Genomic DNA, 142,520 nt, shown 5'->3' with positions numbered 1-142,520 from the left:
ACGAGCTTATTACTTTTCTGTCCATCCTGGAAGTCCCCTCCATACGCAGGCAGACTCTGTGCTCCCTGTGGTAGCTCCCCAGGGCCAAGGAGCTCCCTAGGCCATAGCAGGTGCTAGAAGGTGCTTTCCTCCTCAGGGATGCTGGATGAGGACCATGTGATGGTGTGAAATGGCAGCTTGTGGATAAGGTGACACTTGACAAGCGCATCTCAGCGGGTGCCTCGGTGTGCCGGAGTCCTCCTCAGGCAGGGGGCACCTCTCTCCAGCCAGGCTGGTATTCAGGTCACGGTGAATACCTCTGGCTCTCCACAACAGCGGGCTTGACCAAAAGAAAACAAAAGGGGGCGTTGACATGAACCCCTGTGTTATTTTCCTCCTGTATCACCTCAGCTCTCTTTCTGGGAAAGCTATACAAGAGCTGTGCCTACTTAGCAAACTAATTCTGTTGCAAACTATGCAAGCAGGAATCCCTTGTTACTGGCCGTCTTTGCTGATATGATTAGAAATGGTTGGAAACAGATCTCACTTGCACAGAAGAGCTTCCTAAATGGATAATTATGCATTCTTAGACTCCGTCATGCTGCCTTTGAAATACAAATTCATTAAGGAAAGTTCTTCATGATAGCAGTTACTCTTTATCTCGCATTAATGAGCGCCAGGCTTTTGCTGAATTTTATGCTACTGCACGTGATCTGCACCACCTTGGAGATAGGTTTAATTAGTGTCCCCATAGCACAGGCTTAGGGAGGCTAAGTACCTTGCTGTGGGTCATGAGACTCGTTAGTAGCAGAGCCAGCACGTGTGTGTGTGTGTGTGTGTGTGTGTGTGTGTGTGTGTGTGTGTGTGTAAAATACTAAGGGTGGGTGCTTTACCACTGAACTATATTTCTAGCCCTTTTATTTTGAGACAGGGTTTCACTGAGTTGCCCAGGCTGGGCTTGAACTTGCAATCCTCCTGCCTCAGCCTCCTAAGTAGCTGAGATTATAAGCAAGTACCAGTGTGTTCACCTAAACTGTATGATTCTTAACCCCAACTCAACCAATAATCAATACCACCCCCGTTGTAGTGTTCATTTCCTATTTAGGATACTGTTCATTCAAATATAGAAGAGCAGGGAGATATTTGAACATTTAAAAAAAAAATTCCCCACTTTGGTGGCAGCAGACTTTACAGTTTTGATCGATAGCTGTCCCTTACCTGACATTTGCTGCGTGCCAGGCACTGTCCTGAATACATTTTATGATGTACTAAATCAGCTTCATGACCTTCAGGATTGGCCTCGTGGACAAATCTAGTCAGGTCACACACCTCCAGCTCAAGGTTATTTAACTCAATAATTAGAGTCAATTCTTGTGCGTAGCGGGTGCTAGGGACCAAACCCGGCCTTACACATGCTAGCCAAATGCTTTACCTCTGAACTATACCCTCAGCTCTGAAGTAAACTCTTAAAATTAGTATTGACAAGAGGTTTTTATTGTAGTACATGTATTTTAACTTTCTAAAAATTATCTTATCTATAGGAAAAGTTCTTCTTACCTCAGTACAGTCCATAGACTTTTTAACCAGAAAGTATTAAATATTTCTCTTTTGATGAATTAAATAATATTAACTGATCTGACCAAAATTAAAATGTGAACCTGTTAGGGTGACTAGTAGCACCTCCCAGGGTGAAATTTACCAGACTATCTTTTAAATTTCATAATAAGCCGGGCGTGGTGGCACACGCTTATAATCCCAGCATTTGGGAGGCCGAGACAGGAGGATTGCAGTTCACAGCCCCCCTCAGCTACTTAGTGAGCCCTCTGCAACTCAGTGCAACCCTGTTTCAAAATAAAGAATAAAAAATAGGGTTAGAGGTGTAGCTCAGAGGTAGAATATCCCTGTGTTCCATCCCCAGTACCTCAAAAAAAAAATTCATATTAAGCCAGGTATGGTGGTACATGCCTATAAACCTAGTACTTGGGAGGCTGAGACAGGAGGATCACAGCGTTGGCAACAGAGCAGGACTCTCAGCAACTTAGACCCTGTTTCAAAACAAAAAACAAAAAGGGCTAGGGTTGTAGTTGAGAGGTAGAATGTTCTAGGTTCAATCCCCATGACCAAAAAGATAAAAATAAAAATAAAAAGTCATTTAAAAATGTCAGGCACGGTGGTGCACACCAGTAATCTCAGTTTGTGGGAGGCTGAGACAGAAGGATTGCAGGTTTGAGAGCAGCCTTAGCAACTTTGCGAAGGCCCTGGACCCTGTTCCAAAATCAAAGAGGCTGGGATTGTAGCTCAGAGGTAGGATGGCCCGAAGTTCAACCCCTACTGCCACAAAAGAGGAAGAAGAAGTGAAAGTTGTAAATCTGCATCTTAGTTAAACACCTGTCAGCACTGCCTGCTGAGAGCCGGGGCTGGGTGCCTCGGGTGGGGGGGCAGAACCAGAGCAGATGGAGGTGGACCGTCCCTGGGCTCCACCCCCAGCATAGATGATGATGGTGATGAGGAGAACTGTGGAGAAGCAGCGCCAGGCCGTGCACTTTCAGGACGAGATCTGAATGCCGAAGCCTCAGCCACAAGCGGTTTTAGGCATTTGACACCTGGGGAAACAAAGTAAAAGCGCTCACTGGTTCCAGAGATGCGGACGAGGAGAGCTAGTGTGATGGGCAAGAGGGCCTTCGCTTTCTTCCGCGGCTATTTTCTTCCCTAGTGACTCAACTTAGGAGTAGCTTCTCCTAGGCTTTAGGAAATGACTCACATGATTTTACTAAGAAAGTGACAGGGGCTGCTGGGCGCCAGCCACCCACCTGTCAGGGAGCCATGTGTTAGGCTGGCCACTCTTTCTCTTGTATTAAACTCGGCGGGGAAGACATTTGAGCACGCGTTGCCCAGCCTGCGTGGTCACGCTGGCCAGCACTGTGCGCTTTCATTCCTCCGGATTGGACTTCCTTCTCATCCACCTGACACTTGGTGGCACGCCCACAGGTGCCACGCCTGTGCCTGGCATGGGGAATAGAGATGACTCAAGGTCTCCATCGCGCAGGGAACACCAAGTCTCCAGGCCCCTGTATTTTAGCCTACTTAGTCATGTCAGTTCATTTCGGGAAATGGCTTTTGAAATAGCAGCTTCCCAAGGTCTTTGTCGTCTTTGCCTTGTTTTTCCTCGGGGGATAAGGGTCTAAAGAAAAGGGTGCGGGGGCCTTTCCTGTTCTCCATGGGTTGCCTTTCTAAGATGACCCTGTCTTACTCCTCTCCCTAAGGCCAGGCTAAGCATCTCATATTTCATCTTGTCTTTGAAAAGCTGTAGCAAGATTAGGTATCTAATCTTATTATCGCTGCTAATCCCAGAAGGATTAAATACGTAGAACCTCATTAAAAATCCCCCTCATACTAAGAAACAGATTACTGAGCGCTTAGGAAAGCAAGCCAGGGGAGGCTCCCAGTCACTGACGCAGTTGCTAACTGACATCAGGTGGAGGTCCCAGAAGGACCCGGAGCCTTCCAGAAGGTTGGTCCTGGAGCCCTTTCTCTTGCCTGGGCAGCTCTTCGCAGAGCACCCAGCAGCCTGCCCAGCACAGGGAGGCGCCTGGCCCCTTGTCCAGATCAGACGTACTTAGGGTGTGCTTAGACTGCGCCTACCCCAGCCGCAGTTGCTCCTCAGCAGCATAGCAAATCCAACTGTCCCAGTGACGTCTCAACCTCTGCTCTAGGTCCCAATAGTCTCCAACCTGAGTGAAGGTGGACGGGTCTACAAGGAACCCGGTGGGGACGGAGTAAGACTTTTAATAATTAAACCGTCAACCCCCACGGTACGGCTACTTAGGTAGACTTGTGATATGGGGCAGAGGACTTGGCTCCAGGTTAGACAGGGGCCCAGAGCCCAGCGCTCATCTTCCCTGAGCTCTGCCTCCCCACCTGTGTGTCCGCTCTGCAGAGAGCCAGAACAAGTGCAGCCACCCCCAGTCGTCCCTTCACGGCTGCTGACCGAGTGTCCACTGCGCATCTGGCCTCACAGGAACAGCAGAAACAAGAGCATCTTACTTTATGGAGTTTATAGTCTAATGGAGGCTCATCTATGCCAGAAGAAGACATAAAGATAGAAATAATTAGCCAAAGGATGGTGGTATTAGGTAGAAACTCAAGGAAATGACAAAGCAGGCCTTGTAATAACAATTGAAGTCTCTCGGTACCATTGCTTACAGATAATGTCCCCTAGACAAACCACTGATCCAGCATGAGCGATGTGTTTAGGTCTTTAGCACAACTGAAACTGGCCTAAGGGGATCTTGGTTTGTTTTGTTTTGTTTGCACTGGGGATTGAGCCCAGGGGTGTGCTCTACCACTGAGCTACATCCCCAGCTCTTTTAATTTTTTATTTTGAGATAGGATCTCACTGAGTTGCCCAGACTGGCCTCAAACTTGCAATCTCCTGCCTCCGTTACCTGAGCAGTTGGGAAATCAGATGTGTATCACTACACCCAGCTAAGTTGTACTTTGAGAACCATTAATAGATGTTACCACATTGCCTTTCAAGGCCTCTGCCAGAATGTGTGCACTCATCAGTGGATGGACAGGCCTGTCACTCACCCCCCAGCCCCCAGTCTCAGGGATTAGCAAACTGATCATTGTTTCTAATATGGGTAGTGAAAAAGATCTCTAATGGTTTTTCGTGTGTGCATGTGTGTGCGTGCGTGTGTGTTACTGAAGATTGAATGCCAGGGGCATTCTACCTCTGAGCTGTACCCTCAGCCCCATTTTATTTTTATTTTGAAACAGGGTCCTGCTAGGTTGGTGAGAGTCTCACTACCTGCTGAGGCTATCCTCGAACCTGTAATTCTCCAGTCTCAGCCTCCCAAGTACTGGTATTACAGGCATGAGCCACTACACCCAGTTGGTATTACAGGCATGAGCCACTACACCCAGTTTCTAATTGTCCATTTAATTTGAATTTTCTTATTTAAAATAACATAAAGCATCTTTTTGAACTGCTTTAAAAAAAAATTGAGGATTTCATCCACCTTTCCTGTCAACTAGGACAGTAATTCTCAAACTCTGGTCCCTAGCCCAACAGCATCCATAGCACCTGAGAACTTGTTAGAAATTAAATTCTTGGCCCACCTAGACCTCCTGGATCCAAAACTCTCGAGGTGGAGCCTGCAAGATCTGTTTTAACAAGCCATCTGTTTAAACTTTACCTCTACAATTTTATGTTGCAGTAGGTTTGAAGTGGGACCCAAGAATGTGCATTTGTGTGTGTGTCAGTGTGTGATCCTAGGGGTTGAACCCAGCGCATTCTGCTTCCATGCTACACTCCCAGCCTTTTTTGTTACAGGGTCTCACAAGGTTGATGAGAGTCTCACTACTTTGAAGCTATTCTCAAATCTGCAATGCTCCTATCTCAGCCTCCCAAGTATTGGGATTACAAAAGTGCACCACCACCCCCAGCAAGAATGTCCATTTTGAACAGTGCTGGTGCATCTGGTCTGGGGACCACACTGAGAACCTGTGAGCTAAAGCATCGTACTTGCAGTGATATTTAACCTCCGCGTCTTTTCTGACTCACTCTTTACAGGATCACTAGCAAGTAGTTGTATTTATTTAGGGATTTGAAGTTTGATTTTTTTTTTTTTTAGGTATTTGATGAATGTGGAGGGAGTATCTAGTTGTGCTGAGTGGGGACTGGGCCAGTGGGAACCTTGCTTTAGAGGAAATGTTGGGGAAGACGGTTCCAGGCTAAAAGCCCTGCTTCAGATGCTTCCAAAAGGCTAAGCAGCGCCCCCAGCTGTGAAGGTTGCTTACTGCAAGTAGAAGTGAAGGAAATCTGAAATGGTTTGGCTCAGAGGTAAATGAAAGATGATTTCTTGCTAATAAAAGAGTACATAGGTTCCATACTTCAACATATAGGCACAGGTGAAAACTTCAACAAGACCCCCAAAGCTCAGTAAATTAAAGCAAGAATTAATAAGTGAAATGGCATCAAACTAAAAAGTTTCTGCACATCAAAGGAAACCATCAAGACTCTAAAGAGAAAGCCAATAGAAGGAGAGAAGATCCTTACCTGCTATCCCTCTGATAGAAGACTGATATCTAGAATATACTTAAAAGACATTATACTAAAAAGAACTTAAAAGACATTATACTAAAAGAAATAACCCAGTCAAGAAATGGGCAACTGAATTGAATAGACCCTTTACAGAAGAAGAGGTACAATTGGCCGATAGAGACATGAAAATATATTCAACATCATTAGCAGTCAGGGAGATGGCAAATGAAATTCCATCCAACCCCAATCAGGACGGCAAGCATAAAGAAGTCAAATTACAATAAATGTTGGCGAGGTTGTGGGAAAAGACAGATATAAGAGATCTTGCCCCAGGCCTGGTGTGGTGGTGCACATTTGTAATTCCAGTACTTGAAAGGCTGAGACGGGAGGATCGCAGATTCAAGGACAGCCTTAGCAAGTAGTGAGACTCATCAACCCAGCGAGGCTCTTTCAAAATAAAATAGAGTTTGGAGGTAGAATGTCCCCAAATTCAATCCCCAGTACCATTGAGAGGCAGGGAGGGAGGGAGGGAGGAGAGAGAGAGAGAGAGAGAGAGAGAGAGAGAACGAACGCGTGCATGCCACAAACTCAAAAGATAGTGTCCAGCTAGGCATGGTGGTATACACCTATAATCCCAGTACTTGGGAGGCTGAAACAGGAGGATCACAGGTTCAAGGCTAAGGCCTTGGCAATGAAGCAATGCCCTGTTTCAAGATAAAAAGGGTTGGGGTATATTCTAAATGTAGAATGCCCCTGAGTTCAATACCCAGTACAAAAAATAAATAAATAAAACACTTCCTAGCCGGTGCCCAGGTCAGCAACTCAGTTTCCACTGTAAGACCGTAGTCTTCTCATGCCAGTTTGTATGTGCTTCTTGCCAACATCCCAACTTCCCCTGTGAGGTTTCACTGTAAGCTGGCTCCCCATGGGCTGGGCCTTGAGAGACTTGATGAATCCTTTCACCTGTGTGTGCCATTAGCCTCCTCTTGCCAAGCTGCTGGGACACAGCATGGCTCCATCAGCCCCCCTGGGCCACCAGTGAGGTCATTCCTCCTGAGCAAACCTGGCTCCAACACCTCTCTGTTCAGAGGTCTCCACTGAGTATTTCTGAATGAGTCTGCCTCCCTTGGCAGCCTGTCCCTACGTCACCAGGAACATTTTACCTTAATCCTATAGAGCATCCTGGCCATCCCTCAGGACTAAAGTTTCTTCCCTTCCCTCCATGACACTGGCAAGAAGATCCTGCAAATAACATCCACCTGGTAATTTTTCAGCACCATGAATCATTGTCCACATGGGTATAGTGTCCCAATTTGCAGCTCAAGAGGCTATTTCCAAAAGGATTTGCTTATGAATACAAATAGGGAAAAAGAACTGAAATTGTTCACTGATGACATGATCCTTTACTTTGAAGATTCAAAACACTCAACCAGAAGACTTCTAGACGTGATAAATAGCTTCAGCAAAGTAGCTGGATACAGGTTCAACTTAGGAAAATCATTAGCATTCCCATACACCAATCACAAATCCACTCAAAAAGAAATCCAGAAAACAATTCCATTCACAATGACCTCAAAAAAGATGCAATACTTAGGAATAAATTTAACCAAGGAGGTAAAAGACCTCTACAATAAAAACCTGTCAAACACTAAAAGAAGAAATTGAAGATCTTAGAAGATGAAGAGACCTCCCATATTCTTGGATAGGTAGAAACGAAATAATCAAAATGGCCATCCTAGCAAAAGTGATATATACATTCATTGCAATCCCTATTAAAATACCAATGTCATTCTTCACAGATCTAGAGAAATCAGTCATATAATCCGTATGGAAAAACAGAAGGCCCGGAAGAGCCATAGCAGTTCTCAACAGTGAGGACCATGCAGGAAGCATCACACACCTGATTTCAAATGATGCTACAAAGAAGAAGTAATTAAAACAGCATGGTAGTGGCACAAAAACAGACACATAGGAGAATCGCAGTTCACGGACAGCCTCAGCTACTTAGCAAGGCCCTTCATAACAGTGAGACCCTGTTTCAAAAAATAGAGACTAAAAATTAGGGCTGGGGTTGCAGCTTGGAGGTACAATGTCCCTGGGTCTCATCCCCAGTACCGCACCAAAAAAAAAAAAAAAAAAAAAAAGGATCAGAAACATTAAAACTGCTAGAAAAGGCCATAGGACCAACACTCCCAACATCAACAACTTCCTCAGTAAGACCCCTGAAAGCTCAGGAAATTAAAATAAGAATTAATAAATGAGATGGCATTAAATTTTAAAGCTTCTGTGCAATAAAGGAAAATACCAAGAGTCTAAAGAGAGAATGAGAGAAGAACTTTGCCAGCTACACCTAACACTAGAAAAAATAAATAAAATAACCCAATTAAAAAAAAAAAAAAAAACAGGAGCTGGGTGTGGTGGTGCACACATGTGGTCCCAGCATTTGGGGAGGCTAAGACAGGAGGATCACAGTTCACAGACAGCCTCAGCTACTTAATGAGGCTCTCTGTAACTTAGTGAGACCCTGTTTCCAAATAAAAATAAAAAAAGTATAAAATAGGTCTGGGAGTGTAGCCCAGAGGTAGAAAGCCCCAGTACCACACAAAAAAAAATTATATATATGAAGGAACTATTTCCAAAGGGGTTGGCTTGTGCTTTTATTTACATCTGCATATGAACATGTATGCTCAGGCACACCTGAATATCTGCTCTGACGCTCACGAGCATCTAAACCAGGTTCTTGTGACCCACCTCCCGAGGACCCTCGATTTGATCATGGTCCCCCTCTGTGGGCACTCTTGGTGCCCTGTTTTCTTTCTTACTGGTATGTGTGTGTGTGTGTGTGTGAACTTTTCTCCAGGTAGCAAAGAGCAGAGCAGTGTTTGTCTGTCTGTCTGTCTGTCTCTTTCAACATACAGACACACACACACATATATTGGCACCTGCTTAATAACTCTGCAGCTTGCATTTTCTCTTTGTTTTTTGTTTTGCTCCTGAAATGATCACGTGACCTCTTGCCCACAGGCTGCACGTGGGAATTTGGAGCCATGGTGAACTACATCAAGAAGACATACCCCCTGACCCAGCTGGTCGTCGTGGGCTTCAGCCTGGGTGGTAACATCGTGTGCAAATACTTGGGAGAGACTCAGGCAAACCAAGAAAAGGTCCTGTGCTGCGTCAGCGTGTGCCAGGGGTACAGCGCGCTGCGGTGAGTCGTCTTTTTTTTCCTCAGGCTTTTCTGTTGCATTTGTTTATTGCGATGCCCCCAGGGCACCAGACGTGGTCGAAGGGAACACCAGGGCAGTGAGCAGCAGCGTCTGACTTGGGCTCACCTTGCTTTGCCTCAGCTCATACACCGGAGCTGTCCTCTCAGGCCTGCCGTGCCCGGGACGCAGGTGCCCTTTGGAATCTGCTCTGTTACTGACGGGCCAGAGCCCCCTTCCTGGTTGCAGCTGCCCTGGGGAGGCTCTGTGAGGTGACTCATCTGTTCATGACTCAGGATATGGCAGGGCCAGGGGGTTATGAGGACACCAGAGACTGGCAAGGTAGGATCTGGGAGTTGAATCTCTCCTCCCTGCATGAGAGCGAGCCCCAGCCACTGTCTGGAAGGGACCTGGGGAGTCATTAATCAGTGTCCTCCCCTTCCAGCTCTGTCTCTCGTGGGCATCCTGGACAGATTTGCAGAGGAGCTGACTCACCGGGTCAAGTTTACCTCACCCTGTAGCCCCTTCCCCCAGAACCTGCAGGAGGTGTCCTTGCAGGGCCTGCCGTTGGCTCTGAGCCTCCGCGGGATCTCTGCCGTCCAGCTCCTAGAGTCCTCGAGCGCACACCCCACCCACACCCACACACCCACACACCCAGGTACGGGCTCTCCAGGCTCCCCAGATGGATGTGTATTTATCATTCTTCATGATAATGTCTTCTGTGGTACAAATGGTATGACCATTTGTTACAGATCTCTTGAAGAAATCCAAAACTGTACAAGAAAGTAAAATAAAGCAAAACTCCTTTATTGATCCAGTCTAATGCCAAACAGCCTTAATACAAGAAACTTTTTTTTCCCCACCTCTATCTTTTCTGCTGCAGTTTAAGCCTATCTTGTATTTTCTGATGGACAGAGGTTATATGATTTATAAAGATATATTACTGAACTTGAAGCCAGAACCCAAACGGGCAAATTTAGGCCCAGAATTCAACTTCTGCCTATGAGGCTTAAAGCTGGCCAAAAGGAGGCTGGAAATGTACCCAAAGTGGAATGACAAATGCCCTTGATCAAACCTTTTCTGAGCTCCAGGGCCAAGGACTGGCCTCCAGTTTTCCCCATCTGCGGTATGAGGATAATAATAATAATAAACAGGACTTCCTACCATTCTGAGGGCCACATGAGTGGATATATCTAGAATGTGAGTAGCTGTTAATTATCATCACCATCATTAGCCACTGTAAATAAAGGAAGTGGGCTAGTTAGATGGGTGGATCACAAAGACTATTCTGATAAAGTACTCACTGTCTCACTCCATTAAGAGTTTCTTAATGGCCCCAATACCAAAAAAAAAAAGACAACAAAATTTCTTAAGACTTGCTTTGGAGATCATGTTAGAAATTGATTCGGTTTGGGGGGACCTGTCTCTAGAGATTCTTATTGATGCAGCCTACAGCATGAACCAGGAATGTGCCTGCGGACACACTTCACAGGGGACGCCTGATGTTAGCCCTGCGTAGCTGTCACTGGGTTGGTGGCCCAGAGCTCTCTGCACCGCTGGGTTTCCGGGAGGTGAGCCCCTCGTCCTCCTGCTGGGAACCCGCCTATGGAACCTCAGGAGTCAGCTGAAAGGACGTGTTCCTTTATCTTGGCTTGACTAGAAATGCTCAACTCCTGATTCATAGGCCTTTGTTACCAGAGCTAACCCAAACCCCGTCCTCCCAGTCACTGGGACAAGACAGGTGCGCAGCGGCCAGCCTGTTCAGACCCAGGGCAGCTCACCTGGCGGAGCCAGGAGGTGTGGGCCTTGCTCCACCTGACAGCAGGTCCAAGTTTCCGCCAGCCCGGCACTTGTAAAATGGGAATCACTAGATTTCCTCCTGAGCCAACTGCTGTGCGCTGGCTGCGAATCCACACTGTGTTCAAAGAGCCCCGGGTTAGATAAGTAGGAGGATGTAGTTCAAGTTTGTTTGTTTGTTTGTTTGTTTGTTTGCTTGCTTGTTTAGTACACCGATCTTAAAATGACAACAGCTTTGGTTCTTTTTGCTACAGTAGCGCCACCTGCTGTTAGCAAGAGCACACAATCGGCACAGTTAGCAAACGTGTGTTTTTTTTTGTGTGTGTGGTACTGGGGGTGGAACGCAGGGGCGTTTCTACCTCCGGGCTATACTCCCAGACCTATTTTATACTTTATTTGGAAACAGGGTCTCACTGAGTTGCTGAGAGCCTCACTAGGTAGCTGAGGCTGGCTTCAGACCTGCTCAATCCTCCTGTCTCAGCCTCCCAAGCGCTGGAATTACAAGCGTGAGCCACCACACCCAGCAGCAAATGCATGTTCTGAGACAGAAAAGGCTCAAGGTAGGGAAACAGAACCCCAGAGGTGCTATATATTTTGCACATGGAGTCTACATGGCCCCTTCTCTGATACCCCAAAAGGTTTCATGCACATAGTTACCTACTGTCATGTCAACTTCATGCAATAAAGAGGGAAAGAGGTAACTTTATTCTTTGGAGCGTAGATAATTAACACTCGGGCTAAGACCATACAGCTCTACAAGGGACCTGAGGCAGCTCAGCGAGGCACCACTGTCCCACGTGTGCTGATGCTGCCTAGGCTCAGGTCCCCTCTTCCTTCTGCTGAATAGGTGAGAGACAGTTCCTTAAACCAAGCATGGTGGCACACGCTGGGGAGGCTTTGACAGGAGGACCACAGGTTCCACAGCCAGCCTCAGCAACTTAGGCCCACTACAACTTAGTGAGACCCTGTTTCAAAATAAAAAAATAAAATAAGGAGTGTAGCTCAGAGAACAGAATGCTCCTAGGTTCAATCCCCAGTACCACAGTAAACAAATAAATAAACCACCGTAACATTTTTTTCCTGCCAACCCTTGAGGGCGATAGGTGCTTTCTTCACTGGGAGGATGAAGCCATACGGGTGTGTCCTTTCACGGAGGTGGAGCGGGAAGGTCCATCTGCACCTGCAGGGGCCACACAGGAGTTTGTGCCTCTGGTAAACCTGCGTAGAGAGCTGGAGAGCTGCCGCCTCAGTGAGCCCTTTTCTCTGGCTTCTCATCCCAGGAGCTCGCCTCCCTTCCCGCCAGCGTAGCCAGAGCCGCCCGAAGGCTCAGGGAGAAGCCAGCTGCCGCTTGCCGTGCTTAGCAAAGCCTAGCTGCTGCTACACCAGCTCACATTTTACCATGTGCCCGACACACGTGCCCCAAGACACATGGCATCTGAAAACAGTAACGCATCCCCTCAGCATAGGCAGCTGCCCGCCAGCCCTGGGAAGCTGCGTGGTCAGCCACAGTCTCTCTGCCTCCATTAATGCACTGAAACTTCAGCATGGAGACAATTATACATTCACCCACAGTAGCAACCAGACAGGACTGGCAGGGAGACGTAGTGGGGCCATAGGATTAACGGCTAGTGAATTCACCCATTGATTCATTCAGCCAGACATCCTCCCAGGTAACCAGGACACGGCCCTGAGTAAGGCAGATGAGCTCCCTGCCCTCGTGGAGATTAAGGAAGAGGGAAGCAAAGCTGGGCATGTTGGCCCACACCAGTACTTAGGAGGCTGAAACAGGAGGACCACAGCTTCAAGGCCAGTGTACAGTAACTTATCAAGACCCTGTTTCAAAATTTAAAAAGCTGTATGTAGTGGCACACATCTGTCATCCCAGGGCCTGGGCGGCTGAGACAGGAGGATCGCAGGTTCCAGGCCAGCTCACAATAACTTAGTGAGACCCTGTTTCACAATAAAAAGGGCTGGAGGTGTAGCTCAGAGGTAGAATCCCACTGGGTTCAATCCCCAGTACCGTACCACCCAAAAAAGGGGGGGATAGAAGAGGAGAGGGAAGGGAAGCTGTACTGATATAGTTTTAGGTAAAACTTACCTTTTTTGAGGAAACCCTAAAAACCTTACTTTGCAGAATTGGCCAATAACTATATGATTAAAACAAAAGCACTTTGTTGATAGATAAAAGTCTGAGCCCCTCACAGACTTTATTAATCAAAGGTGGTGAAATTATTAATCAAAGGCGGTGAAAGGCAGCCCCTAACACATTGAGTGGTAAGCCAAATCACCGTTAGCAAAAACAAACCGAGGGTGACACTGTCCCAGCACCTCGTCCTGGTCCCTCCTGGGGCTCTGAGCTCCTGGGAACCACAGATCCTTTCATTCAAGCATAAAACCTTCCTCAGTGTTGAAGCATCCTTTTAGATATCTAGGACCAGCACCTCCTCCCTTCCCTACCTCCGGAGTCCCACTGCTATGAGGGAGGCACTAGCAAAAGCAAGACTGTCCCCTCCATTAGGTCAGCAAAGGAAGAAATGAATTGGGCAAGAGAAAGCTGGGGCTCTAAGAGACTGTTGGCCCTCAGAGGGCAACTTGGGTCCCAGGTCGGAGGGAGCCTGATGGGCAGAAGGCTATGCTTGTTATTCAGGCAACCCCCTTCCTCAGACCACAGGGCAGGTGTCCACACTGCCGCCTTGGCCAGGGTCCCCACCATGGTGATCCGGCTGTCCATCCCCACAGGTACCAGGAGTTCTCGTGCAGCCTTCTCACCTGGGAAGGGTGTTTTTCTCCACTTCAGCCTTAATTGCAGTGTCATGGGAAATGTTTGTCATTCCAAAGTTGAATTGTGGCAGCTTGGGTGAAACTATTTCTATAAGCTCTTTGGCTTAAAAAAAGAAAAAAAGGAACGGTCCAGTCCTCTCTTTTGCCATCTAAAGATGGATTCTATAGGTTCAGTGAGAGTATAGTGACATCTAGAGGAATTTGCAGGATGGGCTCAGGCCTGGAGACTCAGAAAAATGAAAAATGAAAGTTCTTAGTTAGCTGGGCGTGGTGGCGCACGCTTGTAATACCCGCGCTTGGGGAGGCAGAGACAGGAGGATTGCGCAGGTTCAAAGCCAGCTTCATGCGCTGGCTTAGGAGACCCTGTTTCCAAATAAAAATGTAAAAATAGGTCTGGGAGTGTAGCCCGGAGGTAGAAGGGCTTCCAGGAACCCCAGTACCACAAAAAAAAAAAAAGAAAGTTCTTAGTCAATATGGACCCAGTGGCAGCCTGTGCTGGGTTCCTATCAGGGAGGCAGCATCCCAAGGGAAGGCCGTGGTGGTGTCTGTCACTGACTGTGGCTGTGGCCCACTGGCCGGGGAGACCTGCAGGGGAGGCTCCATGTGGTGCGGTGGCAATGCCCGGGCTCTGGAAAGCAAGCATGCTGATTTCTGCCCACTGCCCCCGCTGGGAGGGTCAAGGGTGACCTGCGACAGGTGGGCTAGCTCTGATGGCAGGACTCCCGGGCTAGCCACCAGCAACCACTAGCCTTCCACCTGCAACTCTGTTTCCTTGTCTCATCTCTGTTCTAAGGCTAGTCAAAACAAAGGTTTACTTGGAAATGATCTTTTTTTTTTTTTTTTGGTACTGGGGATGAAACCCAAGGGAATTCTACCTCCAAGCTACACCCTCAGCCCTATTTTTTCTTCTTTATTTTGGAACAGGGTTGCACTGAGTTGCAGAGGGCCTCCCTAAGTAGCTGACGTTGTCCTCGAACCATGATCCTCCTATCACAGCCTCCCGAATGCTGGGATTACAAGCGTGTGCCACCACGCCTGGCTCTGGAAAAGATCAAATTTTAAGATTTTCCTTTGCCCCTCACGTAACAGCAGAGGTCGTCTTAGGCTCGTCCCTGCCCCAACCTCCGTGCGGTAGAAGCCGCCATCATTCATCCAGGAAAGCTTGCCTGCAGGGGAGAGCCGAGGGGGAAAGTGTTCGCACGACAGCTGGAGCTTTGGTTCTAACAGGTCCTGTGACTGAGAGAGCCGGCTGGAAGAGGGGTCAGGAGTGCCTCTCTGGCCCTTGAGGGGTTCCTGTGGGGCTCGGCGTTGGAGGCGTGCTGTGAGGCCACCACGGCTTTCTTTAGTGTTTGAGCACTGCACATCAAAGCCTCTGGTCCAGTGCAGGGGCCACAGCCAGGGGGCCAGAGCTTTGCACACAGAGCGGCCGTGGCCGGGCCCTCCCTCTGCGCCCTCACGCACCTCCCTCTCACTCTGCTCCGGTTCTTCCAGGGCCCAGGAGACCTTCATGCAGTGGGACCAGTGCCGGCGCTTCTACAACTTCCTGATGGCCGACAACATGAAGAAGATCATCCTCTCGCACAGGTACGGTGTCACGGACTAATCTCAGTCGGGTCGTTATTGTCCATCCTCAGAAAGATGGGACAAAAGGCAGGCGACGTTCTGCAGATTCTTATCTGCAGCGGTTCTTTCCCCTCTATGAATTCCTTAAGTTTTTGGTTACGACGCTTTGGAAAAGAACCTGGGGTGGACAAAGGCTTCTTGAGCCAATGACACTTTATTATGAAAACCCCAAGAAATTTATACACTTCACCAGTAAAGTTAAGAGAAAGCTGAAATTCTTTCAGCTGGCTGTTGGCCTTTGAAGAATTAACTTCTGTTCCTCTCCAAGGTCCCAAGGTCTTGTAGATAAGCAGTTGCAGGTGGCAGCCTCCCAGGATAGTCAAGGCTTGGGAGCTTCTCGGGAACTTTTCCTGGAACTTTCCATCTTTGGGGCTCAGTTCATATAGCAAGTGTGGGGAGATGTGGTGATTCAGGTGGATGTGATGGAGTTTCTTCAGGTGTTGGTACCTTGTCTTCTAAGTCTGAAAGCTTAAGCATACTCACAACACAGTTTGGCAGACAAAATACCACAAACAACACCACAAGGTTCTTAGTTCTAATTGTCAGATGTATTTCCTTAACTGCTGAGCACTCTTCTTTAGACAACAAGCCTATTAAAAGAATCCACTTTCCTGTCACAAACTCTCTGCAGTCTGCTTCTAACTTTCTAATTTCTTTCTTTCCCAGTTGGGACTTTCTTATGATAAGCTCTTTTTCATGCAAAAATGCTTTTCTTATTCTTACGGTATTTCTTTTCCTTCATACATATATATTTAGAATGTCTGTCCTTTATTTTGTAATATTTATTTTTAATTATGCGGCCAATTTTTCTATCTCCTGGAGTGCTCACACTGAGGTAAAAGTTAACAGTCTTTTTCTTTGGGTCTATTGTATTTGGGCAGCTAAGTTGTTTCTTTAAGGTTACACACAAGGTTTTTCTCTGTCTCTAGGCAGGATTTCAAGGGTGAATAATTATTTTGAACTGAGCTACTTTTGCCAGAGTTGATAGATAGTGATGAAGGTCGGAGGCCATTTGTGATTGCTGCAGCTGGGGTGCTTATCACAGTACCTGAATTCTGGCCAGTTTCTCATTATTGTTGAGCAGAGCCAAGAACGTTTAGACAAATTATTAGAGAGTTTATTTCCACGGACTCAGTTTCTTTTTATAGTCCTAATTTCACATCACTGGAGCAATTCGTGTAGAAAGTTAAAAGGAATAATAGTGAAGGGTATCTAAAAGTGGGGGGTACTTTGGCCAGAGACGACACCTCCTTCTCGGGGTGTTTTTGCTGATTTAACTATGTGGAGTGGGGGTTCTCAACACATAGATGCCGAGGCAGCAGGATGTCTTGGCAGTACGGCACCTTCCTCAGCAGGCACGTGGTTCTTTCTGAGCTCATCTGGGAGTCCCTCAAAGGCAGCCAGAAGGCTTGCCTTTCTGGGGTGGTGGCAGGGGGCGACAGTGTGACGCAGACTCTGCTGATCACAGCAGTGACTTGGTTAGAAGCAAACTCATCCCACGCTACCACTGTGCCCTATCACGTTCTGCCCTCGTGATTCCCAGGAGACGCAAGAGCAGCAGCCACTTCTACAGCAGACCTCCCCAGGTAGAGCAGTCCCGCAGTGGCTTGGCACGGTCGAGGTGGCCTTCCTCCTTAGCATGCGCCAGGCAGAACATCTGGACGGGCCTCAGCTGCCCTTGGGCTTGTGCCCCAGCTGCTGTGTGGCAGGCTTGGCGGAGCCTGCCTGGCCTGCCTGCTGGAGGAGCCCTGCCCATTTACTAGCTCGTCCTGCCTCTCCTGTTCCTGAGCCTCTGCAGATTAACCTGTTGAGCCCACTCAGAGCAGTGCCCAGAGAGCAGCACATATCAGCGACGATTCATCATCTTGGTTATTACTGTTCTAGCCTCTCTTCTTCCCTCCCTCACTACCCTTCTGCTCTGGCTAGATGGGGTCACATACAGGCTCCTGAACCCTGAGGCTCCCCCAGCCCATCCTCAGGTTCCCTCCACCCCCAGGATCTTTTCTACACCGCCCTGTGTGAATCCTGCATCTTGAGCTACACGGGGACACTTTGGAGGGGTAGGACATGTTTGGATTTCTCCCAGAGCCTGGTACATAATGAGATTTCAAAAAATATACTTTTGGTACCACCCCTGGCAAAGCAGTCTGGCTAAATGACCCGTTTCTAAACATCCTTGTGTTTTCTTATGTATAGGCTTTTACTGGCGCACTGTAGTCTCACATCCTGCTCTAGGTCAGAATGAGGGGCATGCATGCATATCTCTTGTGTTCTTTGAGACAGGATCTTGCCATGCTGCCTCTGCTGGCCCCTGACTCAAGCATTCCCCTGCCTCAGCCTCCCAAGTAGCGGAGCGAGTCACACACCACCTCACACACCACCGCAACTGGCTCTTCTCTCCCCCGCCCCCCCAGTGGTTAAAAGGGATATGGCACTGGCCATCCCGGCCCCACGCCCCAGAAGGGACTTTCCGTGGGCGGGTCACAGGGCACCTGAGCCAGGCTGGAGCACTGCCTCTTGGGATCCCAGGCCTATCTTTGGGTCCCAGTGTTGGGTGGGCGGAGAACAGAGGGACCTTTATGTCTCTTGGCTGTGACAAGTACCTGTTTCCTCTCGGCTCATGTGGTTCGACCAAAAGCCACGTGCTGGCCGCTGAGCTGGGAGCGGCTCGGCGAGGTCAGTGGGTCTGGGGATTTGCCGAAGTTAAGAAGCCAGAGGGGCGAGGCCAGGCCATCGGTGCCAAGCCTCAGTCCTCTCTCTGCCTTCCTGCCCTGCCGCAATCCAGAGCCGCCACTCCCAGGGAGCTTGTGAATCTAGATGGGTCATTCTGTGATTCTTAACATATTGAGAAAGTGTGCTGTAAGTGTTTGCCTTTTTAAATTTTTCTACAGAAAGCCAAACACTCTGAAGTTTTAGGGGAAAACTTAACTGTGAATCCTGTCCCACAGATAATAAGAAAATCTTCTGGGGGAAAAAAGAGCTGAAGAAATACGTTTCTAGCTGGGCATGTGAGCAGTTACCTGCAATCCCAGGACTTGGGAGGCTAAGACAAGAGGATCGCAGGTTTGAGGCCAGCCTGAGCAACAGAATGAGACCCTGTTTAAAATTTAAAAATAAGAGCAGGCATGGTGGCACACACCTGTAATCCCAGTACTTGGGAGGCTGACACGGGAGGATCATAGGTTTGAAGATAGCTTTAGCAATGTAGCAAGGCTCTCAGCAGCCTAGTAAGACCTTGTTTCAAAAAACAAAAAATAAAGCAAGGCTGAGGGCATAGCTCAGAGGGCTAATGTCCCTGGATTCAGTCCCCAGGACCACACATACACACAAAAAAATTAAATAAATAATATAAAAAGGGCTGGAGGTATAGCTTAGAGGTAGAACACTCTTGGGTTCAATCCCCAGTACCAAAAATAAAAAGAGGGGCTGCAAATGGATACAAAAACATAGAGTGGAAAGTTGACTGGAACTTTCCCACTGTAGAACCAAACCTCAGAGCAGACCCAGCCCTCCCTGCACGGCGACCTAGAGTCCTTGCTGGGAAGGGCAGTCAATGGCGTACACTGTGACCCTTCTCTTGATGGCCGTCCTCTCAAGATGGACCTCCTCTTCGCAGAAATGGCCACTGTACCGCGTGCAGTTGGCCCTCTACACCCACGCTTTCTGCATCCCAGACCCAACCCACAGAGGATCAAAAACATAATTAGCCCTACAAAGGTTGTATCAGTACTGAACATGTACAGAGTTTTTTTCTTGTCATTATTTCCTAAGTAACACTGTAGCTCCTTACATAGCACTTACACTGTGTTGGGCATTATAAGTCATCCAGAGGGGATTTCAAGTACCCAGGGAGTGGCATAGGTCAGCTGCAAATCCAGAGGCAGAAGTGGCCGTGCCCCACCTGTCGCCCCAGCCCACTGCCTGGCCTCACCTCACTGTCCTGAGCCCTCCTCCCCTGCGTGAAGGCTCTGGGATGATCAGCTAGCCTCAAACCCAGTCTTCAGTTTGTCTAGGTGCCCCTGAAAACGAAAGTAAGGTCTGGTGTCCATCTTTCTACAGTTATTCAAAAGTTAGAAGCACAAGTTATCCTCTAGGACATTCTAAAGGCTGAAGGGGGGGGGGGCTCTGTATTTTTTTTTTTTTTATGTGTATACTACTGGAATTGAACCTAGGGGCACTCTACCACTGAGCTACATCCCTCTTTTTATTTTTTTTTTTTTTGAGACAAGGTATCACCAAGTTGCCCAGGCTAGCCTCGAACTTTGATCCTCCTGCCCCAGCCTCCCAAGTAGCTGTGATTACAGACAGGCACCACCATACCCAACTGAAAGGGGGTCTGTTTCTAACCTACCAGATGGGCCTTGTCCCTCGTGTCCAGGACTCTCCTGGCTCTCCTCTGGCCAGGAAGCAGGCTGTGCTCTGCCGGCTGGTCCTGTGTGTGATTCTCTGCTTTTTTGCCTCCTTCAAGACAAGCCCTTTTTGGAGACCATGTGAAGAAACCCCAGTGCCTGGAGGACACGGACTTGAGCCGGCTGTACACAGCGACTTCCCTGATGCAGATTGATGACAACGTGATGAGGTGCGACCCTCGGGCCGGGGGGGGGGGGGGCATCAGGCCAGCTCTCCAGCTCCAGGGCTTTGCACTACCCACAGATACTTATTCCAAAAAATCTCAGAAAAATTCTAATATATTGGAAAGTGGATAGAGGGTCTGACCACTGGTCCTGCTAGCACAGTTAGACATTCCTTTGAGGGGCTAGGTACGCACACCCTAGGCAGCCTCGGTTCCGCCCTCGGTCTCCTGCCCGGTACCAGGGCAAGATCAGGTGCCACCAAAATCTGCTTCACAGTGTAGGGAAAGGAAGAGAAGTCTCTGTCAAAAGTGGAAAAGATACCAACATGGCGGCGCGTGCCTGTGAGCCCCGTGTGGGGAGGCTGGGGCCTGCCAGCCTCTCGGGGTGCACGCAGGCCAGGACGAGGCTGCGGGACTGAAGGTTATCGCTTTGCCACTGATCACGCCTCATGGGTGGACAGGGCTGGTGACTCTGAACCCCTGTCTCATTCCTGTGTTCTGACACTCATTCCATTTCAATTCACAGCTGATTGGTAGGGTAGTCCACCAAGAACTCTGTTGCAAAGAAAATTCTAATACATACTTTCAAATTTCATTTTTTCTGCCCGGGATGAGGTATAATTTTATGCCAACTCAAGTGATACAACATCCACTAATAATTATTATAGGTAACACTTTCTGGGTAATTACTCTGGGCCTGTCCATCACAGAGGAGGACCTTGAGGCTCCTGCCTAAGACCACACAGCCAGTAAGGGGCAGAGCCAGGACTGAACCTACGTACCACCCCTGTCTGTTCTGCTGATAGGAGGAGCTAGTGCAGCTCCGGCCCTTCCCCCAGCTGCCTGCCAGACACAGACCTGGGTGACAGCCAGCTCATGATAAGCGTCCTTTTGTCCTTTCCTTTTCATTGCTTGCTTTTGACTTTTGGCTTTGTTCCTCGGCGTGCTCCAGGAAGTTCCACGGCTATAACTCCCTGAAGGAGTATTACGAGGAGGAGAGCTGCATGAGGTATCTGCACAGGGTGAGTGGCGGGCGCCGTCTGTCTTCATCCACGGGGCAGCAGAAACCCCACTGCAGTCCCTGGTAGAAGCTTAGCCAGAATCTTGCTGGAACTGCTCTAATTTTGGACATAGGATTCCTACTGTACCCAAGGCTGTTCTCGGTGACCACCACTCACTAGTCCCAGAGCTGCCCCTTAGACCGGGCTGCTCCTGACTCTATAGGAAAGCCCTTGAAATTGCTGCAACACCCCGTTTTTGTCTTAGACTTCCTTTGATGGTATAATGCTGCCTGGTTTCTGCCATGGATCTTCGTGAGACCCATCTAGGTTTCTTACCATCCCGGGCCTTTTTTGACTGTTGTGTATTTTGTTAGCGTGGTGCCTAGAACTCTAGGTGCCTAGAACTCTAAATCCCTGCCATGACCCGACAAACCTAGCGTCAAATTGAGCATTTCTTCATCAAAGTGATGAGGAGTGTGTCTGTCCACAAGGGAGACTGCTTTGCATCCATACGCTTTTATCTGTTTGGTGTGTCTTAACTTTGTGGTCAACACATATTTTTTCACCTGACCTACCTCCAAGCCAGTCTCCCGCATTCTGTCCGTGCACAGTTGCTCCTTTACACAGGCACGGAATGTGTCCTTTATCCCTGTCAATGTCCACCTGTTGGCTTGGCCACCGTTCCCCCAGCTAGAGCCGATCATCGTAAATCGCAGCCTGTTCTGTCTTAGCAGCTGGGCGTCCTAGCTCAGCATCTCCGCCCAGGCTTTTGACGTGTTCATTTAAACCATCATCTCACTGTTGAGCTGTAGACAGCCAACACCGGGGAGCTCCAAGATCACAACTGTTCACTACCTCGGAGGGCTGTGCAGGAGTGTCCAAGTCCCCTACCAAAACCATCTCCGCTCAAAAGCGCAAGGACAGCTGGGCACGGTGGAACACAGCTGTAATCCCAGTACTCAGGAGGCTGAGAGAGGAGGGTCACAGGTTTGAGGACAGCCTCAGCAACTTAGCAAGATCCTCAGCAACTTAATGAGACCCCGTTTCAAAATAAAAAATAAAATAGGGCTGAGGGAGCCAGGCGTGGGAGGCTGAGACAGGAGGATCCCAGGTTCAAAGCTAGCCTTAGCAACTTGGTGAGGCCTTAGCAACTTAGTGAGGCCTTAGCAACTTAGACCCTGTTTTCAAATAAGAAATAAAATCGGAAGCCAGGAATGGTGGTACACGCTCATAATCTCGGCATTCAGGAGGCAGACACCAAAGGATCATGGTTCAAGGACAGCCTCAGCTACTTATGAGGCCCTTTGCAACTCAGTGAGACCGTTTCAAAATAAAGAATAAAAAGTAGGGCTGGGTATGTATCTTGGAGGTTGAATGCCCCTGGGTTCCATCCCCAGTACTGCAAAAAATAAAAGACTAAAAAATAGGGCTGGGGGTATAGCTCAAAGATAGAATGGCCCTGGGTTCCATGCACCTGCGATGCCTGCTTGCATGGGGGTGGGGGTCGCGGTGGCACCCGCAACTCATCCCACTGCCGGTGACTGTGAGGCACCCTTAGCCCACCTACTAGCAAGCTGAGCTGTGGCCCTCTCCCCTTTGCTCCAAAAACACGTCCAGTAGTGAATTTGAGCTTTGAGTCAATGAAGTCTGGAAAAACGAGTTGACCATTTAATTTTGCCTCACTTCTTGTAGATTTATGTGCCTCTCATGCTGGTTAACGCAGCTGATGACCCCTTGGTGCATGAAAGCCTTCTAACCATTCCGAAGTCTCTTTCAGGTAAGTGTTTCTTCCTACTGCTCCTCCAGCCACTCAACAAATTGCCATAGTAAATCGGTCCCCTTCGGTGTGCTCTCAGCTCCTGGAGGCCAGCTTCTTTGGGGACAGCTCATGCCTGACTTGATAGTCCTGTGCACACATCTCCAGTGGTGGCCTTTCCGGGGTAGGACCAAGCTAAACACAGGTTCATGTCAGGCTCCGGGCATTAACCGTCAGGACAACACTTAGCACGCGGCATCGGAAGCTCCGGGGTGCCCTTTGACACACTTGCAGCTTTAGGTCTTAGTCCTGAAGGTGAATGCCCAGGATGAAAACTCACCGGCCTCATTGGAATCTCCTTGTACTGTAATAAATAGCAGTCTGAGTGCCTCCTCAGGGCCTGCCCACCCTCAGATTATTAAATCAGAATCTGCATTTTAACCAGATATCGTAGGTAATCCAGATGCAGGTTACAAAGTCAGGGAGCATAACCAGTCAGCAGCTGGGGCTTTTAGCAATAATACTGCCTGTGTTCCCCTCCCTGTTCCCACCCCCAAGGGTCTGATTTAAATGGTCTGTGTGCAGCCTAGACTCGGGGAGCTTTGAAAACCTCCTGATGATTCTGCTATAGTCAAATCTGAAAGGTCCAAGGATTTCCAGAGCTGGTGACCATTCTCCACCAAAGCCACTCTGATTCCCAAACTGCCTGGGTCCCCTGTCTCACCTGCCTGGCAGAGCGAGAGGTTGGGTGCCCATGTAGGTGACTGTTCCCTGGGAGGAGAGCCCAGCAGCCTGCCCGCTGCCCTCCGCGCGCCCTGCGGTAACTCACTGCCTTTCCCTGCAGAGAAACGGGAGAACGTCATGTTCGTGCTGCCTCTGCACGGGGGCCACCTGGGCTTCTTTGAGGGCTCTGTGCTGTTCCCTGAGCCACTGACATGGATGGATAAGCTGGTGGTGGAGTACGCCAATGCCATTTGCCAGTGGGAACGGAACAAGTTGCAGTGCTCCGACGCGGAGCAGATGGAGGCCGAGCTGCAGTGAGGCCCCGGACTCTGGCGCGCTCCAGCGGCCCTCCCCTGGAACCCACGTCCCTCCCCGCTGTTTCAGGTCTCCCATCTCCCTCGGTGACCTGGATCTGACCTCACACCGTCAGCGGGGCCACCGCCATGCTCACCTGTCTCAAGCAGGTGGCTGCCCCTGGGAGCCCCAGGCTATTTTTGTGCTTAGTTACTGGTTTTCTCCATTGCATTGTTAGCCATGGTGACAAACGACAGGGTTCTCACCTTCCTGTCTGGTTTTTTCAGCATCTGATTGCTTTTAAGCCAATTACATCTAGTTTCCCTATTAAAAAAAAAAAAAAATGTGTCTCAACAGCCATTTTACTTTGCCAATCAAAAGGCTTTTCCCCGAGAACAGTGAAGGATGTATGTTGTCGTATAGTGGTTGTATGCGTCCTTACGTAGACCCTGGTGACAGGAGCTCACCATTCTAGGCCAGTGCTAACGATGTGACTCAGCGTGGGTTTTCTGGAGGCCTGGGCCTCCCGGCCAGAGTGGAACCTCTTGGCGACAAGCCAAGTTTCCTCCCCGTCATCTGCTAAGACGGCCCCCCACGCCTTGCTGCTGCTGCTGAGAGCTACATGGGGCACTTGCTAAAAATTCAGCCTCCCAGGCCCCTCCCCTTGGAGAGACTGACTCAGTGGGTCTGGGAAGAGGTCTGGGGATTTTAATTTTTGACAAGTGCCCCAGGGGACTCTCATCACCAGGCAAATTTGGGAAACATCATTCTGTAGCACCTTTAATTCAGACATCCTGGTGGCTCCTTTTATTGAAATTTATAGTCAACGGTGTCTCTTCACCCCCAGGGCCACGGGAGCAGCAAGGCCTGGCTATGTGGCTGCCCTTGTAATCAGGGCACGATGCCCCAGAAAGGCCCTGGGTGGGAGTGGGCACTTGGGCCAAGCCCTGGCTCTGCTTCTCGTCGGCTATATGACCCTGGAAAAGTCCCTGGGGCTTGAGTCTCTACTCCTGTGAAACGGGGGACTTGGACCAGGTGGATTGCCAAGGTGACCACCAGTTCTGAAGTTCAATGACAAACTCAGTTTCCTGAGCTTTGAGAAAACCTCCCTCCAGGGAGCCCGGGAATTTCCCTCCCAGTCTACGCATGGAGACACCATCATTTGCCTTTTTTCCCCTATTTTCCCCCCTCATTTCATATAAAGAGATTTTGGGGGTCTTTTTAAGCACTCAAGTTTAGTTGTGTTAACCCGTGCTAACTCTGGGCTTTGATACCAAACAATTCGAAAGTTGGATCTGAGCTCGAAGAAAGATATTTCCAGTGGAAGAAGGTGTCCTTTTGAAACTAGATTTTTCAATGAATAGCTTCTCTTTGTTATCTGTTGACTAGACCTTTCCGAAATGTCTTGTCAAGTGGAACTGTCACTCTAGGTAGGTTTCAAGTACTCCTTTCTCCAAACCTGTGGTACTTGAATGTCTAAGAACCCTGTACTTTGAAAAAAAAAAAAAAAAAAGAAATTAGCAGTTGCTATCTGGAACTTAACAAAACTATGAGTGGAATCTCCTGTATACTTAAAAATATATATATATTTCCTCACTTCCTTTCCTTAGGTTCCAGGACAGAGTGGAATACGATGAGTGGGCAGGGATGGGGTGTGAGGGAGGAAGAGGGCCCCTGGGATGGTGGCCCGGGTGACTGGTGGTAATTTCCCAAACCTAAAGAAGTTGTTTTTGACAATCAGCACTGGCATCCCAGTACCATCAGACAGCCGTCCTCTCAGAAGACTGAGGCCGCTGTGGTCTCCGCTGTGCTTCGGTAGAATTTCTCACGCTCACTAAACTCTGTCCTGATGGCTTTTCCCACACGTCATCAGTTCTTGAATGCATCTTCTCTTGGAGTTCTTTTAGCACAAATTGGCACTTTATCATCTGCCCCTCAGTGTGGGAGCTAGTCTGCTGTTACTTTCCCCTCCACCCAGTCACAGCTGTCCTCTAGAAGATACGTGGACGTGTTTTCTGTCACTGCCTGCATTTCTCATTCTTTTGTGAAAATAGATCAGCTGAGCAATAATGGAATAGGCCTGAATCTTGGTCCCTGGTAGGAGGGGGTAGGGGGGGTCCTTCCATTCTCCTGGGGCTACATCCTTGACCCGGTGACAAGTAGTGGCCCAGGTTCCTGCAAAGACAGTCCCGTGGTCACGTGCACACACGAGGGTGGGGTGTCCTGGGAGCAGGCAGAGGCCCTGTGGAGGAGAGGGGCCCCGGCAGAGCTTTTGTGGCCACACAGCAGGAACACCCTCCCCGCAGTGGGGACGGGGTGGTGCATCCCAGCTGAGGCCTTCGCTGTGGGACTCTGAATGGCACTTACATTCCATTTTGGTTCACATGAAATCAACTGAAGCCCTTTATTCAAGGTCCAGGCTCTCAGGCATGGAAATAAGAACATGACTGTGGCCGCCTCACAGGGAGGTCTTGTTTGGCCCTGAATGAGCGCACAGAGGCGCTGGATGTAGAGATGCAAACTCGCTAATGAATGCGGGAGCGGTGCGCTCTATGTAGGTCATCTCTTTTCCTTCGCTCTTCTTCCCGAAGCCATTCATTTCTGAGGATAATGTGACTGCTCTTCTGGCTGCTAAGGGCTTACTTGGGCTAAAACCAAGACTGAATTTTTAGAAAGTGTTTGAATATTCTATTTTAAAAATCAAATGAAGGCTATATATCGCATAGATCTAGACAATTCGGTGGCAGGAATAACATGTTAAAAACCAGGGAGAGAAGAGCACCCACTTTTCTCTGTTTGTGCTTCCTGCCTTCCATACAATCTGAAGACACCGCTCGCAGCCACTTGAAAAACGGCGTCAGGTCCCTGGGACGCGCTTATGTCAGAAGGGAGTTTCACAGACTTGAAGGAAACCTTTTGTCTCTCTGGCAGTGAGTTTGCACCGATGATCCCAGAGCAGAATGGAGAGAGGAGGTTGTCTGCTGTTCCTTAGCTCCTCTGCAGCACTTGACACTGCAGGTCCCACCGCAGTGTGGGGTGCACCTGTCGGGGAGCACTCCCCTCTTGATGTGGCATTCTAGGCTGGGGAGACTTGGCTTCTGGTCCCCACTGTCTACTTCACATTAGACCAGTGGGCAGTCCCTGCTCTTGTCTAAGCCTCTCATTTCATCTCTAACCATCTCTAAGAACACTTCATTCACATGTCATTTCCCCATCACTGCTGAACACCCGCCTGAGCGTAGCCTACAGCCTTCGCGGGTGGAAATGTCTGCGTCACAGCCCAAGGCTCACCTTGAGGCGACCTGAAATGAGGGAGCTTGTGCATTCGGTATTTCCTGGTTAGGGTCCTGGATTTTATCCCAAACCTCATGTCTGACTGATTTCTCTTCCAAGTCCCCATTACCGTCTCGGTACCCTTGCTATTCTTAGGGTGGTTTCCTGGCTGGCAGGTCCTGACCACTAGGACAAGGACAATATCTCCATCCTTCAGAGCAGGGAGAATGTCCAGGCATCTTCCTTCCTGCTCCGGCTTTCATTCTAAACCTGTCCCCACTGAGGCGAACTTTCTGGGTAGCTGAACTTGTACGGCGGTGTCAGAATGAGAGCTCCCTTTGTAACTGGGTGACTGGAGATGGATTTTGCCAGCTCCGGAGAAACGATACCAGTGTGCTTGTTTGCATTTGCCAGGCAAGCAGGTGTCCAAGATGTGAGAAGCTTTTCTTTTCCCATGGCCTTAGTCCAGACTTAGAGCTGAAGTGCAGATTCACTGAAACATCACGTCGAGTCCAAGAACTCATAGGCCATTGTCCCTTCAGCAGGCAGGAGAGTTATTCAGAATCACTGCACTGCTGCATTCTGTCACTATATCATCTGAAATTGTTTTCTTTGCCCAGAAAGCCTTAACTTGCCTCTAGGGGATTCCCTGGTATGGTGACAATATTGTGTTGTAAGAATTCAAATTCTTCTGTGATGGAAGTTTGAAACAAAACCACAGCAAAGCCAGAGAATATCCTCAAGGAGCCTGTGGGCTCCTTATGCTATGCCCCACATCCTAAGCCTCAACAACACGAGTGACCCAGGATGGACCCAACACCTCGTCTCTGGCACCTCACCATCTTCTTGGCCTTACTCTTGTTCAAAGCCACTTTGGGTAAAATAGATGCTTCCAAAGCCATGAAAATGGCCTGCCTGTGGCACTTAGGAAGGAGCCAAGCAATTGAGGACAAAGTTTTCTTCCACCTCTGCTGTCTAAGCAGAGGGAAGTACCCCTCTCCATGAGCTAGGATTGCTTTTGCCAAGCTGTATGTGAAGCTGGGGGCGGGGAGTGAGCCCCTGTTGGCAGAAGGGACTGGAACACCATCCGCAGCAAAGACTGCCCCCTGCCTGTGTGCTGCGGCTGCAGCCCCGTCTCAGCAGTGGCTCTTGGAAGCAGATCACAGAGTTCATCCAGCTCCCCTCTCTCAGACTCCCAGAAAGTAGACAGCTGCCATTTTGGAAGCCTCAATCTGCTATGTTCCTAGCATGCAGGTGGGTAGAACTTTATCTCTGATCAATCAGCTGAAGTGAATTTCTCACTGGTGGATTAAGTCAAGCATTGTGAGTTTCACAAAGTTCTCAGCTTCTAACTAGACTCCCATCAATTGGGAACAATAGAGATTTATAAGCTACCTTCTCCCCATTTTGGTCCCCCTTAGCCAAGATATCTACTGTTGCCATAATTTGGGGACAGTCCATGTATAGCACCTGCAGAATACCCTCAGTCTCAACAGGCCTTCTCCTCCCAGGCCCCACCCGGAGCAGCCGAGAGTCCCCGGGAATTGTCCATCCCTTGCTCCCTCCTGGTGCCAGGAGCTTCTCCTTCAGGTCCAAAGTTCCTGGATGTGGGCCTTAGGTTTCGTTTGGTTTTCATCGTGGCCTCTTTAGTTTTCCTAAAGCACAAGTCCAAGTAGGATCTCCTCACCTCTCCGCACCAGTTCCAGAGGGCCTGGGTCTCTCCCGCCGCCTCAGGAAGACCTTCACTGTACCTGAGCTTCTGACTTCTGCCACGGCAGCTGCCTTAGTGACACTGGGGCGGGGGGAGGGGACCAGTTTGTATCTCTCCTTTTCGTGGTCAGACTCTGTTCATTTCAACCACATTCTTCTGTTGACAGATCTGCTTCCAAATTGATTTTTGAGAACCCTCACGTTGACATTCCTGATTCTGGTTTTATTTTGTGGTGTTCTCTTTGAGTTTTCCAAAATTTAAAATGCTGCCCTGGAAATACTGTAGTTTTGAGTTTGTGTTTTGAAAGCCTCTGTGTGGCTGGATCTTTGGGATGGGGGAGGGGGAGACAGGATTCCTCAACACCGAGGTGTTTAGGATTTGCAACTAGCAATGCAATTTTTTCTAAATATGAGGATATTTACCTTTATTAAGAAATTATACTAAGCAATGGTGTCCTGATCATTTATGTTCTCATATTACTTTTGACTCTACTTTGATTCTGTGTGGTGGTGAACAAAGATGTTACAAACAAAAAATGTAATTTTGTTATCTTTGATTCAATGGAATTTCTTTACTTAAAAAAAATAAAGACTGAAAATGTGGCGTGTCTGTGTGTGCTTTGTACAGTGGGGATTTTCTATCTAAATGGATTGTTCATTAAGCATGAGCTGAATGAAAATGCACAACACTCTGGTTTCCCCTCCCAGCTGATGTTAACCCTGCCTCGCATACAAATACCAAAGACACAACTGGCCCACAGGTAAATACCAAAGACACAACTGGCCCACAGGTGTCCTCGCAAAGCAAAAGCAAAAGCAAAAGCAAAAGCGCATCCTCTCCAGGCAAGAATGCCAGGAACTGAGTGAGCTAGGAATCGAATCGGCATTTTTGTAATCTCTCCCAATAGCATCCTTTGAAAGGACTAGGTGAATGTGACCTAATAAAGGTGCTGGGCTGGTTGGATGACAGTGGTGTTTTCTTCTCCTTCTGACCTTTCTGGACCCAGGTGTAGGGTCTCAGCCAGCAGAGCTACACCACACCCCAGAGCCTTGAGCTCAGGGCTCCCTCCCTCCTCCCTCGGCCCATGCAAACTCTTTGACAAGCTGGGCCAGGTGGAGCAGCGTCAGCCCAAAAAAGGTATGCACTACTAAGACTTAAGAAAGCCCAATAGCAAATTGCAAATCCATCCCTCTGCCAGGTGTGGTGGCTCATACTTGTAATCCCAGCACTTGTGAGGCTGAGACATTATTAGTATTTTAATAGGGATTGCATTGATTCTGTAGATCACTTTTGGTAGAAATTTTTAAACAAATGCCATTACTTAATGAGATGACATTTATACAAGTGATTCCTCTAGATACCCCATAGGCAATTAGGCTGTGCCTCTTTAGGACCCCAAGTGGGACTATAATTTGGAGGATAGTTAAGGTCACAGGCATATTTCTATACCTGTGTGGTGAAAGGCTTTCAAGCAACTAAGTCCAAACCTTTAAAACTATACCAAACTTCTCACCATTGACCAAAGACCATAGGAGAATCGCACAGCCTTTCTAGAACTCCTAAGGGAAGCTATGAAAACGTGTATCCCAGAAGACATAAATTTTATTGAAGGCCATATCCTTTTTTTTTTTTTTTTAGGTCTAGGGATGGAACCCAGCCCTATTTTTTATTCTTTATTTTGAAACAAGGTCTCATTAAGTTGCAGAGCACCTCACTAAGTAGCTGAGGCTGTCCAGGAACCTCGATCCTCTGATCTCAACCTCCAGAATGCTGGGATTGCAAGCATGGTGTTACCATGCCCAGCTAAGTCCAGATCCTTTTAAAGGATAAGTTCACAACTCAGGCAGCTTCTGTTATAGGGCAAAAACTCCAAAAAGGTGATTTCAGGCCAGGGACCAATACCTTAAATGACCTCTTAAAATTGGCTATTTCAATTTTTTATACCCAAGACCAGAAAAAACTTGTAGGAGGGAATCCAAGCAGAAACAAACCAATGCATTAATGGTAGTGTTGAGAATCCCTTCCTCAGTCCTAGGGACTCAAAACACTGATGATTGCCACCAGTATAGCCCGCTGGGACACTGGAAAAGGGAGTGTCCCAGGGGAAGGTGTCCACCTCCCAGACTCTGTCCCATCTGTGATGGAGACCACTGGAAGAGAGACTGCCCTTGGGAGTCTAGAACCCAGGAGTCAGTGCCTTTCACACAAGTGGTCCGCCAAGAACCTGCCAACTGACAGGTCCTGGGACTTCCGAGACTCCTATTCACACTGATATCACCAGAGAGGAACCTCAGTAAGCCTGGAGTCAAGGCAAGGTGATCAACTTTTTACTAAATACCGGAGCTATATATTCTGTCTTGACTTTCTACCACAGCCCTAGGTCTAAAAGGTCAACCAGTCTCCTTGGGCACCAGCTCAGCTCCTGGCCCGATATTTTATACCTCCCCTTAATTGTTCTGGAGGACAATATCTTCTATCACCTTCACTTTTAGTTATGCCCATTGTTGGGGAGGGATCTTCTCTCTCAACTTAGAACAAAAAAAAAAAAAATACTTTTTAATCCAAAGTAAGCATGCTGCCTGCCATAAGTAGAAACCCAGACATATGGGCCACCAAGGACAGGATGGCTTGAGTCCTTCCAGCCCAACCCATGGTCATTCATCTTAAAGCCCCAACCTGTTTCTCTCAACACAAACAATACCCTCATAAACCACAAGATCCAGAGGGGCTTTTTCTCATTATCAGTCTATTAAACTAGCAGTTGTTGACATGTTGCAACAGCCCTTATATCATCCCCATCCTTGGTTTTCAAAATCCTAGTGGGTCTTGGAGACTAGAGTGTAAACCCACGCCTCATTAAAGAGGCATTTGTGCCCCTACATCCTGTGGCTCAAATATCCCCAAAGACAGTCACTGGTTTTCTGTCCTTGACCTAAAGGATACATTTTTCTTTTTCTTTTCTTTGCTTCTTTGTTCCTCTTTTAGAATTATCAGGGATAAGTCATTCTATTGCTCATGGCTTTTTTGAGTGCTCAGAACTAAATCTCACCAGCTTAGTACATCAGTACCAGAAAGCAGCTGTAGGGCCATTGAAGCCCAACAGGACTCTTATTTCCCCTACTTCTCTAGTGCTTCCTCATCTCTGGGCACTTGATGTTTTACCTTCTTGCGTGGAAGTACCTGTGCATTGCTTAACGAAATGTGTTGCTTCTGGATAAATACCTCTTCCCAAGTTGAGGAAAACCTCTACTCTCCCAAACACAACTTCAGAATTATTGGCCTCTAGCCAGGCATGGTGACACATGCCTATAATCCCAGTATTTGGGAGGCTGAGGCAGGAGGGTCACGGGTTCAAGGACAGTCTCAGCAACTTAGTGAGACTGTTTCAAAATAGAAAATAAAATAGAGCTGGAGGTCTAGCTCAGAGGTAGAATGCCCCTGGGTTCAATCCCCAATACCAAAAAAGAAAAAGAAAAATTATTGACATTTTACAAGACAACTTTGGTTCTGGACCAGGATGTAACAATCCCTACTTCAATCTCTGAGGTGACAAATCTGGCCTTGGGTCCTCCCCTTTGCAGTGCCCCTTTGTTCAATGTTGCTTGTTTTGCCATCTAATCCATATCTGCTTAACATGATTGTCAGGCCTGTGTCTTACCAATTGGAGGAGATTAAGCTATAGACAGTGCTCCAGATGGAACCAAAGTTAACAGCCCTGAAAGAATTCTACCACGGCCCTCTGGATCGTCCTGAGCCCGAGAACCCCACTCCTGGACCCTAGCTGCCATTTGCCCTCCATTGGCCTTCTCAAGAGCGATGATCACCCCTGTTCCCTAACAGAAGAATAGAGGGAATGAGAAAAGAGAAAGCGTGGTGAGCTGGAGTAAGGGCCAGGGCTGGCAGCTCTCCCTGACTTCTAGCTCAAGACTGATAGGGATTCCAAAGAGGGAATAAAAATGGACCAATCTGGACCCAAATCTAAGGACCAATCAGCAGAGTTTCCATGCTATATAAGCTGGGATCTCCAGAATAAATCAAGCAGTGCCACTATGAGAAGAGAGAAGCAGGGACCGGCACCAGCAGAGTAACGGCTATGAAGTGGCAGTGGCAGAGGCAGCAGTGGCCACGGCAGTAGCCGTAGTCAAGCAAGAGCAGCAAGCCACCTTCCAGAGCTGTAGCACCGGCAAAGCAGAGAGCAATAGCAGTGATTTGACGATGCCTTTTTGGTGGCCGCCAAAGGCCCACCAGTGTGAGTGCCCCTCTCAAAACCCCTTCCTACATGGGAGACCTGCTTCATTTCCCTGTCTCCTATTACATACTGGACCCTGATTCCTGTGCCTCCTAAGCTAAATTCTTTTGGTTCTTGGAGAGAAAAATTGAGGTCGGCTCTGGGTCCAGAGCTGAGACCTTTTCACCCTGCCCTAGCGTGGCCCGACCTGCAGTGGTTCCTGTTTCAGTATCAGAGCCAAAAGGCCAGAGTTGCTGGATTAGGATTCCATTCTAACCACTTCCTATCCCTTTGACCCCAAGCAGCATTAATATATATATATGTATATGTATATGTATATGTATATGTATATGTATATATGTATATATATTCTGTAAATATATAATATATAAATGTAACATATAAATATACTTTTATAATACATATAAGTATACTAACATATTTATAGATTAAGTAGAATATATATTTATTTATTTATTTATATTTATATTTGTGGTTCTGGGGATGGAACCCATGGGCTTTCTACCTCCGAGCTACACTCCCAGACCTATTTTATATTTTATTTTGAAACAGGGTCTCACTGAGTTGCTGAGAGCCTCACTCAGTAGCTGAAGCTGGCTTTGAATCCGCATGATCCTCTTGTCTCAGCCTCCCAAGCGCGGGGATTACAAGCGTGCGCCACCACACCCAACTTAAATATATTATATTTTTAACTTACAAGATGGGAATAATTGTACGAACACCTGCCTCAGGCTTTTGAGCAGCTCGGTATTTTTCAAAGTGCTCCAGCTATTTGGGGCGGTGGTTTGGGCTTTGGTTTCCACTGATAAATTACTTTCAGGACAGGGTAAAAGCTAGGAAAGCCATGTCCTCCTGGGGCAGCTCCATGCCAGTGTCTGACGGGACGACTGCGAAGGCAGAAATAAGTCTGCATGTGTAGTTTCCCAAAACATCCCTGGGCCTGGCAGGAATGTGTGTGCCTCGCACTCTGGTCCTAACTTTTCTTTCTTATGTGGTCACGTTGAGAAATCAAGGTGCCATCACACACGTCCTGCCTGCTGGCAGGGTGACATCGAGGCACAGCCCCAGAAGCAACCTGCCCTTACTCTGGTACCTTTAGGCGGCGGCTACCACCTACCCATCTGGGCTTTTGCAGCCCAGGCTGGAGGAGCCAAGCTCTGGCCACCCCGTCTGTCCTCCCTGTTCAAGTGCAAAGTTTGAGCCGGGTGTGGTGGTACATGCCTGTAATCCCAGTACTTGAGAGGCTGAGACAGGAGGATCACAGGTTTGGGGCCAGCCTCAGCAGCTTAGCAAGGCCCTCAGCAACTTAGTGAGAACCTGTCTCAAAATAAAAAATAAAATAGGGCTTGGGAGGTAGAATGTCCCTGGGTTTAAGCTCCAGCACCAAAGAATAAATAAGTTTAATTAAATTTTAAAAAACCAAGTACACAAGTTTGCCTTTAAATCCTGAGGTGCTGAGACTTGCCAGCGGGCTCTTCCGTTTCTTCGCCTTCTCCAGCCATCAACACACAGAGCTTGGGCGGTGGACCTTTGCTCTGCCTGGAGATCTTGGAAAGATACTGATGCCCAAGCTGTGTGCCAAGCCAGGTACATGAGAACCCCCGGGGCCAGGGCCCAGGTCAAAGTGATTTCAAGCTCCCCAGAGGACTCCAACAATCAGGTAGGTTACAAACCGCTGCCGTGGGCTCTTTGGCAGGTTCTTTAACATGCAGTCCCCTGGGAGTCTTGTTGAAAGTGCAGTTTCTGGTTCTGCAGATCTGGGATGGGGCCACAAGCTACACTGTGCTCAGGCAGGTGCTGCCTCCCAGTTGCCTGTGAATGGTGAGGCTTCCAGACCCAACGCGGCCTCTTAGGTTACTCGGGACAAAGGCTCACCGTTTCCAGGAGCTTCCCCAGGCTACCAGGCAGCACCAGAGTCCTCCAGTGCTGACTCCAGACTCCAAGCAAAGGCCAAACCCAGGCAGAAGCTCTCTGGAGCTGGGGGCTGCGCCTCTTCTGAGACCTCCACCCACACCCCTTGCACAGTCTCCAAATGCAAGGGCTGTCCCCCTCTGTTCTCTCAGAGACCGCCACCTTCCAGCCGCCCACTCCGCTCCGTTACCGTTTGCAGCAGAGTCCCCGCCCCAGCCCAGACATCTCCAGAAGGAAGCTATTCTGGGCACCAAGAGGATGTCGTGAAACTCAAGCTTTGTGGTTCCCCTTCTGTGGCGATGGGAGGGGGACTTTCAAGGGGATTCTATTGTCTCTCTGCCTCTAGCTCATTTGTGCATGGTGGGGAAGGCCACCATAGGACGCACACACAAAGGCAGCTGGGATTTTGGGGGAGCTGAGCATGTCAGATTTTAACATTCAGGGTCTTCACACACTTCCCTAGGCAAGGTCTGGCTGGTGGCGCCGGCTCCTATCCTGGAGGGGCAGTGCCAAGCAAGGCCATCAGGGGGTGGTGCGAGCCCACAGTCAGAGCAGACTCAGCGGGTCCCTACCCTCTGGCTTCTTCCTCTGGAAGCCACTGGGTATCCTTGAAGCCACTGGGTTTCCTTGTCAGTCAGGTCCTTGCGCTAAGGCCCTAACCCTGCTGGCTTAACTCTTCTGACTTTAAGGGGGACTCTGGCACTTCACTGGGGTTTGAGTAGGATCCAAGGCTGCCCCAAGAGCCTCTGGTCAGCATCTGCCTGCCGTTTCGCCCCATCTTGGCATCATTTATAAGCCTAGAGCTGCCGCAGATCAGGGAGCCTGGGGGGCATCCTGGCACTTAAAGACTCAGGAATAGAAACAGTCAACAGAAAAAACCAACCACGGTTTCCCTTAGATTTGGAACATAATTCTTGAAAAACATTAAAAGCTGTATATTTGTACTGGAGATTGAACCCAGGGGGCATTCTACCTCCAAGCTGTACCTACAACTGTAGTTCTTTTCTCTTTTTTCTTTTTATTTCTTTTTTATTTCTTTCTTTCTTTCTTTCTTCTTCTTCTTCTTCTTTTTTTTTTTTTTTTACAGTAGTGAGGATGGAACCCAGGGGCATTGCACTTCCAAGCTACACCCCTAGTCCTGTTTTTTTAGTCTTTTTATTTTTTTAAACAAGGTCTCACTGAGTTGTGAAAGGCTTCACTAAGTAGCTGAGACTGTCTGTGAACCACGATCCTCTGGTCTCAGCCTCCCTAATGCTGAGATTACAAGCGTGTACCACCACGCCCGGCCAGTTCTTTTTATTTGAAAACAGGATCTCACGAAGTTGCTGAGGGTCTAGTTAAGTTGCTGAGGCTGCCCTCAGACCTGTGATCCTTCTATCTCTGTCTTCCGAGTACTGGCACTACGGTACATGGGTACTGGTAACACCTTTCTTAGAAACAAATCTTGAAAAATACTCTTTGTTGTTGCTGTTGCTGGAGATAAAGCTGGGGAGAAGATGCTAGGATGAAGCATTTGCCGCTGAGCCACACCCCGGCCCCAACACGGACCTTCTCTTTCTCCTTATTTATTTATTTATTTATTTATTTATCTATTTATTTATTTTTGAGATGGGGTCTCGCCGTGTTGCCCAGGCTGATCTCCAACTTCTGGGCTCCAGGGACCCTCTGTTCAGCCTCCCAACCTTCTGCCCACAATAATGGTTGGCTATGATTCCTCTTCCAGCCCAGAAGTCCTATGCAAATACCACTGATGCCCATGGATTGTTGAGTGTGAATGTTGTGGTCATGGCTTGGATTTAGAACATCTCCAAAGAGCTTATGTTAAAATCATGGTCCCCGGTGCAGCAAGGTTCAGAGATGGGGCTTTTATTTTTTATTTTTTGTGATACTGGAGGTGGAACCCAGGGGCTTTTCTACCTCCGGGCTATACTCCCAGGCTATACTCCAGGCTATATTCCCAGGACTGTTTTATACTTTATTTGGAAACAGGGTCTCCCTAAGTTGCTGAGAGCCTCACTAAGTAGCTGAGGCTGGCTTCGAACCTGTGCGATCTTCCTGTCTCAGCCTCCCAGCGCTGGGATTACTGGCTCATGAGGGCCACAGCATCAGCGATTCAATCTGTTGATGGGTTAATAATTTGGACTACTGGGTGATAACTGTGGGCAGGTGGGATGGAGCTAGAGTGAGTAGGTCACTGGGGGTGTGCCCTTGGAGACTATATCTCGTCCCAGGCTCCCCCACCCCCTGCTTTCTGGCTGCCATGAGCTGACAGTGGTTTTCCTCTGACACACCCTGACACATTTCTGCCTTGGAGCCAGCCGACCATGGACTAAACCTCCGAAACCGTAAACTTTTTCTCCACTAAGTTGTTCTCATCAGGGATTTTGGTCACAGTGATAAAAAAAAAACCCAAAAACTAACAAATATAACCTGTAAATATAGGGAAAGGCATTCGTCAAGGCAGGAGCTCTGGAGGAGACAGCTTTCAATGGAGAGGAGGACAGATGGGAACATGGCTGCCACCCTAGTATAAGGTTGGGGTTCCTGACCATTACTGCACCGATCAGACCGCACCTCCCTGAGGGGAGCGGGCCAGCCCAGGGAAGCTGCTCCTACACTGCGTCCACCCTGGAATTCTGAGTAGAAATCACCTCGCCTGCCCCGCCACCGAGACCCCTTTGTGTGCAGAATCATTTGAACTGAAATCCCCTCTTCTTTTATCTTCTTTTTATTGTACTGGGGATGGGGGAGATGGCTCTTAACCCAACCTTCTTGAATATTTCCACAGACCCCCAACCAAAACTCTGTTTTGAAAGAAACGATTGAGAAAACTAATTAGAGTCTCTGAAATTCATTGGACAAGTCACTGTCCTATGGCTCCAGGGGCCAATGGAAATCATCCTGCCTGGTTCTTCTGTGTAAGGGAATTCTACTTTACTGCCCCTCCCCTGCTCAGGACAAAGGTGACCCCTGGGAGCAACTAGGCTCGGGGTGGTTGGGGACCATGGTCACCTCCGGCAGCCCTGTCCCAGGGGTGCTAACTACAGTTCAGACTTCAGACTGTCCTCACAGGGCTGTGTTCTCCCCTGTGACCCGGGGGCCAAACAGCTGCTCAGCGACAGCCTTGCCATCGTAAGTGGGCAGGGTGCCCCCAAAGTCAGCGGGCAGGATGCTCTCGTCGATCTCCTGGAAGAACTCAGAGAGGTCATCTCCGTGGACAAACACCTGCAAAGAAGTGTTCCCGGTACTGTGAGGGGGAAAGTTTGCTTGCCAATGACAGTTTGATTAAGTTATTTGACAGCAACAAAGTTTAGCAGTGTGCTTTTGATTGACAGTGTGCTGTGGAATATTATTAACAGAGCTGTAAACAAATATTATGGGATAGAATATAGCATAGCTGTTAACAAATACTATGGGCTAGAACATACCATAGCTGTAGACAAATATTATGGGATAGAATATAGCATAGCTACAAACAAATATTATGGGATAGAACATAGCACAGCTGTAAAGAAATAGGAGATGTGATTTTACGGGATAGTTAAAAACAGTAAGTGAAAGCAACCAATCTGAAGAAAGTGACCTATGCAACCTGCCTACCAATCAGAAGAAAGATAAACAACCCAGCTGTGACTACCAGAAAACTCCTATCAAAAGAACCCAGAGCCAGCTAAATGCAAGCAAGACGAGTGCAAGCAATTTCCACAGCACCACGACAACTCAGTTCCGTTGAGCCCAGTCATCCGAAGGGGTGAGCCCGAAGTGACCGTCGGTGGCCCGGCACCAAGGCCCCTGCCCCTAAGGAGAGGCGGAAGCCAGACACGGACGACTAGACCACGGTCAACAGCCGGACTCCTGCTTCACAGATTGGACTTTCAAATGGGACTTCAAATTGATCATGAGTGAACTGCGTGAATGTGAACTTAAAATTGTGTGTAATTAATGGATTATGCTTTGACTCCCCAGGACTAGACTTGAACACTGCGTGGTGATTACCCCCTTTTTGCTTTATGATCAATGCATCTGACATCGTGGAAAGACACAAGCTGTGCACGCTCCTTGTCTTACAACGTGGAGCCTTCGCAACAGGACGACAACCAACCAGGAGGCCCCCCGAGGACGAGGGAGCAAGGCAGGAGGGGACAAGAAGACAAAGCCGCCTTTGCGGTCCTCACGCTGTGCCATCAGGGGGAACCCACACAGCCCAGGGCCGGGGCGCAGTCTGAGGAGGGTCCCATCACACCCCTCTCATCTCAAGCCCTCTCCTGCTCCAGCCCCACAAGCACTCCCGGCTCACCGTCCTGCCCTGGGCAACATGCACTCACCCTCTGGAGCAGCTTGTTCTTCAAGAAGGGCTTGACCACATTGTAAGTGGTGGTGAAGTACCACGGCTGGTGGATGAAGTGGACGGCCTTGAACCGGGCTGGGAAGGAATCCTGCAGTGGCAGAGATCCCCCATGGTCCCAGGGGCCTCAGAGCTCCCTGCAACACGCACATGAACACACACGCACGCATGCACGCATGCACACGCACATGCACACACACGCACACACTGCCTCTGCCCCTCATGAGGACTAACTTGTCCAGCATCACCCGTTGTCCCAGAGGACAGCCCAGAGAAGGCCCCATCCTTAGGCCAGCCACCAGGCAGCCCCAGCTTCCCCATGGCCTCAAGCTGTGAGCCCCAGAAGTCACGGGGCACTTTCCTCTCCCACTGAGCAAAAACTCTAGGATACGGTGGAGAAATCAAATGGTAACCTTGCTTGTTTGTTGTTTTCGTGTGTGTGGTACTGGGGATTGAACCCTGGAGCATTCTACTTCTGAGCTACATCCCCATCCATATATATATATATATATATATATATATATATATATATATATATATATATAGTTTATTTTGAAAGAGAGTCTCAATAAGTGGCTGAGGACCTCTCTAAGTTGTTGATGCTGACCTCGAACCTGCAATTCTCCGGTCTCCGCCTCCCAAGTACTAGGATTCCAGGCGTGCGCCACTGTGTCTGACTCTTGCTTGGTGCCTGAGTGTTTTCAAATCCACTCGTCCACTTAGTGGATTGAAAATTATTATAGAGCACAGGGACACTACTGTCACGCCACGCTGTCCTTTGGCCCCTCGGCAGCCCCAGTTGCAACAGCCTTGAAGTTCTCTTCTCCCAACACACATGGAATGGGTCTAAGGTAGCTCCGTATGATGCTGACACATCATGTATATAGGAGTGAGTTGTTAGGGGGTCAGTGATGATCCTTCTCCAGGGTAAATTCACATGCAAAGAGAGTCAGTGTGATACACAGGGACAGAGAGCCTGGGATACCATGTCCGAATAATTAGGCTCAAGACAGGCACAGTATTGCACACCTGTAGCTCTAGCCACTCTGGAGGCTGAGACAGGAGGATCACTTGAGCCCAGAAGTCTGAGACCAATCTGGGCAGTACAGAGAGATCCCATCACACACAAAAATATCCCCCTCATTTTTTAAAAAGGCTAGTCTCAAGCCAGGTGTGGTGGTGCATGCTTATAATCCCAGCATTTGGGAGGCTGAGACAGGAGGATTGCGGTTCATGGACAGCCTCAGCTACTACTTAGTGAGGCCCTTTGCAACTCAGTGAGACCCTCTTTCAAAAATAAAAAGAATAAAAAATAGGGCTGGGGGTGTAGCTCAGAGGTAAAATGCCCCTGGGTTCCACCCCCAGTACCGCAAAAATAAATAAATAAATAAATAAATAAATAAATAAATAAATAGAAAAGGCTAGTATCTGCCATTTTATCACTATGTGATCCTCAGATGTCATTTAAATGTCTGAGCCTCAGTTTCCAGGTTTGTAAAATGAAGCAGGGAAGCTGGGCGTGGTGGCGCACTCTTGTAATCCCAGTACTTGGGAGGCAGAGACTCGAGGATCTCAGGTTTGTGGCCAGAAGCAATAATTTAATGAGGCCCTCCACAACCGTTGCAAAATAAAAAATAAAATAGGATCAAGGGTGTAGCTCAGAGGTAAAATGCCCCTGCACTCAACCTCCAGTGCCCAAACCAAAAACCAACAAACAAAAACCCTGAAACAGGTAGAGAGGCTGTGGAGGAATGGGGGAAATTATGTCTGTGTGCTTAGCAAAGCTTCAGTCGCCACGCAAGTGTCCATAGTTGGGACTGCAGCTGTCCTTACTCTTCATAGAACCAGGTGGGTCAACTTCTTCGGGCCCTGCCAGCACCTGGCACTGGGAAAGCCGCCCTCCAGCGCCCCGCCTGCGGAGTGTAGGCTCCCACCTCCGGTCCCAGGCCTCACCTGCAGCATATCCACCATCTTCTTCAGATCCGCAGGCCGGAGCTTGGAGGCCTGCTGCATGGTGAAGCCCCGGAAGTTCTCGATGATGCAGAAGCCATTAATTTGAGTCTCCTCATTCTCCAGTAGCTTCTCCAGAATGAAGCAATATGCCTGCAAGATCTGGGGTGCAGCATGAGCAGTGCGTAAGAGCCGACCCACAGAGGTAATTAAGGCTCACGGTCCTGAAGGGAGAGCTGATTGATCGATTGTTTGTTTGTTCTGCTGGGGGTTGCACCCAGAGGCATTCTACCTTCAAGCTATATCCCTGGTCCTTTTCATTTTTTTATTTTGAAACAGGGTCTGGCTGAGGGTCTCACTAAATTGCTGGGACTGGCCTCGAATCTGTGATTCTCCTGTCTCAGCCCCCATAGTACTGGGATTACAGACCCCTACTACCGTGCCTAGTTTAAGATAGGTTTAAGGGGAAAAAGAACACAACATTCATGAGAAATACCTGAAAACTCAAAAGTAGGCTTGAATAAAAAAAATAGCATCCAGTGTTTGTGGGTGGCCAGGGATATGGCATTTAATAAATATGCCAACTATCCTCGAGGCTGTAATTTTCCATTTAATATTATCCTGGTTAAAAAAAATACTACTAGTATTTCTCCTGGAGCTAGACAAATTATTTTAAATTTCATGGGGGAAAAACTTCCAGAATAGCAGGAAATCCCAGAAAAAGCAGATTACTAAAGACAGAATTAGCCCTAGTAGATATTACACATGCCATAAAACCTTTATAATTAAAATAGTGTGGCATCAGAACCTGAATAAGAGACCCATGGACCAGAAGAGAGATTCCAGAAATAGATCCGAGGACATATGAAAATATAGACTAAGCTGGGCGTGGTGGCGCACACCTGTAATTCCAGTACTTGGGAGGATAAGGCAGGAGGATCACAGGTTCAAGACCAGCCTTGACAACTTAGCGAGGATCTCAGCAACCTAGGAAGTCTTCATTTTAAAAACAAATATAGACTAAGCCGGGCGTGGTGGTGCACACTTGTAACCCCAGCACTTGGGAGCCTGAGACAGGAGGGTCAGGGTTCGTGGACAGCCTCAGCTACTTAGTGAGGCCCTCTGTAACTTAGAGACATTCTGTTTCAGTATAAAGAATAAAAACTCTGGCTGGGTATGTAGCTCAGAGGTAGAATGCCCCTGGGTTCAATCCCCAGTGCAATAAACAAACAAACAAACAAATAAAAATAAAGATAAAAGCAAGGCACTGTGGTGCATTCCTGTAATCCCACTACTTGGGAAACTGAGACAGGAGGATCACAGGTTCAAGACCAGCCTCGGTAACTAAGGGAGCCTCTCAACAACCTAGCAAGCCCCTGTTTCAAAGACAATAAAACGGGTTGGGAATATAGTTAAGAGATAGAATGCCCCTGGGCTCAATTCCTGGTACCACTAAGTTAATTAATTAATCTCTTTAAGGCTTGATAGCACATGCCAACGTTCTCATGAGATAAACAACCCTAATTCCTCCACTTGGGGCAGCCCTCTTAAGGGCTCAGACAAGTAAAATCACCTACATATAAATATAAATAATGCTAGGCGTGGTGGTGCATGCTTGTAATCCCCGTGCTTGGGAGGCTGAGACAGGAGGATCGCACAGGTTCGAAGCCAGCCTCAGCTACTTAGTGAGGCTCTCAGCAACTTAGTGACACCCTGTTTCCAAATAAAATTTAAAAAAAAATAGGTCTTGGAGTATAGCCCAGAGGTAGAAAGCCTCTGGGTTCCACCCCAAGTACCACTAAATAAATAAATAAATAAATAAATACAAATAAATAAATAAATACAAATAATTCAGACTGCTAAGTAGGGCAGAATGTGTACTTTCTAGACTCTTTTCCAGCCCATGATCTACAAATCCCTGTTTCCTCTGCTGTTCTCAGCCTGCAGCATTTGACAGGCCTGCCCTCCGCTGGAGGCCTGCAGCTGCTGCCCCCACCCCCGCCTGGCCCTGGATGGGGACTCAGGGGCGGCCCTGTGTTATTGGCCAGTGGGCCTGCTTGTCACACTGCTGGTCACACACTGGAAAGGGCCAGGTGCCAGGAGCTGCCTGCAGACCCCTCCACAGACCTCGCCTCCTGAGGAGCCAGGAAGGAGGGTCCCATAGAGCCCAGGGCTGGGGGAGGAGCGAGGCTGGCTCCCACTGACCTCATCGAAGGTGATTTCTTCACATTGCCAGTTCTCAATCTTGAAGAGCATGACCACTCGGCCGTACTTGTCTCGACTGGACAGGACGCCGGGGTAACCAGCTTCGATGGTGCAGCGGACGGCCTCCAGGGAGAGGCTGTCAAAGAGTTCGGGGTACTGCAGCCTAAATTGCACATAGCCTGCCAGAGAAAGAGCAGAGGGCCCCTCAGGCGGCCATCCTGGCCCTACCCCTCCCCTTCTGGCTTCTCCACATTCAACCTACGTGTGGCAGAGTGGGATACTCAACCTCTCGGGGCTCCGTGATTCCTCTCCAGAACCTGAGACCACAATACTGTCCCATCTTACCAAATTATTGTGGCAAATAAAATTGAGTGTGTGGACATACTAGAAACTGGGTACACATGAGACGTGGTCCTAAACCTTAGGATGCCTCGTGCCCATTGGGTTCTTTCCCATGGGGATAAGGCACAGGTTTTCCAGCTGGGCACAGGTTTAGCTGAGTGGGCATTGTGGACAGGGCTGAGGAGAAGACCACAAGATAAAATCCGAACCCCAAGCAAGATGCAGAGTCCCTTCTTAATTCCTGCAGCGCTTGTGCCACCCACAACCTCCATTCTTATTGAACAGGTCCCACGTCTGGGCAGCTGTCAGTACCACCAATCCTGAGCACCTGGACAGGCTGGGCCTGGTCGAGGTGCCCACCACACAGACCTCGTCAGTGTTCCAGAACACTCGGGCCCATCCCACAGACCTTTTATTCTATTTCTTTATTTTCAAACAGGGTCTCACTAGGTTGCTGAAGCTGGCATCAAATCTGCAGTCCTCCTGCTTCAGCCTCCCAAGTACTGGGATTACAGGCATGCACCCTAGTGACTGGCCCAAAGGCCTACTTTTTTTTTTTTTTTTTTTTTTAAGGAAACTTCCCTTTCTCCTATCAGCAAGGCCAGGACAGTTCTGTCTCCATGGTCAGTGCCATCTTCATTTCCACCAAGTCTAAGGTTTAGATAAGTGTTATGGGGGCAGCAGCTCTTATCCACCTCTCTGGATTGTTCCAGAACCAAGATGGAGTCATCTTTTATCCCCTGCCCTGGGGTGGGGGGTGAACCCTGGCCTCACATATGCTAAGCCAGTGCTCTACCACTGAGCTACACACCAGCCCCTAACATTGAAATTTAGCACCCCATTTCTACTCACTGAGTCCCAAGACAGAGAGAGAGGAGATTCTGCTAGGAATCAGGTCTTGATATTCATTCACCATCAGAATGGAGAATGGCAAAGGAATTTCTCTTTCTCTGTTTTTTTTTTTTTTTCTTTTTCTTGGTGCTGGGATTTGCCCAAGGATTATTCTACCTCTGAGCCACACCCCTAGTCCTTCTTATTTTTTATTTTGAAACAGAGCCTTGCTAAATTGCTGTGGTTAATCTCAAACTTGGAATCCTCCTGTCTTTGTCTCCCAGGTACTGGGATTCTAGGTGCTGCTGTGCCTGGCTGTGAAAGGGACCCCGGAGACTGTTTAGTGCACACACACACACACACACACACACACACACACACACACACACACACATATGTGGAGGTTTGGAGAGAGTGACTGCCAGGCACAGAGGGGACCTTCCCAGGGCCTGGCGAGCGTGGCCGCCCTCCGGGGACCTCCTTGCTCCTCACCTTTGAGCAGCTCATAGGCACGGCCCACGTTGAACTTGCGCGCGCGGATGAAGCGCAGGAAGAAGGCGCTGTCCTTTCCCTGCACCCTCTGGGCCACAGCTAGGGCCAGCTCCTCCCCAGAGGCCGCCTGTGCCTGCACCAGCTCCTGCAGCTCCCGCACAGCCTCCTCCCGAGTCCCCTCCAGCTCGTTCAGCTCGTCCTTGGCCTGCAACAGGGTGGGTGGGCGTGGAGTTAGAGATGGATGCAGGCGAGGAGCAGGACCTGCCAGAGCCAGGCCCGCCGAGCCCCCACAGGGCTGCAGTGCGTGCATGCATGCGTGCGTTCGTGCGTGTATGTGTGCGTGCGTGTATGTGTGCGTGTGTGTATGTCTCTTCCATCCACAAGTGCAGCATCTACACCCGCTGCATCGCAGGTTTGTCACTGGTGTTTGGAGAAAGATGAAACTGTTCGTCTTAGGGCGTCTAGGTGTTTCTGCAGTAACTCATTTCTGACCCCAGGATGATCTCTGGTCCATGGTTTGGGCTAGCCCGGATGCCAAGCAGCCTCTGGCTGCTGTAATCCTGAACTCCAGGATGGCCGCTAGGACAGGTCAGTCCATCAGGTTCAGACTAACCTGGAGAGCGGGGCTGGACCATTTCTATAGGAATGAGGGTGCTGTCACCCACCTAGGATGCTCCCCCTCTACCCCAGCACCTCACCTTCTGCAAGGTGTGGCGGGGCAGCTGGCTGCATGGGCCGAAGACAGGCCCATGGTCCTTGGTTGTGAGCTGCTCCAGCTGGGCCCGGAGCTCCTGCTCCTCCTCAGGGACCATGCGGAAGGTGCCCACCTGGACAGAGATGAGTCGGGAAGGAGCCTGAGCGGGCCTCATCCCGTCAGCCTGAGCAAGCCAGGCAAGTAGGCCTGCTGAGACCCTCCACTAGGGCTTTGCCCAAGTCATTGTTAGGCCCTTTCCCTTCGGGAGGGTCGGGGCCTACAGAAAGGTCATAGGGGTGTAGAGGATGGGAAAAGACGGAGAGAGGGAAAGAAGGAAGAAAGGAAGGAGAGCCAAGGGTACTCACTCCCTCTGACATCTTGTCTCTTGAAGAAGCTGAGTTCTTGGCAAAGGGAGGGTCCTGCTTCCTCTGTCTGGGCCTTTAGGGTGTCCTGTCCCTAGGAGTCAGGGCCACAGTAGTATTAGAGAATTCATTCCATGATTGTCGAAAAACAGTAGATCTCAAGCGCATCAGAATCGCCTGGGGGCATCTGCTTCAAGTCCAGATGCTTGGGCCCCGCCCCTTGTGACTCTGGGTGGGGGGGGGTCTGAGCAGGGCCCAGGAATCTGCAAGTTGGAGCATCCCCTGACGGCTGAGAAGGAGATGGTTCTCAGGGCACACTCAAAAAGCACTGCTTTGAGATGGGGCCCAGGTAGAGACCTCAAACCTCAGCTAATACAAGTTGGTCCAGCCAGGAACAACTAGAGTTGGGCTCCATGCTCAGTCACAGAATACCAGAGAGTGAGGCCATCCCTGCTCCTCCGTGGCCCTCCTTCCCAGCCCAGAGGGTACCCCAGGAATTTCCCAGCCTAGCAGATGCTCCTATCCCCTGTGCCCTCATGCTCAGGAGCACTGATAATCATGAGGACACAATTGTAATCCTGTTGTGTATTCAATGCTTTGTAACGCACAGAGTTTTTTGGGGGGTTGTGTGTTGGGGATTGGGCCCAGAGGCATTCTATCTCTGAGCTACAATCCCAGCCCTATTTTTTTTTTTTTTTTGTGGTACCAAAATGGAACCCAGGGGGCATTCTACCTCTAAGCTACACCCCCAGCCCTATTTTTTAGTCTTTTTATTTTTGAAACAGTATCTCACTGAGCTGCAAAGGGCCTCCCTAAGTAGTTGAGGCTGTCTGCAAACCACGATCCTCCGGTCTCTGCCTCCCAAATGCTGAGATTACAAGTGTGCACCACCAGCCGGGCGTGGTGGCGCATGCTTGTAATCCCCTCGCTTGGGAAGCTCAGACAGGAGGATTGCGCAGGTTCGAACGATGCCAGCCAGCCGTGCTGGCGTAAGAGACTTTGTTTCAAAAATATAAAATAGGTCTGGGAGTGTGGCCCGGAGGTAGAAGGGCTTCCAGGAACCCCAATACCACCAAAAAAACAAAAAACAAAACAAAACAAAAAAACAAGTGTGTACCACTACACCCAACTCCCCAGCACTATTTTTAAATTTTTATTTTAAAATAGGATCTCGTTGCCGGGCGTGGTGGCTCACGCTTGTAATCCCCGCGCTTGGGAGGCAGAGACAGGAGGATCGCGCAGGTTTGAAGCCAGCCGCGCTGACGTAAGAGACCCTGTTTCAAAAATATAAAATAAGTCTGGGAGCGTAGCCCGGAGGTAGAAGGGCTTCCAGGAACCCCAGTACCACCAAAAATAAATAAATAAATAAATAAATAAATAAATAAATAGGATCTTGCTAGGTTAATGGGAGTCTCACTACTTGCTGAGGCTGTCCTTGAACCTGTGATCCTTCTGTCTCAGCCTCCCAAGTAGTGGGATTTCAAGCATGTCCCACCATGCCTGGCTCTGCACTAAGTGTTACAGTTGTTTTAAAATAAGATCTCACTAAGTTACAAAGGGTCTTGCTAAGTTGCTAAGGTTGTCAGCAAACCTGCAATTCTCCTGTCTCAGCCTCCCAAGTACTGGGATTACAGGCATGTAATGCACTGAGTATTTTCAAATTTATTGTCCCAGATCCAGGGATGGTGTATTGTTTCCATTTTACATAGGGAAAAAAAAGGGCCAGAAGAGTAGCCAGGCATGTTGGTGCATGCCTTTTAATCCCAGTATTTGGGAGGCTGAAACAGAAGGATCACAGGTTCGAGAACAGCCTCAGCAACATAGTAAGACTCTTGGCAACCTAGTGAGACTCTGTTTCAAAACAAAAAATTTAAAAAAGAGCTGGAAGTGTAGCTAAGAGGTCCCTAGTACCGTAAGTAAGTAAGTAAGTAAGTAAGTAAGTAAGTAAGTAAGTAAATAAATTAATTGATTGATTGATTGATAGGGCCAAGGGTCTAGTTCAGAGGTAGAATTCCCCTCCTAGCACACTTCCTAGGAGAGCTGGTGTCTTAGGTCCTATGTGAACACACAAGTCATCAAATTCTTCTTGACTTTAGTTTCCTCATCTCCAAGTTGAGGATACTAAGCTACCAAGAAGGATTGTCTTGAGGATCATACGATTTCTCCAACACGTCTAGCATGGCGTCCTGCTCCAGAATGTAGCTCCCCTTCCCTTTCTTGGCATTACACTGAGCTTTGCCCTAATTTGCACAGAGATGTGGAGAACCCCAGGGAGTATCTGAGTGTCTCCCACTCCTCCTGCTCCAACTCCACAGTCCCGGCACCAACAGGGAATTCTAGGGGCTAGAATCTACCCACAGAGCCCAAAGTGTGAGCTATCTATTTGGCTGGTAGATATCTAGATATGTGGGCAAGGCGACAGATAGAATGAAATGCTACTGTGAGCCTCTTGGGCTTTTCTGGGACAGGAATGGAGAGGCTGATAGAACAGAGCTGAGGCAGTCAGTTTGAAATGATCAGTGGCTGGATAAGCCAGTTAAGCAGACCATGAGGACAAGATACTAGATCTTAGAAATACAAGGTCAAAAGCTGAGTACGATGGTGCCCGCCTGTAATCCCAGTACTTGGGAGGTTGAGACAGGAGGATTGGAGGTTCAAGGGCAGCCTCAGAAACATAGTGAGACCCTCAGAAACTTAGCTAGATTCTGGTTCAAAATAAAATATAAAAGGGGCTGGGGTATAGGTTGGAGATAGGGTTTAACCCCCAGTACTCACAGAAAGGAGAGAGAGAGAGAGATGGAGAGAGAGAGAGAGAGAGAGAGAGAGAGAGAGAGAGAGAGAGAGAGAGAGAGAATACAGAGTTAAAAGCAGTGTGGGGCAACTCTTTCCTAAATATACCTGAGAAGTTAACATTGACTTTTTTTTTCTTTTGTGGCAGTATTAGGGATCAGACCTAGAGCCTTATGCAAACAAGTAAAGCACTCTACCACTGAGCTATATCCCCAGCCCTTAACTTTGATTTTTAAAAAATTCTTATCTATAGCCAGGAGTGGTGGGTACACGCTTATAATTCCAGTACTTGGGAGGCTGAGGTAGGAGGATCACAGGTTCGAGGACAGCCTCAGCAAATAGATTCTCATCAACCTAGTGAGACCCTGTTTAAAAATAAAAATAAAATAGGGCTGGAGGTATAGTTCAGAGGTAGAATTAGAATGACCTTGGGTTCAATTCTCAGTTAAAAAAAAAAAAAAGGAAGCAAGGAAGGAAGGAAAGAAGGAAAGACGGAAGGAAACAAATTCTTATCTGAGAGTTGTATACAATGAGAACGCCTTCCTCACCTCCTGTCTGTGCTGTGCCCTGCCATCCAGCATGGCCAGAAAAAAAATTTAAAATGTCAACATTTGGAACAGACTTAAACTAAACAAGTATTTGTTGTCTATCTGGATTTGCACTGAACTAAGCATTCTGTGTTCATTTTTTTTTTTTTTTTTTTTTTTTTTTTGCTATCTGCCATCAGGTCGGCTCAATCCGGAGGGCGGCCAGCTGGTTTCTGTTTTGCAGGCAGCCTGGGAGGTGGTCTCCACCCCAGCCCCGACTCCCCACCCTGTGTCCAGGCAGGGCCCTGCTACTGACTTACCTGCCAGGTGGGCAGCTCCTCCTGGGGCCACCTGGTACCTGCTGGTCTTGGAGCGCTGGAGGTTGCCTGCGCTGGGGGCGTGGCCCAGTCAGCAGGTTGGAATTAGTGGGTCACAAGGAACTTCTCATCACCCACAGTTTCCCATTAAGTCAGGCTGTGGGAGGCCCAGAGTGGAGCCATGGGGTTTGGGGCGGGGGGAGGCCCAAGCCTGACCGCAGATGCATCAAAGCCCTCCTTTGTGTGCTCCTGCTCTGGACTCCCTGTTCAGCCATGCAGAAGCCGGCGTGGACTGGGACGGGGGCCAGCCCTGTCCCCTCTTCCCTGCCTTTTTTCCTCCAGCTCCCAGGGGGTCTGAGAGAGCAGCCCCAAAGGCCAGGCATGCACAGAGATGAAGGGACATTGTAAATGTGATCACGGATGCGATGCAAGTCCAGGCACGGGGTCCACGCTCTCGGCAGCTACAGCGAGTGGGCCGGTGCGGAGATGGAGATGTCACTGGCCGAGCAGGGAGCAGGCGAGGGGCAGTGGTAGGGGCAGGCTCTGCAATCAGATTGCCCGCTCTTTTTTGTTTGGATGTGGGTGTGTTGCTGGAGATGGGAGCCACAGCCTCGCACATGTCAGGCAAGCGTTCACTGCTGAGCAAGGCGCCTCCAGCCACTGTGCTCTTTCCGGTCCTAGCCCCTTCTCGCTAGAAGTTATGTCATTATTTCTTGACTCAGTTTCTCCTCTGAAAGGTGGGAAGGGCTGGACCAGGATCATGGCTTCAGGGAGGATGAACCGGCAGCACTTAGCTCAGGCACGTAGCTGTGACACTTGGTAAGTGGTTTGTAAATGGAAGCGATTCCAAGTCCAGAACTTGGTCGGCAAGAGCACCCTCGGCAGGTGGCTCCCAGCCTCTGCTTGTATCTCACTGGGGCGCAGAGGAGGCCATTCCTTTAGAGCCGTCAGTCTGTCCAGGATTTCCAAGGCAGGGAGCTCCCTGTTTCCACTACTGGACAGTTGTCCTTGCTTAAAACTTATCCCGGTCCGGTATGGTGGCACACGTTTGTAATCCCAGTAACTTGGGAGGCTGAGACAGGAGGACCGCACAGGTTCGAAGCCAGCCTCAGCTACTTAGTGAGGCTCTCAGCAACTCAGTCAGAACCTGTTTCCAAATAAAATATTTTTAAAAATAGGTCTGGAAGTGTAGCCTGGGGGTAGAAAACCCCTGGGTTTCATCCCCAATACCACCAAAACAAAACAAAACAAAAAATGAAAAACGAAAACCAAAAACTGACTTTTGAAGACTTAGTACAAGGAAAAGAATCTAGAATATATCTAATTAATGATTTACTGTGGTCATTTTTTGTAGTGCTGGGGATGGAAGACAGGCCCTCCTACACGCCAGACATCTGCTCTGCAATGAGCTATATCCCAGCTCCCCATGGACAATTTTTATATGGCTTAAGGTTCTCAATGATCATGGTTTGACGGTATTAAGAATATATCAGACTTAATTATTTCACCTGTCATACTTTATTGATGTGGTTATTACGAATTTTAAATGACATGTGTGCTTCAGATTCTATTTCTTATAAACAGGGCTGGTCTACACCTAGCTACCACTGGGAGTGAGGTCCATGGACCAGCAACATTAGCGTTGCCTGGGAGCTTATTAGAAATGTAGTCTCAGCCCCACGTAGGCTAACTCAGAATCCGGATGGGATTAGGGTTTACTTGATCTCTTTTAAATTTAATTATTTAAGCTGGGAGCCATAGTTGCATGCCTATAATCCAGGTACTCAGGAGGCTAAGACAGGAACATTGCAGATTCAAGACCAGCCTTAGCAATTTAGTGAGACCCTTGGCAACTCAGCGAGAGCTCATTTCAAAATAAAAAGAGCCAGGGGTATAACTCAGAGGTAGAATGCCTCTGAGTTCAACCACCAGTACCAAAAAAATAAAAGAAAAAAAATAATTATTTAAAATTACTTAAGCCAGGTGTGGCAGCACACATTTATAATCCCAGTACTTGGAAGCTGAGACAGGAGGATGATGAGTTTGCAGCCAGCCTCAGCTACTTAGACCCTTTGCAACTTAGTGAGACTCTGTTTCAAAGTAAAGAATAAAAAATAAGGTTGGAGGTATAGCTTGATGGTAGAATGCCCCTGGATGCAATCCCCAGTATAGCAAATAAATAAGTAAATAATAAATAAATAAATAAATAAATAAATAAATAACAATTTTAACAAGGCTCTCAGCTGACTCAGGTGCACAGAAAAGTTTGAAATGTATTGCCCTGGAGAGTTTCTGCCCATACCACCCCTAAGGAACACCAAGACATCTGGCCTGACCTGCCTCCCCTCAGTTTAGCAGACCGGAGGGACAGAATGCAAACTACCCTCCATCCTCTTCCTCTTTGGTGCCAGGCAGTGGTGACTGGCTGTGGGCAGGGACAGAGAGGAACAGTGCCCTGCTTGATCCTAGTGCTGGGCCTGCCTATGGCAAGCCTTCTCCCCTCTTGGGCCTTGGTTTCACCTTAAGATGGTGTTACGGGTTGAATTGTTTCCCCCACAGCCCCCAACAAATTCATTTGTTGACATCTTAGCCCCTGGAAGCTCAGAATGTGACTGTATTTGGTGGTAAGGTCTTTAGAGAGATAATTAGGTTAAAATGAGGTCACTTGAGGTAGCCTAATCCAGCATGGCTAGTGTTCTTAGAAGAGGAGATGTAAACACAGACGTGTACAGAGCAAAAACCTGTGGAGACATGAGGGGAAGAGGACGGCCATCTTCAAGCCCAGGAGAGAGGCCTCCGAGGAAGCCAGCCCTGCTACCACCTTGATCTTGAACTCCGGGCTTCTGGAACTGTGAGGACATGAACTCCTGTGGTTCCAGCCACCCCGTCTGGACAACTTTGTCATGGTAGCCCTAGCAAAGGAATGCAGAGAGGATGCTGGGCTCTTCCCAGGCACTTCCTGGGGATGAGCTCAGGATGCCCCACAGGAAGGAGCCATGGAGGTCCTGGAAGAGGCTCTGTCAGTGCCAGGCCAGCATGTTCATGGAGAACATCCCTGGACTCCAAGGACATTTTCAAGTTGATGTTGCAGCCCAGATGGGAGTGGGCTGACGAGTGTCCCAGGATGCCTGCCGGCCATGATGCCCTTCAGGCAAAGAGCCTTCTGCAGCCCTACTTCCTGCTCGCAACCCTTCTCCTGCCTCCACCCTGCCCTCTCCCCATCCTGAGTTACGTTCATTTCCAGATCCTCTGGCCAGAACAATGGTTTCACTATGCGAGAGGAGACGCTGCCCTCATTGGCCCAGACATCTGTGCTGGCCAGACTGGCAGACACTGTGGGCTCCCGCCTGCGTGGAGACAGCGAGGGGGTGGCTCGCCCTTGCTCTGCTTCTATTCTGTACGGGGCAGGCACCCTGCCAGCCTTATCTCATCTGCTCCTTCCAGAGGTGGGCTAGAGGACTGAGACAGGTGCAGGACCTGCCCAAAGTCACCCGGCTGCTGAGGAATGGAGTCTGGGTCATTTCAAAGCACTTTCACTATTCAGCACACAAGGCAGCTGTGCCCAGGCTGCCCAGGGAAGTGACCACTACAGACTATAGACTCTGACCAGTAATAATTCTCGTGGGCTGGGGGGGATTTCATGAAAGCCCAGGTTCAACTGCACCTTTGAGAAGTTGGGAAGCTGGTCCTGAGACATCTCTCCCCTTCCTTGCCATGCTGGGGATGGAGCCCAGGGCCTCGTGCATGCTAGGCAAGTGTTCTACCCCTGAGCCACACCTGTAGCCCTTCTTTCTTTCTTTCTTTCTTTCTTTCTTTCTTTCTTTCTTTCTTTCTTTCTTTCTGATTTATTTATTTATTTATTTATTTATTTATTTATTTATTCTGGGGATTAAACCCAGGGGCATTCTATTTCTGAGCTGCCCCTATCTCTTTGTTTATTATATATTATACTTTATTTTTATTTTTTTTTTTTTGCGGTACTGCGGATGGAACCCAGGGGCATTCTACCTCTGAGTGACACCCCCAGCCCTAATTTTTTATTCTTATTTTTTTTCGGGTCTGGGGATGGAACCCAGGAACATTCAACCTCCAAGCTACACCCCCTGCCCTATTTTTTTTATTCTTTATTTTGAAACAGGGTCTCACTAAGTGGCTTAGCTGGCTTCAAACCAGCACAATCTTCCTGTCTCCACCTCCCAAGCATAGGGATTACAAGCATGTTCCACCACGCCCGGCACACCTAGCTAATTTTTTATTCTTTATTTTTGAAACAGGGTCTCACTGAGTTGCAGAGGACCTTACTAAGTAGCTGAGGCTGTCCACAAACCGCAATCCTCTGGTCTCTGCCTCCCAAATGCTGGGATTACAAGCATGCACCATCACACCTGGCTATTATATTTTATTTTAAAGCAGGGTCTAGCTAGATTGTTGAGACTGGCCTCCAATTTGAGGCTGGCCCCCTGCCTCAGCCTCCTGGGCTGCTAAGATATCAGGCATATGCTACCATATGTTTGTGCCCCACTCCAAATTCAAATGTGAAAATCTTAGCCCCCAAAAAGTTGGTGTTAGGAGGTACAGCCTTTGGGAGAAAGAGGTTAACAGGATTAGTGCCTTTATAAAAGAGGCCTCATAGCTGGGTGTGCATGGTGGTGCAGCCTGTAATCCAGTAGTTGGGAGGCTGAGACAGAAAGATTGCAGATTCGAGGTCAGCCTCAGTAGTTTAGCAAGACCCTCAGCAATTAAGCAAAATTCTGTTTCAAAATAAAAAATAAAGCCGGGCGTGGTGGTGCACGCTTGTAATCCTCGCACTTGGGAGGCGGAGACAGGAGGATCGCGCAGGTTTGAAGCCAGCCACGCTGGCGTAAGAGACCCTGTTTCAAAAATATAAAATAGGTCTGGGAGTGTAGAAGGGCTTTCAGGAACCCCAGTACCACTAAAAAAAAAAAATAGGGTTGGGAATGTAGCTTAAAATAGGCTCCAGAGAGAGGTGCCTTGTCTCTGAAAACACAGAAAGAAACCACGTGAAAACACAGAGAGAAGCCACTATCTATGAGAGAGCAAGCAGTGTTTGCCAAACACTGTACCTGCTGGTGCCTTGAACTTGGGTTCCAGCCTACAGAACTGTGAACAATAAACTTCTGTTGTTCAGATGCCATCCATCCAGTCTCTGACATTTTGTTATAGCAGCGTAAATAGTCTAATATACTCTAATCAAGGTGCAACGACCAAGATCAGGAACTAAACGTTGATATAATGCTCTTAAATTGTAGGAGGCCAGTTTTTAAGGATGACTTCCTAATCTGCTTCTCCTTCCTTCCTCCTCTCTTCTGGGCCTTTGAGAACTAAGAAACGAATCAGGGGAAGGGAGCGAACACTTTTTGTTTGTTTGGGACTTTTTATATTCAAATGATCAAGAATTCACAGCTTAGAAGATCAAATCAGGAAAATAACTGTAGAAATAATAGAGGTGCTTCAAAAAGAACTCAGAGAGAGCCAAAAAGAGATAAAGGATGCAATTAATGAAGTAAAGGCCTCAATTCAAAGCACAAACAACCGATTAGACCACATGGAGAACAGAATCTCGCTCTTAGAAGATGATCATTCCAAAAATGAACGCATAGTTTCTAATCTAGAAAAAAATATCCGACAGCAGGAATCTGATATTGAAGAAATATAGGCCCATTTTAAGAGAGCTAACCTAAGAATAATTGGAATAGAGGAGGGAAAAGAAAGTGAAACCAAAGGGATCAACAATCTCTTCAAGGAAGTAATAGCAGAAAATTTTCCAAACATAGAGCAAGAGGTTGATACACAGGTCCAGGAAACTTATCGAACTCCCTTTAGACAGGATCGGAGAAGAGGATCCCCATGCCACATAATTGTCAAAATGACCAATGTGGAAGCCAAGCAGAGAATCTTAAAGGCAACAAAAACAAAGGGCCAAGTGACATTCAGAGGCAAACCAATTAGAATCACTCCAGACTTCCCAAACCAAGTCATGAGAGCCAGAAGGGCTTGGAGTAACATATTCCCAATTTTGAAAGAAAACAACTTCCAGCCAAAAATTTCCTACCCAGCCATACTTTCTATCAAATTAGATGGAAAAATAAGAAGCTTCCATGACAAACAGAAACTGAAGGAATTTATGTCTTCAAAACCAGCACTAGAGAAAATACTCAAAGAGATTAACTACAAAGAAGAAATAGGTAACACACACCAGAACCAGAGAAACAAGATTTTCCATCCAACAGACAACTAAGATTGGTTATCTGTGGAGATTCATTATTTATGTTAGTCCTTTACCTATCTCTAAATGGTATTGTTTGCCTTTATTGTTGTTAATTTTTAGGATTTCTAGTTGGAATATTAATATACCTTCAGATATAGCATTTGGAAATATTTTATCCCATTCTATTAGTAACTGTTAACTCTGTTTACATTGTGTTTGGATATACATATTTTTTTTATTTTTTAGGGAGTTTGTATACTCTTCTGTTGCCTGTGCCATTGAAATCATATCCAAGAAATCACTGCCAATTTCAATGTTGTGAGGTTTTATGACCCAGATTTTCTCCTAAAAGTTTATAGTCTTAAGATTTATATTTAGGTCTTTTATCTATTTTGAGTTAATATTTGTATATGGGATTAGGTAAGGGTCCAATTTTATTCTTTTCCATGTAATTATTATTTTTCAACAGTATTTAGTTAAAAGATTATTATTTCCACCACCAAATGTTCATGGAAACCTTGTCAAAAATAACTTGACAATATAGGGAAGAATTTAGCTCTAGGCTTTTATTTAACTCCAATGGTTTATATATCTGCCTTTAGAATAGTACTACACTGTTTCAATTATTGTAGCTTTATATGGTTTGAAATCAGAAAATATATATCTTCTAGCTTTGTTCTTTTTCAAGATCGTTTTGGGTATCTAGAGTCCATGTTCCATATTAGGATAGATTTTTTTTCTGAAAAATAAATATATAAATATATGATAGTTTCACCTAAAAAAATAGAAAAAAATATTCTCTGGTAAGAAAGTAAAAAGAAATATTGAAATGTTATCTTTAAGTCATCAAAAGCTTGGTATCAGACAAATTAAACTGTTATGTGAGATTATCATTTTAAATTTTGGATAAATTGCTATAATACTAGATGTCAACCACTAAGCCAAGCATGGGAGGGAGGGATGGGGAGGGAATGGGGTGGGGATCGGGTGGGGACTGACTGGGTGATGTGTGCATGTATGTCTACAAAAGTTTGTATCCCACTATGATGTATGAATACAGTGCACCAATAAAAAAATTTAAAAAAAAAGAATTCACAGCTTCAAAAGTAGCAATATACTTTTTTTTCTTTATGGTGGTACTAGGGATTGGACCTAGGACATTCTGCCTCCAAGCTAAATCCCCAGTCCTATTTAATTTTTATTTTGAGACTGGGTCTCCCTGGGTTGCTGAGGGCCTCAGCTAAATTGCAGAGGCTGATCTTGAACCTGCAATCCTCTTGTCTCAACTTCCCAAGTACTGGGATTACAGGTGTCTGTCACTATACCTGGATGAATGTGTGTGTGTGTGTGTGTGTGTGTGTGTGTGTGCATGTGTGTGTGTTGTACTGAGGACTGAATTCAAGGGTGTTCTACCTCTGAGCCACACTCTGACCTCCTCTCTTCTTTTTTAAATTTTGAAACAGGATCTCACTAATTTGCTGAGCCTGGTCTTGAACCTGTCACCTTCTTGTCTCAGCTTCCAGTACTTGTACTGGGATTACAGGAGTACACCACTCTGCCTGACTAGCAATATACTTTCAAGTCAAATTAGATATTTAGAACCTATACACACGCACGTGCGCGCACACAGACACACACACATAGTGTCTATGTCTGTGTGAGTTACTAGGGATTATTCTGCCTCTGAGCTCTATTTTACTTTTTATTTTGAAACAGGGTTTTACTAAGCTGCGGGGGTCCTCCCTAAGTTCGCAAGGCTGGCCTTGAACCTTCGATCCTCCCGTCTCAGCCTTTCAAGTACTAACATTACAAGCATGCACCACCATACCCAGCTAAAACCATATTTCTCTAAGGCTGTATTCATGCTATTGTATCCATTTAACAAATGGATACTTGACAGAAGCATCACTCTGTCAGGCACTTTCCTGGACATTGGGGATATAAATGGTGAGCCATTAAACCTCTGCCTTAATCCCTACCAAACTGAGATTGTCAGGTGGACTCAACTGGCTCTCTTTAACGACCCTGGGAGCTACGTAGACAATATCGTGTGTGTTTGGTTTGGTAGCTTGTGTTGAAGTTTCCCGTTCAGTAATGTTAAGTACTTTCCCATTGTTATACGACAGATCTCCAGAATGCTTTCCTCTTACAAAACTGAAATTCTGTACGCAATGGATGATAAATCCCAGTTTCTCCCTCTCCCCAGCCCCTGATAACCACCATTTTACTTTCTGATTCTATGAATTCAACTCCTTTGGGCGCTGCATATAAGTAGAATTATATCGAATCGGTCTTAGTGAGACTGAATTATCTCTTATTATAATGTCTTCAAGGTTCATCCACGTTGAAGTGTGTATCCGGATTGTTTTCCTTTGTAAGGCTGAATACTATTCCAGTGTAAGTCTATACCACATTTTATTTACCTTTTCATCAGGCAACACATAGTTGGGTTGCTTCCACCTTTCAGCTGTTGTGATAACTCTGTGTGAACATAGGGGTGCAATGAACTCTTTGAGACCCTGATTTTCAATTTTTTCTTGGCTATGTAGAAAGGAACTAATTCTTTTTTGTGTGTGTGGTACTGGGGATGGAATCCAGGGGCATTCTACCTCCAAGCTACACTCCCACCCCTATTCTTTTAGTCTATTATTTATTTATTTATTTATTTGGTGGTGCTGGTGGTGGAACCTAAAGGCTTTTCTACCTCCGGGCTATATTCCCAGACCCATTTTATATTTTATTTGGAAACAGGGTCTCACTAAGTTGCTGAGAGCCTCACTAAGTAGCTGAGGCTGACTTTGAACCCGTGTGATCCTTCCGTCTCCGCCTCCCAAGCACTGGGATTACAAGCGTGGGCCACCACGCCCAGCTTAGTCTTTTAAATTTGGAAACAGGGTCTCACTGAGTTGTAAAGGGTCTTGCTAAGTAACTGAGGCTGTCCATGAACCGCAATTCTCTGGTCTCAGCCTTCCGAATGCTGGGATTACAACCATGCACCACTATGCCCGGCTTAGGAACAAATACTTTTAAGGGCATGGTACCTTAATATTCTCTTCAAAGTGCTTGGTATGCTCTCAAGCCCAGGCAACTGGAACTCTTGGGTTGGGTGGGTGCTTTATTCGCCCTCTCCTGACATTCCCCTCCCAGAGTTCAAGGAGGAGTCTAAGGATCCTGGAGGATGAGCCCGACAGAGCCCACGTGGCCTCCTTAGACCAATGGGTGCCTACTCCAACATCTCCAACTTTGCTTCTAGGACCCATGCTGGCCTCTCCCGAGGTCCACTGCCCCGAGTGATCCTGCTAGCCCATACAGGGTTGACCTGGGGCAGCTTTGTGCTCATGGCATGGTATGGATCTTCAGGGAGAGTGTCCACAGTCAGGTAGGTATACAAGGCCCCTCAAGTTGGAAAATTCAGTCCTGAATATAGGGGGCCTCCATATGAACCCAGTGTCTGGAATCCTACAAGTGTTTGTGGCTATTATGTGGTCACATAACATGTCTGAAGAATATTTAGTTCCATTATTATAACCCTGTTGTTGTTTGGAATCAGAATCTTGCTAAATTGCTGAGGCTGGCCTTGAACCTGCAATCTCCTGTCTCAGCCTTCTAAGTACTAAAATTACAGGTGTGAGGCACCACGCCCGGCTTGTATATCTGTTTTTTTTCTTTCTTTCTTTCTTTCTTTCTTTCTTTCTTTCTTTCTTTCTTTCTTTCTTCTTCTTTTGTGGTGGTGGTGGTACTGGGGATAGAACCCAGGGGCTCTTCTACCTCCGGGCTATACGGTCAGACCTATTTTCTATTTTATTTGGAAACAGGGTCTCACTAAGTTGCTGAGAGCTTCACTCAGTATCTGCGGCTGGCTTTGAAATGTGCGATCCTCCTGTCTCAGCCTCCCAAGCGCTGGGATTACAAGCGTGCGCCACCGCGCCCGGCGTATATCTGTTTTTAACCGGCGGCTGTATTTTCCAGAATCTGTATCACTAGCTCCCATCGTCTGAAGTAGAGCTGTGGAGCCAGTAGCAAAGATTTGCTACGCCAGGTGGAAAAACTATAATTAATCTGAATCTTTTCTTCCATTCTTTAGCATATCTAACAACAGTAATGCTAATGGACACAGGATGATACTTTCATGCAACAGGGGGAGAGACGACTATCGAACTGTCAATGTCAGGGGATAGACGGACAATTCCATCACACTGCGCCTCCCTCCGACTGCGAGTGGGATCGTCCAGGAGCTCCGGGAGGCTCCCCCGCCCTCTCCGCATAATGGTACAGCCCAGCGCGTGTCCCGGACGGCGGAAGTGCGCCTCGGGGGCGGGGCTTGTTGCCCGGATGCAGGGGGCGTGGCCGCGCCGGGGCGAGCGGGCTTTTTAGAAGTTGGCGGCGGCGGCCAGGCTAAGGGGACTGTGTGCCAGGGGCTGGGAGGGAGTGGGTCGGCTTGGACGTGAGGCCTCCCCCTCCCACGTGGTGTTCTGGTAGGTTCCGTGGCTCGGGGAGGTGGGCGCGCCCGCGGTCTCCGCCGGGGGCCTCGGTTTTCGCGGGTTTTTCCCGGGGCTTGGCGCGCTCCGAGCCCCGCCTGTTACATTTTCTCCCGCCCGGCTGGGCGAGGGGGCGCTTGTCTGTAGTCTCAGTACTTAGAAGGTTGCCTAGTTCGAGGACAGCTTTGGCAAATAGTGAAACTCAGCAAACTGCCGAAACCCTGCTTCCAAAAATAAATAAATAAATAAATAATAAATAAATAAATAAAGTATGGGGTGTAGCTCGGAGGCAGAATGCCCCTCGGTTCAGTCCTCAGTACCACAAAAATAAATAATTAAAAAATAGGGCTGAGGATATATATAACTTAGATAATGCATCTGGGTTTGGACCCTCGTACCAAAAAAATTTTTTTTTCTTTTCTACCAGGGTTTAGCTCCCACCTCTGAGAAACCGCTGGAAACCCCATGCACATGGTGCCTTGCCTGGATTCTCAGTACCTGGGAGGCTGAGACAGGAGGTCTCAGAGCGCAGGTTTGAGGCCAGCCTCAGCAACTTAATGAGCTCTCAGTAACTTAGCAAGACTGTTTCCAAATAAAAAATAGGGTTGGGAGGTGTAGCTTCGAGGTAGAATGCCATTGGGTGCAATCCCCAGTGCCACAGAAATAAATAAATCGGGCTGGGGGGAGGGTGTAGTGTGGAGGTAGAATGACCCCACCTGGGGTCTGTAGCTCATTTACCCAAGAGGGCTGGCACGCAGGTGGTAGAACACCTTGGGGTGCACCATTGTGCTCAGAGAAGCTGATGAGTTTCCGGCCTGGCTTCATAGTGTGTGAATGCCATACTAAAGAGCTACACTTAAGTCCTATCTATTATCTATCTATCTATCTATCTATCTATCTATCTATCTATAGCGGGACTGGGGATGGAACCCAGGGGCATTCTACCTCCGAGCTACACAACCAGCCCTAATTTTTATTCTTTATTTTATTTATTTATTTACTTATTTATTTTTGTGGTACTGGGGGTGGAACCCAGGGGCTTTTCTACCTCCGGGCTATACTCCCAGACCTATTTTCTATTTTATTTGGAAACAGGGTCTCACTAAATTGCTAAGAGCCTCACTAAATAGATGAGGCTGGCTTCGAACCTGTGCGATCCTCCAAGCCCTGGTATTACAAGCACGTCATTATTCTTTATTTTGAAACAGGGTCTCACTGACTTGCAAAGGGCCTCAATAAGCCAGCAAGAGCTGGGAGTTTAGCTTGGAGATAGAATGCCCCTGGGTTCCATCCCCAGTACTGCAGAAAAAAAAAATTCAGATTATAGAGGTGGGATCGCTCAAGTGTGTTTAGTTCTGGAAGCTCCATCCAGCTCTGACATTTTTTTTCTTACAGTTCTCTGATATGAGTAATAATGGACCAGAAAATTTTATCTCTAGCAACCGAAAAGACTGTGGACAAACTACAGGAATTTCTTCAAACCCTGAAAGAAGATGATGTGAGTCTTAGGAAGCATGTTCTACTATAAGCAAATGTCCAGTATGAGACATTCAAAGGACATATGAGGGATAAAGAGAACTTCCTCTGCTATTTCATCTCAGCATTTTCCTTAGGAGATAAGGATTTATTTGATAACAAATCATTAACGTAGAGAGATTGGGGAAGGTGGAAAAAATGGGCACCTTAAGAATATCTATGGCCAAATTTAAACCTGAAATAGCAAATGCTTTTGCACTTAGTGTGTACACACGTGTACAAATTCACATACTTGTATGGTCCTTAGAATGATTCTATTTGAAGATAATATCCTGACTATAGTTACTGACGTGAAGCACTAGTTTTTCTTGCTTATTATTTATTTTTCTTCAATGGAAGTGAATTCATAAGCAGCGAAATATTTTAAAGTGTTGGTAAGAGAAAATCCGAGTCCTTATTGTTATCATAAAATACAACAATAATTATCTACACATTAGGCTCTTTTTTCTTCCTAATCTTTTTTCTTAATCTTCTTACCTTGTGACATATTGCTCCTTTTTTCCATTATAAGTGATCTCAGTCAGTGCAGATCTCTGCCTGGAAAAGATTCCTCAAGATGAACTTTAAATGTTTATATATGTTAACAATTCAAGACATTATTATGTTTTCAAGGAAATTGTTATGTGCTTGTGTTGTAGTTATTGGAACTAGGTCCATCTTTATCTCTGTTATCTGCTATTCTAACTGGCAGTTCATGTAGGGATGCTTTCTGATTTTTTTTTTCCGTTTGAAGTTACCTGGGATTGCTTTTGTAGCAGTTTTGAGATAGCCCATTACATGAGTTACATCTTGAATCATTCTGTAGAGAAGATTTGACTAAAATCAGCATTCAAGTTCTTTATTTCTTTAGAATCTATATATTTTACTTGTTTCCAAAAGGAAGCTTTAACATTATATATTCTTTAGCTGGGCGTGGTGGCACATGCCTATAGTCTCAGTACGTGGGAAGCTGAGACAGGAGGATTGTAGGTTGAAGGACAGCCTCAGCAATACAGTGAGACTCAGCAACCTGGTCAGACCCTGTTTCACAATAAAAAGGGCTGGAGGTGTAGCTTGGAGGTAGAACGCTTCTGGATTCGATCCCTAGTACCACCAAAAAAGGGAAAAAATTATATACCTTTTAAGATAAGGAAACCTAAGAACTAGAAGAAAACCCATGATGTAGATATCATGAATTCACCTCTCTGCTGTTTATTACAGATGAATCCCTGTTTCAGTTTTTGTGAGGATGAAATGAGATAGTGTATATATAAAGCATCTAGTATACACTGCATACATGTTTAAAAGGTTCCTCCAGCCCTTCCTGGTATTAAGATCCTTCACCAGCAGAGTTGCTGTTAGGGTTGGCTCTGGGATGGCCTCCCAGCAAAGCTCACATGTTGGCAATGCAGGAACGTTCAGAGGTGAAATCATTGGTCACAGAGCTCCGTCTTTATCAGTGGGTTGGCCCATTGATGGATTAATCATTTGGATGGGTTAACTGGGTGGTGAGTGTAGGCAGGTGGGGAGTGGCTAGAGGAGGAGGAGGCCGTCTCAGACCTGTGGCCTTGAGAACTCTGCCTGTCTTTGGCTGCTGCTTGCTTGTCTCTGCTTTCTGGCTGCCATGCTTGAGCTGAGCAGCTTCCCTCTGTGTCCCCTGATGTCAGAATTTTTCTGATATAGAATAGATAACAATGTAGAACAAAAGTCTCAGAATTGGCCGGGTGTGGTGGCGCACGCTTGTAATCCCTGCGCTTGGGAGGCGGAGACAGGAGGATCGCGCTGGTTCGGAGCCAGCTTCACTGGCTTAAAAGACCCTGTTTCCAAATAAAAAAAATATATAAAAATAGGTCTGGGAGTGTAGCCCGGAGGTAGAAGGGCTTCCAGGAACCCCAGTGCCACCAAGAGAGAGAGAGAGAGGGAGGGAGGGAGGGAGAGAAAGAGAGAGAGAGAGAGAAAGAAAGAAGAGAAGAGAAGAGAAGAGAAGAGAAGAGAAGAGGAGGACGGGAGGAGGGAGGGAGAGGGAGAGGGAGAGAGAGAAAAATATAAAATAGGTCTGGGAGTGTAGCCTGGAGGTAGAAGGGCTTCCAGGAACCCCAGTACCACCAAAAAAAAAAAAAAAAAAGTCTCAGAATTGATATCCAATTATGTGTACAATCTAATATATGATAGAATGGTATTTCACAATACTGGAGTAAAGATAGCCTTTGATAAATGATGTTGGGACAACTGAAGAGGCATTGGGGGTCATGGGGACCAGGTAACAGAGGTGTACATGTAAAAAGCAAGTCTAAATAGGTATCAGCAGAAAACATGGAGGAATTTCTCTTGAATGTTGGTTCAGGGAAAAGCTTTGCTATCATCAGTGAGAGACAGAGGGACAGATATGTACCATGTGGCTCCAGGTGTGCTTCTTAAAAAGGTCCAGTAGCACCTGTGTTCTGGTTGAGAATACATAAACTCAATCTCACTCTTTAAAAAGGCTCTGATAATCAGACATGTCTACAGACATTGTCCATTGTCCCTGGGGAATAGCCATCACCCCAAGCTGAGAACCACTGTTCTTTTGAAGGGTCCAGGCAAGAGCAGATATTTTATTATATATTTAAGAAGGGCGAGATGGACTCTGAAAAGTCCAGGAGAAAACCAGCTCATGTAGTTGTGGAAGAGAATCATTGTAGATTCATTGTTTTACAAGGCTTGGTTTCTGAGACACGCCTCCTCTCTCTGGGTTGGCCCCTCCAGTTCTTGACATTACTCTCTCGGTGCTCATTGCTGGTAGCTGCTTCTCTTTTTAATGACTGTAGGTGTTTCTCTTTATATTCTCTTTCTGGACAGTCCCATTTGTTTCCACTGAACTCTCTTCTCTGAGCTTCATTTTGGTGTATCTAGTTTGTTTCACATCCACATTTCTCTACCTGAGAGTAATGGTCCTGAGTTCCATAAAAGACCTGCTGGATTAAAAAGTGTGTATGGTAGCCAGAGGTGGTGGTGCACTCCTGTAATCCCTGTACTTGGGAGGCTGAGGCAAGAGGATTACAGATTTGAGGCCAGCCTCAGCAACTTAGCCAGACCCTCTTTCAAAATTAAAAAAATAAATTAGGGCCAGGGTGTAGCTCAGAGATAGAATACCTCTGGGTTCAATCCTGAGTAGTGCGCGCGCGCGCGCACACACACACACACACACACACACTCAGAAGTTTTAAGTGTGGATGGAGCCCAGCAGACTGTTTTAGTCAGCCCTAGGGTGATTTAGATGCTTACTTAATCTCAGATTTCCACCATTTTCCGTAGATGGTACCACCATCCATCTAGCTAGTTGCTCGAGCCAGAAATTTAAGAGTCTTGATTTCTTTCCTTACTGCACACCCTTATTCGCTACCAAACTATGAAGAATTTCTGTTTCAAGCTCTTGAGTATTTTTGATCAGTTTTTCTTCGTCTCTTATATTAGTTGCTAAGGCCACTATTACAAAATGCCACAAACTAGGTTGCTTAAATAACAGCATTTGATTTCACAGTTCTGGAGACGAGAACTCCAAGATCAAGGTGATGGCAGTGGTCCTTCCAGGGGCTGTGAGACTCTGTCCTTCCTTCCCTTCCCCCTCCTCCCCTCCCCTCCTCCCCTCCTCCTTCTCCTCCCAGCTTCTGGTGGTTTGCTCGGTGCCTGAGCTCGGCCTTCATCTTCACTTGACATTCTCCCCGCGGACATGTCCCTGTCCCGATTTCATCCTCTGCACACTGGGAAGCATATCTTACCGAGATCCCATCAGCTGCACAGTAAGTTCCTGATACTGAGCTGCTTCTTGGCAATCTGGTCTTCCCAAGTGGTCCCATGAATGCTGGCTTCTCCTCCCATGTTCTGGAAGCAGCTGTGGCCCAGCTTGGAGGTGTTGATGAACTTAATGTCAGTCTCCTCCAAGAAGGCCTTCATCAGGTAGTGCAAGAAGTGGCAGTGGGACATGGGCAGGAAGCGGCTGGAGCAGGACCTGAGCCGCAGATCTGTTGGCATAAGGGCGTGTCATGCTGGACTAGGCCCACCCTAATGGCTTCAGCTGATCACATCTGCAGCATCCTGTTTCCAAACCAGTCACATTGTGAGGTACTTGGGGGTAGAACTTGAATATATGAAGTTCGAGGAGTGTACACAGTTTAGTCCCTGACATCTCCCCGGCTGTCACTTTGGTCTTGGCCACTAGCCTCTCTCACTGGAGAACAGTAGCAGTCTCCTAACAGGTCTCTGTTTTACTCTTAAACTTCCCACAAGCCCATCTCTACACAAGGAGCAAGGTTGGCTTTTAATGTCTCGTCTGATCACTTTTCTTTAGTAACTTCTCTTACACTTAGAATCTAAGCTCCCTCCTGTGGCCAGCAAAATTCTTCATGATCTCGTCTTTGCCCATTTCTCCAAACTCATCTTCTGCCATTCTTCTCCTTCTCACTTTTTCAGACATACTGGTCTTTTTTTCAGGTCCTCAAACAGGCCCGCCTCTTTGCTCCTTCAGGGCCTTTGCTCATGATGACCCCTCTGTCCACTGCCCTGCCCCCACCTCTGCATGTCTGGCTTTATGATCCTTCAGGGCACCACTTAATGTCACCTAGCTCAGAGCAGCTTTGACTGCCGTACTGAGGCACGCACGTGTCCCTGGGGTTGGGACCCAGGGCATTCGACCTCTGAGTTAGGCCCTTAGCCCTTCATTTTAGTGTTTGTTTTGAAACAGGGTCTCATGTTGCTGAGACTCTCACTAAGTTACTGATGCTGGTCTTGAACCTGCAATGCTGTCTCAGCCTTCCCCTTGCCCTCTAGTCTACTATACACAGTCCAGTTCCCATTTTGCATTTCGTTCATCCTTGTATTGCGCCTAGGAAAAAGAACATGCTTCAAAAGTATGTGCTGATGATTGTTTATCCCCCAAACATGGCACAATACTTAGTGCTGACTGAATGCTGAGTAAATGTGGAATGAATGTCTGAATATATTTATTCGTAATAGCCCAAGATCCTGTTAAGATCTGCCCTGTATCATCTACATCAAAATGAAAGTATTGATGGTACTCGGATCCTCTGAATGATCTGAACCTGACAGACGAGTGCTTTACCATCTTGAATGTTTCAGTCATTGGAGTGGAGGAGCTGTTGCCAGAGACTTGAAGTGTTTTCTTTTTTAATTGCAGTTGACTCATCTCCTTCAGAAACATGCAGTGAAAGGAAAAGCTGCCGGAGCACTCCTGAGAGCCATCTTCAGAGGTAAGAAAGATTAATTGCGTTCCTGTTTCACTTGTTTACTTTTGGCGCTGCTGCCGCTTTTCTAACTGTTTGGAGCCCCACTGGAACGTTTTCTCTGTCGGGGGATTCTATAAATCAACTAAAGCAGCAGCCTCCTGTTTAGGATACTCAAATATTTTACTGAAGGGAGTTGAAGTGGCCGCCTGAGATTATATTGTTGGTGTTGGAGGCCGTAAAGGATGCACTTTTCCTAAAATCTGCTTTGGTTTACGTGTGCTTTTAAAATTGTGGAAGCCAGGCATGGTGGCGCACACCTATAATTCCAGCACTTAGGAGGTTGAAGAAGGAGGATTATAGGTTCGAGGCCAGCTTCAACAACTCAGCGAGACTCTGTTTCAAAAACAAAAAAATACAAGGGGTGGGGGGTTCAATCCCCAGTACCACACACAAAATTTTTGTGGAGACTAAAGAGAATAGTATTGTTTACTACTTAATCCAAGCAGGGCTAGGGAGCCCTGTAGCCTGATGAACTTGCATATCTTAGGTGTCTTATGTATAGCCTTCTACAGAGATGCTTAGTTTCCAGTGAGACATACCTGTTTCCCTATATTGAACAAAGGCCAGTTCTAAATCGTGGTAGATTGTAACTCATAGTTGTTTTACAAATCATGATAGGATAAAATTCTTCAAGGCCAAAGTTAAAAGGAGCTTTGGATTTATGACAGGTACATTAGCTTTGGTTTAACTTTTTTCTCTTAAGAAAATTGAGAACATAAAAAACATACTTCCTATACATAAAAGAGTTTTCAAAGTTGAGTTACTCAGCTTTTCTGGAAACTTGCAAAATATTTTGTAGAAGTATCAGAGAAAAAAGAAATGATGAAAAGTCAGCGCCTGGAACTTATTATCACGTCTCACATTTTTTTCTTTTTTCTTTTTTTTTTTTTTTTTGGTGGTACTGGGGTTCCTGGAAGCCCTTCTACCTCCGGGCTACACTCCCAGACCTATTTTTTATACTTTTTTATTTGGAAACAGGGTCTCATAAGCCAGCGCGCGCGGCTGGCTTCGAACCTGCGCGATCCTTCTGTCTCTGCCTCCCAAGCGCGGGGATTACAAGCGTGCGCCACCACGCCCGGCGATGTCTCACATTTTTGTAACTATTTAAAAACAGAATTAGAGCCGGGAGTAGTGGCGGGAGTCTGGACACGTTCGTGAGACTGTACCTCAAAATTTATTTATTTTTATTTATTTTTTTGGTACTGGGGATTGAGCTCAGTGGCATTCAATTTGAGCTACACCCCAAGCCCTATTTTATTTTTTATTTTGAAACAGGGTCTCACTAAGTTGTGGAGGGCCTCACTAACTTGCAAACCTGTGATCCTCCTATCTTACCTTCCCAAGTACTGGGATTACAGGCATTTGCCACCAAGCCTGGCTTGTCTTTCCATTTTGAAGACTGCTAGGCTAAAAGCATAGAATAGGATGAGGACATAGAATAGGATGAGGACATTTTAAAAAGCTACCAAGCTTGCTATTCTTAGTGAGAGTCAGCCTTTTTTCTTGGACACTCCTTGGATTGTTGGAAGCCTTTGGTTAATTTCCAGAGTTCAATAAGTTGATTTTAGCCATTTCTGTTACTGTTCTTGTATCTTTTATGGAGAGGAGGAATTTCCAGGGTCTTATTCTCTGTATATTTATTACCTATTCACAACACTTAGTAAAGACCTGAGGCGAGGTGTGTGTGCGCATGTGTGTGTTGATGTTTTAGTTTTCATTTTTTAGTTTTGGCATTGGAGAGTGAACCCAGGGGCGCTCTACCACCGAACTACAACATTCCTAGCCCTTCTTATGTTGAAATAGGATCTTGCTAAGTTGCCTCTCGGCCTCAAACTTGTGATCCTCTTACCCTGGGCTCCGAGTCACTGGAATTACATGAGTGTGCCCCTGCGGCTTGGCGAAGTGAAATATATTAACACCATTAGGTGTGGGTTTCTAGACACCCCCTCCAGGTGTTGTAATATGTTAGAAGGCTTCCTTCTCCTGTACTATATAATTATTAAAATGAGTTCAAGTATAAGAGGAAAATATGGCATTTCAGTCCCTTTATTTTGGCTAAATTTTTTGCGCTTTTTCAAAGTCCCTGCATATTGCTATTCTAAACCTTTAGCAATCAGCATTTAATATTTCTGTCTTAGCCAGGTGTGGTGGTACATGCCTGTAATCCCAGTTCTTGGGAGACTATGACAGGAACTGGGGGGGGGGGGCTGTTTCAAAACAATAAATTAGGTCTGTAAGTGTAGCTCAAAGGCAAAATGCAGCCAGACATGGTGGCACACACCTATCATTCCCAGTACTTGGAAGGCTGAGACAATAGGATTGCAGGTTCAAGGCCAGCCTCGCCAATTTAGTGAGACTTGCAGCAGCCTAGTAAGACTGTTTCAAAATAAAAAGGGCTAGGGTGTAGCTCTGAGAATGCCCCTAAGTTCAGTCCCTAGTACTGTAAAAGAAGAAAAAGAAAAAACCCAGGTTTAGTTACTAGTACTGCAAAAAAAAAGTCTGTTTCTGCATTCAACTATAAACCTTTTTGTTTTTTTCTATTTACCCTCTCACCTTGTAAAACTTCTTTCTTTTCTCTTTCTTTGTTCTGTGCCATCTGTTTAAAACAATAAGGTTCCCCTTGCTCTGAGGAAGATGGAGCTCTCAGGAGACGTAAGATATACACTTGCTGTATCCAGTTGGTGGAATCCGGGGATTTACAAAAAGAAATAGCATCTGAGATCATTGGATTACTAATGCTGGAGGTAAGATGAAAAGTAAAGATTTACTTGTTTGGGGGGTATTATATTTTGTCAAGGAAAGGAAAACTTAAGTGCCAAATCTAGCAGAGTTTCTGTTTATGAATAATACCTATTATTAACCAAAAAAGTGGGTGAATGAGGTAAAAACCACCTGGATGTTTATATTACCTTTCTGGTACTGTACACATATATCTCTTTGAAGAGTTGGCATATCTGAAAACATTAGGGCACTGATGGAGGATTCTAACCTTTGAAGTCCTTTACAGTTATAAGTATATTATAATAATAGCAGCATAATTCTGTGAACCCTTCGTAGGACCAGTTCTGGGTTTCAGTATCAATTCAGTTATTTCAGCAAAGTGTTTCTTTCTTAGAGGTAACAAGGCGTGGACCACTTCAGATTTTCTTTATTCCATGAACTTTTAGGCTCACCGTTTTCCAGGACTACTATTGATTGAATTAGCCCATGAGTTTATTAGTGCCATCAAAGAGAGTAGCTTAGTGAATGGAAAATCTTTGGCGTTACTACCCATAATTCTCACTGCCTTGGCTACCAAAAAGGAAAATCTGGCTTATGGAAAAGGTAATTTTCTTCCAATTTTAATGACTTTTTCTTTTTTTACATAATCAAATTTATTTCACAGTGTAATTTACCTTTCTAGGTGAATTGAGTGGGGAAGAATGTAAGAAGCAATTGATTAATACCCTTTGTTCTAGCAGGTGAGTCTTTCTGATTAATGTGTAGTAGAACTTTATTATTCTATTTTTTTTTTTTTTTTTTTTTTTTTTTGGTGGTACTGGGAGTGGAACCCAGGGGCTTTTCTACCTCCAGGCTATACTCCCAGACCTATTTCATACTTTATTTGGAAACAGGGTCTCACTAAGTTGCTGTGAGCCTCACTCAGTAGCTGAAGCTGGCTTCGAACCTGTGCGATCCTCCTGTCTCAGCCTCTCAAGCACGGGGATTACAAGCATGCGCCACCATGCCTGGCATGTAGTAGAACTTTCTGAGGACTTCAAGTTGCCAAAAAAAAAAACAAAACAAAACCCAAAAAAACCCTACCATTTATTTTAGGAATTTTGTGAAGTATTTAGTCATGTAATATAAAACCTAAGATTATTTATTTTGTGATGAGTTTTAAGAGAGAGAGATAATTTACTCTGCTTTAAAACTGTATATACAGTTTTTGTTTACTTGACTTTCTATCTTAACAATATTGTCCTATAAGCATTATTCAGAGTCCCAAAGGTCCTCAAGGCTAAGAAAGTTGCCCTATTGCTATACCTTTCAGACTTTTGAGAGGGAGTAGAATAAACAAATGATTTTTGTGTACCTTAACCAGTAATTTTATTTCTGGGTATCTACCCAGGCAAGACTTTAATATATAAGAAAATCCACATATATGAACATGCCCAACACAGAAATTTGTGACTAATGTAAGCATGAGATAATAGGGACATGTAGCCAGGTGTGGTGGCGCACGCTTGTAATCCCAGTGCTTGGGAGGCTGAGACAGGATCACACAGGTTTGAAGCCAGCCTTGGTAACTTAGTGAGGCTCTCAGCAACTTAGAGCCTGTTTCCAAATAAAATGTAAAAATAGGTCTTGAGAGTATAGCCTGGAGGTAGAAAGCCTTTGGGTTCCATCCCCAGTACCGCAAAAAGTAAAATAATAATAATAATAATAATAATAATAATAATAATAATAATAGGGACATGTAAGCTATGTTAGTTAAGCTAGAGCCATTCTGAAATTTATACCATTAAAAAAATGAATTGTGTAATGACATATATCAGATGAAAATTTTTTTATACAGTCAGCAAAATAGAATACTAAGTTATAATACAATACTATAATTATCCATGGGTGTGTTAAAAGAACAGGAAGGGAATACCCAAGATTACCTAAACCAGAAAAACTGCTTTAATGATTCCTTGTATAAGATCCCCTACATAATTTTTTATTATAGGCATGTGTGCATCCATTCATTAATTTGTTTTTAGTTACACAAGCCTTTATTCAGTATGCATTATAGCTGGGCATGGTGGTGCACGCTTGTAAGCCCAGTACTTGGGAGGCTGAGACAGGAGGATCGAGGTTTGCTGCCAGCCTGAGCAACTAGCGAGGCCCTCCATAACTTAGTGAGATCCTGTTTTCAAATAAAAAATAAAATAGGGCTGGGGTTGGGGCTCAGAGATAGAATGCCCCGAGTTCAATCCCCAGTACCCAAAAACCCCATATTATGTTCTTATATTTTTCATTTAACATATCTGTCATGTCAATTTATACAGCTCTGTCATTCATTTTAGTGGTCTCATAGCATTTTATTATATCATCTAACTTATCTCCAATTGTTGGGCTATTTAGTTATTTCCTGTTTGCTCTTACAAAAAGTGTGGCAGTGAAGATTTTTATATATCTATATGACTTTTTTTTTTTTTTTTTTGGTGGTACTGGTGTTCCTGGAAACACTTCTCTGGGCTATACTCCCAGACCCATTTTTATATTTTTATTTGGAAACAGGGTCTCTTAAGCCAGCAAGACTGGCTTCGAACCTGCGTGATCCTCCTGTCTCTGCCTCCCAAGCGCAGGGATTACAAGCGTGTGCCACCGCGCCCAACCTATATGACTTTTTTTTCCCCAGATCTGGGGATGGAACCCAGGGGCATTCTACCTCTGAGCTACACCCCCAGCCCTATTTTTTATTCTTTATTTTGAAACAGGGTCTCACTAAGTTGCAGAGGGCCTCACTAAGTAGCAGAGGCTGTCTGCGAACCGTGATCCTCTGGTCTCAGCCTCCCAAATGCTGGGATTACAAGCATGTGCTACCATGCCTGGTTTATCTACATGACTTTTTACAAGCCATGTATGTAAGGATATATTTCAAATAGTAAATTGAGTGAATCTGTACTTATGTGCAGTTTTAAACTTATTGTATATTCCCTAAAATACTATGTAGAGAATGTTTATTTCCCATAATCTCACCAGTACTGGGTATCCTCAGACTTTGATTTTTGGTGTCAGAGATGGAGCCTCATCAGACTTTGGTTTTGTTAGTCTGATAGGTTAAAAACTGCTATTTTACTGTTGTAAATGATATTTTTTTAAATCTTATTTTTGGTTGTTGCAAACTGTACTTTTTACCTTTTCACTGGTTTTACAAAGTTAAATGTAAATAAATTGAAATGAAATAAACTCATATTCTTTGTCATTTTCTTTAACTAGATGGGATCCGAAATATGTAATCCAACTCACTGCCACGTTCAAGTAAGCATTATCATTCCTTTTCTCTTTATATTCTACTTTGTGAACTTTCCTCTAGAAATTGAAACACAGCAAGCTCAAAGACCACCCTACCCTGAGTAAGAGTACTGATACCTTGGATTTTTTGTTAAAAAGTTATTTTCCCACCCTCTCACCCTTCCTTCCTTCCATCCATCTGTCCCACTGTGTTGTCTGGGCTGGTCTTAAACTTGGAATCCTCTGCCTCAGCCTCCTGAGTAGGTGGGATTACAGGCACATACCATTGTACCCTTAGCTGTTTGTTATATAACTATTTTTTTCTCAAGAGAACTTTACTTAGGTAAAGTTTTCAGTTCCTTGAAGCTTGTTCATAAGAGAAAGATCATAAGAAACAGTTTTAATATTTTCCTTTTTTCTTTATTCCCTTCTCCCCAAATTTATTTCTTAAAAGATGTTTAATGGAATTTTAACCATTGAAACACCCTGAATTGAATTTTCAAAAACAAGCCAGTTAGGCTCTGACTAGAGCCTTGGAATCTTTCTTCCACAGGGATGTCCCCCTGACTCCAGAAGAGGTGGAATTTGTGGTGGGAAAAGTGTTGAAGATGTTCTCCCAGTTGAATCTTCAAGAAATACCACCTTTGGTCTATCAGCTTCTGGTTCTGTCCTCAAAGGTATAAACAAAAAATTATTTCTCTTTAATTCTGGTGTGACCAATTATGGTCATCCAGCCTTTTCACACTACTGGCGTAATACTAGAGGAAAGAGGCTTATATTTTATGTGTGGTGATTTGGTTAAGTTAAAAGGACATGCTTCTTAGCCAAGGAAAACTTACAGTTTTATCCAAGATTACCTAAACCAGAGACAACGACTTTTATGATTCCTTATATAAGATCCCTTACATAATTTTTTATTATAAGCAAGTGTGCATCCATTTGTTAATTTGCTTTTAGTTACACAAGAGTTTATTCAGTACACAATTATAGCTGGGCATGGTGGTGCACGCTTGTAATCCCAGTACTTGGGAGGCTGAGACAGGAGGATTGCAGGTTCAGGGCCAGCCTCAGCTACTTAGTAAAGCCTTCTGCAACTTAATGAGACCTTGTTTCAAAATAAAGAATAAAAAATAGGGCTGAGGATGTAGCTTGGAGATAGAATGCCCTTGGGTTCAATCCCTAGTACCAAAAACAAAACAAACAAACAAAAAAAAAAACAACTTATCTCTGCCACTAGCACACTTTCTTTATGATAGTAAAATGATTTCAGAAAAGGTAGATTATAGGCATCTTAAAGTCAACACTAAGATATTTCAAACCCTATTTGAACTTGAAAGTATTATGTTGAAAAGTGCTTTATTATTGTTGTTGTTGTTGGTGTGTGTGGTACTGGGGATTGAACCCAGGGGGATTCTACCTCCGAGCTACTACCCGGCCCTTTTTATTTTTTGTTTTGAAACACAGTCTTGCTAAGTTGCCAAGATAGCAGTATTGCTGAGGCCGGTCTTGGATCTTCAGTCCTACTGTCCTAGCCTCCCAAGTACTGGGATTATAGGCGTGCGCTACCCTGTATGGCTAAAAAATTCTTTCAATTCAGCCTGGTTACTTTGCCCTTTAATTTGGAGAGTTCACCTATTTCATATTTTTCAGGGAAGCAGGAAGAGCGCTTTGAGCGGCATCATAGCCTTCTTCAACGAGCTCGATAAGCAGCACAACGAGAGTCAGAGTGGCGATGAGTGAGTAGCGTGGGGGAATAAGATCATTTTTCCAGGGTCCTCTTCTCTTTGTGCGTTTTAGTTACTTCATTGTTATCTTCTTGTACGCTCTACCTCCACCTCAGCGCTGAGCTTCCCCAGTCCTCCCCTAGTCGCTTAGTAATAAAGTTAGGAGAATAATGCAGCCTCTTTAGCTCTTTCATTTGCCCCCCTCCAGGAAAATAGCAATAATTATCCTGCAAAATGCAGATTTAAGACTTACTGTTTGCTCTGTGCCAGAGACTGTTTGGCCTTGAGGCTACAGTGATGAGCCATTAAACAAGGTCCCTGCTCTTATTGGAAGTTTTGTGAGTAGAGAATCGAGTGGGAAGTGCTACGAGGACAGTTCAAGGGATGGTTTGGCAGAGACAGCATAGCCTCTGTAGGGTGCGCCAGCAAAGACTCCCCAGCCGAAGCCTGACTCATGTGAACTGAAAAATGTAGACCAGAGAGAACGTGCTGAGATGTGGGAGAGTGCAGAGGCAGCGCACGGTGGGCAGACCTGAGAGAGCAAACAGCGATAGAGCTTATTCTGTGCCGGTCATACGCACTGTAAACCCCACGGTCCCGCTATGCCTCTATTTTATGGATGGGGAAAGAAACAGAAATTAAGGGAATGTCTAGTGTTACACAGCCAGAAAGTGGTGGAGCTGGGATCTGAAACCGAGCAGTTGGGCTGGAGAGTTCATGGGGCTCACTCCAGTGCGCTCTCCTCCTTCCGTCTTTACTAATTCGTAGTTACTTGGCCGGCCAGTTTGTTAGAGGTGGTCTTGTGTCCTGGATTAAGCAAAGCTGACAGGTCTTGGGGAGCTCAGTCTTGAGAAGGTTGGGTTTGAGGTGTATGTTAGCACTCCATGTGGAGGCCTTGAGCAGATAGCCTGCTGTTTAGGGTGAGTGGCTGGAAATACAGACTGGAGGGGACTGACAGCACGAGGTAGGGTGGACTTGTCTAAGGAGAGAGAGAAGAGAAGGAAACCCAACGCTGAGCCTGAGTCACTACATTCAAAGGTCAAACAATGGGGAAGGATGAAACAGAAGAAAAGTTTTTTTGAGAAGAGGTCAGTGACAGTGCCCTAGAAGCTAAGAATGCTTTTCAAGGAAGAAGTGGTTAAAGTTCAAATTGCAGAACTGTTGATTAAGATGGGACTTTATTGGTTTTGGCAACATGGAAGTCATGTACAGCCCTGGCAGTAGTTGAATGGCTGTGTGTGTGGGGGGGGGGGGTACTGGGAGTGGAACCCAGGGGCTTTCTACTCTGGGCTATACTCCCAGACCTATTTTATATTTTATTTGGAAACAGGGTCTCACTAAATTGCTGAGAGCCTCACTAAGTAGTTCAGGCTGGCTTCGAACCTGTGCGATCCTCCTGTCTCAGCCTCCCAAGTGCGGGGATTACAAGCGTGCGCCACCACGCCCGGCTTAGTTGAATGGCATTTGGAGATGAGGAAAGGACAGGGCCCAGTTGAATTGGGCTCAACTAGGAAGAGAATAGTCTCAAGATGAGTGAAATAATCTCTCTAGACTGATGAGTGAAATAATCTCTATATTCTTTGAAGAGGTTTTGTTCTAAAGAGGAGCACAGAGTGGGGCAGTAAAATTTCTTGCCTTCTGCTTCCAGTGATTGTGTGCGTTCAGCGGGAGTCGGTCTGCTGTTCTTGAAGTACCTGCATTTGTCTCACTCAGATGCATACTTTCTCTTGAGTCTTTAGGCTGCTGGATCTTGTCACTGTGCCGTCAGGTGAGCTGCGTCATGTGGAAGGCACCATTATTCTACACATGGTGTTTGCTATCCAGCTGGACTACGAACTGGGCAGAGAACTTCTGAAACACTTAAAGGTAGTGCCAGTCAATGACAGGAGTTATAAATACTATAGATACTAGTCCTTAGTCTAGAGGATCTAGTTTTTTAAGTTTGAAAATAGAAAACACATGTTACTACAACCTTAAGCAAGTCAGAAATTTCCATTTAAATACTTTCCTTTAGCCGGGTGTGGTGGCGCATGCTTGTAATCCCAGTACTTGGGAGGCTGAGACAGGAGGATTGTGCAGGTTCAAAGCCAGCCTCAGCTACTTAGTGAGGCTCTCAGCAACTTAGTGAGACCCAGTTTTTAAATAAAATATAAAATAGGTCTGAGAAAGCCGGGCATGGTGGTGCACTCTTGTAATCCCCGCACTTGGGAGGCTGAGACAGGAGGATTGTGTAGGTTTGAAGCTAGCCTCAGCTACTTAGTGAGGCTCTCAGTAACTTAGTGTGACCCTGTTTCCAAAACTAGGTCTGGGAGTATAGCCCGGATGTAGAAAGCCTCTGGGTTCCACCCCTAGTACCACCAAAAAAAAAAAAAATAGGTCTGAGAGTGTAGCCCAGAGGTAGAAGGCCTCTGGGTTTCATCCCCAGTACCACCAAAAATAAATAAATAAATAAATAAATAAATAAATAAATAAATAAATTCCTTTAAATGTCCTAGGGCCAAAAAAGAAAAATGAGGACTGTTCAGCAGGAAAATCAAAATCTAATTTTTATACTATCTCTCTCTCTGTTTTTTTTTTTTTTTTTTTTTTTTTTTTTGGTGGTACTGGGGTTCCTGGAAGCCCTTCTTCCTCTGGGCTACATTCCCAGACCTATTTTATATTTTTGAAACAGGGTCTCTTACGCCAGCGCGGCTGGCATCGAACCTGCGCGATCCTCCTGTCTCCGCCTCCCAAGCGTGGGGATTACAAGCGTGCACCACCACGCCCGGCTCTCTCTCTTTTTTTTTAATGTGGCACTGAGGATTGAACCCAGAGGCATTCTGCCTCAGAGATATATCCCCAACTCAAAACAGGGTCTAAGTTGCAGAGGGCCTCACTAAATTGCCAAGGCTGGCTTTGAACCTGTCATCCTCCCATCTCGGCCTCTCAAGTACTGGAATTACAAGTGTGTGCCATCATACCCAGCTGCTGCTATCACTTTTCGTAGGTGACTTTCAATCTTCTGCTTTCCCATTTATAAATTAGGATATTGCTATTTTTAGTAGTATATCATGGAGTTTTGTGGTGCTATGCCATTTATTTATTATCTGTGAGATAGAAAAATAACCCAGAAGCACTTCAAATTCTTATAAAGAAATGTAGAATACAGGTATATTTCCCCCACCAGTTTTTGTGTTTTGAACATTTTAACCTATAGAAAAATTAAACTTCTATAAGAGCATAAAAAGCACCTGTATACCCTCCACCTACATTCGGCAGTTAAGCACTTTGCCACATTTGCCTTATCTCGATTTCTCTCTCACAATATATTTTTTTCTGAACTATTTAAAAGCAAATTGCAGAAACCCGAACACTTAAACATCCGAATACATCAGAACGCATCACCTGAGAATAATGGCATAAATAATACCATCATCGCACCTGAGAAGATTAATTTTTTTTTTTTTTTTTTGTATTGGGAATTGAACCTAGGGCCATTCTACTCTGAGTTACACCCCCAGCCCTATTTCATTATTATTATTTTTATTTTTATTTTGGTGGTCCTGGGGATGGAACCCAGGGGCTTTCTACCTCCGGGCTACACTCCCAGACCTAATTTATATTTTATTTGGAAACAGGGTCTCACTAAGTTGCTGAGAGCCTCACTAAGTAGCTGAGGCTGGCTTCAAACCTGTGCGATCCTCCTGTCTCAGGCTCCCAAGTACGGGGGATTACAAGCGTGCGCCACCACGCCCGGCTTATTATTATTATTTTTGAAACAGGGTCTCACTAAGTTGCAGAGGGCCTTACTAAGTTGCTAAGGCTGGCCATGAACCTATGATCCTCCTGTCTCAACTTCCCAAATGCTGGAATTACGAGCATGTGCCACTACACTGGGCTGATTATTTTAACTATATTGTTGAGATTTTCAAAGAACCATGTTTGTGTATTTTGATATCTGAGTATATGGTTTTTTTTGTTGTTTTATTCATCTTTGATTTTGTGTTTATTCCCTTTTTTTTGGTGTCATTTCTTTTAGGCCTGAAAGATCTATTTTTTAGACTTTATTGAGGTAGATTTACCTAACTTAAAATTTACTCATTATAAGTATACACAGTGATTTTTCATAAATCTGCCTAGTTTTGCAACTGTCACCATAGTCCAGATTTAGAACATTTTTATCACCCTATAAGACCCCTCATGTGCATTTAATCTCCATTCCCACACCCAGGCCGAGGCGACCACCAATATTCCTTCTGTATCTGGACACGTGTCATAGAAATGGAATATATAACATCTTTTGAGTATGACTTTTTTCATCTAGTGTAATGTTTTAAGTTTCATCCATGTTATAGCATATATCCATACTTAATTTCTTGTTTATGTTGACTAGTACTCCATTGTATGGATATATCAATATTGCTTAGTTGTTCATAAGAGTTGATGAACATGAGCTTTTTTTCTTTTGGGCTGTTATGAATAATGCTGTTATGAGCATTCAACTGCAAGTTTTTGTGTGGACATGTTTTATCAAGTAGAAACCTAGGAGGGGGATTACTAGCTTGTCGATACATTTATGCTTAGTGTTTAACAAACTGCCAAACTGTTTTGCAAAGCATTTCTGTCATTTTACATTTCTGCTGTCACTGTATGAAGGCCTCTGCTTCTCTCTGTACCAGCCAGCATTTGTTATTAGTGTTGTCTGTGTTTTGTTTGTTTGTTTGTTTTGTTTGGCACTGGGGATTGAACCTGGGGTCTTGCTACTTCCAAGCTACAATACAGCCCTAATTTATTTTTTAGTTTGAAAAGGTCTTCCTAAGTTGCTGAGATGGCTTTGAACTTGTAGTTCTCCTTGGTCTCAGCTTCCAAAGTACTGGAATTACAAACGTGCGCCACCATGACAGGCTTGCCTTTTTTATTATACCCATTCTTAACTGGCATGAAATAGTGTGAGATTTTATTTTGTATATCCTTAATAACTGATTATGATGAGATATCTATTTAAATATTTTGCCCATTTCTGGCAGTACTGGGGATTGAACCCAGGGACATTCTACTTCTGAGCTACAGCTACATCCCCAGCCCTCTTTTTTATTTTTTATTCGGAAACAGTCTCACTGAGATGCAAAGGGCCTCATTAAGTAGCTGAAGCTGACATCATGATCCTCCTGTCTCAGCCTCCCAAATGCTGGGATTATAAGTGTCAGCGTGACCAGGCCCAGCTTATTTCCCCCATTTTTGATTGCATTGTTTCCTATTGTGTTATAAGGAGTTTTTGTATATCCTTTATCAGGGATATGTTCTTTATTTTTATACCCCTTTTACCAGGTATATAATTAGCAAATATTTTTCCCCGAGTTACTTGTTTGTTTCTTTGTTTTGTGTGTGTGTGTGTGTGTGTGTGTGTGTGTGTGTGTGTGTGTGATGCTGAGGATTGAACCCAGGGCTACATCCCAGCCCTATTTTATTTTTTCATACAGAATCTTACTAAGTTGCTGAGGGCCTTGCTAAATTGCTGAGGCTGGCTGTGAACCTTTGTTCTTCCTGTCTCAGCCGCTCAAAGGTTACAAGCATGCACCACCATGCCAAGCTACTTTCCTAATTGTATTTTGTGAAGCACAAAAATTTCACAAGTCTAGTTTATCAGTATTCTTGTACATATAACTGGGCATGGTGCACATTCTTGGAATCCTACTTTTGGGAGGCTGAGACAGGAGGATTGCAGGTTCACAGCCTTAGGTACTTGGTGAGGGCCTCCAAAACTTAGTGAAACCCTGTTTCAAAATAAAGAATAAAATATAAGTAGCTTGGAGGTAGAATGCCTCTGTATTCAATCCCCAGTAACACACCAAAAAAATTGTATATAATGATTTTAGTTATTTTATCTAAGAAATTCTTACCTAGTCCAAGGTCTTAAAATTTTTTTGTTTTTTTTTTTTCTTATAAAAGTTGTATAGTATCAGATCTTAAAATTAGGTTTTTTTGTTTTTGTTTTTTGCTTTTCTTTTTGGTGGTACTGGGGTTCTTGGAAACCTTTCTACCTTCTGGGCTACCCGCCCAGACTATATATATATATATTTATATTTATATTTATATTTATATTATATTATATTTATTTATTTTTGGTGGTACTGGGGTTCCTGGAAGCCCTTCTATCTCCGGGCTACACTCCCAGACCTATTTTATACTTTTTTATTTTTGGAAACAGGGTCTCTTAAGCCAACGAGGTTGGCTTCGAACCTGTGCGATCCTCCTGTCTCCGCCTCCCAAACGCGGGGATTACAAGTGTGCGCCACCACGCTCGGCTATTTTTATATTTTTATTTGGAAACAGGGTCTCTTAAGCCAGCAAGTCTGGCTTCGAACCTGTGCAATCCTCCTGTCTCCGCCTCCCAAGCATGGGGATTACAAGTGTTTGGCACCATGCCCGGCTCTTAAATTTAGGTTTTTGATCTCTATTCAAGGACCTATTTTTCTGTAGGCTGTGCTATACTTTTAAGATGTAAATAATGACTCCTTTTTTGTCTTTTTACTCTAGGCAGGACCGCAAGGAGATTCCAGTAATAACTTATGTCCCTTCAGCATTGCATTCCTTCTCTCTTTAGCAAGAATACAAAGATTTGAGGAACAGGTATTTTTAAATCACATTTTGGTTCCTTTTGTTGATAAGACAAAATATAAGAACCCGCTCTAGTTATTATCTTTTCTTAAATAGCTCTACCCTATCCTGTGGGGCTTCTAGAAAACTTGAGACACTTGGTTTGTGCATTTCCTGTTGTGTTAAGCCAGAGAGATAGGTGGGAATGAGGGAGGCGGGAACATGTCACAAGCCAATAGCAAGAGTGGAAGTGCAGCTGGAGGTTCACCCGCACTCTCATTCCACTGTAGCTTCTAAGAAGTTGTACCTGACCAAGTTGAAATTAATGAGAATAGGGTAATCCCAAGGACGAAAATAAAATTTCTATCCATTTTTCTCCTATGTGTTCCAAGTTTTGTGGTAATACTTATATTGATTTAGCAATTTTTTTTTTTTTTTGCTAAAAAGGCCTTTCTTCATCTCCTAAATTCCCACTGAGAGTCGTAATTCTTGTCTTATCTTTATCTAGACAGTTTTCATAGGGATGGGCACGTGTGAGTTGCAGCTGCCATAGAAGTTACAGGGTTAAGACATAGCATGAGTGGTAGTTTTTGCTTTATTTTTTTGTTTCTTTCATTGTCTTAGGTGTTTGATATTTTGAAGACTTCTATTTTGAAAAGCTTTAAAGATCTTCAGCTTCTCCAAGGCTCAAAATTTCTTCAGAATCTAGTCCCTCAACAGTCTTGTATTTCAACCATGATCCTGGAAGTGGTCAAGAATAGGTGAGTTGGTGAACCATATTCCAAACGCTTTACAAAATACTTAGTGTTAGAAAATGCAGTGTGGCGCCGTGTTTATGGCTCATTTGAGGAAACTGGTGATGATAGCTACTGACTTCATATATTAAGGTTTATTCTCTTATAATTGGTCAAGCAAGCCTTTCCATATGGAAAGAGTCTCCAGTCTCAGGACCTGACATCTTGGCCACCTTGATAACAAGAGTGTAATACTGACACGGGTGTGTATGTTCCTTCCACTGCACTGCAACTCTTTATTGGCTTGACTTTTTTACTGACTTTTTGTGTGTGTGGTGCTGGTGATTGAACCCAGGGGCAGTCTACCTCCAGGCTTCACCCCCATCTTTTATTCTTTATTTTGAAACAGGGTCTCACTAAGTTGCACAGGGCCTCACTAAATAGCTGAGGCTGGCCTTAAACCCTGATTCTCCTGTCTCAGCCTCCTAAATGCTGGGATTATAAGTGTGCACCTAGCTTACTGACTTTTTTTTTTTTTTTGGTGGTACTGGGGTTCCTGGAAACCCTTCTACCTCTGGGCTACACTCCCAGACCTATTTTATATTTTTATTTGGAAACAGGGTCTCTTAAGCCAGCAAGGCTGACTTCGAACCTGCGCAATCCTTCTGTCTCCACCTCCCAAGCACCGGGATTACAAGTGCCCGCCTGTCGACTGACTTCTTTTTAAGAGAGTAAAAAATACTGAGAGTTTTATTTCGTTTGTTGCAGTTTGGGGCTGATAGTTACAATTGAATTACTCCCTAGCAGTTTTAGACAAATACATTTAGAAGACATGGAAAACACATGGTTTAGCTGTTGTAACCATCTTTATGATGTCACGTAATTTTTTCTGTGGATTAAGTAGTTTTACAGTTTTATAATTTAAGATAGGTTTCTTCCAGATGTTGGAATTCTGACTTAGGTTGAATTTCTATGAGTTTGACAAATTTAAAACTTTTGGTTTAAAATCATTTCTGAATGTTTTGCCATTGGTAGGCTTTAAAGCCTCTTTCTCTGCTCTGTATCTGGCTATTACTTTTCCTGAGGTTTATGGTTGTGTCTCCAATCTTTTCCCATCCCTGTCTCTCCAAGTTGGGCTAAACAAATAAGCACTAACTAACTAAATTCTGGAAAACTGCCTATCTCTTGGAAGTCACAACCAGTGATAGAACTTAGAAGCATCTCCATCTGTAATTAGCATGGAGTGGGTTTTTGCCACCAAGTGAAACCAGCTCCCTGTTAGTGTCTAAAGTGAATAGTCAGCCAGGCGTGGTGGTGCACGCTTATAATCCCAGCACGTGGGAAGCTGAGAAAGCAAGATCACCAGTTCATGGCCAGCCTCAGCAACTTAGTGAAATTCTGTTCTAAAATAAAAAAGTAAAATAGATCTGGTAGTGTAGCTTAGAGGTTAGAATGCCTCTGGGTTCAATCCCCAGTGCCAAAATAAATAAGTAAAATTAGAAGCATTTCTGTGTAACACGGTGTATTCTTGAAAAGCCTTCTGTTTTAGAAAATTATACTTTAAAAATAATAGGACCTGTGAGGAAAATAAGATAGGGCCGACTTAATATATTTGACTTTGTAACCAGAACACTACAGTAATTTACATTGTTACTATAAAAGTCTTGTAATAAGTGTAGTGTTTTACTGTGAGCAGTAAGTCCAAGTAGCTTGGAACAGAATGGGACCAAATGCATAGATATTGGCAAGAACCATATAAACACTTTAAAGATACTGATATGTTTATTGCCTAAGCCAGAGGGAAATGAGGTCACCGGCATCATGAACAGTGCTGTGTCCAGTCAGAGTTTCAGTGTTCAGCCGTATTAACATATTGTATGTTTCCCTGCAGATATTTTGAGGTGCAGAGCATTAATGTACTAGGAAACAATCACCTGTGAACCAGCCATATGACTTTTAGGTTTTACTGACTGGCCTGTTTGCCAGCCATGTATGACCTCTTCCATGTAAACACTTGTTCTCCTCTTCCTTCTTACCATGTTAAGATTATTAACAGTACTTATTTAGACTTCATAATAAAGTTTGCTGGTTTTTTCTTTGAGTGCTGTTTTTTTAATCATCTTTTTTGGGGGAAATATTCATAAATATATGGTCTTTGCAGGAGTTCTTTATGGTCTGATTTGTGGATAAACTTTTGAGTCTTATATCTGAAATTATTTTGTCCTACCATTTGAACAGTACTTTCACTGGGTATAGAATTCTAAGTTCATAATCATTTCATTGTTTTTTCATTGAGAATTGCTGAAGAAAAGCCTAAGGATTTTCTGATTTTTTTTGTATTATACTCTGTTCTCTTTTTTTTTTGGTGGTACTGGGGTTCCTGGAAGCCCTTCTACCTCCGGGCTACACTCCCAGACCTATTTTTACATTTTTTTATTTGGAAACAGGGTCTCCTAAGCCAGCGCACGCGGCTGGCTTCGAACCTGCGTGATCCTCCTGTCTGCCTCCCAAGCGCGGGGATTACAAGCGCGCACCACCACGCCCGGCTTATTCTTTATTTTGAAACAGGATCCCACTGAGTTGCAGAGGGCCTCATTAAGTCGATGAGGCTGTCTGCGAACTGCGATCCTCTGGTTTCAGTCTCCCGAATGCTGGGATTACAAGCGTGCACACCACGCCCGGCTTGTCTTTTTTTTTTTTTTTTTTAATTCTATAATCTCTCTCATCTCTCTGGGAATATTAATTTGACTTTTAAAATCTTCTGTTTATTCTTTTAACCTTTCTCCAGTCTGGAGATAATGCTCAGTGATACTTGCTTAGCATGTGTTTGGGTTAAATCTCTAGCACTAGAAAGAAAAAAAAGAAATTCCTTTAACCTTTTTTCTCAAGTACTAGTTTTCTTTGTCAAATATGGTGCTTATCCTCTTCCAAGTTATTTTTTCTTGTTGGTGATTATTTGGTGTGTGTGTGTGTGTGTGTGTGTGTGTGTGTGTGTGTGTGTGTGTGTATGATCCTCAGCAGTTTGAGGGTGCTATGTCTACCTAACACATATGATGGGGGGATAGTCATCTTGTAGGTGTGGAGCCTCTAATTCTCCAGCGAGTTACATTCTCCCAAGAGAGCCAGCCTGTATTCCTGTATCCTGTTCCCCTACTCACAGGTGCTGCCTGCAGCTGGTTTCTTTGCTGCTGCTTGGCATGGGCTGGTGTGCAGTGGGGTCTTGGAGAGGATGTGTGCACTGAACTGTTGATATCGCAGCTTTCCAGCAGCCATGATGTTTCAGGGCTCCTTCAACTCAGTTTGTCTGCCCTTGCTATCCACCTTCATTCTTTTTTTTTTTTTTTTTTTTTTGCGAGTCTGAGGGTGGAACCCAGGGGCATTCGACCTCTGAGCTACACCTCCTGCCCTATTTTTTATTCTTTATTTTGAAACCGGGTCTCAATGAGTTGCAGAGGCCCTCACTATGTAGCTGAGGCTGTCCTCGAACTGCGATCCTCTGGCCTCAGTCTCCCGAATGCTGGGATTACAAGTGTGCGCCACCACACCCGGCTACCTTCATTCATTCTTATATAATTTCTTTATTTATAGGTTCTTTTAATTTCTGGGCAGTCAAAACACCTCTTATTTTCCCACATTTTAAAGGTTGTATATATACCATTTATATATTGTATATGTATAGACACGTTTTAAAACATGTACTGTGCCATTTATAACCACAGACTTAGGTACATATATGCACAAATATACATTATACATACATGTGTATCTTTTCTAAACTGGGATGAGAAGAATGGAGCACGTGTTCAGTCTGTTGAAATGTTTTGAGAACCTGTTCACAAGTGTCTCCTTCATTCTGTAGTTCTGCATTGTAATTTTTTTCTTTTTTTCTTTTTTTTTTTTTTGTGGTACTGGGGGTGGAACCCAGGGGTTTTTCTACCTCTGGGCTATACTACCAGACCTATTTTATACTTTAATTGGAAACAGTCTCATTAAGTTGCAGAGAGGCTCACTAAGTAGCTGAGGCTGATTTTGAACCTATGCAATCCTCCTGTCTCAGCCTCCCAAGCACTTGGGATTACAAGTGTGTGCCACCACGCCTAGCTGTAATTTGTTTTTGTTTAACAGGTAAATACAATGATGTCAAAGGTTGTTATAAGCTTATCATTTTCACTGTCATCAAGGTGGTATAATCAAGGATTCAACTACTTTATAAAAAGTTATTTTGTAGTTCTAACTCGTGCTGTTGAAAATTATTCATCGATTTATGCTATAAAAATAACTTGAGTTCCTTCTGTATACCAACCTTGTGCTAGGCTGTGTGATAAAAATATAACTGTACTGTGCCTGCAGCCCTGGAGACTCAAAAGTCTAGGGAAGGAAGCAGACTGCTAAGCTTATATATGATGTAAATGTTGTCAGTGTTGTGGGGAAATAGAAGAAACAATTCACTTTTAGTCATGTAGTCATGAATTTTTTTTTTTTCTATACTGGGGATTGAACCCAAGGACATTCTACCTCTGAGCTACACCTCCAGCCCTTTTTTTATTCTTTATTTTGAAACAGAGTCTCACTAAGTTGCAGAGGCCTAAGTAGCTGGAGAACCTGCGCTCCTCCTATCTCAGCCTCCCAAGTACTGGGATTACAAGTGTGTGCCATTACGACTGTCTTAGTCATGAAATCTTGAATGGGAATCTGCTAATGTTTGTTATATCAAAATGTATAGTTCCATTTAGTTTCTGGATTTTCTCAGTTCCATTTTGGATTTTCTGGATTTTCTGAAGTTCCATCCATAAAGACCCTATGCCTATTGTTCCCTTTAATGTAGAATCCTGCCAGATAAGGATCCATGAAAAGGAAAGGTTCGTGTGTGAAGCCTGTTGCTATCTGTTGAAGTGAGGCAATGTGCAAGGTGGCAATGAAAATAAAAGCAGGTGTCTTCTGTCTTTTCAACCAAGCTTTGTTTTCTTTCAGTGTTCATAGTTGGGATCATGTTACACAGGGCCTGGTAGAGCTTGGTTTCATTTTAATGGATTCGTACGGGCCAAAGAAAATACCTGATGGAAAAGCTATTGAAACCAGCCCTAGTCTTTCTAAAACACCAAACCAGCATGCGTGTAAGTTGGGAGCTAATATCCTGTTGGAAACTTTTAAGGTGAGACTGGTTTGACAACCATTCCCTCATTTTGTTTAAATGATGTCAGTAGAGCAGGATGTTTGCCTGGTAGACAGGTTGAGAAGGACGTTTGAGTTACTAGTAGTTTGACAGAGTGTAGCAGAGCTCAGGATGGATCTAGAACAACACGTGTCTAGTCTGATGGAATACTTGCTTTCTCATCCTTTAGGTTTTCATTTATTCCATATGGCTTATTCCTTCTGACCATTTCTTAGAAGTTTGAATGTAACATAGCTTTTTTTTTTTTTCTTCCTCTAGCAGTAAATCACCTCTGGTTTTTGTTTTGTTTTAATATTTCCTTGTTAAATAATTTTTAGACTATGTAGATCATCAAGTTTGAAGAATTATGTTTATTGGTTCATTGTTTTTTAAAGAACCCAGATGGAGAATTTACTTTTTTTTGCATCAGTACCAAAAATGACTCATCTCAACTTTAATTTCTGAAAGTTTTCAAAAATTCGTTTCCTTTCAAATAAAAAACAGTCATGTCATATCTGATTCTAAACATCTTTGCTAGTGATTCCTGTAAGTGGTTTTTATAGGATTCTGTTGTTTAATGTAACTGTATACCAAAACTGCTTGCTGAAAAGTGTTATTAAGAGAGAAGTCTAAATGTAAATCTAGTGTTTTGATCTAAAACGATGAAGTAAATGGAGATGTTGGGTTTATTAATATATAGAGCATGTAACTGCTAGTAAGTACTAAGTCTAAGGTGAAAGAAATGAGTTTATACCTCAAAGTAAGCAAGTTCAAGTAAGAACTTTAAAATTCAAGTGAAAATTCAGAATGGGTCTTCTTCATGCAACTGCTCTGCTTTTTTGTGTGCGTGCTAGGATTGAACCCAGGGACATTCTACCTCTGAGCTATATTCCCAGTCCTATTTTACTTTTTGAAACAGGATCTCACTAAGTTGCTGAGGCTGGGCTACAAACCTGTAATCCTCCTGTCTCAGCCTCCCAAGTAACTGGGATTATAGGCGTGTGCACCGTGCAGCTTGCTCTGCTTCTTGAAACTGAGAAGGTATTGGTGAAGTATTTTTTTTATGGTTTTTAAAATTTTTAATGGGCTTTAAAATGCTAATCTTATAGAATTAAAGTTATAGGTACTGTGAGACGTGTGAATTTGGCCTGTAATGGATACCTAAGTAGAATTAGTCCCAGTTGATGTCTGACCTTAAGTGTCATAATTCTTTGATGTGATCTGTACTTTTAGGCTAATACAGATGGCATTTACCTTGTTAATGAATCATCTGAGCACAGAATGAAGGAAAAGTCATGAGTCTATCTTCCCAGATGATTATATTCTATTGTGATTTTTGTCTGAAGTTCAGTTGTATAGTTGAACTTTACCTATATCCAAACTGTTTTTGTTTGTTTGTTTTTTGTGGTTCTGGAGATTGAACCCAGGAGCATTCTTACTCCAAGCCACACTCCCAGCCCAATTTTTTTATTCTTTAATTTGAAACAGGGTCTCACTAAGTTGTGGAGGGCCTCACTAAGTAGCTGAGGCTGGCCGCAAACCTGTGATCCTCCTGTCTCAGCCTCCCAAGAATTGGGATTACAAGCGTGCGCCACCAATGCCCGGCTTCCAAGCTGTTCTTGCCACACTGAATGTACAGTGATTCACTTACAAGCTGAAGCTTGGTCACCCAGGAATGTTTTATTGGTTCTGTTCTTTTCAGATCCATGAGATGATCAGACAAGAAATTCTGGAGCAAGTCCTCAACCGGGTTATTACCAGAGCATCCTCTCCCATCAGTCATTTCTTAGGTACTAAGCTTCAAAAGGAACAGTAAAGTTCTTAGAGAATATTTTCTTTTAAATATTATAATGATTTCATCCTAGAGGGAAAGTTTGAAAGATTCGGTAGAGTGTAATGTAGTATCTTTGGTTATGATGCCAGTGAGACATATAAATCCACTTACGTTGTCTTTGGTTGTCAGTAAGAAGGAAAGGAGCACTTACCTAATGAGTGAAACTTCCGTTTTGCATCAGCATTTGGTGTGTGTGTGTGTGTGTGTGTGTGTGTGTGTGTGTGTGTACACTAGGGACTGAACCCAAAGGCATTCTACCTCCAAGTGACACCCCCAGCCCTATTTTATTTCTTATTTGGAAACAGGGTCTCCCTAAGTTATTGAGGTTGGCTTTGAACCTGCAATCCTCCTATTTCAGCCTTCCAAGCACTGAGATTACATGTATGAGCCACCACACCTGACAAACTTTTTTTTTTTTTTTTTTTTTTTGGCGGTACTGGGGTTCCTGGAAGCCCTTCTACCTCCGGGCTACACTCCCAGACCTATTTTATACTTTTTATGTGGAAACAGGTTCTCTTAAGCCAGCGCGGCTGGCTTTGAACCTGCGCGATCCTCCTGTCTCCGCCTCCCCAGCGCGGGGATTACAAGCATGCCCACCACACCCGGCCTGACAAATATTTTTTTTTAATACTTCCCAAATTATTGCTGTCTTTCTGCCACACATTGACCTCGTCTCTTAGCCCTAGACATTCTGAAAGTACTTTTCTCTCTGTTAACCTCTGAATTTTCTGTTTCCAGTATGTGTCTCCTAATGTCTCGATCCACTTCCCTTTTCTTAGAGACTGATTATCTTAATTTCTCTGTCATGCAACACTGTTCACAACTTATCTAAAACATTGAGAGAGGCTGTCTGATAACTCTGATAGTTTGTTTATCCTTCCTGTGGCCAATCTTCTTTCTCCTTTAATGACAGGTTCTTCCTTCTACCTTAAATGTCAAAGCTCTGCAAATCCAGTGCTTAGGACTTTATCCCCTTTTTTTTTTATAGCTTTATTGAGGTATAATGAAATATAATAATCTCCATATTTAAAGTATACAACTCTGACGCCACCACCACCTCAAGATGAACATGTCTGTCATTCACAGATGCTTCCAGGTACCTCTTGTCCTCCATCCCTCTTTTTCTCCCCACCCAGTCTCCAGTCTGGTCTGTTTTATAAATTAAAAGTTTTGTTAGCTGGGTCTGACAACACATGCTTGTAACCCCTGTACTTGAGAGACTGATAGGAGGATCATAGGTTCGCAGCCAGCCTCAGATACTTAGTGAGACCCTGTTTCAAAATTAAAAAATTAAAAAAAATAGGGCTGGAGTGTAGCTTAGAGGTAGAATGTGCCTGGGTTCAGTGCCCGGTACCACAAAAACATTGTTCCAGTCGATCCACATTGTCACTAACTCTTCGGATGGTCATTCTTTTTAATTTGGGGCATTCTAAAAGGTATGCAATAGTATCTGAGTGTGTTTTGAACTCCTCTTTAAATTCTCATTTGGTAGGCTATAAGTATTTGAAATTATTAGATAGATAACACTTGGTTTGGTTTAGGAGACCCTTTTTCCAAATAAAAATGTAAAACTAGGTCTGGGAGTGTAGCCCGGACGTAGAAGGGCTTCCAGGAACCCCAGTGCCACCAAAAAAAAAAAAAAGATAACACTTGGTTACTTTTTAAATCTCTTAAAAATATTTTTTGCTTGTGTGATGGTGCACACTTGTAATCCCTGCGCTTAGGAGGCGGAGACAGGAGGATCGCGCTGGTTCGAAGCCAGCCTCACTGGCTTAAGAGACCCTGTTTCCAAATAAAAATATAAAATAGGTCTGGGAGTATAGCCCGGAGGTAGAAGGGTTTCCAGGAACCCCAGTACCACCAAATACACACACACACACACACACACACACACACACACACACACACACATATATTTTTTTTTTTTTGCTTGACTTATAACTAAATTATAATTTTTGAGGGAAGTGAGACCCATGTTTTATGCTTTATATATTCCTGATAGGACCATACTATTTTTATAAATCTCATAGGTATTAATTTATTTTAGCCTGGAAATAAGAAAACATGTGCTACTTGTCTTGGCAGTGTAATGAGTTTCTTCCTTTCTTTTAGAAAGTTTAATTTTTATAATATTGTACTATCACAAAAAATGTGAAAGGATCCTGGTTATATTGACTGGAGAAAATGTACCTATGATCAGTAGAAATTTGTATTGCAGTATGTTTACTTCAGAAAGGAAATCAAGTCTACCATTTTCCCCCCATGCTTATTTTCCTTTTATTTTAGATATCTTTAGTTATTTGAGGCAATTGATTGTAGGCTGTGTTTTCCAGACTTGCTCTCAGGTATCATCACATACGCGCCGTTAGTTCTTCAGAGTTGTTCTTCGAAAGTCACAGAAGCATTTGACTACTTGTCACTCCTGCCTCTGCAGACTGTACAAGGCCTGCTGAAGGCGGTGCAGGTGAGCCTACTGACGCCAGCCTACCTGGCCCACACTGTGGCGTGGCTGTGTCATGAAAGTCTGATACATTTCTTTATAAATATATATATCCACGAAGTCCTGTGTCCCTTGAGCCTGAAACATAAAATTTCATAATAGAAGGGCAAGAGCCATGAGCTAGACTGTTTTCCAAGTTGACTCCTCTTAGTGCTATTCTCTCTTTTGACTCACTTCCAAGTTGATGAAGTAACTGAAAATCTCTTTGAAAAGTGAGTACACTGGGTATACAGACACATTCACAACCAGTTTCAATTTACTATTTTAAAATATACGGTTGTGGCCGGGCGTGGTGGCGCACGCTTGTAATCCCCGCGCTTGGGAGGCGGAGACTGGCAGATCGCACAAGTTCGAAGCCAGCCTCGCTGGCTTGAGAGACCCTGTTTCCAAATAAAAAAAATATTTAAAAAATTTAGTCTGGGAGTGTAGCCCGGGGGTAGAAAGGTTTCCAGGAACCCCCGTACCACCAAAAAAAATTAATAATAATAAAATAAAATATACGGTTGTCCTTTTAAAGTATAATCAACACTCAAACATGTCAATAAAATAGAACCAGAGCTTCTTATAAAGGCCCAAATGCTAACAGTATTGAGTAGAAATGAACTAAAGCAAACTTAGCTCTGTTTTTGCCCACTGATGTTTTCCCTCCTCCAGCCGCTGCTCAGAGTCAGCATGTCAATGAGAGACTCCCTGATACTCGTCCTTCGGAAAGCTCTGTTTGCCAGGTACGTAGCAGTCCTCGGAATCATCGGGAGCTATACTCTCTAATGTTGGGCTGCACGTTGCCTGTGCCGCCTCCCAGCGCCTCCTCTTCACGTGCAGATTCCTGGCCCAGCAGAGGCGCTCACCGAGTCAGGCCTTCTGCTACGGGCCTCATGTGCTTCTTTCATTTCTGTCTCCAGAGTAACTCTGGGAAGTGAAAAACACGATAGTTCCCATTTTACAGATAAGGAGAGGTGCAGGCAAGGCCTAGAGAAGACGGGTGGTTTCCAGCGGTGCTGATGGCAGATAGAATCCAGCGTCAGATTGCCATTTCAAGGGCTGTGCTGTACCACCCTAGAGTGGGCCGAAAGGTGCCCTCGCAGAATTACCTGAACCCTGAGCTGCCACCAGTTACAAAGGGGACAGTAACGTGAGAAGAATGTGCTTAGCAATTTCATTTAGTGAACATCAGAGCTGGTCGATTGGCCAGGATGGCCGGTCAGTTGTTAGGAGGCCTGTGTTCTATGTGGATCTCATCTGATGCCTCTGACCTCTCTTCCTTTATTCCTTGGTGTCTAAGCTACGGATGATAATACTGTATGCTAAAAATACGAGACAGTAATACATAAAAAGCATTTGTTACTCCGAGGATAAGGTGCCCAATTAATATCACATTGGCCATATTCTAATACACTGACCGACGTCCAGGGGAACAAATATCAGTAGCCGTATGCTATTATCTCTCCTAGAATTGACACCTCTGTGTTGCTTCTCACCCAAAGGCGCGGCTCATGACAGAGGTTGCATACTGTGGCATCTGTAACACGAATGAGTTGTTGAGTCTCAGCCCCCGGATGCGTGTGTCATTTTTTTCTGGATGGGGCTTTTACGTGGCACAAAGTGCTGCGCTCCTCCGTGCAGAAATGGAGCTCATGAAGGGAGGCACTGGTTTGGACGTGACAAAACTGGCAGTTTCCTCCGTCATTCATTGTCTTATATTTGAGCTGCCAGTCCAGTCCAGTCCAGTGCCAGTCCAGGGGCTTCTCATCCCCACAGTGACTTGAGAGTAGAAGGTATTACAGATAGAGTCATGAGGTTGAGTAGGTAGGGGAGGAAAGTCGGCTGAGGGCCTGTGTTGCCGTTTAAACGGCTGATGTCTACTTCGAGGATTTAATTCACGTTTCATTGTTCATACATAGTCTTTCCCCATGTGGAGCTAACTGGATTTACTTTTCTGCATATTCACCGTCCGATGACCTTGGTGCTGTTTGTTAACCTCTGTGTGTATTCCTGAGCTAGCCAGCTTGATGCCCGAAAATCTGCAGTTGCGGGGTTTTTGCTGCTCCTGAAGAACTTCAAGGCTTTGGGCAGCCTGTCGTCCTCCCAGCACAGCCAGTCTATTGGTCTCAGCCAGGTAAGGACTGCTGACGCCGATGCACATGGGAGCCTTGATGCAGGGCCGTGCCGTGCAAGCTGTTTTCCTTTACTCCTATTGTGGTTGTAAGAATGATCCTTGAAACTGAGGATTTCATCATGAAGATGAGGATGGTAGGGCGTGGTGGCACGCACCTGTAATGCCAGTGCTTGGGAGGCCGAGACAGGAGGATTGCAGGTTTGAGGCCAACCTCAGCAACTTAGACTGTTTCCAAACAAAAAATTTTAAAAAGGGTGGCGGGTGTAGCCTGAAGGTAAAGTGCCCCTGTTTTCAATCCCGAGAAACATACACACACACAATGATGATGGTATCAGCTGATACTAATAGTAGATTTGCCTTATGCTGGTCTGTTCATTGTGGTAGTCACCAGCTTCACACATTTGATTGAAATATGGCTAGTCCAAATTGAATTGTGTCATATAGGTAAAAACTTACAACTGATTTTGAAAGATTTAGTGTGAAATAAAGTAAAATATCAATAATTATTTTATATTGATTATATGTTGAGATAATATTTGTGATTTGTTTGGATAAATATTAAAATTTACTTCATCTGTTTCTTTTTACTTTTGGTGGGGAAGACTGGAGATTGAACACAGGGGCATTCTACCTCTGAGCTATATGCCAGCCTTATTTATCTTTATTTTTATTTTTTGAGGTACTGGGGACTGAAATCAGGGACATACTACCTCCAAGCTATATCCCCAGCCCTATTTTTTATTTTTATTTTTTGTGGTACTGGGGGTGGAACTCAGAGGCTTTCTACCTCCAGGCTATACTCCCAGACCTATTTTTTTATGTTTTATTTGGAAACAGGGTCTCACTAAGTTGCTGAGAGCCTCACTAAGTAGCTGAGGCTGGCGTTGAACCTGTGCGATCCTCCTGTCTCAGCCTCCCAAGCACGGGGATTACAAGTGTGCACCACCACACCCAACCCTATTTTTTATTTTGAAACAGAGTCTCACTAAGTTGCAGAAGGCCTCACTAAGTAGCTAAGACAGGCCTCAAACCTGTGATCCTCCTGTGTCAGCCTCCCAAGTACTGGGATTACAAGCGTTAGCTACCACACCAGGCTTCTTATTTTATTTTTTGAAACAGGGTCTTGCTAAGTTGCTGAGGGCGTTGTAAATTACTGAGGCTATCCTTGAACCTATAATCCTCCTGATTTAGCCTCCCCTGTACCAGGATTATAGGTGTGTGCCACTATGCCCATCTTCCTTTTATTTTTTTAATGTGGATATGGAAAGATTTAAAAGTATGTATATGGTTTCTATTTGTATCTCATAATATCTTTCTATTGGACAGCCACTGTACAAGACTCTAAAGTGCTTTACATTCATTATATCATTTAATCTTAACAATAATCCTCTGAGGCTAGATTATACTGTTGTACCATTTTTTATTTATTTATTGGGACTGGAGACGGCACCTAGGGGCATAGGGACTTTTGATTTTTTATTTTGAAATTATCTCACTAGACTGCTGGGGATCTCGCTGAATTGTTGGGGCTGGCCTTGAACCCTTGACCCTCCTGTGTCACCTCTCAAATATGGTGATGATGAGCTTGCGTCAGCTGGCCTTGAACCTGTGACCCTTCTGTGTCAGCCTCTCAAATACTGTGATGATAAGCTTGCGTCACCAGGCCTGGTTCCATTTTTAAACATGTCAGTTTGTTTACTTTGTACATGAATATCTCTTAAACCTTGTAATATGGGAAAACAACTTTCTGTAATAATTTGATAATCTGAGCTTTGGAGCAGTAATATTGTCTTCATGATCTTGAAGAACCCTTTTATTACTCCAGTAAAACTATATAAAACTGTTACCTGTAACATAGTGTAAATTAATTATGAGAGCTTCTGAGTATCATTTGTTATATTTTTACCCCATTTATTATCCTCATTTCAAGGGTAAGGAAACTAAGTCTGAGAAGTTAAATAACTCACTCAAGGTTACAGTGCTGATTTTATTTTGTAGTTCAAACAAAGGATGTTGAGGTGTGTGCGTGTGTGTGTGTGTGTGTGTGTGTGTGTGTGTGTGTGTGTGTGGTACTGGGGATTGAACCCAGGGCCATTCTACCTCTGAGCTACACCCCAAGCCCTAATTTTTTTTTCTTTATTGTGAAAAAGGGTTTCACTAAGCTGCAGAGAGCCTAAGTAGCTGAGGCTGGCCGCGAACCTGTGATCCTCTTGTCTCAGCCTCCCAAGTACCGGGATTATAAGCATGTGCCACCACGCCCAGCTCAGGATGTTGATTTTGTCGTGTCCATTTCTAAAGCAGATTGTCTACCTTCATATCTCTGCAATTTGTGGAAGAGCTAGATTCTTTTAGCTATTGAAGATACTTAAGGAAGTCTTAGGCCTTTTTGATAAAATCACATACTTTTGGCTTCTAGAGGCATAAAAATCAGTGCTTCCTAAGCAGCTGACATTGTCAAGAAAACCTTAAGGAACAGAGAAGTTAATTTTGTCTAAATGCTTGAATACTCTCTAACTCTAATCCAGAGTAAGAATGACAGTTACTCCATGGTAGTCAGTACGATATCCGTCTTGGGTTTTAGCATAAGCCAAGTCTAAGTTTCTTTGACCAAGAACATAGGCTTATTTTACTCCTTAATGAAAATGACCATGGGAAGCTACACATGAACTGTCCTCTCTTCCTGTCAGGTTTATGTGGATGTTCACAGCCATTACAATTCTGTCGCCAATGAAACTTTTTGCCTTGAGATCATGGATAGCTTGAGGAGATGCTTAAGCCAACAGGCTGATGTTCGACTCATGCTTTATGAGGTAAGTCAGTAGAGAGAAGCAATGTAACAACTCTCCCCTCAAAGCTTTTTATGAATTTTTTTTCTGATTATAAAAATACAGTAGATATGCCCCTTCACAGTTAGGATTAGTACTTTGTGATGATGAGTCAGAAAATTGAGGTAAGGCATGATAAGTAGTAGTTGGTACACCTTATTCTTTTATTTTAATTTGAACTATTTAAATATACTATTAATTTGCCAGTCTTTTGATTTAAGACTGTCTGCTGTTTGTAACTTCCTGTGCCTCATACAAGCATGCGCCACCACGCCCGGCCTTTATTTGACATCTTAAAATAACCTTAATTTATCACCTATAATTTTGAAGTTTTGTCGACCTAAAGTGGGATAAAATCTTTCATATACTTTACACAGACTTAGTATAGAAGCCTTCTAGATGAGCTCATTTTTTTCCCCTTTTTACAATTGTCTTAGCTCTAATTCATCAGAAATTGGTTTTAGAGACTTTTAAGTCTTTCTAAAACATTCAACTTAGTTGTTTTTTTTTTTAAGTTTTTTTTTTTTTAGCCTTTGTTTCCTGCATGGCTTATCTCCTCAGTCATTGTCCATGAGACTCTGAGAAGTTGTAGGAATATGCAGGCAAAAAAAATGTTTTTCTTTTTTTCACTTGGTTTTCACTTGTTAACAGAATTTCTGATTAAATCACACTGTAGGGGCGTCCTGGGGCTGCAACCTAAATCACATAATTTTAAAGATAGTACAACTCCAACCTGTGATCAGCATGTACTAGCCAGTGGGGACAGAAGCATGTGGTATGCAGGATCCAAGGCTATTTCCAGCATTTAGTATATTTTAACATTCATGTTTCACAGAAGGAATGGGGAGCATTTAGATACTCTTAACAAGTAGATTAAATAGAAGTTATCAGAGAGTGGCGGTTAAAACACCTTTATTTGACATCTTTTTTTTTTTTTTTTTTTTCTTTTTTTTGGTTCCTGGAAGCCCTTCTAACTCCGGGCTACACTCCCAGACTTATTTTATGCTTTTTTATTTTTGGAAGCAGGGTCTCCTAAGCCAGCACAGCTGGCTTTGAACCTGCGCGATCCTCCTGTCTCCGCCTCCCAAGCGCGGGGATTACAAGCGTGCGCCACCACACCCGGCCTTTATTTGACATCTTAAAATAACGTTTATTAACCTACAGAAGTTGCCAGGCACTGATAGAAAATCAGTGGGGCTTATGATAGAAAATACTTGAAGAATACAAAAATACTATTTTAATAACACAGCTGGAGCCAGCAGATGCACACTTTAATCCCAGTACTTGGGAGGCTGAGGCGGAAGCAGATTCACCGGCAGCCTCTGCTACTTAGTGAGATCCTTCACAACTTAATGAGACCGTGTTTCAAAATAAAGAATAAAAAGAGGGCTCTGGTGTAGCTTGGAGAATGTCCCTGGGCTCAATCCCCAGTACTGAAAAAAAATATTATTACTGCTAATCTCACCACTTATATATATTTATGCAAAATCATCAGATTTGAATAGATTTTATCTCCTAACATGTTGTAATCATTTTCCCATTTTATTTTTTGTGTATGTGAGGTACTAGGGATTGAACCAACCAAGGTCATTCTACCTCCGAGCTACACCCCCAGCCCTATTTTTTATTCTTTATTTTGAAACAGGGTCTCACTGAGTTGCAGAGGACCTCACTAAGTAGTAGCTGAGGCTGTCCTTGAACCTCGATCCTCCTGTCTCAGCCTCCCAAATGCTGGGATTACATGTGTGGGCCACCAAGCCTAGCTTCTTGGTACACTTTTGCAAGCACGGGTTGAGGGAATTGTGCCCAGGGTCTCATGCATGCTAGGTAAGTATTTACCAGTGAGCCATGTCTCCAGCCCCAGACTTTTTTAGTTATTAAAAAAATCTTTGCCCATTACCCCATTATGATAAAATCTCAGAACTCTTGAGTACTAGGGCTAGAACTTCTAATATACTGAAAGAATCAGTGCCTTCCCTTGATCAAGAATGAAGATACTTGTTTTCAACAGCTGTTAAACATTAGAGTGAAGATACTGTCTAGTGTAACAGTACAAGAAAAAGAAAGCCATATAGGTTATTGTTTTTGGGGGGTGGTACTGAGTTTGAACCCAGAGGCATTCTACCTCCAAGCCATACCCCCAGCCCAATTTTATTCTTTTACTTTGAAACAGGGTCTCATTAGGTAGCTGAGGCTGTCCACGAACCGCAATCCTCTTGTCTCAGCCTCCTGAATGATGAGATTATAAGCATGTGCCACCATGCCCGGCTTGTAGTCTTTCTTTTTAACATTCGCTAACATTTTCTCCTAGTTTGTCTTTGCTTATGCTTTAGTTTATCTTTAGCTACTTATTTCATCTGGCATTTTGTTATATTCCAAGCTTGTGTGTGTGTGTGTGTGTGTGTGTGTGTGTGTGTGTGTGTGTGTGTGTGTGGTACTGGGGATGGAACCCAGGGGCATTCTACCTGTGAGTGACACCCCGAGCTTTAATTTTTTATTCTTTATTTTTGAAACAGGATCTCACTGAGTTGCAAGGAGCCTCACTAAGTAGCTGAGGCTGGCCGCGAACTGCGATCCTCTCATCTCTGCCTCCCAAATGCTGGGATTACGAGCGTGCACCACCACGCCCGGCTACAAGAAACTTTTTACATCAGATTAGCCAATTGTGCACTTGCTTCCTTTGTGTGTACTGTCTATTTCTCTTTCTGTGCTATCCTTTTCTTTCTTTCTTTCTTTCTTTTTTTTTTTTTTTGTGGTACTGGGTATGGAACCCAGGGGCTTTTCTACTTCCGGGCTATACTCCCAGACCTATTTTTTTTTAATATTTTATTTGGAAACAGGGTCTCACTAAATTGCTGAGAGCCTCACTAAGTAGCTAAGGCTGGTTTTGATCCTGTGCGATCCTCCTGTCTCAGCCTCCCAAGTACGGGGATTACAAGTATGCACCACCTGCAATCCTTTTATTTCACATATAGTTTTTTTTACTGAGATGAAGTGTCCTTATTATTATTTTACCTTTGTAAAATAGACTAGTGCCTATTAGGGCTAATTGTCCTTCATTTCTTTTTTTGAAACAAAAAGCCTGGTCAATTTTCTTTACTTTTTCTTATAAGTGAACCATACAGTCTTTCCAAAAATAAAATTTTCTTGAGGATTTCAATATGAGAAGTTTTTAACTAACGCTGGGAAATTTTGAATGGGAAAAAGCATGAGCGTTTGTGGGAGGGTATTTGGGGCCATGAAGCATGGGGTAGGGTAGTGAGTGGGAAGAACGTCCTAGTAGGCAAGGCTTTTAATATAGGATGAGGAAATACTAGAGGCTTAGAACCTGCCTGACTTTGAGGGGCAAAGTCCTCCCAAGCCAGGGCGTCCCTTCAACACTGGTGAAGATTATCGTCAAGTGGGAAACCCAGTTCTCAATGATCAGAGATCTCCCAATGATCAGAGATCTCCCTTTAGCTTAGGCAGATAAATCATACTATCTGAATTGTTTCTCTCTCTAAAGAGTTAAAAACGGGGTGGAGACAGTATTTTAAAGATGATTATCCCTATTGCTAGTATCTCTGTTAAAGAGCTTTTTTCTTCTCCACTCGATTGCTTCTAGGGGTTCTATGATGTTCTTCGAAGGAACTCTCAGCTGGCTAACTCAATCATGCAGACTCTGCTTTCACAGGTAAAATATGAGTAGTATACAGAAATCAGATAATTAGGTTTTAAGAGCCATTGTTATCCAGACTTTTCAAATAGTAGTTTCCAGCTAGTAGAATATGGTGGACATGCTTGGGTTTGCCCTCTCTTCTAGGCTATTGTGTTTCAAGCCCAATTTTTTTTTTTTTTTTTTTGTGATACTAGGGTTCCTGGAAACCCTTCTACCTCCGGGCTATACTCTCAGACCTATTTTATACTTTTTGTTTGGAAACAGGGTCTCTTTTTGTGTGTGTGTGTGTGTGTGTGTGTGGGTCTGGGGATGGAACCCAGGGGCATTCTACCTCCAAGCTACACCCCCTGCCCTATTTTTTATTCTTTATTTTGAAACCGGGTCTCACTGAGTTGCAGAGGGCCTCACTAAGTAGCCGAAGCTGTCCGCGAACCATGATCCTTCAGGTCTCAGCCTCCTGAATGCTGGGATTACAAGCGTGCGCCACCACACCCGGCTGGAAACAGGGTCTCTTAAGCCAGCACGGCTGGTTTTGAACCTGCATGGCTGGCTTTGAACCTGCACGATCCTCCTGTCTCCACCTCCCAAACGTGGGGATTACAAGTGTGTGCCACCACGCCCAGCCCTATTTTTTATTTTTGAAAGAGTCTCACTAAGTTGCGGAGGTGCCTTATTAAGTAGCTGAGGCCGTCCACAAACCTGTGATCCTCCTGTTTGAGCCTCCCAAGTACTGGGATTACAAGCATGTGCCACAATGCTCGGGCTTGCCATAATCTTTTAATCCTGTGAGTTGACAGTCTACATCCCTAAGTCAGAAGGACTTTTTAAAGAACCATTCATATAACAGCTATCAATAGCTGTGTCTCTTATTTTTTATTTCTGAAAGAAAAAAGAGATCTAGAGCAAATATAGCAACATATAACATCTGTTAATTCCAGGTGACATGTACATGGGTATCTGTTGTTTTTCAGTTTTTAAAGATTTTAAATTATGAAATATTTCAAAGGACCCAAGATGAAAATAATTCAGATGGAGACTATCTGGTATAAATAAAACTTCTGTTGTTGTTTTTATTTTAAAACAGGATCAACCAGGCATGGTAGTGCATGCTTGTAATCCCAATACTTGGAAGGCTGAGACCAGGAGGATTGTAGGTTCACAGCCAGCCTCAGCTACTTAGTGAAGTCCTCCGTGACTTAGTGAGGCTTCATTTCAAAGTAAAATAGGGCTGGAGGTGTAGCTCAGAGGTAGAGGGTTCAATCCTTAGTGCCACAAAAACAAAACCAAACAAAAAAATAGGGTCTTGCTAAGTTACCGTGCCCTGGCCTCATACCTGTGATCCTCCTGTCTCAGCCTCCCCAGGACTGGGATTATAGGCATGTGCTCCTGCGCCCAGTTTATAAAACCTTTTACTTTGAACATTTATTAATCAAGCACTGACTTTAGTCTTTTTTAACAAACATCCACTTAAGGGATAAGTGGCCTATTAGTGCCTAGCATAATGCTAGAATAAAATGAAGCATATACATGCATGAGAGAGAGATGTATTATCACATTATAAGTGGAGCCACAGCAGTACCTTACCTGAAGTTACTTGGTATTTTTCAGATAAAATTCATATGCCAGGAATCATTCTTGTTCTCTAGCAGGAGGTTTCATCTGTACCCTTAGCCCATCGTTTTGCTAGACATAGAAGTAAGACGCCCTCGTTCACTTGGACGTGTGTTCTTGCACGCGTGCTTGCTCGCTCTCTCTCTCCCTGCTTTTCATTTGTGATAATTCTGAATAAGTTCCATGTGAAATTAAGGTCTCAGCTGTATGGAAGTTTTTGGAAGGACCTTTGCTATCCAAAAAGTTTTTTATTGGGCCTTGTCATTGATCCTAAATAGAATTTATATTCTGTTAGCCATGTTATATGTTTCAAACTACAGTGATCAACCTATCTACAGTTACACAATTAACAAGAATGAAAAATTATGTTCAGAGTCATAGAGCACGACTTAGTCTTAACATACAGACCAGAAAAATTCTGCAGAATTCAAAAGTAACAGGAAGCAAAGTAAGACTAGCTCAGATTTTTTTGCATCTATATTGTATGCCAAGTAGTGTCTGAGGCACTTTACAATGTACTGTTATATTTAATCCCATATTTAAAATGTACTTATTTTCCAAAAATAAGCATCTTCAAACTTAAAAATCAGTAATAAGTTGTGGTTCTGGTACTTTGAACTCAGCCGGTTCGACTCGAGCCTATTTTATTTATTTGGGTTTTTTTTGGTGGTACTGGGGTTCTGGAAGCCCTTCTGCCTCCGGGCTACACTCCCAGACCTATTTTTATATTTTTAAATTTGGAAACAGGGTCTCTTAAGCCAGTGAGGCTGGCTCCGAACCAGCGTGATCGTCCTGTCTCCGCCTCCCAAGCCCGGGGATTACAAGCGTGCGCCACCATGCCCGGCTCAAGCCTATTTTCTTAGAGTGCTAATTGCCTATGCCAGGAAGCTCTCTTCCTGGTTCTTCCAGTGGATTATTACTCTGAAATCTTGCCTACGTACTGTTCTGGCCCATTATCTGTTGCTAAAATTGCTCCATTCCCTCCAGGAACATCTTATCCTTCATTTGTGGATATCTGATTATATATACTATATCCCCCATACACCTCACACCAATTAGGGATTGGTGTGAGGAGTATGGGGGAAGTGAAACAGAAAAGCTGCGACTTATCAACAGTACGCCTGAAGCAAGGGCCAAGGGTCCAGGTGAGCCAAGCAGTAGAGATTTGCTACAGTGTCCTTAGGACAGTTGGGAAGCGGATCTTAGAAGGCATTGGATATTAACGCTGCCGTAAGACTGACCAGTTAAGAAAAATGAGAAGTTTTCATGAGCCATGATGATTTTTTCTTTTTTACTATACACAGTTAAAGCAGTTTTATGAACCAAAACCTGATGTGCTGCCTCCTCTGAAGTTAGACGCTTGTATTCTGACTCAAGGGGATCAGGTCTCTCTACAAGAACCATTGGTAAGAATTTGATTCCTCCTGTGACCATTGTTTTTACTACTAATGATAGGGTAGATCTTCAGAAATAGGTAACTTTCGCTGTGAAGCTCTCTTCCTGGTTCTTCCAATGGATTGTTACTCTGAAATCTTGCCTACGTACTGTTCTGGCCCATTATCTGTTGCTAAAATTGCTCCATTCCCTCCAGGAACATCTTATCCTTCATTTGTGGATCTTTGATTATATATACTAAATAAGTGGAGTACCCAGTAGCAGATCAGTCTGTAGAGCATGAGACTCATATATACTAAAGTGTGCTTTAAAATAGACACATCAAGCCGAGCGTGGTGGCTCACGCTTGTAATGCCAGCATTCAGGAGGCTGAGACTAGAGGATCGTGGTTCGCGGACAGCCTCAGCTACTTAGTGAGGCCCTCTGCAACACAGTGAGACCCTGTTTCAAAATAAAAGAATAAAAAATAGGACAGAGGGTGTAGTTCGGAGGTCAAATGCCCCTGGGTTTCATCCCCAGACCTGCAAAAAAATAAAAATAAAAAATAGATACGTCACCTAGGAGCAGATGACCTGGGGCCTGCTCCCTTAGTCTAGAGAGGGTATGTGGTTTAGGCTGAGCTAGAACTGGCACTGTGTTGAACCTTCAGAGGAGCTAGGATGGTTGTTTCTCTATTCACATTACCTAGATTCAGAAAGACAGGAAAGAGAGAACAAAAATTGAAACTCCTCACCCCAAGTGACTTAGAACTTCTGGCAGGGGAAAGGGAGAGGGGTCGTTCATAACCTGTCTTCATTTGTGTGCCTTCTGTGCCGTGAGATACTCTCGCCTAAGATGCTGTGTGCGTCTCCCAACGACTTCCACAGCATAAACCCCTGTCTTTAGAATAACCTCTGATATTCAAAGCAACTAGAGACGGTTCTGCTTCACAGCCTGGCTCCAGGGGTGTTTGTATCAAACCAGAGACAGCACATCTCATGTTGCATTCTAAAGTGTCAGCTGCTTAAAGGTTCAGAAAACAATGCCTCTGTTCAGTTAGGTTTTTCTTGTTTTATTCAGATATACTTTATTTGTTATGCTAACAAATAACTTAAGCCTCCTTAATAAAATTGACTTGCTGATTATCAACAGGTATCCCTTAACACTCGAGAATGCTGTTTACTTACTTAATTTACTTATTTTCTTTCCAGGATCATCTGCTGTGTTGTATCCAGCATTGTTTGGCCTGGTATAAAAGTAGAGTGATGCCCCTACAGCAGGGAGATGAGGAGGAAGAGGAGGGATTCTACCAAGAACTTGACGATATACTGGAGTCTATTACTAATAGAATGATTAAGAGTGAGCTGGAAGACTTTGAACTGGTAATTGCCAAGTCCTCAGTATATTGAATGATGGAATTTTTGGTAGCTTATTAATTTTTATCTTTTGTGTCTTAGGATAAATCAGCAGATTTTTCTCAGAGCACTGGTACTGGAATAAAAAATAATATCTCTGCATTTCTTGTGATGGGAGTTTGTGAAGTTCTTATAGAATATAATTTCTCCATAAGTAACTTTAGGTAAGGCATTGCTTGATTGCTTGTGGTTTGATGAGTACTTCACTGTATAAGTGTGTGTGTGTGTGTGTGTGTGTGTGTGTGTGCGTGTGTGTGTGTGTGTTTGTATTTAGCAATATGCTAGACACTGAACAGACCACAGAGTGTAATATTATGGCCTAAAACCAACCTATGTCCTTTCCATCAGAGAACACTGAAGCATAGGCCAGTCGGGAATGTTGTCCTTTAGCATTTATTCAAAATACACCAGACCCTGAATTTTTTTTTCCGGTATTGGAACCCAGGGGCATTCTACCTCCAAGCTACATCCCCAGCCCTATTTTTTATTCTTTATTTTGAAACAGGGTCTCACTAAGTTGCAAAGGGCCTCACTAAGTAGCTGAGGCTGTCCTTGAAACTCGATCCTCCTGTCTCAGCCTCCCAAATGCTGGGATTACAAGTGTGCACCACCACACCCAGCTTGATCCTGAACTTTTTTTTGTGATACTGGAGATGGAACCCAGGAGCATTCTACCTCTGAGTTACACCCCCAGCCCTATTTTTTATTCTGTGTGTGTATGTGTTACTGGGGGTGGAACCCAAGGACTTTTTTCCCTCTGGGCTATACTCCCAGACCTATTTTACACTTTATTTGGAAACAGGGTCTCACTAAGTTGCTGAGAGTGTCACTAAGTAGCTGAGGCTGGCTTCGAACCTATGCCATCCTCCTGTCTCAGCCTCTCAAGTGCTGGGATTACAAGCGTGTGCCACCATGCCTGGATTACTCTTTATTTTGAAACAAGTTCTCACTGAGTTGCAAGGAGCCTTACTAAGTAGTAGCTGAGGCTGTCTGCGACCACAATCCTCCTATCTCAGCTTCTCGAATACTGAGATTGCAAGCATGCATCACCATGCCCAGCAGCTGAACTTTTTTTTTAATTAATTAATTAATTTATTTATTTATTTATTTTGTGGTACTGGGGTTCCTGGAAGCCCTTCTACCTCTGGGCTACACTCCCAGACCTATTTTTACATTTTTATTTGGAAACAGGGTCTTCTAAGCCAGCGCGCGCGGCTGGCTTCAAACCTGCGCGATCCTCCTGTCTCTGCCTCCCAAGAGCGGGGATTATAAGCGTGCGCCACTACTCCCGGCTCTAATTCTGTTTTTAAATACAGTTACAAAAATGTGAGACATGATAATAAGTTCCAGGTGCTGACTTTTCATTATTTCCTTTTTCTCTGATACTTCTACAAAATATTTTGCAAGCATGTGCCGCCACGCCTAGCTGTGAACTACTTTTTTTTTTTTTTTTTTTTTTTTTTGGTGGTACTGGGGTTCCTGGAAGCCCTTCTATCTCCGGACTACACTCCCAGACCTATTTTTACATTTTTATTTGGAAACAGGGTCTCCTAAGCCAGCGCGCGCGCGGCTGGCTTCAAACCTGTGCGATCCTCCTGTCTCTGCCTCCCAAGCGCGGGGATTACAAGCGTGCGCCACCACGCCCGGCGCGTGAACTACCTTTAATAGAGAAAATGTTGTTAGTGATAGTATTGGACTTTCATGCTCTGCCTTGACCTGGTATAAATGGGGTGGGGAAAGGAATCCAGATTCATGTGAATGGGAATAGTGTGTTGACTGAAGGTTAATTCAATTATGATGTTAGGTCTAAAATATGACCTTGAAGTCAGACATGACAACACACTCCTGTAATCTCAATATTTAGGAGGCTGAGACTGGAGGATCACAAGTTCTTGGCCAGCTTCATCAAATTAATGAGGCCCTTCACTACTTTTAATCAAGACCTTGCTTCAAGCCAGGCATGGTGATGCACACTTTTAATCCTACTACTTGGGAGACTTAGGAGGATTGCAGGTTCAAAACCAACCTCGGCAACTTAGCGAGGCTCTCGGCAACCCAATGAGACCCTGTTTCCAAATAAGATATGAAATCAGGCTGAGTGTGTAGCTTGGAGGTAGTCTGTCTGTGGGCTCAATCCCCAGTACAAAAAAAGAGAGACCCTGTTTCAAAATAAAATATAGGACTGGGGTGTAGCTTGGAGGTAGAACGCGCCTGAGTTCAAACTCCAGTACCAAATAAATAATTAAATATGACATTGAAAGAAACATGATTTCCTTATTGTATGTAAAAGTGAACCATGATATTCTGATGCTTGTCTCTACCTTCTATACAGTAAAAATAAGTTCGAGGATGTTCTGAGCTTATTTATGTGTTACAAGAAACTCTCTAACATCCTTAACGAAAAAGCTGGTAAAGGCAGAGCCAGAGCCGCCAACAAGACAAGCGACAGCTTTCTGTCCATGAAGTTTGTGTCCGACCTCCTCACCGCCCTGTTCAGGTGAGGCGCCGCGCGAGTGTGGGCAGCAGCTCAGCGAAGACGGGGCTGCTTACGAAACCCACTTGCGTTAACAGTTCAGATTTGCTGTGTTACAGTAAGAGGCAGGTTAGTCTTTGATTCCTTGGAATGAAAGCTGGACAGTCATAGCTGGAATTTTAAAGAGGTGTGCCTCACGTTAGTAAAGAAAATCAGAAGCAGTGGGCTAATGGATGAAAAGATGGGATGAATCTACCTAAGTGGGCCGAACAGAGCCACAGATAAAAAGGGAAGAAAGCGGAAAACAGTTAAAAAAAGAACTGAAAGACTAAGATTCTTCTATTTAATTAAAGTAAAAGGTTAGGGACAGGAAAGAGAAATCAGGGAGCACTAAGAATGACCTTGCGAGAGCAGCCATGGGAGCACCTTTGGCGCGGGCTGCGCAGAGCCCCCCATTCAGAGCTCGCGGGGCTCCTGTGTGGATAGTCCCGAGAGAGCCTAATTCCAGATCCCAGTCACAGGGAGTTTTTTTTCTCCTCTCTCTAGGGATAGTACCCAAAGTCACGAGGAGAGCCTGTCAGTTCTCAGGTCCAGCAATGAGTTTATGCGCTATGCAGTGAACGTAGCTCTGCAGAAGGTACAGCAGCTCAAAGAGACAGGGCGCGTGAGTGGTCCCGACGGCCAGAACCCAGACAAAGTCTTTCAGAACCTCTGCGACATAACTCGGTAAGCGGCTCCCACTCCACAAGCCTGCCCACTTGCTCACTGGTGCAGATGCTTATCTAAGAGATGGAATGGGGGTGCAGTTGAAGTGGTTTGAAGTGAGGTATGCCTTAAAGGGAAAAGTGCAGTCACTGGTAAGTTTTTAAGTCTTGCTTGGGTATGGATTATTAGTCACATAAAATGTTACTGTATTATCAGAAAGGAGGAAGGATATTATTACATCGTGATTAAGTGATTTCATCTGGGCTGGGGTTTAGTTCAGTGGTAGGGTGCTTGCCTAACACACTCAAGGCCCTGGTTTCTATCTGAGCTTGGCACCCCCCCAAAAAAAATTCATCAAGTAGATATATAATTTTAAATGTACATGCACCTAACAGCAGAGATTCAAATACTTGGAACAAAAACAAAACTGAGGACAAATCCTTAATTCTTATAATCAGTCATCTTGGTAATCAGTAGAACTAGTGGATGGAAAATAAGGAAGGAGGTAAAAGCCTGAACAGCACCGTCATCCAGCTTGACTTAGCTGACATAGAGCGCTCAGAGCAGCTTCCAAGCTGGGCACAGTGGCGTAGGCTTGTAGTCCCAGCATTTGGGAGGCTGAGACAGGAGGATCGCAGTTTGCAGACAAGTCTCAGTTACTTAAGCCCTTTGCAACTCAGTGAGACCCTGTTTTAAAATAAAGAATAAAAAATAGGGCTGGGGGTGTAGCTCGGAGGTAGAATGTCCCTGGGTTCCAACCCCAGTACACACACACAAAAAAGAATAGCTTCCAAAATTCACGTTCTTCTCATGTGCACAGTCACCTGCAGGAACTATACTTTGCATCAAAAATCATTGAACAAATATAAAAAATAGAAATCATTTTGTTCTGTTAACCACATGGCATTAAACAAGCAGTGATAGAAAGACACCTGGATGGTCCTCATATGTTTGGAAATTAAATGTGCTTCTAAATAGTCAAGTAGTAAATCATAAGGGAGATAAAAATGGGGTTGTTTTGTTTTTGTGATCCTCCCATCTCAGCCTCCCAAGGACGTATGGGATGTTTTGTAAAAATCTGTGGGGGCCAATTAGCTCAGTAGTTGTTTGGAAGTGGGGGAGAACAGTCGACTGTCCAAGGAGTATGATGGTGCTTTTAGGGTGATAGAAGAATTTGGTTGTGGGATTTTGGGCCTAAGCTTTTAAACATTCACACAGCCATCCGCTCTTATAGGGTAAAAAGTTTAGTTTACTATCTTAATGAATGGTCTCTAAAAGTAAAATCCCCTTCCCTCACTTCAGGGTGTTGCTCTGGAGATACACTTCAATCCCTACGTCAGTGGAGGAATCGGGAAAGAAAGAGAAAGGGAAGAGCATCTCACTGCTCTGCCTGGAGGGTTTGCAGAAGATATTCAGTGCCGTGCAGCAGTTCTATGAGCCGAGGATTCAGCAGTTTCTCAGGGCTCTAGGTGAGCATTTCAGTCTTACCCAAACCCTTGATTCGGTTACTTCATCTCCCAGAGGATACCTGAGAGCAGTCCTAATGCTGCAAAGCACTGGCCATGGGTGGATTCGGGATTCATACTTCCTGAGTTACGTTTAGTCACAAATAGCAACTGAAAATGGAATATAATGTTAGGAAATTGCAGAATTTTAGGAATACACTTAAATATGCCTCGAGACTTGGCTTGCTAAAATTTCAGCTACTTAAAAGGCACCTTCAAAGAAAATTAAGTTCTTCTTCCTTTCCAGATGTCACAGATAAGGAAGGAGAAGAGGGAGAAGACGCAGATGTCAGCGTCACCCAGAGAGCAACGTTTCAGATCCGGCAGTTCCAGGCAAGGAGCCGCATCCTGGTGGGAGGGTGTTGAGGGTCCAAGCAGCAGGACCCGGCTCCTAAAATGAAAGATCATGTCCTGAAAAGGGTCCAAGGGAGGGTGTGCTTTAGCCCTGACCACAGCCTGCAGGGCTCTTTACCTTTAAGAACCACAGGCTGAGGTGATGGAAGAGATGGCAGAGGTTGATGTTAATGTGATTTGTTGTTTTGCTCTGCCAGATTGCATAAAGGCTGGACAGTGAGCTTGTCAGTGTCTGGTGTGTAGTTCTCAAAATAGCACAAGGATTTTTTAAAGTTTCTACAATGTGCCAAGAACTGTTGATGGGGATATAGCTTGGAACAAAAGAAGCAAAAAATTTTGCTTATGTTGCAGTAGGAAACAACAACTAATAGGAAAAGACAAAAAAATCATAAAATACACAGCATTTCAGTTAACAGTGTAGGGAACGCTGGGCTTGGGCCTGATGAAACACGAGGTCAGTACATCGGCTCCAAGGAGTGGAGGACCGCCGAGGACGGCTGCAGTTCATGCCTCCTGCGCCTTTGGCAGGGAACTGGAGGAGAAGGAAGCCAGAGTGGCCAAGAGAATTCTTAAGAGAGGCTTACTTGAAAACAGGAAATTACTGTTCAATCCAGGTTTATTTTCAAATTTTATTCTCTTAGGATGTTGGTAGTGTTTCATTCTTTTTGTCCCAACCTCAGGAATCTGATTAAATTTCTCTTCTCCCTGATTGGAACATATCTGCTAATATTCCTGTGCATACTTTCTTTCTCAGAGGGCCTTGCTGAATTTACTTACCAGCCAAGAGGAGGATCTGAATAGCAAAGAAGCCCTTCTCCTGGTCACGGTGCTCTCCAACTTGTCCCGGCTGCTGGAGCCTTCCTCTCCTCAGGTACTAGCCTGCTCTCAGACCCTTGAGCAGCCTTCAGGAGCAGGGCCTGTTGCAGTGAAAGTGTGTATCTAGGTGTCCTCTTGAAGGCCAGCTTACTTAAAATACTGTATTTCATTTTGCACCCTAATTAAAAGAACTCGAAGATGCATGGTTCCCTACATAGTGCTCTGCCGTAACATATGCAGCCGGATAAGGGAAAAAAACCTCAAGTTTATCTTCGGTGCCTTCAATCTTTTAATCTAGGTTCTCTCCAATCTTGGTGCCACCCTTCTCTAAATTGAAAGCATGTTAATTCAGCAACTGGCTTCTCCGCAGAGTGACCTGTACTGAATTTGGGGAGAATTCATCAAAGGATGACTAAGTCAGAAAGTGTGACTGTGGTCACAATGCAGGAACAGCTCTGCAGAAATAGGTTGTATGTACATGTGTCTTAGTAAGTGTGCACCTACGGAAATGCACAGGCACAAATAGAAGGGCCGCACTCGTGGGTCCGTTCCATTCAGGAATGATTTCCCTGTAGGATGGTGACGAGCGTCCCAGGACCAGGGGACCCTGTGTGTTCCCACCACACGGACTTCCTGACATGTGAGGGAAACAGCTGAAGCCCTGGTGCACGGCTCCTTGCGAGCCCTGCCGGGATCGCAGCTCTCTCTGGGAGACGGCGCCTGGGCGTCAAGGTGGTAGGGTCTGCGTGTCCTCGTGACCAGGCTCCAAGTTTGCCTGAAGAAAGTCCTGCTCACTGCATCCCATCCCCACAAAGCTCACCCTGCTTACCTTCAGCTTTATTCTTTCATGCTGAAAGAATTCTTTCATGGGGAAGAGAGAGAGAGTAGAGGGAGGGAGGGAGGGAGAGAGAGAGAGACAGAGAGACACTGAGGATGGAACCCAGGGGCATTCTATCTCTGAGCTCCACCTACCTCTGAGCTCCACCTCTAACCCTTTTTTAATTTTGAAAGGGCCTCATTAATAGCTGAGGCTGGCCATGAACCTGTGGCCGTCCTGTCTCAGCCCCCCACGTTCTGGGAGTATAAGCACGTGCCACCATGCCCTGCTTGTCTAGATTTTTGTCTCTTATTGCTTCCATATTTCTGCTCACTCTTCTGACCCCCTTTGGCCCTTGGCTCCTGAAAGCTAATTCTACTGTCTTCGTGCCCAGGATCCTCCTCTCCCACGTTTGCTAGCCTAGAGTGTGCTTAAAGAAGTCTGAAGTGTATTGGCCAGAGGAGGGAAAGGAGACTTAGCCCTAGACCACCATGTGGGGCCAAGAAAGCTCAGTCCGAGGACTCAGACCCAGGGCCTTGGCCCTGACTGACGGTTTAAATGAGGGACTCGACTCATGTGCTGTGTTAGAGTAGCATCAATAGCAGATTGTGCTTGTGTTGTTGTGTTGTTACGTTGTTTCTACCCTTTTTTGGTACTTGGGATGAAACCCAGGGGCAATCTACTTCCAAACTACACTTTATATATTTTTAAAATATATGATATAGATTATATATACGTGTGTGTGTGTGTGTGTGTGTGTGTGTGTGTGTGTGTGTGTATTTTTTTTTTTTTTTTTTTTTTTTTTTTTGCAGTACTGGGGATGGAACCTAGGGGCATTCTACCTCCGAGCAACACCCCCAGCCCCATGTTTTTTATTCTTAAGTTTGAAACGGTCTTGCTTAGTTGTGAAGGGCCTCACTAAGAAGCTGAGACTTTCTGCGAACCGTGATCCTCCTGTCTCAGCCTCCCAATTGCTAAGATTACAAGCATGCGCCACCACGCCCAGCTGGTCACTTTTATATTTTAAAATAGGATCTTGCTAAGTTGCTGAGGCTAGCCTTGAATGCGCAATCCTCCTGTCTCAACCTCGCCAGTGCTGGGGTATAGGCGTGTTCCACCATGCCCACCACCATGCCCAGATTTTGTGTTGTTTTTATTTATTTTTTCTTTTTTCAAAGACAAAGACAGAGGTTTATTTAGGAAAGTGAGGGATGCATATTTAAGGGAGAACCCAGGTAATTTCAATAGGAAGAGAGGGAGAAAGAAAATGAAAACAAAAATTTTTGTGTGTGTTGTTTTTAGATTAACACTTTAGATCCGGGCACTTATTTTGGCAAGTGATATGCTTACCCTAAGAAAGATCTAGACCTCTTCTGAAACACCTAACTTAACATGTTTCTTTAATCCTCTGCATGATCTCTCATTTAGTTTGTGCAGATGTTATCCTGGACAGCTAAGATTTGCAAGGAAAACAGCCAGGGTAAGTTTCCTGCCACATTTCCTAAGGGCTTTATGTAGACTCAGCACCACCAATAGTATTCAAAACAGAAAAGGCATTCCCGTCATACCTGCACCAGCATGGCCGACATGAAAAGTCACATAAAACATCACGTGCTAGCAGGAGCGAGGCGCGGCGGGGCCTCTGCTCGCTGCTGGTGGAGGTGTAAATTGGTATAGCCATGCTGGAACACTGTTGGGCAATATCTGACTACTAATATTAGACACAGGTGTATGGCCCAGCCATTCAGCTCCCAGCTGAATGTGTGGAGGAATCCTCCCTGAAGCACTGTCCTCGGAGATTAACACAAACTTAAATGTTCGTTGGCAGAATGGATAGAGGAGTTGTGACGCGTTCACACAGTGGAAATGAATTAATGACACCTGCACACAACATGGAGAGGATCCCACAAACATAGTGTAGAACAAGAGAGCCAGGACACGATGTGATTCCATCTTGATAAAACTCAGAATTAATCTGCGCCCTTAGCAGCCAGGATAGCAGTTTTCTTGATGGGATTCCTAGGGTGCTGGTAACATCGTTGATCTGAGTGCGTGTTACCCAGTGATCCAGACTAACAATGGGAAACATCCTCCTCGGCTTGGTCATAACTTACCGTGGCCTTACTTACGGTCTTTCCTTCCTACTCCTAGAGGATGCCTCATTTTGCAAGAGTTTGATGACCTTGCTCTTCAGCCTGCACGTGTTGTGTAAGAGTCCTGTCACCCTGCTGCGTGACCTGTCTCAGGATATCCACGCGCAACTGGGAGACATAGACCAGGTACCGTAGCAAGCCTTGAGTGTGGTGTCCTGTGTGCAGAAGGAGGGCCAGGGCTCAGCACCACTGCCATCCGGGCTTTTCTCTCTTTCCCTCCCCAGGATGTAGAGGTGGAGAAAACAGACCACTTTGCAATGGTGAACCTGAAAACGGCTGCCCCCACTGTCTGTGTACGTGCTGATCCTGATCCCTGGGAAACAGTCTTGTCCTTCCTCCCCATTTGCTCCGGGTGAAGAGTCCACTGTGGCTTTTGTCCTGAGGCCTGTGCCCAGCATCAGAAGCCTTGGCTTCTGTATTACCGCAGCAGCTGTGTGTGCAGAACCACGCTCACATTCTTGTCTTTGGCAGTTGCTTGTTCTGAGTCAGGCTGAGAAGGTCCTAGAAGAAGTGGACTGGCTGATCGTCCAGCTGAAGGGACAAGTGAGCCAAGAAGCCCTCACAGGTAGATGAATTGAGGGGGGATGCCAGGAGTTTTGACCAAAACAGTCAACCAAAACCTAAACAGGGCTACTGCATAAAGGCGGGGCCCTTGAGCTGAGTCTCCTTTCTTATTTGTTTTTGCCTAGATTTTTAATGGGATGAAGAAGGTAGTATAGTTTATGATAGCCTGGGTGTGGATTCACTCTGCCTAATGAATGTTCATTTCTGTGACAGCTTCCCAAGTTATATTGATCAGTTCATTTCCAATTCTCTTTTACTAGTAACTAGAAAATAAGACTGCTTGAAATATACCAATTTAATTTCTTTTCAGAAGAAGCCTCTCAGGCAGCCCCACAGAATCATCCTGCTGAGAAAGCCATCATCATACAGCTGGGAACTCTGCTTACATTTTTCCACGAGTTGGTGCAGACCGCCCTGCCTTCAGGCAGCTGTGTGGACACCTTATTAAGGGACCTGTGCAAAATGTACACCATCCTGACAGCACTTGTGAGATATGTGAGTAGCCGGGATACACTCAGGCACACCGCGTGGTTGTGCCTGGGCGGGCACCGCCCACTGCCACAGTGCCCCAGCAGGACCCTCGCCCTTTACAAGCCAAGGCTTCCTTTGAGTTTGGTCAGTAGGTGGCAGGTGTCTCCATAGGCCTGGAAAAACAGTTAATAGCGTAATTCTAAATTTGTTTTCAGCCAGATGTGGTGGTGCACACCTTTAATCCCAGTACTTGGAAAGCTGAGACAAGAGGGTTGCAGGTTCAAAACCAGCCTCAGCAACTTACTGAGACTATTGCAACCTAGCGAGACCCTGTTTCAAAATAAAAAATAGGGTTGGAGGTGTAAGCTCAGAGATAAAACGCTCCTGGATTCAATTTTCAGCACCATACACAAACATTTTTTTGGTTTCATGGTCCTTGTTTTGTTGATGTATACATGATACCTGATTGAGAGCAAATGCTTTTTTTCAAAGACACTCTCTCTTTTGTATTTGTAGTATTCTGGTCCTCCACAGATTCAGAAAGTGATAAGAACCTAGATAGTTTAGTTCTGATTCTGTCAAAGGTCTATACTAAGTACTTAGAAAGGCACAGAGAACTCTGAGAAAGATGGAGAGCACCCCGCAGTGTACCCAGACAGCAGGGTGGCCAGGTCTGAGAACATGCGGCTTTAGCTACTGTTGTGGCTACTACGCTGCTCGTGTGGAAGTACTAAGAGCCTTTGGGGGGGGGGTGCTAGGGATCAAACCCAGGGCCTCACACATTTACTACCTCTGAGCTATGTCCCCAGCTCTTCCAGAGCCTCTCTATTGTCCAGAGCCTCTCTTAATTGTCATTTTTAAAGGATAAATACCCAAGTGTCTAGGTTTCTAAATGCAGGCAGCCTGAAGGATCCTTACAGTGATAAGATGACCAATTCAGAAACCAAAACCTTATGTCGCGCGGTGTATGGGAAGCTCAGGAACTTGGGGGAGGGGAAAGAAATCTTATATCTTGGCTTCTCTGAGTTTTTCTTTTCCCGCTCTAGTCAAAGAAGTGAGTCACCCTCCATAGGCTGCGTGCATGAGTCACCTATAGTTTTGTATGATAGCCTGCTAAATCCAGGAACCTTTTGTTCTTAGTATCTCCAGGTGTGTCGGAGCTCCGGAGGAATTCCAAGAAATATGGAAAAGCTGGTAAGTTGAGAATGACTTTCCTAAAGAACTGGGGAAGCTTATTTTGGGGGGGGGGGGCGGCACAGTTAATCAGTTTCCTTCTGTGGCGCAGGTCAAGCTGTCTGGCTCTCATCTGACCCCCCTGTGTTATTCCTTCATTTCCTATGTACAGGTAAGTGGTTCAGAGATGGTACCAAAACCTTTAAGAAAGGATTTTTATATTCCCAGGGTGTCTGCTTGGTCACCTGATAAAGTTTCTTTCCTGCTTACCAGAGGTGCCCATCTGAGACCAAGACCAAGAACTTGGGGGCTTTTAGCACGATCTTTATTCATAACAAGCAAATCACTTTAACTTAAAGAAAACAAGCGTTTGATACGTGTGCACTCGGAGCAGGGAAGAACAAACTTTTGCTCAGTGATGTGGTCCGTGTGTGGGTGAATTTGCGGTGTTGGGCAGCTTCTGGGGCGTGTTTTTGGTACTGGGGATGGAACCCAGGGGCATTCTACCTCCCAGTGACACTCGCAGCCCTATTTTTAAAAATTCTTTATTTTGAAACAGGGTCTCACTGAGTTGTAAAGGACGTAAGTATATGAGGCTGGCTGCGAACCTACACGATCCTCCTGTCTCAGCCTCCCAAATGCTGGGATTACAAGTGTGCACCTCCACGCCTGGTTTAAAGGGATTTTTTTTTTAAACACCACTGTTGAGTACCTTTTAGGCTATTTAGCAGTGTTCGTAGGCAGTAGCAGACACCCCAGTTGTGACAAAAATATGTGTAGAAATTGTTTCACATCCTTGAGGAGTACATTTGCCCCTGGCTGGGAACCACTGGCTTAAACACATTAAGTGATAGGAGACCTGCTGTCTCCTAAGGCCACTTTAGCCCCTACAGTGAACGCATTGCAGGGCTGTTACTGAACTTTAAGGAACCGGAGAGTGGGTCCACTGAGTGTCAGTGTCGGGTAAGATTCTACAGCCAATTATTAAGGTCATGGATTGGCTGCTTGCTTGCTTGCTTGCGGTGCCCGGGGCCTTGTGCATGCGGCAAGCACTTTACCACTGAGTCACGCCCCAGCACTGGATCATACTCCTTTGATGGTGATGCTTGGCCTGATTACCGCCCGCACCACTCAGGGGCATCAGCACCCGCGTGTGGGTAACTTGCCGCATGTGTTAGGGCACGTCCCCGCTGCCCTCGTGGGTAGCCAGGCGGCCTGTCGTGTGGGTTTGCTGAAGTTCTCAGCAGTGTGCCGATGTTGAGGCTCTCTGTAACCTCACGTTTGTACCAGCTGTGTGTCGGGAGTGCATCATCCTTTTCCGGCCAGGTCTACAGCCCACCCTCACCCCGACGATTGCAGGCAGGCTTCCTCGAGCCTTGTGCTTGTGCATTTGCGCCACTTGCCAACACTTGCCTCTATATAGGCTCTCTCCATTCCTAATCGGGGTTTTGAGTTGCTCTGCCTCTCTGTGGTTCTAGCGTAGGCTGCTTTTTGCATTTTTGGGTCCCAGTATTTCATTGTCTTGGTGCCATGATGCATAGCGTGTTCCTTTGATAGGTGTGGAGGTCTCTGAGGTAAGAGCTTCCTGTTTCATGCAACTTCTGCATGGGTGCTTTGGTCCCAAAATTTCTCCTCACTAGGGCATTGATTCCCTTTGTCTTATCAGTGTCTAGGACTTTTTGGCCCTTTCCTCCAGGAGCTCATTATCCAATAATCTACAACCTGGAAGTATTCCCTTCTAGAGCATGACAACCAGGGTGCACACAGGGCCTGACTGGTGACTGCCTCTAGTGAGAAGACTGCGCCCTGGGACAGCTCTCAGCTTCCTCCCCTTTACAAAAGAGCCCTCGTAGCGAGCTGCCCAGCAGGAAAATACCTGTTCCTGCTCTTTCCTCCAGTCTTCATTTTATCCACCCTTCTGCACCTCACCAGTCCATTTGGACATGCAGTGCGCTGATGGTTGTCCTACTGTCAGTTTTCAGGTGCCAGCTCCAAAAGCAACAGATAATACAGCTTCCAACAAGTGAGAAACATGTAAGGATTATAAAGCATCGCAAAAAATTTTTCCATCTAGTTGGGCGTGGTGATACACACCTGTAATCCCAGTACTTGGGAGGCTGAGACAGGGCGATCATAGGTTTGAGAATAGCCTCAGGAATATATTGAGACCCTTTTTCAAAATAAAACTTAAGGGAGTTGGGGGCATATCTTGGGGGTAGAATGCCCCTGGGTTCACTCTCCAGTACCAAAAAAAGTTCCCCATCTTCCCAGCGTCTGCTACACAGACCATCTCACCTAGACTTGCTCATTATCTGCCATAACTACCTTCTAGGCAAATTGACACTAACCTGCAGCTCTACAGGACAATCTTCAGGAATGAGAGAATGTGTTTCTATTTCTTTAGAATAAGAGTCACAACTCAAAATGTACAGGAGAGAAGAAAAAGGAGAAAGCTGTCGTTGCCACAGCCATGGTAAGCTGCTGACACTGGTCGTTAAAGTATAGTTGCTGATTACCCAAATACTTTTTAATTTGGTGGGTAAAAGGTACTCCCTAAGCAATCTGTAAGAATTGGTGAGGGTGTAAGAAAACGAATCCTTAGTACATGGCCAAAGCAAAAGTTAGTACAGCCTCTCAAGGGAACAGTTTGGCAGTAACTAAATCTTAGGAGATCTGTACTCTGGTGTAACACTTCCACTTCTAGCATGTAGAAACTGTACACTGTGTACAGAAAGATGCTTACAACACCGTCCACAAGACATCAATTAATAGAGAATTGCCTAAATTGTAGTATTTTTATTTTTGATTGGGGATTGAACCCAGGGGCATTCTACCTCTGAACTACGCCCATCCTGCCCCATCCTGTTTTTTCTTCTTTATTTTGAAACGGTCTCACTAAATTGTGGAGGGCCTCACAAGTAGTTGAGGCTGGCCACAAACCCGTGATCCTCCTGTCTCAGCCTCCCAGGTACTGGAATTACAAGCGTGTGCCATTGTGCCTGTTGATTGTCGTCCATTTATACAGAAGAGTACTGTGCAGATAAACACAGATCTGAGTATTCAGCTATAGAACTACCAAGGTCATGTATAAAAAGATGAGCCAGGTGTGAGGTACAAGCTTGTAATCTCAGTACTTGGAAGACTGAGACAGGAGGATCACAGGTTCAGAGCCAGCCTCAGCAACTTAGGCTCTCAGCAACTTAGCAAGACCCTGTTTGCAAATAAAAAATAAAATAGATCTGGGGGTGTAACCTGGAGGTAGAAGGCTACCAGAGTTTAAAAAAAAAAAAAAAAAGATAACACGTAGCATCCTTATTTATGGGTTTGAAAAAAATATAAACATACATGTGTATGCATTTAAGAAACACTGGATTGTAAGGGAAAAGACAGGTGATCCCCAGCAGTGAAAACTCATGTATAGACAAGAAAAAGGAAGCAGAATAGTGCCAGAGTGGGCTTGTTCTAAGAATATGAAATAAGGAAATAATTTCTGCAACTGCTCCTTGCCGTCCTGAGCCCATCTTCAGGTAACAAATACTTAGGAATTCTGAAAGGAAAGATGTGGCAGCAGCCATGAGGCCTTTTCAGGGTTAAACTGACACCAGATGGCGGTATGTAAGTAAATTGCCTTTGGTTGGGAGATTGACTGCTTCCCCCCCAAAGCCAAGTGCAGTTCTGCTCATGACAGCTAAAGAGAAAAATTTTAAAAACTATTGAACACAAAATTTAAGTCTTGTGCTCTGTCCACAGGCCAGAGTTCTTCGAGAAACCAAGCCAATCCCTAACCTCATTTTTGCCATTGAACAGTATGAAAAATTCCTCATCCACCTTTCTAAGAAGTCCAAGGTAAACACGCTACTGTTTGTTGTGATTTCTATTTACTTTGTGGAGGAGATTTAGCAAACAGCAGCACAGTGCAGTGGAGGAACAGGCTGAACCATGACCCCTGGGAAAGCAGGTCTAAGGACCTGAAGGGTTTGTCTGCGGCACACTAAAGATGGTGCCGCAGCAGAGCAGACTGTAAGAAATGCCGCTGTGCTTAAACCTGCCACAGGTGAACCTGATGCAGCACATGAGGCTCAGCACTTCACGAGACTTCAAGATCAAAGGCAACATCCTGGACATGGTTCTTGGAGAGGATGGGGAGGACGGAAGCCAAGAGGAGGTCAGTGGCCACCTCTGCCTGGAGCCAGATGAGGGGAAGGGCCGAGGCACGGCCAGCACAGGTGAAGGCTATGGCCTCTTGAGAGAAAGACTGCAAGCCCAGCAAGACATGAGAAGTGGTTCCGATTTGTCTAACATTTAGTAGACGTTTTCTGGAAGAGGTTGGTGACCACAGTACCTGTGGGTCCTCCTGGCTTCCTTTTGGGCCATTGGACAAGCTGCAGCTGTCTGGCTCAGGAACCAGTCCACTTCCTTACACCAGGCCCTCAAAGTAGAGCCACTGTGTAGTCTGAACAACACTTCTTCAGTTCATCCTGTTTTTAACAATGGTAACATCCCTGAAGCCTCTTTGAAGCAGGGCCCTTACCTCTATTTCCTAACCCCTCACATCTTGAGGGAGAAGTAGCAAATCAGTGGCCCACTTCCATTTCTCAAGAACTTCGAACCTGCATTCTTTAGATGATCACTCTAGTTCAGGAGGCTCCGCTGCCACCCTGCCCCATGGCTCTAAGGGAAGGAGCAAGCGCGTTACTGTGCTTTGGTGTGCCCCGCCTCCTCTGACCCAGGCCTCCCATGGGTGGGAAGGGAGAAAGCACGGCGGATGGAGGGTTTTTGATTGTTTTTATTCCCACTGCCTTAGAGCGGGTTTGTCATGGAGAGCATTACTCTCTCTCCTTCTAGGGCACTGCATCGGAGCACAAGGAACAGAACGAAGAACCAGCCAAGAAGAAAAGAAAAACATGAAATGCCTGAGTTAATGCGAACTTTGGGGCTTCTGCTTCCTTTTTACCCAGAACACAGCAGTGCCCCTTGTCCTACAGCCCACACTGCTGTTGGCGTCTTGGGTCTTGAGTCCACTGAACTCAACTGCACTGTCACCTGGAGTCTTCTTGGCAGGTCCTGCTCCTGAGAGTGGCCAGCCTTAGGCAGCCCTTTTGCAGAAAGCACAGCAGAAAGCCTGAGTTTGGGAGCCTGCGCCACCCTGAAGCTCCACGGGAGCAAGTACAGAGCCTCCCCGGCAGAGCTACGGCCCACACTGGCTTCGTTTTTCCAAGGAGCCTTTGGTGAGTTCGATTATCTGGTAAATGTCCAGCGCTTCTCCTGAAAGACACGGCAAACTGGTCAGGATGCTCCAAGACAAATAGCACAGAAGCGGAAAGGAGAGTGGGGGAAGGGTTGGCAGCTGTCAGGAACAGCAATGTTACAGGGAGCGTCACTTTCTATTTTGTGTAATACGATTTTGTTCAATACTTTTAAATAGAAATTAAACTGATTTACTTGTTTGACCTAAGAATGTGCTTTGACTTTATACAGTAGGTCTGGTCTGGTTGATGACAAGGGTAGAAATGGATACTTGAGTCTCTGGTGTTTCTCTTAACTTACCATGAACCACATTCTAGAAAGAGCCCCGTGACTTGCGCCTCACACTCACTGTGGACCGAGTGGGTTTCTTCCCTGGAGCCCAAGCTGCCTGGATTTCTTCCTGGCTCTCAAGACCACTTTGTGGCACCTCACAGTGTGCGCACGAGGAACAGATGTGTGTGGCACTCACCCTGGGGAATCCCGTACCGCAGTTCCAGACCGGCCGGGTTGGAAGGGGTTCTACAATCCATGGTCACTTCTTTCCTGAGGCACTGGTCAACATCAACTGTGCTGAAAAAGGCGACTGACTGGGGCAAGTCATTCAGACCCAGCTTGTAGGCAAACATGCACCTGCAAGAGATGCGGTCTCCCTCAGCCACGTCCGCTCGGCAGCCGCAGCTCCCGCTGGGGTACTAAGATGTGAGTGCGGACTCCAGCGTTTTCCAGTTTGGAGCACTTCACTGGTATGAAAAATTGCTTTTAAGTTATTGGGCTAGAGTCTGAGAAGTAAGTGGGCAATAGTGACAACGTGGAGTGTTGTAAAGTTATTTACCCAGTAATCAGGATAGATCATGGTTCTCAGACTGGTTCAACACAGAATGGTAATACCATTTATTCATTAAAAACTTAGTAGTGTGACTACAAGAAAATATACCTTCATATGTAAAATATGAGCCATCAGGCCTGGTGGTGCACACCTGTAATCCCAGTACTTGGGAGGCTGAGACAGAAGGATCACAGGTTTGAGGCCAGACTCAGCAATGCAATGAGATTCTCAGTGACCTAGCGAGACCCTGTTTAAAACAAAAACTTAAAAAGGCTGAGGATGTAGCTAAGAGGTAGAATGCCCTAGGGTTCAATACTCAACCACCAAAAATAAGTTTTCTTAAGTGACTAATATTAGAGTTTTCCCATTTGCAGTGCTTTCTCTTGGCATTTAAACATTTATTGGTAAAAGGAAAATGTCTCACTTTCCTATGAATTGAGCAAAGACTTGTCATTTGATTTTTCAAAACAGAAGTATGTTCCTAGGGGAAGTGGGACCCATGCTGTGGAACAACCCCTAACCTCAGCACCACCTCAGTGATTTAATCTTGGGATATGATACTTCTAGCCCAACAATTTTTTTAAAAAAGTTGAGGCCTGCCAGGCATGGTGGCATGCACTTGTAATCCTATTATTTGGCAGGCTGAGACAGGAAGATTGCAAGTTTGCAGCCATTCCTGGCAACTGTATGAGGCCCTCCACAACTTAGATCCTATTTCAAAATAAAATAGGGCTGGGGGTATAGCTCAGAAGTAGAATAGCACTGGGTTCAATCTCTAGTACCACACACACAAAAAGTTGAGGTCCATATTTTTTAAATTAGAAAAGCTACAATATTCATTTCTAAGTTGATAAAAACTTGAAACTGCTCAGCTGGGCCCAAGGGATCCTCACCCCAAGCCTACATCAGGAGCACGTGGCCAGGCCAGGCAGGCACGGCGCCGCTCACATACCTGGTCAGGAGGTTGGTGATCTGCAGGGCTAGCGCTGCCCGGTAGCGGTCCTCCTCCCGCACCAGGTAGCGAACCTCGTCGTGGATGCTGATGCAGAAGCGCCCGTCAATGGCAAACTCCTCAAACAGCCACTTCATGGCCACCAGCATGAGGTGTAAGTAGTCCACAGCAGAGCTCTGTACCACCCAGTTCACACGACTGGTCATGAACTAGGAAGGACGGGTGGGCAGGTGAGGGGCTCTGCTACACCAGATAGCTTGAAGAAGGGTGGTCCAGAGCCCCAGCACAAAGGCCACTCTGGCCCCATCTGCCAGGTTGGTAAGGCCCATGGGGAGCCCGGTGCCCCTCCCCGCTCCAAGGTACCTCCCCTTGGACGACCGAGGGCTCCAGGGCTCGGCTGATGCGGCAGCCCAGCACCGGGGTGCGCGGCGTGTCCGACATGGCGATGCTCTCCAGCTTATTGAACATCTCGGACTCTGTGCCCCCCATCCACGCTCGCTCAGCAACCAACTCCCACTTCTTCCAGCGGGACCTGGGGCACCAGACAAAGGAAAGTAGGCTTGTCTTTCAGCATCTCAGAGCCAGAACCCAAAGCATGCCAGCTGTTGCGGGGCCAGCCCACACCCCTCCATCCTGAACGCAAGTCCTCACTTTCTGGAAGCTTCTCTCTGGATCTTGCGCAGATCCTGCAGGGAAACCCAACCGTCCTCAGTCTGGTCCACAGCAAGGTCCAACTGTCTCACCAGCCACTCTCCCTCTTCTGAAAGCCGATACCTGGAGTAGTATCACCACGTCATTCCCACGGGAGTGCCTCCTCCGCCTCACACCCACCTGGCTCAATTTCCAAAAGCACCCTGGGCTCATGCCTCTCCCCGAGAGGCTTAGAAAGGAGCCGTGACTTGCCAGGGTCGTGCAGCCCACCACCTGTAGCTGCAAAGCCTGCACGATACCACAGACAGCCCAATAAAGGACAGATGCCAATATGAGAGCGGCTGTCTTACTGCCCTAGTGCCCGAGTCTGAACTCCCCAACCATCCACAGAGACCTTGTATCAGTTCAAGAGGCACAAGGGTCTGAAACTCCAGACCCACAGTGGGGTGAAAATGGGCTGCTCCCTGAAGGGGAGAAGGCGTCTGGAGGACAGCACAGCCTGGCTGCCCTCCGTCCAGACTTCAACCTCAACACAACCTGCAGGCTGCCAGGCTTGTCCCTGAACACTCCAGAGCCATAACACCTGCTTCAAGGAACAGCACTAGGCGCTCTCCTCCATCTGGCCCTGGGGTCCCAAGCTCTGATGCCCTCAAAGGTCGCCACTGCTAAGACCCAACCTGCCTCCACCAGCACCCCGGCCAACCGCAAGGCACACGCTCCGACGGTACTCGGCTCCCCGGACACAGCCGCCATTACACCGCTGCTCAGCTTTCAATCTTGTGTGAGGAACGGGTTCCCACAGGTCAGCAAGTTAAACAAGGGCGCGTGTACACTGTACCTAAACATACCTCCACTTCTCCCTCACACCCGAGGAACCCTCCAAGGAGCCTGCTAGCACCCTAAGCACAGGGTACACAGAACCATCAGAAGAAACAAATGCCCTAGAAACCTGGTCAGTTTCTCCTTTGTCAGGATGAGCCTACACTCGCCGCGCATGATGGCACATGCCTGTAGTCCCAGGACTTGGGCTGAGATAGGAGGATCACAGGTTCAAGACCCGCCTCAGCTTAGTGAAGCCCTCTGCAACTTAGACCCTATTTCAAAAATAAATAATTAAAAAAAAATAGGGCTGGGGGTGTGGCTCAGAGGTAGAATGCCCCTGGGTTCAATTCCCAGCACCACAAAAAGAAAAAAAGAAGAAAATGAGTCCACACGGTGCTCTGCAAACTCGCCTCCTCCCTGCCTGCTCTCGCTCTACAGGCTTGAGTCGAACACCCCACACTGCTACCTGCTGCGCAGCCACAGCCTGGGCGCACACTACCACGTGGTAAAGTGCAGCTTCACCCCTAGGAGAACAACTACTTTACACTGTTAGCCAGCTGCCTGCCACAACTCCAAAGACGCCATCCTGAGCTAGGTCACAGAGGTCTGGAGGGAAAGAGCTCGGGTGACAGGCAGGGGGAGGTGAGCCGGAGCAGCAAAGCAGGCCTGAGGCACCGGGTGCTGACGCGGGGCAGAGGGGCCTCACCGGCGGAGGCCCTTGGTGGCGGCATACATCTGCTGGGCCTTCTCGGTGGCCTCCTGCCGCGTGAGCCTGTGGTTGAACTGCATCAGGAGGCGCTCGGCGAAGGGCTGCCCCGCCCCATAGATGCGGCCGTAGTTGAAGACTTTGGCGTGCTCGCGGCTGATGCCCACCGTGGCAGCTGTCTTGCTGTGCAGATCAGTGCCCCTGCTCTTCCTGCCCTGCAGGGTCATCCACCCAAAGGCTGTGCAGCCTGGAGGCCAAGGCAGGAGTGAGAGAGGAAGCCCAGAAACATCCGCCCAGCTCCCAGCCCCAGGGCAGCTCCCACTCACCATGCATGCCAGCGAAGTGAGCGTCCCCGAGGACGGCCGCGATCCACAGCTCCTGGGAGTCCACGTCGGCACCCACGAGGACGTAGCCGGGTGGGGCCTGCACCATGGCTTTCAGCTCGCTGCCCACGCGGTCAGGCTGCGGGAAGAGAGGTCAGGCCCGCTGCTGGCCCAAGTGAGGCTCCTCCCGTTCCAGCAGCCAGAGCTGACTGAGAAAACGCGGGGCCTCTCCTGAGGGGACAGCTCTAGGGAATGCAGGACTGCACTGCTCCAAACCATGGTTCCAGAGATGGCTACCTCTCACAACGGGGCTGGCAGGTAAAGCAGCCTTTTTTTTTTTTCCTTTGGTGATACTAGGAATGGAAGCCAGGGGCATTCTACCTTAGAGCTTAGAGCTACACCCCAGCCCTATTTTTTATTCACTTTGAAACAGGGTCTCACCGAATTGCAAAGGGCCTCACTAAGTAGCAGAGGCTGTCTGCGAATGCAATCCTCCTGTCTCAGCCTCCCAAATGCTAGGATTACAAGCGTGCACCACCACGCCCAGCTAAAGAAGCCCTATTCTACGCTGGCCCTACACTAGCCCCTCACCCCATGGCCTCATCTAAACTCTGCCACAGTTGTGATGACTGCACCTGGCATCGTCTGGTCATAAGCAGGCACTGAGGGTGTGTTTGCTGAGGGGCGAGAATAGAAGCCCGGTGTGAAGTGTTGGCCTGACTAGACATTTATTTATTTATTTATTTATTTATTTATTTATTTATTGGTGGTACTGGGGTTCCTGGAAACCCTTCTACCTCTGGGCTACACTCCCAGACCTGTTTTTGTACTTTTTTATTTGGAAACAGGGTCTCTTAAGCCAGCGCGGCTGGCTTTGAACCTGCCCTATCCTGTCTCCACCTCCCAAGCGCGGGGATTACAAGCGTGCACCACCATGCCCGGCTCACATGCTCTTTTAAACCCCAAAGGTCCTCCAAGCTCCTGGTTTCTAGAGCCTAGAACAGGGCCAGAGATGACGAGCACACATACCCGGGCGTTGCTGGCAGTGAGCCATGTGGGCTCCACGGCCCGGCGCGTGATGGTGCCGGCAGTCACCACCTGTGGCAGGATGGCCCCATAGCGGCCTTCCTCGTCATAGTCAGGGTGCCTGGGGTGTGTGAGAGGGGCAACGAGTATCAGCAGCTCACATCAGCCCTGGGATCCAGCCCACGACCACCTAACAGGCCATACCTGGTCACGGCACGGGGCAGAGCCGTCCTGGGAAGCCACACCACCATCTGGGAACTGGAAGAGACAGGTGGAGGCTCCAGCAGAGCAGAGAGCAGGACCCACCCATCCCACCGCAGCCCACACCTGCGCAACTTCAGGGCTGCTGTGACCCCGCGCTGGCTGGCCCCAACCCCTTCCTAACTGACTCAGGGTAGCCCTGGCTCAGGCACGTGCAGAATGCTCCCGGCCAGGCTTCCAAGGCCTTCCTAAGGTGTCAACGAGGCCCCACTGCCTCCTCTCCCCACCCACAGCCCCTTAAAGGTGGCCTCCAAACTGAATGCACTTGCTGTGCCCAGGCTGCAAGCACCAGCTCCCCAGCCCCAGCAGAGCTTCTGGGCCACCAGCCCTCCAGGGTCCTCAGCCTCTTCCCAAGGTCAGCCAGAGCTGGAGGGGCTGTCAAGGCCCTACAGCACCATTCTACCCACCAACAGGGACACTGAAGCAGGAGAAAGCACAGGACTTGCCAGGACAGGTGCAGCCAGGCCTCAGTCACAGCTGGAGAGGGGAAGGAGTCCTGGGCTACAGACCCACGCCGGGGCCTGCGGTGACCCACCTGATACGTTTATGAGCGTTCCTCCAAAAAGAAATCATCTTGTTTATTTCCAGGGCACGGGGCCCACTGGCCCCTCCTGGGCCAGCCTGCAGGGTACCATCCTCCATCTTGGACAGGAAGTCCTTAGCAAAAGGGCTGCCCACATTACAGCTATTACCATCCTGGAGAGGGTGAAGGGAGCAGGGCTGGAGGAGGTGGCAGAGCCCTCAGTGGGCACCCCCTGGGCTCCTCCCCACGGATTCCAGAACTTCAAGGGCTCCAGAGTAATTCCGAGCACATCTCACACATGCACAGGCCAACCTGGCTCCTCTCCCAACAGCCGTCAACCAATAGAAGCAATGTGGCGCCAGACACCTGACATGCCCAGGACATTTAGTTCTATTTCTGTGCCCCTTGTCAACCAAATTTGCCAAGAAAAAAACAAAAGCTCAGAGTGATGATATTTGCCCCGAATCATACTCTGCTGCTACTACTGTCATTCTCACAACAAGGACAGTCTCCTGGTCCGAGTGGCTCTGGAGGCCGGCTGTGGGCCCGGAGCATAGTGAGGACGCCACAGGACCGGCACGGAGGACACACCTTGTGAGGCAGCTTGAAGAACCAGCAGCCAGGGATGTCCACGTCATTGTAAGGTCCGTTGCCATGATGGTAAGCAGGCTGGCTGGCCTTGGGGCTGCAAGCAGCAGTCTGTGGGGCCACACACCTAGGTCAGGCCCTGTTCAGCACCTGCATTCAGCAAGGGCCTGAACTGTGAGCAGGGAGCTGGGAAGTGACAGGAAGGCCGTGAGGTCTCAGGCCTCCTCCTTGATCTCCCAACACAGTGGGCCACAGGGGTACAGGGCAGCTCCACCCCCCAAGATCTGGGGCACCTGGTGGGGAGAACTGTGTGGGTGAAGGGACGCCCCTGCTGCCCAGCGCCCCCACCCCAGAGAACCCCTGAGCAGGCGCCCCACTCACCAGAGGTGAGAGCTGACCCGGCCCTGCAGCAGGCAGGTTCTCCATCTTGGCCTCAGCCTCCATGTCTAAGAAGCCCAGTTCTTCCACCTGGATGGACCCGGGAACCAAGACAGTGAGGCGGGGCTGCAGGAGCTGGACCCCACCAGCACTGAGAGTACTCAGACAGCCAAGGGCCAGCCACCGAAGGTTGCTCTTTCCAAGGCAATCCCAGAGGCCTCCCACCCAGACTCAGGTGCAGAGCCCGCCTCACCGTCTGCCACATGGCGCTGCTATCTGTGAGCAGGAGCTCCTCGGCCAGGCCCGCCTCTTGGGGCTGCAGCTGCCGCTTCCCCTGCTCTAGACAGTGCTTCTTGTACAGGCACTCGATGGCTCTGGGCAGAGAATGGCAGCAGCCTGACTCGGGGCGCACGCTCCGGCCAGGCAGCTCACCGCCAGCCCTTCACAATCCCCTCCATTCCATCCTCAGAACTGACTCCGAGGCAGAAATGAAGAGCACTTTCCCTAGTGTTTAGACATGAGTGGCAAGCCCCAAATGGTGGCGAGCTGGAGTTCGAGGCCTGGTCTGACGGTCGAAGTTCCTGCCTGGAGAGCTGTGCAAGTCAGGGCCGCCGGCACGGGCTCACGGAGCAGGGCTGCTCAGCCCCTTTGTGTGAGGGCCGTGGGGGCAGGACCCTCAAGCCAGGCCACTGAAGTGCCATGGCTTCCCCAACACTCCTGCCTGGCAACAGTTCAGGTTGGTGGTCGCAAATAGGTCAAATAATTTCCTAGGCCCTGATCAATTATAAAGCGGGGATATAGTCGGGCATGGCTGTAAGCTCATGTGGGAGGCTGAGACAGGAAGATTGCAGGTTCCAGGCTGACCTCAGCAACGTGGAGAGGCCCTTGGCAACTTAGCAAGAACCTGTCTTCAAATTAAAACGGGGCTGGGAGTCTAGAGCAGTAGAACACACCTGGGTTCAATCCCTAGTACCACAAAAAATATAAGTAAAACAGGGATACAGCTCAGTGGTCGAGCCCTTGCTACATGCACAAAGCCCTGAGTTTGATCCCCACACTGCAAAAATATCTAAGTATGTGGAGAAACCACCCTACCTTGTGGTGCTGCTTGGGAAGCAAACGAGGCAAGCAAGCAAAGGGCTCGTGAGCAGCCTGACACGTAGCTAGTTAGCCTCAGATGAGACTGGAGAGGACGAGAGAGCAAGCCCCCTCCCACCACTTCCCTGTGCCGTCCCTCTGCGCTGCTCCAGAGGGAGGCAGCTGTGACAGCTGCAGGTCCCGGTCCTCCTGCTCGGCACTGCCAGGCCCCACTGGGCCCCGGTCAGCCAACCAAGGAAGCCACGGAGAAGGGAACTAGAACCCAGACTCCTGGACCCTCTCCTCCCACAACCTGCGCTGACCTCAGTTTCTCCAGCAAGGGCAGGGGTCCCTGGCTCTAGCCCCTTCTCCAGGAGCCTGGGCCTGAGCCTCACCTATAGGGGCAGGCCACCCCTTCAGACTCCACTGGCACCTTAGTCAGGTTGTCGCGCCGCCCGGGCACCAGGTAGCCCCAGCCATGCCGCTCAGAGTAGTGCAGCGGGAAGCCATCCCAAGTCAGCGCCATGAGTTTAGGTGTGACTCGCATCTGCAGGCTGAGGAGGCTAGGACCCGGAGCCCACGCGGGGTCATCTAGCCGGGGGCAGAGCTTCCGGTACCACCTAGGCCCCACGAGAAAGAAAGCAGTGTCAGTGGTGGGAGAGACGGAAGAGGAAAAGTGGTCCTCTTCCCCATGCCATCCCCGCCCACCCTCCAAGGCCCGGGCTTCCTGATGACCCAGGCCTACAAGTACCACCCCCTCCCTTCAGAAGCTTTGGTCAAGACCCCTAGGAAACCCCTAAAATTCAAGTCTCTCCACAGGAAAGGCCCTGTATCAGTCCTACTGGCTAAACAGGACTCAGAATCGACAACATCCCCCAGAGCTGGGCTCTTCCAAGCCCCACCACACCCTCTAGGCAGGGAGCAGACCTGCCTCCCGATGCCCTGGAGACACACCAGGTCCTCTCTCACTCCCTTTGCAGGCTGCTTGCCAGAGAGAGGTGCCCAGGCGCTCACTCTCAGGTTATGCAAGTAGAATGGGCACCCTGCTGTTCACCTGGCTGCCTTTTCTCATCTCTGCGACTCTCAGAGGCACAGGGAAGGGCCACCTCCCTAGGAAGCCCTCCCGGTCTCCCCAGGCACTTGGAACTGCCTCGGCACAGCTCCCCATCTTGCTCCAGATCAGCACAGCACCACCTGTGCCCCAGCAGCTGCTGTGGGCTGTACCCGGCAAGTGCCCAGGCATGGTTCTGAGGGAGTCCAGAAGGCCAGCGGGGCAGTGAGCACGTGCACGCAGGGTGGGAGACGGGAATACACAGGGCCAACGCACATGCAGCCTCCATGCTGGAGCCCAGACAAGGATGCCCTGAGGAAGTGAGGGCAAGGCTCACCCGGGATGTCCGGGAAGGTGCTGCGTCCGCTTGGGGAGGAGCCCCGCGGTGCCCTTCAGCTGCTGCAAGCAGGCACGGGCCGTGGCATCTCTCTGAACCTCCTCCTCCTCGCTGGGGGGGCCAGGGTCTGCAGGGTCAGGGAGAACAGTGAGGACCACGGGACTCTTGGGAAGACCTACCCCCACCTGCTCATCTCTGGAAGGCTGGAGCAACCCCGCCAGGGGCCCTGGGGCCCACCCAGTCCCAGCTCCCACCCACGCTCCCCACCTTCCTGATCCGCGGGATCCCCAGGGGCCCCAGCCTCCTCGACGGGCAGCGCGCTGGCTGCAGCTGGGTCCTTCTTCTTCACCTTCTTTGCCTTCTTCTGCTTAAACTCCTGCAGGTCCCACTCCAGGTCCCAGAGCCAGGGGTCCTCTTTGTACCTGCAGAGCCAGTCCAACACAGTAGAGGTAAGGCCAAGCCAAAGCCAGGCCTCCAGCCTGCCTGTCCCCTGCCTCAACCCTGCCCGCCCTAGGCCTTGCTACCTCTCTCCTGAGAGCAGCTGGCAGGCGTCGTTGGCCAGGTCCATGAGCGACTTCTTCATCTCCCGCTGCAGCTCCTCATAGGTGCTTTGTGCCTCCGCCAGGTAGCGCTCCCAGTTCTGGTTGATGGGCAGGTAGGAGACACCCATCTCTAGCATGCCGGCCAGAGTCACTGGGTGGGGACACCTTGGGGACAAACACCAGGCTGATATAAATGGCCACAGGAGGTGAAGTTTTGCTGAGTCCATGAGCCAGTTTGGCAAGCTCACCCCGACCAGCCCCATGGCACAGCTATGAAGTCAAAACAAGGGTTTAAGTCCCATTCTGCCACTCCCTAGCCCTCCATCACATCACTCAGAGCCTTGGTCCTTTCACCTGTTCACATGGAGACAGTTACATTCTCGGGGGTGACGTGAGAATGACAGATCACAAAAATAAGAATGCGGGCTGGGCGTGGTGGCGCACGCTTGTAATCCCCGCGCTTGGGAGGCAGAGACAGGAGGATCGCGCAGGTTCAAAGCCAGCCGCGCTGGCTTAGAAGACCCTGTTTCCAAATAAAAATATAAAAAATAGGTCTGGAAGTGTAGCCCGGAAGATAGAAGAGTTTCCAGGAACCCCAGTACCACAAAAATCAAAAATAAAAAAATAAGAATGTGGGAATGACAGATAACTAAAATAAAAAGGCTGCCACGTGGGCAGTGACAACTCTGCCAGGCGCCATCCTAATAACCCATGAACATCAATGACCGCACATGGAACTCACCCTTGGGGGGTAAATTTCTGTGTTTCACAGCATAAACTCTGAGGTTCAGGGAAACCAAGTAACTACCCCAAAGTCAACGAGGAAGACAGGACAGTCAAAGTTTGAGCCAGGTCCATCTGACCACACCCAACACTGACTCACTGATAAACACAGCAGGATGGACAGGAAGCCTATGGCTCAGGATCTGAGTACACAGAAGGTGCTTAATAAACAGGAACAACAGACTTGAGATGCCAGCCCAAGCCCTTGGGCCTCTGTAGAAACCCAGAGCCCAGGGCGCACATGGACACCACTGGACAGCGGGACTCATTCCTCCAGCCTAGGAAGGCTAGGTATCCAGCTTGAGAAAGAGCCAGCACCCCCACATGACAGCGGGCCAGAGACCAGTACCCGCAGCCCCCAGGAACTCACACAGGCTGCCTCACCTCTCCAAGAAGAGCGGCAGCTGCTGCTGGAAAACCTCATAGGTAGCCCACACGTCCCGGGCACAGTACTGCATCAGGTCCTGGCACAGGGGACAGGAAGGCACTGGTGGGCAACCACCCACTGCCACCGCCAAGTCCTCCGGAGTCATCCCCTGGCTCCCACCGACACCATACCTGGAAGTTCGCGCGCACATCCTGCATACTGCCCTTGACGAACAGTTCTCGGGGCTCCTTCTCTAAGGGAGGCCCCCCCACATAAAGGCTGTGCACATCTGCCAGGTTGTTGACGCTGCTGATGTCAACCCAGTCCCAGGATGAAATCTGAGGGACCAGAGCAAGGGACACAGCAGCAGGTCAGCTTGGCCTTGGGCCAGACAGGCAGGCTGACGGGGATCCCCCGCACCCTGCCCTGCCCCCCGCCCCCACCCCTGTGCACGCTCACCGCGGGGCCATTGGCTTTGCCCGGGGACTTGTGGCCTCGCTGCGTGGGGTGCCGGGCCTTGTGCTTGCCCTGCTTGGCTGCCATCCACAGACTGCGCTGGAAGCTGCTCAGCCCTGAGATGGCCATGTGCATGCTCATGGTGTCCAGGAAGCGCATGCGGGAGCCCTGAGGGGTGGGGTGGACAGGCGGCTGCAGCCCCCGCTTCAGTGGTGTGGACCCAGCCCCACCTCAGCGCCCCACACAGCTTCCAACATGACACAGAATCTTCATGCTTGCCCCTCAGTGCCACAGCCCAACTGCCCTTGAAGGTTTAGGCCTGGCTCAATCCCAGCACCCGCGCCTTCCCTGCCTCCAGCAACTGCTCTGAGCAACTTGGCAGAGAGGCCAAAACAAGACCTTCAGAGCTGCTGGTCTGTCCCCAGCCCTGTCACTCACACACTCCGTGGCCCTGGCCAAGTGAGCAAAGCTGTCTAAGCCTGAGGACCCTCGGCCGCAGGCTCAGGGTGCTCTCCCTGCCCTGTCTTTCTCCTGGGGCTGCTGTGAAGACACGTGGAAAACGCTTTTCATAAATGTTAAGAACGCTCGTCTCCACATGCTAGACACAGTCCTGAGTGTTTGACATGTGTCCTGGTAAAACCCTCCTAAAATTCCTACAGGAGCGTCAGTCAGCGCTCGTCTTTCCTCCCCCTCACGCCCGCCCCACACTAGAGATTGAAGCCAGAGCCTCTCAGCCCTTTTTGAGACAGGGTTACACAAAGGATTGAGACTTAGAGCGGTTAAGGTGCAGCTGGGTATTGTGGTGCACACTTGTGATCCCAGTACTTGAGTGGCTGAGACAGGAGGATCACAGGTTCACAGCCAGCCTCAGCAACTTGGCAAGACCCTCCACAACTTAGTGAGACCCTTTCAAAATATAAAACAAAACAGGGAAGGGGGTGGAACTCAGAGGTAGAATGCCCCTGGGTTCAATTCCCAGCACCAAAAAAAAAAAAAAAAAAGAGAAGTTAAGGTGCTCATACTGCCCACCATGGCTAAGGCAAGATGTGCGTGCAGAATGGTTCAAAGCTTCCAAAACCCATGCTAAGCTCGAAAACACAGAGATAAGGGCCATCATAGCTCTGTGACAGTTCAGGACATGTACCAGACTTGCCCTGAGGACAGAACAGCGAGGTCTAGAGAGCAGGCAGAGCTAATCAACAGGACCCCTTGAAGCTGCTGCAAAGAGGACGGAGACAGCAGCCAGGAAAGCAGTGCTGTCCCCTGCCGCCGGCTCAGGACTCCTGGCCTATCCATCCCCAGAACCCCAGATCCTGAGACCCTTACCTGGATCAGGTATTGCTCCCTGATATGGGCTCTGTCAAAGCAAACATTGTGCCCCACCACTAACTGCTCCTGCCAATCCCGCTGGGCGGAGCTGCTGGCACTGGCAAGGACCTCCAGGGGGATGAGGTCAGCCGGCGACAGCTGGCTGGTCCAAGAGTAACGCTCTTCCACCAGCCGCCGGCTGCACCAGGAATACCTGTGGGAGGTGAGATAGGCAGGTTTACCACGGAGACATTCAACTTCCGCTCCACACCACCCTCTCTACCTCCACCACCTCATGCCAGGTCCTGTGCTAGCAACTGGGGGGAAAGTGCGACCAAGGGGTCATCCTCACCCACAGAGGTCAGCCGGGTAGGTGTGTGCGTGCACTGTGGGAAACGATTATGGCTTCTTCACATCTAAACTCCCACAGATAAAAGAAGCTAAGTGACAGAGCACTGGGTGTCACGTGCAGGCACGGGCCGGGGCCACGAAGGCCCACGGCGTCTGCATCTGCACCTGGCTCGGAGGCATTTTATAAATGTGGCCAACCCCTCATGTCTTTAAGCACAACACAGCTCGTGTTCAAAGTGCTCAGGAAGGAGACAGACAATCAGAATCCGAAGTGAAGATTTTAATTCAAGTTAGAAAAAAAAATATGCCAAATGCTGCACGCACGTACAGGATGAATCATCTGACGGCTGCAAAAATTCTGAAGGACAAAGAGCACATCATGCACCTTCGAGAAGCAACGGCCCTCGGTGAGAAACCAGGGAAAGCGACAGAATGAGAGAATGCATGTACATGTGCGATAGTGGGGGTGAGTGTGGCCTGCGGGCGGCTTGATCTGCCCCAGACCCGGAGGCTGGGCCTGGGAGTGGCCACTGCCACTGCAGAGGTGAGCCCCAGGCAAGGCCTGTGCAGGCCATAGACTGCTCTGCTCCTGGGCGAGGAGACTGCACATGGGACAGCTCAGCTGCAGAGGAAGGGAGGAGGGGGTCCCTTCAACAGGTCGAACACAAACCTAGTCTGTTAGGAAAAAGAAGTTCCTAATTTTAAACCTACCCAAATCTAACTCTCCCTCCAAATAGTGAGAATACACCAAGGGACTCAAGCTAAAGCCCCCTCCCTTTTTAACTCAGCATGTCAAAGCCCTTAAAAACAAGCGATAGCTAAAGAATGTCAAGTATTTAAGGCTATGGTGAGGACGAGGGCTTCAGTTACAATTAATTAAAAAAGAAGAAACACCGGTGCCAAGACACAGGCCAGGCCGCAGCTGTTCATGGAACCACCTTATTATAAACTTATTTGTAATGAGAAAAAGTTAAGCCAAAATGCAAACACCTTAGGTAAATTTAAGATGAGTTGGAAGCCACACCATTAATACTAGTTTTCCTGTGACTCTCAAATAAATGCCAAGGGCTGAGTGATGTCCCTCTAGCCCAACGAGCAAAGCCCTGAACCAACAGACTCTGGGAAGCATCCGGTGGAAGGCTCAGAGCTACTCAAGCTCCCCCTGCCCAGTCCCCGGGACCTCTGGGCTCTGTTCAAGTTTAACATTACACAGCCACGTGGCAGTGCGTGCCAGGTTAAAGGTGGACCGCTATGGGGGCACCATCTACCCCACCCCAGACAGTCGGGCTAGGAGGAGGGACGCCCCGCCAGAAGCCAGGCCTCAGCAATGACTTCTGCCACCAGACAAACCAAGCAATGCCCCCAGGCCCCTGGCAAGAATGGAATGAGAATGCAGGCAGGATGGGAAGGACAGGAAGGGAAAGGAGAAGGAGGAAGTTAAGAGTAGGAGGAGGAAAAGAAAAGGGGCTTTAAGTAACCTGACCAAAAATGACCAACCAGTCAAAAAATGAGTCTTTCTGATTTCCTAATTTTCTTTCGGCCACCAAAGCCTACTTCATCTTTTCAAATGATGGCCAGTAGTCCCCTTTACTCCGACCATCGAGTTACAAAGTAAGCGCTGTGGTTCTTATTGCAGCTGGACTACATCAGCGTGTGATCACTGGGTTTGCCTGTGCAGCCATCGATGCCTACCTTATCTAGCCATGCTTTCACCATTTTCAACTGCATATATAACATTTCGCAGCTTTCTTTACAAAGATGTAGCTTCCAATAGGAATAAAGAAACTGCCAACTTTTTTTTTTTTTTTTTGCTGGCCAGGCCTGAAAGCATTAAGGTTGTAAATAGTATTTTAATCCTGGAATGAAGAATAAAAAAGGGGAGAAACAGTACTGCCATCATTGTTTGAAAAAGAAACTTGGGTAGCACTTAGAAAATTATTTAAAAAGAAAAGCGAGATTGGATATACCTGTTTGGGGGGGCTGGGGGAAGGAAGCAATGTTTCTTAGCTGGGGATGGTCAAGAGCATGCCACCTCCAGGGGGTGCTGGGAAATGTTGGCAGAGATTTGGGTTGGCATTTGTGAGAGAAGCTGGGGATGCTGAGTGCCTTTTACTGCCTAGGACAGTCCCATAAGCGAGAGATTTCTCCTACCCAAAATAACTGACAGCAGGCCCAAACAGAAACACGGCTCAAATGTGTTTTCAGACTAACTTCTCGTGACGCCATTTAGGGGAGGGGGCACAGGCACCCAATCATGGTAATCTCAAGTAGTTTCCCAGTAGGTCTCAAGGACAACACTGTGAGTCTCTGCATGGCCCTATCACCACCTGACATTTGCTTGGGTACTGACTGCCTGTCCCACCAGGCTCAGCCTGTTTACAGTTTACCATACCAGCAGCCCCTAGATGAGCACCCAGAGACTTAATGAACCCTTAAGCTGGGTCCCCCTTTACTGCCAAAGCCCCCTGTCCCCAGCCCCTACTCACCAGGCCGAGGGGGATATGGCCACCGCCAACGTGGGGCAAGTTCCCTCTGCCAAGCAGACCTCCACGTCGAACACCAGGGCCCGCTCCTCGGGGATGGCCACGGGTACGGCCTCCCCCTCGGGGCCGTACCGGGTCCAGCCCTCCGCCCAGGCCCAGCTCTGGGGCTGGGGGGGCAGCTGGGCCTGCAAGAGCAAGTTGGCCGCCTCCAGGTAAGGCAAGCTCTGCTTCTGCGCCAGGAGGCGGAAGTGCTGGTCCAGGTTGCCCCCGTAGAGCGGCGGCAGGCGCAGCTCCACGTCCGGCAAGGGCGCGGCCGGCTGCCCCCAGAGCCCGTGCTTCTGCAGGTGCTGGACGCTGCGGCGCACGGTGGCCTCGTCGGGCATCTCCCCTCCGTGCCCGAAGATTTGCTCGTGCAGCCCTCTGGAGAGCATCTGGATGTGCAAGGGGTTGTGCCGCAGCTGCCCGCCCTCCGAGGATGGCACTTGAGGCTGCTCGTCGCTGGGGACGTGGACGGAGCTGGAGACCCAGCGTCCTGATGCTGGAACCAGCCCTTGCCCGACGGTAGCGGCGGCCACTTTCTTCCAGAGCAGGCGACTCATGGTTGGAGCAGGGGGCCCCCCGCTGGGAGTCAGGACACCTGCCCTTGGCCTCCAGTTTGGCTGCTTTTACTGGTTGAAAAACTTGGAGGGAGACACGTCCTGTCTCTGTTTTCCTGTCAGTGAAATGAGTCTGACCATGCCTGCTTTCCTCCCACAAATCCTAAAGAAGACAGATGATAGAAAGCGTTATTTGCTAATAAGCGTCATGTGTTGTATTAATAGCCGTCGCTCCTCTCACGTTCACGGTGTCCCAGGCACTTTAAGTGCATTCTCTGCTGAGCCTCAAACAACCCTGGGGAACAGCAATCGCCCTCCCAAGGAAACTGAGGTCCCAACAGGTCCATCGGTCAACGCGGAGCAGCTGTGGCCCAGGTGAAGGGTGCAGATCCGGGGCAGCACCACGCAAGCCCGGGGCCTGGCTCGGGCGTTCCCAAGCTGCGTGACCTTGGGCGAGCTCCGTAGGCCCCAATTTCCTACTCTGTACAATGGGGCGAGGGGTCGGCCTGCCACCAAGGGCTGCTGCTCGGTGACACAGCGCGCGCGTCGCGCGGCCCTGCCCGGCCACCGCTCGGCGGACAGCGACTGCTGCGGTCCCAGCGCCGCGGCCAACCCGCGCCCAGGTGCGGCTCGGAGTTCGAGCCCGCCGGACGCCGGAGTCCCCAGGCCCCCGCGCCGGGCACCTGCAGGGGGCGTCGGCGCTGCCCGCGCCGCGGTGCCCTGGGACCGGACGCCGCCCCGCCCGGCCGCTGCCCGCCTGGCCCGCGCCCGCAGGAAACCTCGGTGCGCCCGCTGCCTCCGGCCTGGCGCCCGGGCCGGGCTGACGACGCGGCGACCCTCCGCGCGGCCTGCGCAGCCCCGGTGGCGCGTGGCCCGGCCGGCCAGTCCGCCTCGCTGGCAGCCACGACTTCCCGTCTGCGCCGGGTCGGCCGGCGGCCGCGAGTGGCAGGCGGAGGCCCCGGGCTGGCCAATAAGAGCGCAGCCAGTGGCGCGGCCCGCCGCGGGGAGGGGAAGACGGCACTTCCGGGGGGCGCGCCCAGGCCCCGCCCCCTGCCGTGGGAAGCGGTGGGCGGCTCCGATCCAGGCGGCGGAGCATGCTACTCGAAGGCATGCGAGGCAGGCCTGCTGCTGGGCGGCCGCGTGGCCTAATGGATAAGGCGTCTGACTTCGGATCAGAAGATTGCAGGTTCGAGTCCTGCCGCGGTCGAAGGAGGGCTGATTCCCATTTTTGTTCTATTTCCCACAGCAGCGTATCAAGTTGCAGACTTCTACCCCAACATGGGAATACGGGAAGGTCCGCGCCCCAGCATCAGCATCCGAGGTTCGGTCCTAAGATTTGTCATAGTGAATATTCTCTCAAAGCAGAACGGCGGGGAGGTGCACCTGTTTATCCTTAGTGGGTAAATGAGGGGCTGGCTAGGAAGCGGGCTCTAACCAGACTGGTACACCTCCCCTCTCCTCGCCCCCGGGCAGTTTTAATGAGTAAAAACGCTTCTCGCCCTGCGGAATGCCAGGCGCTCCGTGGGGGTCGGAGCCTGGACCCAGCTGCATCCACAAAGGGGAAGGATGGCTCAGAGATGCTTAGGCCATGCAGCGAATAGGCAGCCCACCTGCCAGCCGGTGCTCGGACCCTGGATGGCCGGCCTGGGAAGCTGACTTCAGCAATTTCCAGAGGCATAGATACCGGGGCGCGCTGGCTCCTGCGGGCCTGCCCCCAGGAGGGCACAGGGAAGCCCAGCCCTTCTTAAACTATGAAACACTTTCCATGCACTTTCTAGGTATATTTCATATACAGTGTTTTTTATTTGTTTATTTTGAAAACATAGATCAACCTGAAATGCTTCATTTTACAGTGCGAGGGGTTTTGTTCGCTTGTTTTGTCTTGTTGGCTTTTACGTACCTTACACTGTTGACGTACTTTACAAAACGCCAAAGGCAAGCCCTTGCTTAAATCATTTTTTTTTCTAAACGCCTACTGAAATTTAGGATTCTTTTCTATTGTGGGCTCACCCAGCAGCCACCGGGTTTTCACCTGTCCGTGGCCTGTGTCCCTGATAGCAATCCCAGATGTTTTCATAACACATTACAGTTGCTGTACACTCATCTGTTCAGCGCTTCAGGATAGCAGTGGTCACCAGACTGCAGGTAGACCCAGTGAGCGAGTGAGTGAGTTAACAAAAAAATCACATGTATTATGTTCCCTCTTTGTCCTTCTAATATTCCAGTACCTTCGCTTCCTACATAATAAACCTGTGTGTTTTATGTGTTTAAAAACATTTGGCCTACCTGTCCTGTGGGAGGAACGCTGTTGTTGGCCCCGCGTCCGGGGGGAACTAACCCTCCCGCCCGGGCAGTCTCAGGAGATGTCCCCAAGGTGCCTGCCAGTCACCCTGGGGTCAGACTCTTCCGCAAGGCCAGGAATACTTGGCGTGATGCCTGCAGAGGAGGAGGGCCCTTCCTGCCAAACTACACTCATCCAAGCCTTTCTGCTACAGATACTCTAAATGCTCTTCCTTCTTTTCTGGAAGTTTGTCTGTGTCCCAGAAAAGTCTGTTCCTAATGGTAATACCTGAGAAACAAGACATTTTTCCACACCGCTTCCCGGGTCTCTCCTCCCACAGAAGATAAAGCTTATTATGAACCCCTGTCCTAATCAAAACACTCTATACTTCTTTTTTTTTTTTTTTTTTTTTTTTTTTTTTGCAGGTCTGAGGTGGAACCAGGGGCATTCAACCTCCCAGCTACACCCCCTGCCCTATTTTTTTTTTTTTTTTTTTTACGTACTAGGGATGAAACCTAGGGACACTCTACCATCCTATGAAAAATAGGACACACTCCCAGTCCTATTTTTCATTCTTTACTTTGAAACAGGGTCTCACTAAGTAGCTGAGGCTGTCCCCAAACCGGGATCCTCCGGTTTCAGCCTCTGGAATGCTGGGATTACAAGCCTGCGCCACCACCGCCCGGTGTTGCCCGGTGTTGTACTTTTTTTCAAAGCCTGTACCTCAATCCCCTTTCCTCTGCTGCTAGAAACCCCCCACAGGGGCTGGCCGTGTGTCTCATTTTATGCCCTAGTCCAGAGCTAGAGTCCTAAGGGCTCGTGTTGACTAAATTAAAACAGGTTCCCAGCTTGGTGCAGTGGCACACACATGTAATTCCAGTATTGGAGAGGCTAAGACAGGAGGATCACACGTTTGAGGCCAGCACACTAACATAGTGAGACCCTGTTTCCAAATAAAAAATAAAATAGGGATTGGGGTTTGGCTTGGAGGTACAATGTCCCTGTGTTCAATATCCAGTACCAAAATAAAAAGAAAACAGAAAATGAAAGAAAGACATTTTCAAGCCGGGCGTTGTGGTACACACCACCATATATTTGTAATCCCAGTACTTGGGAGGCTGAGACAGGAAAATCACAGGTTCACAGCCAGGCTTAGCTACTTAGTGAGACCCTCTGCAACTTAGTAAGACCCTGTTTCAAAATAAAGAATAAAAAATAGGCCTGGGGGTGTAGCGTAGAGGTAGAATGCCCCTGGGTTCAATCTCCAGTACCCCCCCAAACACACACACACACAAAGGAAATAAATTGTCAGTAACAAGAGCCTGCCTTTTGTGTGTGTGTGTGTGTGTGTGTGTGTGTGTGTGTGTGTGTGTGTGTGTTACTGGATATGGAACCCAGAGGCATTCCATCTCCAAGCGACACCCCCAGCCCTATTTTTTATTCTTTATTTTGAAACAAGGTTCCACTGAGTTGCAAAGGGCCTAAGTTTAGCTGAGGCTGTCCGCGAACCAAAATCCTCCTGTCTCGGCCTCCCAAATGCTGGAATTACAAGCGTGCACCACCACGCCCAGCTGAGCCTGCCTCTTTTCGCTTTGGCAATTTGGGCTGGATTCTCTGTCACTTGCGATGAAAAGAGCCCTTACCAACTGAATACTCACGAAATATTGGCTGAGCAAACGAAGGAGTTGTTTTTTTTTTTTAAATACCTTCAGCCGGGCGTGGTGGCGCACGCTTGTCATCCCCGCGCTTGGGAGACGGAGACAGGAGGATCGAGCAGGTTCGAAGCCAGCCACGCTGGTTTAGGAGACCCTGCTTCCAAATAAAAATAAAATAGGTCTAGGAGTGTAGCCCGGAGGTAGAAGGGCTTCTAGGAACCCCAGTGCCACCAAAAAAAAAAAACAACAACAACAACAAAAAACCTTCAAGCCAGGTCCTTAGGACCGAAAAAAAAACAAACAAAAAAAAACCTTCAGTTAATTTTCACTTACATAAATTTCACTGAGATGAGACTGGGCTGTAAATAAGATTCTTAGATTTGCAAAGTGATTTGTGTTTGCAGTTTGTAAATCTTTATAATTTTATCTTAGCTCCCCAAAAATCTAAGATCCTGGAGGCATCTATGATACAGATAAGAGGTTTTTTTTTCTTTGTTTTTCTTGTGATACTGGGGATGGAACCCAGGGCTTTCTACCTCTGGGCTACACTCCCAGAGATTTTTTATATTTTATTTGGATAACAGGGTCTCACTAAGTTGCTGAGAGCCTCACTCAGTAGCTGAGGCTGGCTTCGAACCTGCTCAATCCTCCTGTCTCAGCTTCCCAAGGGCTGGGATTACAAGCGTGCGCCACCACGCCTGGCTACAGTAAGTATTTAAAAAACAACAACTTGATATTCAGGCTGCCTGCAATCCCAGTACTTGGGAGGCTGAGAGAGGAAGATTGCAGGTTTGAGGCCAGCCTCCGTAACTTAGCAAGACCCTCAACAGTTGTGAGACCCTGTTTCAAAATAAAAGGGACTGGTGGCATCCCTTCGAGGTAGAATGGCCCTGGATTCAATTCCCAGACCAAAAAATGGGAAGGAAGAGAGGGAAGGAAGGCTTCTGCTCATGGCTACAGTAGTTTAACTTTCTTCCCCACCAAAGCGCAAGCCCCCCAAGGCAGGGCTTGAGTCTGGATTCTCCTCTGCCCCCCGAGGACAAACTGGAATAGTCGTACTCCACCAGCGTCCATAGCTGAGGGATGGGCACCCCCATATGGGGGGGGGCAGCTGTCTTT

The 142,520-nt window shown here is 46.7% G+C and overlaps 4 protein-coding genes across 4 annotated transcripts in view; 2 read left to right on the top strand and 2 right to left on the bottom strand.

The window, feature by feature from the left end:
• ABHD2 (abhydrolase domain containing 2, acylglycerol lipase) overlaps positions 1-34,209 on the top strand; it is a gene marked incomplete at both ends in the record, with an annotated part of 78,537 nt that extends 44,328 nt beyond the window's left edge. Inside the window, 10 exons of the mRNA XM_080691693.1 lie at positions 9,050-9,233; positions 15,298-15,390; positions 19,898-20,008; positions 20,955-21,024; positions 22,696-22,780; positions 23,604-23,796; positions 23,867-23,946; positions 29,551-29,622; positions 32,818-33,009; positions 34,109-34,209. Coding sequence (XP_080547819.1) covers positions 9,050-9,233; positions 15,298-15,390; positions 19,898-20,008; positions 20,955-21,024; positions 22,696-22,780; positions 23,604-23,796; positions 23,867-23,946; positions 29,551-29,622; positions 32,818-33,009; positions 34,109-34,209 — 1,181 coding nt within the window. The remainder of the gene's footprint in view (positions 1-9,049; positions 9,234-15,297; positions 15,391-19,897; positions 20,009-20,954; positions 21,025-22,695; positions 22,781-23,603; positions 23,797-23,866; positions 23,947-29,550; positions 29,623-32,817; positions 33,010-34,108) is intronic.
• A 3,777-nt stretch (positions 34,210-37,986) lies between these two features.
• Positions 37,987-45,954, bottom strand: RLBP1 (retinaldehyde binding protein 1; the record flags this gene model as incomplete). The annotated part of the gene is made up of 6 exons (XM_080691692.1): positions 37,987-38,145; positions 39,246-39,356; positions 41,219-41,377; positions 43,421-43,599; positions 45,086-45,290; positions 45,784-45,954. 6 exons carry the CDS (start codon positions 45,952-45,954, stop codon positions 37,987-37,989), a joined length of 984 nt encoding a protein of 327 aa, XP_080547818.1.
• Positions 45,955-61,896: 15,942 nt separating this feature from the next.
• Positions 61,897-120,719, top strand: FANCI (FA complementation group I; the record flags this gene model as incomplete). Its single annotated transcript, XM_080691691.1, has 37 exons — positions 61,897-61,980; positions 67,171-67,243; positions 69,893-70,023; positions 70,447-70,603; positions 70,683-70,740; positions 73,247-73,288; positions 73,815-73,938; positions 74,912-74,997; positions 76,725-76,851; positions 81,502-81,594; positions 82,186-82,322; positions 87,267-87,447; positions 89,150-89,237; positions 91,615-91,745; positions 92,436-92,506; positions 93,783-93,897; positions 96,585-96,707; positions 100,327-100,395; positions 103,296-103,397; positions 104,577-104,747; positions 104,823-104,944; positions 107,113-107,277; positions 107,800-107,979; positions 109,261-109,427; positions 109,711-109,796; positions 110,572-110,688; positions 112,879-112,930; positions 113,602-113,729; positions 113,828-113,896; positions 114,075-114,168; positions 114,478-114,662; positions 115,779-115,832; positions 115,924-115,983; positions 118,216-118,284; positions 119,562-119,657; positions 119,866-119,976; positions 120,657-120,719. 37 exons carry the CDS (start codon positions 61,897-61,899, stop codon positions 120,717-120,719), a joined length of 3,981 nt encoding a protein of 1,326 aa, XP_080547817.1.
• A 280-nt stretch (positions 120,720-120,999) lies between these two features.
• Positions 121,000-137,468, bottom strand: POLG (DNA polymerase gamma, catalytic subunit; the record flags this gene model as incomplete). Its single annotated transcript, XM_080691122.1, has 22 exons — positions 121,000-121,076; positions 121,528-121,688; positions 122,837-123,045; positions 123,200-123,368; positions 123,488-123,610; positions 125,016-125,262; positions 125,342-125,477; positions 126,368-126,485; positions 126,569-126,622; positions 127,161-127,321; positions 127,740-127,847; positions 128,118-128,204; positions 128,368-128,488; positions 129,587-129,811; positions 130,580-130,706; positions 130,847-131,001; positions 131,104-131,286; positions 132,289-132,368; positions 132,463-132,609; positions 132,731-132,895; positions 134,054-134,249; positions 136,873-137,468. 22 exons carry the CDS (start codon positions 137,466-137,468, stop codon positions 121,000-121,002), a joined length of 3,645 nt encoding a protein of 1,214 aa, XP_080547248.1.
• Positions 137,469-142,520: the final 5,052 nt, after the last annotated feature.

The sequence above is a fragment of the Muscardinus avellanarius genome, assembly GCF_963383645.1.
Source record: "Muscardinus avellanarius genome assembly, chromosome: 3".
In the NCBI taxonomy this organism is placed as follows: Eukaryota; Metazoa; Chordata; class Mammalia; order Rodentia; family Gliridae; genus Muscardinus; species Muscardinus avellanarius.
The sequence above is the reverse complement of the archived record's forward strand: the minus strand, read 5'-3'. Positions and strand labels throughout refer to the sequence as shown.